This window comes from Channa argus, chromosome 5 (genome assembly GCF_033026475.1).
Source record: "Channa argus isolate prfri chromosome 5, Channa argus male v1.0, whole genome shotgun sequence".
In the NCBI taxonomy this organism is placed as follows: Eukaryota; Metazoa; Chordata; class Actinopteri; order Anabantiformes; family Channidae; genus Channa; species Channa argus.
In genome coordinates, this window is record NC_090201.1 from 20,544,135 (window position 1) to 20,650,436 (window position 106,302).

Genomic DNA, 106,302 nt, shown 5'->3' on the forward strand with positions numbered 1-106,302 from the left:
GTGACATGTAATTTGTGGTGTCATCCTGTCAACATGTTGCTCGTTCTGTTGGTACTTACTATGGTGAATGTAGAGACGAGTGATATGATATGATGTAATGTTCCAACCTTTCTGTTTTATGCATTTTTATGTTGGATGGTGTCCTGCATTATTTGTGTCTTTTTGTGTTACTCTACTGCTGCACAGAGAATGGCCCTTTGAGGATAAAATGGAGAATGTATTCTTGATTCACTCTCTTGATTGAGTCTTAGTTAGTCTCTAAATTAACATACTTAATTTCATAATGTACTCAATGAATCCATGTGTATGGATTCTATCATTTAATTCTATCGAGAAGAGTGAAATTTGTGTAATTTTTTTTTTAATGGAGCCTTAGAATCTGATAATATCCTTACATTAGAAAGCTATTGCTTATTTTCTGTCTTTAGGTAATTAGACTGTTATAAATATTCCGGCCTCCACTGTACATAAGAAGTCTGACCTAGCATAATAAAGTTCACAGAATCCAGTCTTACTTTCTCAAACTTTTCAACCACTACTCAGCAGCCTAATTAAAGCTGATTTATGGGTTCACCTGTGTGCCTGATGGCCAATGGTCCCCTCAGGGTGGTGCTTCCTTTTGACTGATGGGTTAATGAGATAATGACAGACATCCACATGTCTCACCTGTAGTCACCTGTTTTAGTGCTCCAACACTGATTTTCTTTTTTAAATTCACATTGTTATAATTATTTGTGTTATTATCCTTGACAGCCCTAATACACCTCTATTAACATATTGAATGTCAAGTTGTCCTCACATTTATAGTGGATAATTTCTGAATTTTCAAACAGCTGGATTAAAATGTAAGACCTGTGTTAGAAAGTTCCCTTGGAATGGATTGGGTGAAGTAATACATCTGGGTGGAAAGTTAAACAATAACTGTTCCGAGTGTTGAACCTACTGCCGCTGTTCTCTTTTTAAGAAAAGCTATAGGAAATTTTCAGACCACCCAGGCATCAGACATAATGATAAAAAACATGGATTTAATTCCCTTTCACCCCTTCTCCCATCAGTGTGTTCACTTGGCACAACATTATCATTAATAGCTAGAATGAAAAACTAAAAACTGCTTTGTGCTGGCTGATTGGTGGAGTAAATGCTCTTTTTGATACCTTGAAAATGTTATAGATATATTATCTTTTTGACAACATCCAATGTCATTATTGTGATCGTAAATGGCTGAGTAAGTGTGCTTTCTCATTCTTACACACACTTAGAAACACCACAGAAGCCCCTTAAGATATGGGAGGAGAAGATATTGATACTTTCTTTAACACCTTCCTTCTTACCTTTGTGGCAAATCCTCTTGAGTTTCCTGTTGGGTAAGCAGAGAGAACATCCTCAAGTCACTCCTGCTCTCCGCTGCGCAGCCGGTTTCCCATCCTGTGGATAATGTTTCACTGATCCCCTGACAGTGTTGCTGCTACTAAGGTATGGTGGTCAGAGGTTGAAGACCTCAAAGCCAGTTTAACACAGCACTGATAACAAGCTTGCCCACTGCAAAAGGTGTTAACACTTCTACAGTGGCGTTAGGGTTGCACCAGGCTCGAGCATGTTAATGGTAATAGCAAATGCAAATAGCCTTTGATTATTGTGATAAGTATTTTAAATGGCTACTTTTTAAAACTCAGTTTTATTGAACTGAAAGCATCTTTTAAAATAGTCGCTATGATATTTTCTAGACTCACTTTCTGCACACACAAGTATTGTGCATAGAGTGCACGGAAGGAAATTTAAGTAAGTCTAAAAAATGTAATTCATACACATCTATAAAATGTGAATTTCATTTTCAATTGGATCATAATTACATTTTGTTAATATATCGTTCATTTCATGAGCATAAACAGTCAAAATCCAGTCACATAAAAAGTACATTTCTGTACAAGTTTTTTAAATTCTTTTTTGTCCTTTCAGCTTATCCCATGAGTTCACAGCGGATCATTGTCCGCATGTTGATTTGGCACAGTTTTTACGCCAGATGCCCTTCCCGAAGCAACCCTCCCCAATTTATACCGGGCTTGGACCGGCACTGCACAGCTGGGGAGGGTAAACAATAAATAATGTATAAATAATGATAGGGAATGTTATTAAAATCTAATAACAGAGTCTGTTAATACTGTTAATATAATGAGGTTACGTTAATGTAAATGGCAAAATGCAAATATATTGATACTGAACTCATCAAGAAAATCATGAATGTTTAATATTTATATAAAAGCAAGATGTCAGATTTTGCAGTTAATTTGTGGTTGCCCTAAAGTATAAAGTAAGTAATTTCTTAACTTAACGTTATCGTTTGCATCATCATCATAAAGACAATAAGACCAACTCTGAATCTTCCTGCCTCATGTTTGTTTAGTTATCACCGAGCAGCCTGGATTAGCACATTTGTGTGTCCCTTATGTTCTAATGCTGTGGTGTCATTATTCTGGAAATTCTGATCACTCAAAATATTTTCAAATCTGATGTGAGTCATTATTCCACCGGAGATGTTGCTCATGCATGTGTAGTTGGGCAGGAGTGGTACAAGGAACCTAACCTACGGTGGCCCTGAGAGCTCAAAGCACTGTAACTTGAGAAAAACCTACAAATACACAAGACACAAGCAAATATACAAAAACAACTTCACCAATTTGACAACACAGGTGCAGCTTTAAGAAATGCGCTGCAAAAAGACACAAGACAACCAAATAAAGAAAAGCACTGCAAAAGTCAGAACACAAAAGGAAATGGCTCCAGGAGCAACTAAAAATACACTGACAAATCTAAATGTCTGAAACATTACTATGACTGTTTTCTACAACAGTTCTGGGGGGCACTTAAAAGTGACGGACATTTAGATTTGTAAACGTATTTTTAGATGCTCCCAGAGAGATTTCCATTGTGTTGTGGCCTTTTGCAGCACATTTCTTAATGCTGTGCTTGTGTTGTGAAAGTGGTGAAGTTGTTTTAGTATATTTGCAGGTGTTTTCTCAAATTGCACTGCTTTGAGCTCTTGGGGTCAGTGTTCAAACCACCTCCTTGTAGTTTGCTTTCTTGATGTAACAATCTTTTTTTTAACCTGTCTACCTCACCGTTTTCCACCATAATCTCTCTTTTTTTTCCTAACCTTTTTTTGGCATTAAATTGTTGCTTGGTGACAGGTATAATAGTATGGTATAATGTCCTTTTACTGACATTTTGAATTATACGGTATAATCATTTGACATTTTAAAAGTATGTGTTATACTAACAGATACAGCATTTACACCTTTGGTGTATTTTCAGTTTATTCAGTCAAAATAGTTGTTTCAAAAAGTTAGTTCAGTCCAATACAGTGCCAATATTTAAGTGAAATGTTGTGTTATTTTTACACCCCAGCAAGTCCAACTTCATCTAATGTGCTGCTAAAGTAGCAGCTTTACCTGGTTGCACTTAAGGCAGCATCAGCTAATAAATGCCACTCTAAATCATTCTTTAATCCTTCACACACTTTTAGGTTTGCGCTTGTCTAACTGTGCCATAGACCAAGGTTCAAACCTCTCTGACATTTATTCAGCTGCTCTTGAAGCAGAAGCAGCAGCTACCAAACAGAAATCACTTCCAATCATCATCACAACCTCAGGGCCCTCGGAGAACAGGCAGGCTGACTCCTGGTCTCCTGTTTCTCTTCAAATCCCCATTGGCCTCTCCTCTCATGTTCATGTGGACCTGCAGTATCTTCTTCTTCATCAAGCCTGCATCTCATGTCTTCTGTCTTCTCACTGAAATGACAAGGGAAAACCAGAGTGAACATTGAAAAAAAATCACCTCAAAATGATATAATGTTTTTTTTTTAACCTATTATCTTTTTTTGATGGGCAATTGACTTTGGGAACAGGGTTTTTATGTTGGGGGGTGGGGGGTGGCATTTGTGCTTGCCAATAGGAGCTCCAGGGCCTCCTGCCCTGCTCTGCTGTGATGCCTGCGTGCTGAGTTTGGCTTGGCTTAAGTATCTGCACTTGATGGTTTATTCATATTCAGCGGTGCAGGATGCTGTGCCATGAGGTTCCTCTCACACTCAATATGTCTGCAAGGAAGTGACAGAAAGGAGCTCTGAATCCCACTTTTGCCGTATGGTCCTTTGAAATGTTTTGCTCTAGTCTTGAGATTGTAACAACAATCATTTTCAAAGTCAGCCACACCACAGATTTTCACGATTTCTCCCCAGAAATGCATCAAAGGGTTTTTATCATTCCATTTAGTCTACATCTGAAAAAGACTGAACTAAAACCATCTATAATCTTGTTTTCCAGTCTATTTTATTCTGGATTCTTTTCCCCATGTCAGTTTCGTTCCATTCTTTTCCATGTTTCTATTGTTCAGTCTATTTTTGTCCTAATTTAGGTTCTATTTTTCATCAGTATGGATTCCTCAAAGATACTGGAAAAAGAAAGAAGTTAACAAATATAGCTCATGACTCTCAAAACCTGAAGAAAGTTTGGCATTTTGGGGAAAAATGTATGCGCTGTATATATTCCATCCTCCCACGCAGTCACCACCCATTCCCACAACTTGTATATGCACATGTTAAAACTGCACAACAAAACCGATAACTAGCAACAGTAATAAAATGCATTGTGTCGAAATCATGTATTTATCAATTAATAGGCTACTTCAGAATTTTGAAAAACAAATAAAATAAACTTCCAATGAACAGTCCAGTCAAAACAAGCAGCAAAAGCTGGCTTGTCCACACTGCTTCTCTTAATCAAAGCCAGATGTCTTAAAAACTATTTCTCTCTTTTCCTCACTGCACCTCTTTCTCCAGTCTCTCATTCCCCTTCTCTTCCCCCCACATTCCCTTTCCTGTCTGAGATTGTGTAGACGGCTGGTCCTCAGCAGTCGTGATTTGGCACTCTTGTCGGCTCTCTGTCTGTCTTTCTGTCTTTTCTCTCTGTCTCAAGCCTACTCTCCCTTTCCTTTGCTTTTCCTTTTTTCTGTCTCTAGAATCAGCATCTTGTCAAGCAGGCATGGACCTACGTTGACCCTGCACAACTTTCACAATCATTCAAGGTGAAAAATTAGACCCACATGGCAGATGCTGCCAAAGAAGTTCCTCTTGCAGAATAACTTCCAGTTGATTTGCCTGCCCATTTGATGTGATGGTGAATTTGAAATTCGTGCCACAGCCTGCCTGTCTAACTAAGAGGTCCAGGCTTCTTACTGTTTACTTTAGCATGAGCCATGTCCCTTTAGTTACAGCTCTTTGAAGAGAGCAATCTTGTGGCTGTCAACACACCATCCTCAGTTTGTCAGGGCCGGAGCCATAGGGTGAATGCTAATTTACTTTTCCACCTCAGTGCCGAGAGAAAATACACTCTCCCATCCAGAGATGCTAAACAATACAGGCAGTCCTTTTCTGCTAACTGCTCTTTAGGGGGGAAACCTCTGGAGCTTCTCTGCCTGCTACTGCTGCTTTCAGCCGGCTATCTTGTTCAGCTTCTTTAATCTGAGGAGCAAATAGCCCCCAGTGTTGTCCTTAGAGCTCAGGCACAACTTTGGACTGCTCAATGGGTCCTTAGAGAGCAGTAACAAAAGCACACGCTGGTTTGTTTGAAGTCTGTCTTGTGATTGGCACTAATTTACTGGCTCTTTACCCCCTTTGTACGTTTGTGTTACAATATGTTTTAATGCCTTATGGAATTAGCTGTGATTAATTCAGTTCTGGTAAAACAGGAACGGCTTTGTCACAAGTGTCAAGTTTTGCTCTTTGCTCTTGGAAGAGCAAAACTTTCAATATGGAAACCACAGATGGGATCCAACAAAATTTCTTCATTTACTCCTTTATTTTCTTTACAGTAGCAAATCACAACATTGACCTTAAGTACAAATTCAGCTTAATTTTAAAAACATTATGCAAGGATTGTTGAAGTTTAGCACATTCTATGCAAGACTTTACCTATGTTTAATTTTGTGCCACAGGCATAATCATGAATAATAGCTTTATAAGTCATAATAGCTTCATTTATTTAACAATATTAAGTAGTAGTTCTGCACAGGTCACAAGTGCCCTCTGGTTATTTTTACTTACCATTAAATTAAAGGTTGAATACAGTATATTACCAGTGTTAGCCTTGGAAAAGGAAACAGGCTGATGGGGGCCATTTAAAATAAAAGCAAACTGGCTTCCTCCAATCTGATTTTCTATCATTTCCAGACCTTGTTTTTCTCTGCAAGAACCATCACAACATCAGTTTCCATTCTGTGTAAAACTGCACGAAAACAGGAACAAGTAAACTCTAACTATGTTAAACATGGTGTAAATGTATTTAAAAACATTACAAGCGCTACATATGGAGTTTACTTATTGATGCTTTGTTTAGTCCTGGCTCTTATCAGGGAGGTCACTCTGCCTAACTTGCTGGCTGTGGACAGCAGGTCCCTGCTGCACTGGGATTGAGAGGTTGGAGGAAGGGGCAGCAGATTCTTGAAGGGGACACTTGTGGGAAGGAAAAGGGTCTCATTGCAAGAGATCAGCTTGTGTAAACATTCAGGTTAATGAAGCTCAGTGGGCCTAATCCTCAGCCCTCTTTCTCACTCTCCCTCTCCCTGGCCTCCAACCCTGTCACCCCTCCCCACGACCCCCAATCTGTCTACCTCACCGTTTTCCACCATAATCCCTTGCAGAAGCGGGTACTGTCAATCAAAAAGACCCCAGGGAATAAAGGCAGGGGAAGACGTGTGCACAAACTCGTGTGTGGGTGTATGTATTTATGTTTGCAAACAGCGCGTGTGTGCATGTGTTAACCTTTAGGATGAGAAATGTACTTGCAAGCACAGACCACAAACACCACATGCCCATGCACACACATGTGGGTGCTGAGTGCTTTAAGGCGGGAGTCGGTTGAGGGGCTTTTGAGCTACAAACCATATGAGCAGAAAAGGTGGAAGTTCTGGGTCTAGACCTGGACTTGAGGGTAATCAGCAACACATGAACCATATGAGGAAGGGGAAAACGGGATGGAGGAGCAAAGGGGGGGGATGTTTCCAGGATAAGCCCTCCAAACACTGACATCACACATTGTGGTCAGGCTATCAGATGAAACACACACAGCTTGAGCAAAACAAAATACATTGGCCTACTGGAGAAATATGTGTTGAACTGCTGATGGCTACTCTTGCATGTAACACCACAACAGTTATAGGCAATGTTGTTACTTTAACCCAAACCAAAAGATTTCCTAAGCCAAGTTGTTTTTGTGAATAACCCTGGGACACTCCGTGTTTATTATTAGAAGCAAACCAATATCCGCAATCAAACATCATATAGTACGTTAATGCAGCATTCGGCATATGATTTCAAGCTCATTCAGCGGTAACAGACACAGCAGGTGCATATCTTCTCTGCCCATCTCAGTGATGCACATTTTAAATATGTATATTTCCCTGCTGAAGATTTGGGACATTTACAGTTTAGCAAATGTTACCTGAAGTGGCTATAGATTGTTGCCCTGAGAGATCTTCCCTTGAAAGTGAAGCATTAAGTTGTAAATATTCATTTTGAAAATACCACAAAGCATGTTAGCTAAGCAGCCAAAGACAGGCGTCATATGTTAAAATGAAATAAGTCTTACATTTTTCTCATGGTATTTAAAACTTAGTCTAGCTAAACCTACTCTTCACAAATGCCTGCTTCACATCTGAGTAAAAAATGATAAACTTTATTTACTGTCTGAAATGATCCATTCTTTCAATAACTGCTAAAATTGTGAGTGGTTGATTTCTGCCCTTTATCACTGCATTCTGTATACAAGTACAAAAGCAGCTGGGATTTCCTTAGTGTGTTAGCATGTTTGTAGTCACTGGAGTTGCCCTGAGGAACAGTAAACAATATTAACTAACTTACCCATCACCTCTGTCCCCTCTGAGTGGTTACAAACAATCAGGCTAGTAACCACTACATTATGAAACAAATACAGCAGAACACATGCATGTGTGTGGATGGTTGCCATTTTCACTCCCTCCTACTTGGCTGTACCACCCAAGCATCAGATCTGACCTGGCCAACTCTACTGTGGCCATATCAGTTCCAGCTCTACATCAAGGTAAGGATTTGTAAATATTCACAGAAATTAATGTTCACCTAAATGTACAGACCTTACAGCTTCAAATTTAGAGCGACTTCGCTTTGTCATGTGGTTTAAAATTGCAAGGATTAGATAAACAAAAGTGCAGCTTGTTCATTATGAAAATCAGGAGTTTAAAACTTCCTCATACCAACTCTGGACTGGGAAAACTGGTTTTCTGTACTGTATTATTGGAAGTAACTGCAACTCAACTTGAGGTTAGAGATTCTTATTCTCTCTTTGAGGACTTTCATAGGGCCTCTTATATCTCTAACACTATTATTGTTTTTAATCTGGCCATATGTGAGGATTGTTTGACTAATTTTTATAATATGTAACATTGCAAAGACTCAATATACAAGTGCTCTGGTTTTACACAATAATAGAATGCCTGAAGAACATTTTGAGAAAGTAGAAGTTGCATAATTTAATCCTAAAGACCATCTTAACATTTACACTGCTTGGGCAGTGTATAGGGTAATTTCAAAAGACCATAGACGGCATGACTAATCATGGCAGTATTAGTTTACTGGCCATATCTGGTCCTCGGTCTCTCTCCTTTTTCTCACAGTTCTCATTTTCCCTTCATCTTCACTGATCTCCCTTTTGCTTCTACTGAAGGTTTGGCTGCAGTTTTATGGTGGCGTGGTTATTGTGATGATGATGATTTATGTTCTAATTCGTTTCTCTCTCATTTATTCCTTCTCCCTGGGTTCTCATAAATCAGTCAGATTTGGAGACAAGCTTAGCTTCATGCCACTCGTGCCACAGTAAACCTTCCACAAGGGACATACAAGACGTTAAAACAAAAAGGCATAATAGATAAATCAGACTGACCCTGAATATTATCAATTCTATTGTCTTTTACATCGAATTCGGTGACAATTACTGATGATTTATGTCTTTTAGTCCTTTTTTTTTCTATCTTAAATGAAGAAATCCCCTACTGTTTATTGCCTGTTTCCAACTACCTATTGGCAAACCTGTCAGTGAAGTTTTTTCAGTAGATTTGGGAAATAAAATGAGCTCCCGTAACACCACGCAGACCAGTATGACTGAGCTGTCTGAGCGTTCCTGCTGGAGATCTGTTCACTGAAGCCAGATGGCAGAAGGAGAGAAGGGGCGAGAGAGACAGATGACAGAAATGGTAAAAAAAAAAAGAGAGATGCAGGAAAGGGACAGGATGAAATACTGGGTGGTTTGGGGTTCCCCTGGCATTCTGCATTAATCTAGGAACATAAACATGCACACACACTGCGTATACACACACACACACTCACACACACACATGCATGCACACACACAGGAAAATTCAGATTCAGTCTAACTGCTGGCTCTGATCCAAGCTTAACATGGTACAGCCCATAGCCACGTGTGGCATGATGAAGAAAGACTGGGTCGTCCTGCCAACTTTCTTCTTCTGTGGTAAAGCTGCTGTGTGGCACCAAGAATTAATGCCAGCAGAAACCCACTGTCCCTGCCAACTCCTTCCTTTTGTTCTTCGTCTGTGGCAGTGGGGCTGGTAGTGTCACAAGGGCAGCCTGAGATGCAGTAAGAGCCCCTCACTTGACTGAGTTATCTCATCAGGGTCCTTTTATTAGGAACTCAGAAGGCTTATTATTTTTATTATTAGCGGCCTGTGTTTTCATCCTCAGAATGCCAGGCTTCAGCGCACACAGCTGTTTCTCCTCAACTCCTGTGTTTTCTTAACTTAAGAGGTGCTTTTGCAAAATGCCATTCAGATATTTTTCTTCAGCATCCCCCCCTCTCTCTTCCTATCTTTTCACTAGTCTGCCTTTCTCTCTTTTTCCCCTCTTTTTTGCGCAGGATTAGGCCAAGTTTAATAACCATGTCCACAGGCTGGAGTGACAAGCTAGTAAAATTATGAGCACAGCGAGCCAGATAATCATTAAAGTATGAAATAATAAATCCAAGTTTGCCTGGATTGTCTCAAATGAGGCACATCAATGTGCTTTAACATTCAAAGTGACAGTAAGAAAGCATGCCTTTCTAAACAGCCCTTGGTGTGAATTCTTTGCAGACCTTGCAGACATCAGTCATGCAATGATGATTGAATGTACATCATGCAAAAGAATAACAGTTATCAGCAAGAGTGTTAAAGGAGCTATTGGTCATGAAGAAGAAAGCATTAGACATTGACACCCTTCCCTTCTGAATACTAAAATCCTACTGGGGAGTTTGAGGTGGTATATTTTGTATCTCTCATTTATCAAACCCCCACTGTCCTTTAAGAAAGGTTCATGAAGTGAATGCAGAGACATCAGGCTGCAAGCTAATGACCTGGTGGTGGAAGTCTGATCAATAGTACAGCTCATGTTTCTCAGCAACATCACAGAGAGAAAGCATAGCAGCAGCTGTTTAGAGCTTCAGTCTTGATATGAGCTGCAAAGCTAACAAAGAGTAAAGAGATATTCCTTTAATAGGTTTAAAGGGCATCTTTACTGATTTTGAACGTGTTCCAGTTTGGGTAGTGCATGTACATCTATGTCATTAAACTTCCCTATATCAAAATATCTCTCTACTTCTAGCTGATAAATGCCTCCAGATGACATCACTTGAAAAGAACCTTCAGTTAAGTTATCTTGTTGCCTTTACTATGAAGTTTGTAATCACGGGCAGCCTGCTTTTCCAGAGCTCCTCCAGATGCATTAGATGAACTCCCAGTGATGAAAAACTCCTCCAATTGATGTCATCTGGAGGAGTTGTTTCAGCTAGAAGCACTGGAATATTTTAATATAGTCCAGTCAGAGGGGAGTTTAAAAACATTAATGTATATTCACACACTAAACTAAAGCCAAAGAAAGCAAGTTGAAAATTGTCGCCCTTTAACAAAATGTTGCCCTTTAACATATTTTCAATTAATTGTCAAGATGACAATTAAGATCCAAGGTCACAGCAGTGGTCACAAAGTAGTTTTTACCCTGGATTAAGTGCACTAAGGGGGACTCAGTTTGTTTTTGGTTTGGGTCTTTTCATGCAATAAGAAAAAAGACTTGACTATCATAGGACATAGGATCCTTCTTATTTTATTATTATGTAAACAAAATAACTCAATTGCATAAACATCTTAGGCATGCTTTTTCAAATTAATACGCTGATGTCATACAACCTTTAAAAACAAACAAGACTTTTCCTTACAATTAGATGAACAGATCACCAAAAAAGAAAACTTATTTTAAAAGCCTTACATACAAAGTCACACTAATTAACAGTGTTCAATAGCAGCATAGGAACTGTAGGATCCTGGCATGATTGCTGCAACAACATCAAAGGGCTGTGATAGAGACAGAGAGACAACCAGAAACATTTCACACAAATTTAAACCATAAAAAAGACCTCAAGCTGTATTCAGAAGGAGAAAACGTGATTCACACATTAAGACATGCAGACACCCCTGCAGTCATCAGTTTTATGGATCCCAAAAGTCCTATTATCACAATTCTCCGGTCTGCAACAGGCGTTTATTCTCTGAAGCTATTTCACAGGGCCCAGGGATCCAGGGTTAATCTTGGCTGTTCAGCTGCACCAAAAAACTGTTCAGACTTGTTACAATCACTGCAAGGACAAAGGTTTCTCCTCCATATCAGTCTATGAGGGTCTCGCTCGGATGAAAGCAGAATGAAGATGTTTTTTTGGATAAGAGAAATGAAATGGAGATACCGTAAGTACAGATTGGAGCAGTACAGCTTAGTGACAGTTTGAGCAAACAATCTGTTGGGAATGTGCAGCGCTCCAATATAAAATATGATTTGGGCGGATATGCTATCAGCTAAAAACGTTCAGCTGTGTTTTTAAAACTCGTGCTGCTGAATTTAGATATCCTGTTGAGAATTACATGACCTTGCCCAACTCTGTTTTGGGCCACCATGTAGGTTATCTTTTCACAACAGCTTGATGTTGTCTAGATTTTGCAAAGGGGGGATGGTCAGAATCAACAGCTTCTCCAACCCTAGGTGTTCAGTCCCATTGGTAAAGCAAGAGTCCCAAGATGGTCTATCAGCTTTCCATTCTGGTGGTTAATCAATAATGTGATCACCTTTATAGAAAGAACAATGCCTTTTAAAAGCCTTTAAATGCCTTTTACTTGTCAGGTAATTAAATCAGTCAATAAAGAATCTGTTCCTAGTCAGATATGTGAATTATTGATAAGCCAGTGGATTCTTTTCAGACCCGTGGGTTTTTAATAATTGATATACTCCATCTGGATTAATATGTGTGTCTGTGTCTGTTTCTGTGTGTCTGTGCATTCATGAGATTTGTTATCTTGTTAACATGAGAGAATTTTCTTCTTTTTCATTCACCCATCCATAAAGTCATTATACTCACAGGCATTCAGCAGCCCAGCAGCAAGGAAAGTGCAGCAACCAACACTATGAAGTCTCATCTGACTTTGATTCCTTGAAATTTTTCCTCAGAGTTAATAAAACCAAGCTTTGTGTCCTTCAGTACTCTGTCTGAGTAATACCAGGGTAATGCAGTAAGTCAAACAGTCTTGTTCTAATTAGGTGTGGTTGTGTGCGGCGTTCCAGCGCCTGTCGACTGCTCACAGACGTGACCATAAACACACTGGTCCTCGGCACTCAGTGGAACTGCAGTGCAGTCCTCTGAACTCTGGATCCAACAAGGCCAAAAGTCTTTTTTTTTCTTGGAGGAATGAGAAAACCATAGAGAGAACACACAAAAAATAAAATTTTGGTTCTGATCAAAGATGTCAAAAATCATTTTGGGGGGGACTCCACAGACCACTCGTGTCATAACTTTCTCTTGACTTATGGCTTATGAGAAACAACAATTGTTGCAAACAAACATTTGGGAGAAAAACCTTCACTTTTCTCATCTGCAGGTTAGGTAATACATGTACATTTTTAAAAAATGACAGTGATTTTCTTCAACTGGGGCTCAATTATGGCCCCTGAGTAGTGTCCTAGCTCAATTTGTGGTATCTTACTGACTAGTGTGGTTTTGGGTTTCATGTGGTCTACAAAATGACAAAATGAAGCTTTGAACTGACATGATGACAAACTATACTCAGCTCATGTTTGGTTTACAACCATAAAACTTTACATGTTACATCCTCATATTTAACTGCTTACAGGAGGTATCAAGTCTCACGAAATAAAGACGTCTCAGTTATCTCTATAGAGATTGCTTCTCTATGGAAGACAGTATAGTACATTTCTGTACATCTATGTTCTAAAAAACAAATGTTTAAGAAAATGTCTTGAGGTTATAAAGTATTCACTAATAACATTTCACAGATTTCTAAAGACAAAAATAGAATAATTTTCATTTATGTGCTAACAGACACAAAATTGCGTAGCACAAGTAAAGGAACTAACTGCTGCTGGTTAAACCTCAAAATCATGTTATCCAGTAAATCTAAATCAAGAATTGTCTAAAAAAAAATGTGCTTGACATATGCTTGAGTAATAAATCAAGTTGAAGTTGTATTTGTGAAAAAAAACATCTGTTTAGGCTTTGAACAGGTTGCCAATCTATCTCAGGACCACAACATCAGTTTCATACAAGAAAACATAAAGGGGCAGAAAAAAGAAATCCAGCCATCCCTTGTGACTATCTACAAAGTCTCTGTGAAGTTGTTTGCATTATTGAGGGGTATTTGCTGTTAAAATATCAAATATATGTTGACAATTCATGTCAATGGAAAGTCACAAATACAATGTTCCCAGACAAAGTCTTTTTGCCAAACAAAACATCGGAGCTTTCAACACAGCATTCACTTTTCCTTTTACATGAAAATATCTGATACATGGAAACAACATACAGTTTTTCTGAATACACCACTTTGTTGGTTGTTGTGTTTAGGCCTTCACTGCACTTTACACTTACAATTTAGAGAAACACTGAGCTCAAGATTAATAGAGAACAATATCACTTGACACACTAAGCAAAACCACAGTCTTGCTCTGACCTGAGCCAATGGGCTTCACATGTCAAAGTGTCCTTAAGCAAGACACTGAACCCCAACTTAGTTGCTCCCCGTGAGCGTTGGCTAGATCCATAGTAGCTCCCCCAGCGGTGTGTTATTGTGAGTGTGAATGGGTGAATGGGAAGCAGTGAAAAGTGCTCTAGGTACTATATGAGTGGAGCCCATTTACTATTAAAAAATACCATATTGTTGCTACAAAGTCGTGATGTTCAGTTTTCAGGTGTTACCCCTTGGGTTGTTCCTGTTCTCAAATATTGATAACTACTCTGGATTTTTTATTGTTAACCCAGAGTCTTCCTCACTCTCTCCCCCGGCCTTCAGCTCTGTGTGGGTGGAGTTTTCACACACTTTGCAGTGACAAGACAATGCGCAGCAAGGTGAGGCCTCAGTGGAAATCCACTGCCTAGAGCCACCAAGCAGACCGGAGAGGAAATGAACACATCGTTCCATTTTTTTTCACACCTTTGCCTCTACCTGGCACATTCCCACCTCCTCTCTTCTCTTCCCCCTTCTCTCTCATTCACCTGAGGCACCAAACTGATAATCCAAAAGGTCACCTGTGGCCTCTGTGTCCTGCTCCTCCCTCTATTTCTCCTCTACAATGAGAAAAAAAGGGAGAAAACAAGCCTGGGGGAGTTTCATTTCTCATTACCCTGGGCAGGTAACTCTGGGAGTCAAACAAGTGTCTCTTCTCATTGCACTTATCCCCCACAGTATTTTCTTATTCACTGGGAATCTTTTCTTCATTCATGGAAGTGAAAAGGTGACACGGATTATTCAAAATTATATGTTGTTTGTCACAGAACTGAAATCATTGTTGTGATAAATTCCTGACAGGAATATTCAGTACAATAAATAAATACTCTAACCTCGTGACTATAGTTTATGGCCCATTATTAGCTAATTAATCTCACACCTAGTTTGATCATCAAAATGATCTTTTCAAATATACAAAATATATTATATTATATAATATATTACTTATAATTATATATGAGTATATTGCTATTGAAAATTAATGGTATACAAATGCACTTTTAGTTTCTGTAAGCAGGGAACCTCTCCTTCCTGTATCGGTGCAAAAAGCAGTATTTATTTATAGCAAAAAGAACAAAGTCACATTAGGATCGATGGGAAACTTTTCTGTTTTTTATAAACAAAACTGATATAACTTTAAAGATATGTTTTAGCTCTACAAATAAATCCATGCTCATTCATTTGCTCCTTGTCCAGCTATCCTTGTTTGAAATCATTGATTTGCTGCTATCGATTCGATGGCTCTGGGCAAGTTTTAGATGGGTGGTCACACTCCCACATTTCATTTGGAATAAATCAATAGTAACACAGTCAAAGCAGATGGATAAACCAGCAACAGCAATTTGTCCTATTTAGATTTTTTTTATCAATAATCCATATAAAGACACCGTTCCTGTTGACGCTTACTTATTACAACTTAGTACAATAGTACAATTACTTTTTTAAAATCTTTTTATTATCCCTAATACAAGCGTCTGTTTTCATATTTTTCAGACAGACATAAAATAAAAGTAAAGTTTATTGCTTAGGGCTTCAATAAGCAGAACATTAATTTTAACTTCGTCTCCAAATAGCCTGTGGTTAAAGTTAATTCCAACACATAATTACAAACTAGAAACCGTTCAATTTTACATGGGAGAACAAGGTAGAAATGCTGTATCTATAGATAGCATCCTAAAAGTGTGTAACTTTTGAGAGTGTCTCATGCACACATACTGTATAATAGATAATCTATTGTGCTGTGACCCAAGTGCCGTATAGTCTAGAAGATGAAATGAAATCGTTTCTTCATGGCCCCTCATTTGTTTTGTCTCTCCTTCAAAGGGAGATATCTGTTTCAGATTGTAAGGTAGTGGGGCTTCTGTAACTAAGGAAGCCATAAGAAAGATTGTGTCTTTTTTGTATAAAAGATTCACACTGCCTCTTACTATTTATAATCTTTTTACTTTTCTCTCTCTCACGCTTAGGTTTTTTTTTTTTACTCATTTGTTAGTGTTTGTTATTTCTGTTGCTTTTCTTCTTCATCTTCTTCAAGGATGACCGTGGTGTACGAAGAGATGATTTATGGAGGGAGATGAAGCCAGGGCTGCAGCTTGACCCAAGTGATGATAACTTGCTGATGGTGTTGTGGAGTTAAATGAAAAGACATTTTGTCCATTTTTGGTCTTCATTGTCATCTGTTTTTCACTTTGTAATTAAAAAAATATGTAATATTCTGGCTTTCCTTCCTTCACGCTTTAATTCTTTTTTTAATCTCTAGTCTCTACAACGCACTTCCTTTTGCTGACAGTAATTAAATCTTGTGCTTGCCTTCCAACAGGAAGGTAGAACACACACAAACATGCACATACAGGTCATGTAATAAACTCTTTTTTCCTCTAGGCTTCTAGCCTTGGGAATCAGTACAATGTAGGCAGAAATGACATACTCTCACAGATCAAGAGTAATTCCTTATCATTATAATAACACACACACACGTTGTTTTAGCTCAGTGGATAACAGGTCATGAACCTTTGCGGTATACAGCACTGTACTACAGGGAACAGCAATGGTAAAATGGTTTGCACTTATACCGTGCTTTTCTACCTCAAAGTGCTTTACACTGCTTCTCATTCACCCGTTCGCACTCACAGTGACGCACACATACCGATGGGGGAGCTGGCCAACACTCACCGGGAGCAACTAAGATAGGCCGTAAGTGTCTTGCTCAAGGACACTTCATCATGTGACCCGAGGAGCCGAGGATCGAACCAGCAACTTGGGGGGGCGTTGGTGGATGACCTCCTGTGCCACAGTCGCCCCCGACTCCATAACAGCTGTGTGTTTTCACTTAAAACAACTGCTGACGCTCTGTACATGTGATGTTTGGTATTGAAGCTTTAGTGTTTGCTGCATGTTAAGCAAGGGAATCCCCTGCTCTGATAACTCTGTTCACTTGTGTTGCCACAACAGCAACATAAGACAACCAGTTGGTACTGTTTTTAACAATGGTCATATTTTCTTTTTCAAAACAACATGCTATATGATTGCTCTTGGCAATATATTGCATTGTATGATGAGACCAGTGAGATGGGATCAAATAAAGAAATAGTTCTTTGGCCATGCTCAATACAGCTGCCATGGGGTAAGAATGGCAGGTGATGAAACAAAATATTTGTGAGATACGTATTTTAACATATGACAGATATGCATGAGTGGCTGCAATGCTGATTCTGATGTCATACTTATTAAAGGAGGGTGTACAGTGTTCATTTCTGGGTTCTCCCTGACGAAATATCACCTAATATGGGCATATACTTAGTTGTGGCTGCCAAACTGTGGTTCTATATCGCACTGTAAGAGAGTTTTAAAGTTACTCCTTAAGTATTAGACCAAAAGGAGCCTTGGACAAAAATGTGAGTGTCAGAAATTTGGGAGGACCATCTCACAATGTGACTGCTGCCATTGCCCACACATATTAACCAACCAGTAGTAATGGAGAATGAAATGATGCTCTGAATATAAAATCGTGCATCATCATTTTACGTTTCTTTATTTAATACCTTTGCATAATTTCAAGTTAGTTAATTTTTACTACGTTAGTGGCAATTTCATTTAATTTCAATTAATTTCAATAAGTCATTCAACCAAACTTTGCGCGCTGATGCACTAGGAAGTACCCCAGTCTTGGCAAGTCGATTGGACCATCATTGCTAAAGTTGCTAAACTTTAATAATCAGATGTAAAAATATATAGCAGTCATGGTTTAGTTAGGTTTAGGAATTACATCCTTGTAAAAATCGATCGTACAGGTACCTAATGAAGTTGCCAGTGAGTGTATATCTGTGGTTATGTTGAAAACAATTTCAGCTTTTTAATTCAACACAAGTGCCACAAAAACATGCTAAAGAAAGACATTAAACCATAATGAATGTGCTTTTTTAACAACAACAATCATATCTATATCTAGATATTTAAGTATGACTGTGGCTCTGTGAACGAAAGGTCTTACTGATACAAATGTTGTGAGTCGAAGATTTAGTGGAAACAAAAATAATACGATACTTTATCTCTCTTCATATCTCAAAAGTTTTTCGGTAAGGAAGTTTCTGCTTTCCCTGTCAAGTTGAGGTCAGACCACAGATTCAACAGACAGACAGGAATTTGTGAATGAGTCAGCATTTTGCTCAACAAAACATCAGCAGTCCAAATGACTGACAAATGATAAAGTCATCTGTGAATGGAAAAGTGTCGTGTTGTGTCAATACGTTGTTGAATTCCAAACTCCCATTAAGATTTTTACTTTTTGTTCATGACAACAAATTGCTGTAGCCTCTTGACCTCATTAAATGCTGTTGTTATACATGTCAGGTACACCTAACTCAAGGCTGTTTCTTTTTCTTGTTGTTAAAAAACCATTACCTGATGCAAAACCATTCAGAGGAATATTATCATCGTCCAGCAACGTCACTTGTGCATCGTTACCCAAACAATAGTTTGTGTTGTTGTGAAACTATTTCACACCATTCCTCGAATCACATGGTCAGGACAGAAACACAATACTCCCGACACGCCTCTGCTTTGTCGGAGAGAGGCTGCATATAAAAAAATCCCTGTTTTCAAGCAAGGACCCTTAAGTGCAATGCTTTCTGCTCTGTCGTGGGAACTTGAAACACTATGTGTGAACGTATCTGTCTCACCTCTGGGCCTAAGCACAGGAAATGGAAGCAGCGAACGTGTGTTTTTGGGTGTTGGCTCAGTTGTGTGGGTGGAAGATTTCAAAAAGCAAAAGGTTGTGGAATTCTCACAGGAGATCATCCATCACATGAGAGAAGGGGACTGAGGTTTTTCTTTATTTCTGTTCATGGGGGAGTTATAAATTATCAGAAGTGAGAAGCAGAAGTGAGACCAGAAACGTCAGTCCTCTGAAAGGTGTTTTTAAGAGTTTGTGTAGGACAGACAGGAGTTAATATTTATCCTAGGTTGGTTATACCTCCTCAGTTAAGTGGTTTTCTGTTATTTAAGCAATTTTAACTGATGAGGCTGACATCTTGTTGATTCAGGACATATCTTGTAATACGTAGAGCAGAAATGTAAGCTAATTTCACACAGGTTGACACAACCACTGTTGTGTCTGTATGCATGGGAAAACATACTGAAGAGTCATATGAATACCTGCCCCGAGGGCATTCAATTCCACGTATCTGCCGAGACGTTTCCTTAAAAGTTGTATTGCTATGTGCTACAGTTCTTCTGTTTTGTGAGACAGTGGATGAAACACTTTTCTCACAGTTCAACAAAGGACCCACAGGTATGCACAGAGGATGATATGACAGTCTTAGCTACTGGGTAAATAAACAGAAAGTGGTATTAGGTAATAGCTTCTTTGAAAGATTTAATTAAAGATGTGAATTTGAATTATTAAATAGTTAAAATGTTCATTCCACTAATGTCAGTGAAGAACAGGCATCAGATTCAAAATAAAATATAAGGCAAATATAAAATAATATAAACACTCCATATAGCAGGCTTTATGTGAAGATAAAAGCACTATAGAAGCAGACCATTTAAATGATTTATTTAGAGTAAGGGCGGCATGGTGGTGGAGAAGTTAGAGCTGCCACCTCACAGCCAGAAAGTTCCCAGTTCAAATCCAAAGACCAGCTGTGGCCTTTCTGTGTGAAATATGCATGTGTAGATTTCCTCCCACAGTCCAAAGTTATGCATGTAACTTAAATGGTGACTCTAAATACTCTATAGGTGTAAATGATTGTCTGTGTATGTCTCTCTGTGTTGGCCTTGAGATAGAGTGGATACTTGTCCAGGGTGTACCCAGCCTCTTGTCCATAGACAGCAGGGAGGGGCTCCACCCAAGTCCTTAACAGTATAAAAGATTGACATAATAGATTGATGGATGGATTTAAAATAGGGAATATGATCATCGTAATTGTTTGTTAATCTGCTGTCAAAAGGTGAAAAACTGTTATAAATGGGCTTAACTATAAACTAAAGCCCAAGGTGACCTCTTCATGTCTTGTGTTACTAATTTTTTTAATTTGTTCTGTTGATTGTGAAAACTAGAAGTACAACTACAGTACAGTACAGTACAGTACAACAGCTGCATTGTTAGGTTTTACCAGAGATCAATCATCACCTCGATGACACAACAGTAGCATTTATTGCAGGGCATTATTAGTGGATTGTGTTCATACTGTGTGTGTTAAAGATCACAGTGCATACAAAAATGTTTAAATACATTTTGAACATAACAGCTAGATTAGGAGTTCACTGACCACTAATAAATGATGTACGATGCTGGGAGTCTTCCAAACTGCATCATTTCATTGCATTTCTAAAGCTGTTTCTCATGCTGTACAAACGTTAGTCATTTTATACAGTGGATCAGCTCCTGCAGGCTGAGGTTTCATCCCGCTGTGGAACCAACTCTGTCTGAGGCTTACAGCCTGAAACATCTGTTGTAATTTCTGTCAAATTGAACTTTTATTACCTGGTCATTAAAGCTGCAGCAATGGCAAAACCAGATGGGCTCTTGCCGACCTTACAACTGCTTCTTTTTTATGGTGTTGGTGAAAATTGAACCAAAGGAAGCCATGCGCTTTATAAAATTAAGGCAATCATTCCCACATTCCTGAGACATGGGGGGCACTTAGGAGGGTGAAAAAGGGTATAGAGGAGCAACAGTGAAGAGGGAGTATATATCATACATATGGCTGGATGGCACGTCATGGGTTTACAGTATTTTGGCTAAAATAATGCAAACTCTTTTTCTGTTCTCTAAAGTACTTAATCAGATATTACATTTTCTCTTACAAGACCTTTGAATGTCCCTTAATAATCCCTTACAAGACCGTTTGAATATAGCCACAATACATTGTTACTCAACAACATTGACATTGAACTTCCATTGAACATTATGCAATTTGAAATTAAAAGTATATTATAAGTAAGAAAGTTGCTATACCAACTATGAATGTTTAGATTGTTTTGTGAGATGGAATTCTGCAGTATATTACATTTGGGAAACAACCTTCCGTGGTCCTGCACATGTGTGTGTTCTTGAGGGGCCTCTTGCCTGTATGGATAGAGGCCAGGGTCAGTCCAATAACACACAGTCAGCCTGGGTGAGAGCTGTCTCACTGGGAGGTGGTGCAGCTCCATCACTTTTCCCAGTTGGGAGGAAAGGAGGGATGCTGGGTGTGTTTATTAGAGACAGAGAAAGTAGACAATGCTTTTAGAGGAGCGGAGAGGGAATATGCCTCAACACATAACAAAGTCCAAACTTATGATGGAGTGCTTTACAACTCTCTGTTCAGATAAAGTAGAATTGAAGTACAGATGGAGAAAAATAAAATAAACGAGGCACATATGGTTCCATGGGCAGCATGAGGGGTTCCCGAATGATCTGAGGTGTATGATAATACCTCAACACTTCTGAAAAGCAAAGCAAGATTGGGACGTGACATATCAGATAAAGCTCTTCAATAGCACAACAACAAAATGTCACTGACTTGGGAAATAAGAAGATGTGCAGAAGAGTCAAGCAGGCTTTAAAGCTCAATGCTTACATAATCTGGGGGAACATTTTTGCTAGGAGAGATGTGTGGTTTTGCTGTTGGAGGTGGCACATGGGGCAGATGGGGTGTGTTGGCATGGGTAATGCATCCATTAGGTGGGCATATAAATACAGATTTGGTAGTTATAAGGCTCCAACGTCCTGTTACATGCATTAATCTCTTCGCATAGTTAAATGTTTTTTGGCCCCTCCCTTTTCAGAGTTTCTCAGTATCCCTCAGCATGGAAATAACAATGCTTATGTGACATTCACATCAATGCTTCACATGACACATAGTTTTAGGTAACCAGTGTCTATGAGCTGAGTCACAATTCAAGTCAGATTCTTGTCGATAGTTGAAAATCCCTGTTGACATTTTCGCCTCTGTAATTAAAACATATTTCGACAAACTTAGAAGCAGCATTTCCCCATTACATGACACGAAGAATGCCGGTGACACAGTCAGCGGGTAGCTGCCAGCTGGCAAGGAGAGAAACAGACAGCCAACTAATGCCATCAGAGGAAAAGAGAGACAATGGCAGCTTTTATTTCTCCACCACACATTCCACTGGAAGAAAGGAGCTAGCCTGGCTGCCTGCTGTTTGAGCCAGAGGCAGACATGTCTGGGTCACGGTACTTCCCAGAGCTAGTGTCATTTTGTGCCTCCGTCGAATGTCGCAATAAAGGTGTTTATGTTGATGTTTTCTTTTTCATTTATGTTCAATCAAAAGCGTTTATTCTCTATGTTATTACCATTATCAAATCACTATGGGTTGGGTATCACTAACAGGGTGTTAAGCTCCATTAACATCCATGGTGATCATTATAAATCATGTCTGTGAGTTCAAAAAGTCACGTTGCTCAACTGATTGATTGAAGACACATTAAAATTTAGCTAAATATTCATGTCTTTCTGTATAACAAATGGCAAACTTTGTTTGTGTGTATGTGTGTGTGTGTGTGTGTGTGTGTGTGTGTTTGCTTCTATTTAAACCCTTTATCACACAGGGCAGAGACACAAGCTTTTCCACTGACTGTAGCCTCAGTAATCCAGAATGCATTGCTGTGTTTTCAGTGAGGGCCGTGAATAATTTTCTCATCTAAAAAATGTTCTCTCTTTATTGCTGTCACAATCAGTCTTACAGTTGACAAGTGCCAAATGCGACAGGTTCGGGCACATTCTCTGGGGGATTTTCGATGGAAAACTACTAAGTAGGAAATTACTAACTGAAGTGAGGAGCATTGAACAAATAACATAGGGAGTGAAAATAAAAGAACAACTGAAACACACCTGAGTATGAGATTTAATTATGTAAATGGTGGATTTTTTTATTTCAGTTTAGAAGATGTCTGTAGCTAGTTATGATTTTCGCATTAACTTCTTAAATGTAGCAGAAGAGAATCAGTTCCTTCATCTCTTCTCTACTGCTTTTGTGCAGTAAACCTTTTTACCCAGGGCCAATGCTGTTATCCAGTTTTCTGAGAAGCCATATTACACTCAAGGATGCACTTTTCTTTTATTTGCAAAGGTCACTGATTCCGACCCTAGCTCAGATGTAGAGTAAGCATGACTCTCCCCCAGGTGCCCTCACATATCCATGTCTATGGGTGTTGTGATGGTGTCAGCAAGGACATCCTGTTGTGCCCGCTCAGGGGAACCTGTTTCCTCATGAGCCATGACTGCCATCTCAGACACACTCTTCCTCATATTACAATACACACAAGTCTAGCACACATATACACACATATTCTCATTAAAATAAACAGGCAGGCTCTGTGCTATGCAGGTTCATAGGAACATGGGGAAATTATGACGGTTGCACTCTGGCAGATGAGACTGGTCAAATATTGTTTTTTTTTTTGTTTTTTTTTTTCAGTTCAGCAGGTGCTGTTAGGATTACACATCCACATGACCTGTTTTGGTAACTGTCATGGTGACACCGTACTTCCTGTGCCCCCTTCTCCTTACTTCCTGTCCCTGGTTCTTTTTGCCCAGTTTTACCCTCGTTGTCCCTAATTGTTTGCACCTGTTCCCCCCTCTATTTAAGTTCAGTCTTCCTTTCACTCCCCTGCCAGATCCTTGTCATTGTTAATATGGTCACTGCTGTCGTTGTTCCTGACATTGTTGTTGTTATTACCCTCACCAACCCCACAGTAGACTCTGGACTTTTGGTAAAGCCTAAACTTATGTTTCTTGGACTCTTGGGAAATCTGGACTCTAGTATCTTGGACTTTGGTATCCTGGACTCTGTGTTTCCTGTGTGGTTTTGGTCTGAGGTTTGCCTTTTCTTTAATTCAGTGTTTGGGTCTAGTCTCTAGTTTTCTCTGCTTGTTTGATCCTGGTTTTTCATGTTTAGGTATGCTTGTGTGTTCTTCAGTTGCCAGTGCTTTATGTTTAGTTTGTTTGTGTCTGCCTCCCCTTAGTTCTTGTGTTTATGTGCTCCCCCAACTCTGTTACTTGGGTATCTTTCCGTTCCAGTGTGTTTTAAGTTGTGCTCAGTTTTACTTTAATCATTATTACGTGTTATCCTTTGTTCAGTAGTTTGTCCATTTATATTTCTGTTAGTCCCCTTACCCTTGTGTTTACCCGCTTTAGTAGTTTAACGTTTATCTGTGCTTTATATATTTAGTAGCCTTTGTTTGTTCTTTCATATAAGTTAACTCCTTTTGTGTGCTGGTCCTGTTCTGAATCCGGTTTCTAGTATCCTCCTGTTAGGAGCAACCTCTGTTCAGCATTTACATCTGTCAATAAAAGCCCCTTATTTGCAATCCTCTCACAGTCTCTTCACTTGGGTCCTCCCTTAACCAAAACCTTGACAGTAGGATCTGTCCAGAAATTGGACCCTGAGACGTGTAAGGGGCAAACCATGAACCTGTATGAGGCAAGGGAGTCATGGCTTCAGGTTAGAGAGCAATCAGACTCTCAAGATTATTGTTTTGAAGACCCCAGTCCTCGTTATTCGGTTAGGTACATTGATCCTTATTATTTCAAGTGCCTCAGGCGTAGGAGGATCACCCAACCTCAGACCAAATCGCTTGTCCCTGACTCCCCTCAGTCTGCCCCTATTCCTGAGGGTATTTCTGGGCCGGCTGACGCTCCCTCTGTCCCTGACCCTACCCCTGAGTCTTTCACAGCACCGCCTGCCCTTAGGCCGGCCTGCTGCCCACCTGTTCCAGTTCTGTCTCCGGTAGAGCCGACTCTACCAAAACCTGAGGGGTCAGCTCTTGTTTCAGGGCTGGCTTCATGTCCAGTTGACGTTCTCCCCCACTCTGTCCCAAGTCTGACCAGTTTGCCACAGAGTCACTGATAGTCGGACCCCTCTGTGCGCAAAAGACGCTCTGCGGGATGTTGACGGGCCCGGCACGCCAGCCCCTCCGAACCCCCCAGCCAGGAACCTCTCTCTAGCACCACCTCAGACTCTAGCACTACGGCTATGTCAGGCCAGGAAGCTAGGGAGAGGGCGGAGTTCAAAGTAATTGACGAGCTACTTACTGTACTCAAGGCCAAGCTGAAGGCCTTCCTCCATGACCCTGCTACCAGCTGAGCTATTGTTCAGCGTATGGAGGACTTTGGCTACGGGAAATGGGGTGGGGGGGGCTGCTGTCAGGCATCTGGCCAGTCTAAGGGAATTTTAGGCCATGCTGGGGGCCCAGATCCCCTCACCTGTCCATGTTGTGGGTCCCTCGGGGCCTGCCCTCATTCCTGGGTCGGGTAATACTCCCTCTTCCCCTGTTTCTATCTCTGCACGGGGCGCCTCCACCTCCAGTTCTGTCCCCTGTCCAGGCCCTGCACCTGCCTCTCAACCCGCTTCTGCAGTTCCTGCTCCTGTCCCAGCTCCTGCCTCTGGCCCGGTCAGCACCTCACCTGTCCCTGTTTGTCCTGTCCCTGTTTGCCCAGGCCCGGTCCAGAGGTCAGGGTCAGCCGTCACTCCACCTGCTTCTGCTCCAACTCCTGCTCGTCCAGCCACGGTCTCCCAGTCGACAAACGCCACCTCGGCGAGGTCGATGACCGTTTCTCCCGTCTCTGTTTGTCCCGTCTCTATGTGCCCAGGTCCAGCTCCTGACCCTGATCCTACTTGGGCACCTGCCTTTCGACCCGTCAGTGCTCCACCAGGCCCCGATGCCAATCCTGCTACAGGACCTGCCTCCAGGTCACTCGCCGCCTCGCCCAACCTCAACTCAGATCTTAACTCTGTCTCTGTTCCTGGCTCTGGGTAGGCAGTGGTCCGGCCTGCTTCTGTTCCTGCTCCGAGCGCCAGGTTGGCCGAGGTCCGGTCAGCTCCTGATCCTGATCCTGCTCCTGTTCCTGGCTCTGGGTCGGCCGTGGTCCGGGCCACTCCTGACCCTGCTTCTGTTCCTGGTTCTGGGCAGGCCGTGGTCCGGCCCACTCATGACCCTGCTTCTGTTCCTGCTTCTGGGCCAGCCAACACTCCTTCTGGTCAATCTGCTGGCCCTACACTACAGGGTATCAGCCAACGTCGCTGGCCTCCTTCCCGGCCCCCGGAGGGCCTTCGCCTCAGCTGACATCGCCGGCCTCCTGCCCGGCCCCCGGAGGGCTTCAGCCGTCACCGCTGGCCTCCTGTCCGGTTCCCGGAGGGCTTCAGCTGTCGCCACCTGCCCGGTCCCTGTTTGTCCGGTCCCTGTTTGTCCAGGCACGGGCCAGAGGTCAGGGTCAGCCATCGCTCCACCTGCTTCTGCTCCAACTCCTGCTCGTCCAGCCACGGTCTCCCAGTCGACAAACGCCACCTCAGCTCCTGTTCCGGGGCGCGTTGACGCCGCCACCTCAGCTCCAGTTCCGGGGCGCGTTGACGCCACCACCTCAGCTCCTGTTCCGGGGCGCGTTGACGCCGCCACCTCAGCTCCTGTTCCGGGGCGCGTCCTGAGCGTGGCGGGTGGGTGTTGGCTGGACGAGCAGGGGTTGGACGCAGCTCTGGTCTTTGCTCTGGCTCTGTTCCTGGCTCTGGGTAGGCCATGGTCCGGTCCACTCCTGATCCTTCTCCTGTTCCTGACTCTGGGTCAGCTGTGGTCCAGCCCGCTCCTGACCCTGCTTCTGTTCCTGGTTCTGGGCAGGCCGTGGTCTGGCCCACTCCTGACCCTGCTTCCGGGCCAGCCAACACTCCTCCTGGTTAATCTGCTGGCCCTCCACTACGGGGTATCAGCCGGCCTCCTGCCCGGCCCCCGGAGGGCCTTCGCCTCAGCCGATGTCGCCGGCCTCCTGCCCGGCCCCCGGAGGGCCTTCGCCTCAGCCGACGTCGCCGGCCTCCTGCCCGGCCCCCGGAGGTCCTTCACCTCAGCAGACGTCGCCGGCCTCCTGTCCGCACCCCGGAGGGCTTCTACCGTCGCTGCCGGCCACCTGCCCGGCTTCTTGCTGGGCCTCCTGACTGGCCTCGGAGGGCTTGGACCCAAACCCTCCTCCAGTCCCCCACCACCCACGCTCAGTTTTACTTTAATCATTATTACGTGTTATGTTTTGTTCAGTAGTTTGTGTCTATTTATATTTCTTAGTCCCCTTACCCTTGTGGATACCCTTTGGATTAAAAATGTGAGTTTTGGTGTAAATGTAAAAATGGCTCTTCATATATTTTAGAAATGTCATATGGAAACATATTAATAAACTGCTGGAAGGGGACAACAGTGATGAATATCACCACTGAACTCAATTAAATTTGACAGCTAAATTTGACACGTTCCCAACACACTGTGCAAATTCTGAACCTAAAATATAAACGTGTATTAGGAATGTTTATGGGGTTAATATTACAGATGTGTTAAACTTGAAAAGGGTTAGTTGTTTTTTCAATCTCTTTAGCTCTTGAATGCCGGACATACAAGGACAAATAATCAGCAGTAGAAAGTCATTTAGGTGAGAACTGTACACTTTGTAGCACTTATATTTTTTTATATTTGTGTAACTTTACATACTGACATTTTACATAGAGAAAATACAGTGCATTCTTATAGGTAAATTAATCTAACATCATAATTTTTTTTAAAAATAACTATCTTTTAAAAGGTTCGCTCCCCGCTCTTTGCGACCACATGTCGAAGTGTCCATGGGCAAGACACTGAACTCCCCAACAGCCCATCCCTCTCCATCCGATCAGTGCCCGTCCCAAGCCCATTAGAAATAGGGGAGGGTTGAGTCAGGAAAAGACATCCGGTGTAAAAACTGTGCCAAATCAACATGCGGACAAATGATCCCCTGTGGCGACCCTGAACTCACAGGATAAACCGTAAGGACAAAAAAAATCTGCTTATACTTTACTATATGAATCAGTCAGTGAAAATGCAAAAAATAAAAAGTCAAATAAAGTGCCCAAGTATGCTTTTATGTTTCATCCTTATTATTTTAGTTAACGTGTATGTTTTGCCGATTCAGTTATTGAATGCAAGGTTTATACTGACCAGTGTATAGCAGGCCTTTCCCACAGCGTGTCATAGCTGTTTATTTACTGCATATCCAAAACCAACAGAAAACTGGAAAAAAAAAACTGAAATGGGATGCAAAGCCCATGTAGTTCCCTAACAAAGTGGCTGCAGGCTATGTGGGCCACTGCATATTGATTTTATCACACAAAAACCATCATAACGAACTGGTAGGCCAGTGAGAAAGCAATGAAAACACACACACACACGCACACACACACACAGTGAAACATAACAAATAAAACTGTCAATAAAACTGTCAATTGCCTGGGGTTATTTACCACAAACTAACAAATCCTCATATCTGGAGAGCTGAGGCAGAGTCGGCCGCGTCTGAGAACAGGACTGAATAGTTTGAATGTCGTTATGTAAACAAACGCGGAGAGAAGCTCTTGACCAAACAAAGATTTAACACCGAGATAGCGAGAAGAAGCCGAGAAGTGAAGCACTTCTGCCGAGAGGAATAAATGGGAGGAGTGGCCGAGATAAGGGGGCGCGCAAAAGAACGCACGCACGATGCACGCATACACACACACATACACACACGGTTGCGCTGAGTGCAGCTCACACTCTGAACGGGAGGAGGAGGAGGAACCAGAAATCTTCGCTCTCACTTAACATCACTTCCCCAGCGCCGGTAAAGCCAACACGCTCCTGAAGCCGCAGAAGCAAGAGGTCGGTGTGTAGTTGACTTTCTGCAGAAAGCTGTGTCTGCAGCACCTGGAGCCTCCCGAGCGAAAACGTGCTGCGTCTTCTTCTTCTTCCTCCTCTTCTCAGGAGTCGCGGCACGAGTGCGCAGGGTGTCAGTGATTTGCCGGGACACTTGGGAGAAGTCAGCGGAGTCCTTGTGGGCATGGACAGACAACAGCTCTGACTGATAAACGGATTTTTTCTGCACATTCTTCTGTCTAAATAATGGTAAGTGGAAATATCTTATTCTATCTCGTGATGAATTAGGTTTATTTTGTCTTTTTTTTCGGATCAAATTGCTTTGTTTGGGATTTTCACATTATCCTGTCAAACCATTACTATAATTAAATTAAATAGGCCTGTCCCGGTGAGTTCATTATGTTTAATATTCAAATAATCTTTTTTAAAAATAATTTCTCTTCATGTCTACAAAAATAACCCCACACCCAAATTTATATTAATGCTAATATAATGACCACAATGTTTAAAATAATTATTTCCTTATGTGAATATTTAAGATGTAGGTTTGTTTTATTATTGTATTCAATCTTGAAGAAAAATGACACGAACTTTAAATGTATATTTAACATATTAAAGTTTAATTTGGAACAAATTGTAGTGCATTAAAAGGCTGGTCAAGTAAAAGAAAATATTATATTTTCTTTTTCAGAGTAGCTGGAAATGCCATTTCAGTTGAAAACACTATCACATAATTTTCTACTTCACTGTTCAGATAAATGTTGAGATATGTATTTTAATATAAGAGTCATAACAAAAGACACCTATAAACAGATCGACTCTTTGTGACTTACTGAGCCCTGACCAGGGGCAAAGTGTGTGAGGCTCCTTTTCTTTTGGTTGAGCTCCTTTGTTTTTCTTGGTGCTGTTTGAATCTGGGCAACAGTTTTTCCTCGGCTTAAGTACAGAAGATTACACGAAAATCACGGACACCCCCTCAGCAGCCAGGCAGGGACCTTCATTTACTAAATTAGGGGAGCCTCGCTAAGCATTTTTCAAAGGCTGGCATTCATATTTTTCAAGGACCCTTTCATGGCTCCAGACTTGTAATTCACTCACTTTGTTTTGCCAGCCATTTAAATCACCTAAACCTTTCTGTCAGTTGCACACTCAGCAGCTCCATTGGCTTATAAAAATGTACATAAAAGTATTTTAAACACACAACTCTGATCGAATTCTTGTACGTAGAATTGGGTTTCATTTTTGTAACACACCCCCAACAAAATTTGATCTTGATCAAAAGATTATATGTTGTTAATTATTTTTTAATTTTAAATAATGACATATAATACTTTGCATTATGTATCTTCATAAATGTTTTTTTTTTTTAGCTTTTTTTAAAGCCACTTTGTTGTGGGAAATGCATTTCTCCTTCACCCACTCTCAAAAAATGTCACCCCTCTTTTCTAAAATAAATTGTATATTATTATCTTTTCAGCATCGATTATCTGAAATAGACTTGCTAAGTGGGATTCTTATTTTAGATAGTTGCTATATCAGATTTAGGTCTGTGGCGAATTGTAAATCTTACTAAATTGTCTTACATACCTGTACTTTTACCCCCACAAATATTATCCAGGTTTCTGATGTAGAAGTATGCTTAAACCGCATACTGTAGGTGTGTACTCAGTCGTGTTTGATTTAACACTGTGGTTCGTCTCTTAACAACATTAGGCCCCATTTCTGGACTCCCCTTCCACGACTGGCCCGGGACCCTCTCTCGCAGTCTCTTTCCTCAGGCTCTTATTACTAGCTCTAATAAATTGTGAATAAGCAGCAGCCCAAAAAGTCCCGGGCTGTGGAGAATTCCCCATCCTGTAGCGCAAGGCACCCCCTCTTAAGAAAACACAAATTAATTCCAAACCCCTCTGTAGCCAAACGTTTGTGGAATGATAAATATTTTCATAGGAAGCTCTGCTCTTCCTGACTTTATCTTCACCGATTTCATTATATTTCTTCACAGCTGTACAGTTCTTGATGTCTTTTAGTTGCCCTCTCTTTTCCTCCACCTCATGCTCTCCCCCTCTCTCTCTCTCTTTATCTGGGAGTCAAACAGCCTTGCTGACTCAAGCTGGAGGTTATAGAAGGGCTGTCATGTCGGCCCATAATACAGTCCATCCGCGCTGACATAAAAGTATCAGTTGAGGAAAAAAGCTGAATTGTTTCAATCAGGTTAAAAAAAAGATTTAGCACAATTTCATTTTCTGCTCTGAAATCAGTGTGTGCTGTATTGTCTGTGTCAATGTTCCAACACTGTGTACATTATCCTTGACAGAAGATTGAGGTGTGAGTATTGTTACATGCTTGTTTTGCCTTATTTTGTAGGAATAAGCAATAGTTTATACCACCATCCCTAGTTTTTTTTAAGAGTAATGGCTACTATTACTAATGTCACCAATCACTAACATTATTTTTGAATTCTTTTTGCATTTTCTGTTTAACACCCACTTCTATGAGGGGTAAACAAGAAATAAAGAAATGTTTCAAATAAAAAGTTGAGGGTAATGATGAGTTACTATTGTGTTGCAAAGCTACAGCAAAATTTTTTCTTTTGGGCAAGTTTGCTTTCTGAATTTTATACAACTTCTGAAGAAGAAATCTTAATAAGATATTAACATCTGACAAATCAGATCCCAAACTCTCCCAATTCTTCTTTATTTAAAAGTTTAGTAACAACACGAAGGAGTATTTCAAGTTTTTCCAGTATTCATTTACTCTCCCTGTGGGGACAATTTGACACATTTCTTCAGCGAATATCATGTTTGTGTTCTTCATATATGTGTGGCACAGACTGATCTGTGGTGTACTGATAGTAGAACTAGCATGTCTGTTGTAGTGTGAGTCCATGGTGGTGTGTGTATGTGTGTGAAAAGCTGCATGAACCTGTCCGTATATGTTTGGTAGAACAAAAGATCAGGACTGAAAAAGAAAAAGACGCTGGTGACACTAATTTGTTGCTTCTCAAACCGTTTGACGCTCACATGTTATCACTCTTCTCTCTAAATGTCTTCTCTCCCGCCCTTTCCTCCCCGTTTTAATTCCCTTAAGCCCCAAAGAGCACCCGGGGAGGCCTCGTGGTGATGTGTGTGTGTGTGTGTGTGTGTGTGTGTGTGTGTGTGTGTGTGTGTGTGTGTGTGTGTGTGTGTGTGTGTGTGTGTGTGTGTGTGTGTGTGTGTGTATTAAACCCCGGGCTGTCAGCAGACAACAGCTGTCTCTGTGGCTGCCTCAATTGTTCTTATCACATTTTGAGAATAGTGAAGCCACACACATGACGTTACCATATTTCCTTATTTTGTGCTTAGTAACTGTGTATACTTTCTGCTAAAGAGAAATAATTCTCTGTGGTGCTTGGAACATTTCTCTTTAGGGTCTTGAAGGTTTTTGATAATATCTAATAGCTATTTGATCAGTGTTCTTCTATCTCTAAATAGGTGTAAATCACGTTGTCTCCTCCACACACACACAAACACACACACACATACACATGGTCACACACAGTAAATCTACCAGTTAAGAAGTAATTGGACCTCAGCCCGTCTGTAAAGCCTGCTACCAGCTAGCTCCATCTGACCAGCTGTTAACAACTATAGCATCATCTGCTCAGGAGACAGATCCAACCGTTATTGTCCTAATGACTAATAAAGCAGCAAGTCTGAGGCTTTGTGTTCATTAGAGCACTCATGCAGTCAGGCAGGTGCCAGTTTTGAATGTGCACAAGTGTGTGTGTGTGTGTGTGCATGCGTGTGCATGCACGCATGTGTGTGTGACCAAGCTTCCATCACTAGACCAGATGTTTTTTACCTGGGAGCCAGACCACCATCTGACTGGGGTCAGCCTAGTTCTCCAACCCCACACCCACTCCTCTAGGCTGCTGGGAGGTCTGCCAGCTGTCCCATACTCTGACCCCCGTCCCAGGGCACTGGTTCTGGGGAAAAATAGTCTTGGCTTTGGTGTAGGTGGTCCTTCTTGAATTTGGCAACATTACTGGGGAAAATTATTAGGGACGTCATTAGAGTGTATGTGCAGGGGGATGGGTGCTGAACTCGAGTTTGGAGGAACAAAAGAAATAGAAAAACAATGCAGGTTGTTCTGAGAGGTAATTTAGAAATGACTGAGGAGTTGGAGCTAAAGAAATAGGGAAATGAAGACACTGACATTTTAGAATAAAGGGGCCTTGATTACCGAGGGACAGAGGGGGGTAAACTTCTGGCATTGAAGCAGTCTTGTTGCAGAAGTTAGTCAAGTGGAAAGAAAAGGCCACCATGTTTGCGAGGTAAAGTTACAGGGTGCAGACTGAGTCGGCAACAGGTTCACAGCTGCCAGAGATTAATTAGAGCCTCTCATAGAACGACTTCTGTTTCTTTAAAGCAACTAAACTATTAGCCAAATGTGCGTGTGCCTTGTGCTTGTGTGAAGAAAACATTGCGGTTTTACAAGTTGAACCTGTCAATAAAAAGATTCATCATTTGCTCAATGTCCGTTTTTTTTTTTTTTTTTTGTAAACGTCATAGGCCGGTTAGTATAAGCTGGGAATGTTTGCATGCTGGTTGTGTGAAACTGCAGTGAGATGGGTCACTTTGATAGAAATCTTGGGATTTAAACATGGAAACATCTTAGTCTTGTGGTTTTGTTTTTTACTGTCTCAGCATAATTCAAGCTTGGTATGTAGAGTCAACAAAAACAGAATGGGTTACACTTGTGAGATTCTTCTTCTTCCCAATGTCAAAAACAATCCCACTGCTTCCCAGTAGTTTTTTTTTTTGTTGTTGTTGTTTTTTGTTTGCTTTTTGCTACTGAATGGTGGTCTGTGGGTAAACAGGGATATTATGTTAATTCATTCAGTCATATCAACAACACTCAGTTTTAATGTATCAGATTTAAACAGATTAGGACAAATAGGACATAAAATATGGCTAGTATCCTAAATAGAAGACTTTGTATTACATTTTGTTCAAGCAGGGAAAAACGACCCGCAAAAACTTATCACCATGGTGAGATGTGTAGAGGCCACGGCAAATGTTACTCCGTCACCTAGTATTTGAACATTTGTCAGTAGGAGCAGAGGAAACCAGAGTTTAAGTCCAATGTTTCTGCTTCTTATTGTCACGATCCATGTGACGTAAGGTCATGTGACAAAATTGGGATTTTGAGCAAAACCACAACATGTTAAGCAAACCCAACCTTTGTAACTAAGTTTCTAATGTCAACCAACCCGCTATGTTTGCACAGTTACAATAAAGCAATTTAGGCAGTTTCGGACAAAAACTGTTAACATGTGCCTTTTTAGTGAAAAGGTGTGCTGTGCCTGAGGGTGGGGGTGGGGGTTCTTTCCACAGATGCTTCTGTGGGTCCTAGTGGACCTATATATGGGCGTTAAGGTTCCAAGACGTGTGCATAGAGTGTATGTGTAGCAGTGACAGTGACAGTTCAGCACATCTGAGCCTCTATCTCTGCACAGCTATTGTAGAAATTTCAAGTTTACACATCACACATTTCTCACTGATGCACTTTTGTTTATTAAAAGTGTATTCAGTGAATGGTCCATTTTGTACAAAACATAATGGTTAATCATGGGACATATCTTGCCAAATTCTGCAACCTGTAATTAATTGACAATTTATATTTCACGCTAAAATATTTTCAACTGTGAAAATCTCCCTTTTGTCTTATGTCACAGTGCAGTAAGTGTACTTGGGGTTTGAACTGTTTTCTGAACAAAATGTTATAAATAATCAAGCTTGCCGAATTATTTACAGTTTCTTAGTCTTATGAGGTGCCTGCTTAGTTTGTGCTTCTCAATACTGAATTTGATGAAAGATTTCATTGTAGGATCAACGTTAACGTCACTGAAATAAAAGCTCTTATATGCTCTTGCATTTTACTGTTTTTCTGCTCTAACAAAATGTCAGCTGTGTGTCAAAGGTGATTAAAAAGGGCAGTAGCTGGCAGATGGCACCAATTTCCACCACGAAAACCCTGATAGTGTCACACAAACCCGTATACTAGTCCATTGTTTTGCATCTTTTATCAGCGACTAAGAGAGAGGGTTTGTGTGCAGCAGTGAATGAAGCCCCATCTTCCCCCCCCCCGGGCACTTAGGCAGATTGTCCAAATTGAAGGCTCCAGGTGGGGTCCCATATGGCACGATTACAGCCCAGCAAGGCACCTTGTCAAACTTGACTGGGATTCACAGTGTTTCAGTAAGAGGTCAAATCATCGAAGCGCCACTGCAGACACCAGACTCAGACAGACTCTGACACAGCACTTATGTTGACACTATAAACACATAACTACCGAGACACCTGATATAATATTTAAAAAAATGTTTACCTGAAGTAAATAAGATAAAACTAACCTCAGGCTATATAGGAAATGTAGTGACCCATGATTAAGTCATTCACAAAAAGTTGTGATATACTATATTATTTTTTTAAATAGAAAGGACGGATTCATACATTTAAAATAGGAAATACAATCCGGCTTTGAGAGAACCTGATGCAGTGAACACGTTGGTTTTGCATCATATTTATTGTGTGAAAACTGTACACAGACACTAAATCTAACTCCAATACTTGGCCACATATGATTTGATTTCTTAGCACTTAGCATCTAGACCTTCTACAGGATCACTTCTTCTTGAGGTGTCAGTTGCTAAGTATCACTCAGCGTGTGGAGGCAATGGATTTAAGAGGTCATTGTGCATAAAACAAAGTGCTTGTGGGATAGTCAAAGCTCTTTGGAAAACCCCTCCCCTGCCTTGTTTCCAAAGTCCAATTTGGGGGAGGTGCATTTAATAACTGTTGTACCTTTCCAAATGTGACAATCAGATGTTTTACAGTTTGCGGAAAATTGTAGGCTGCTATCCCCATTTTAACAATTATCGCATCTCACACCGTCTGTGAGAAGCGGCTTTTCACCACGCATTTGCATGTGACTGTTTTCGTTGGCTACAACCTGCCTTGAGATGTGCTTGGGCGACATGTTGCAAAGACTAGTTTGTTTTCTTTTGACACCCTCCCGAAGCTAAAACTAGTTGCCACATACAGATCATTTTCATGTCTGTCAACAATTTATCTGAACAACAGGTAAATCAGCAATAACTTTAGTATTACTTTAACTGTATCGAATGACATTTTAACTTAAAGCACAATGCACCATCCTGTGATGTAATCCATCGGCACAAAAGCTAGAATTTGATATCCGTGAAAGAGGCAGCAGTCTAGCAAAACCCTGAGACCCAGGTGAAGCTGGTGGTACTGGCCTTGTGGCCCTGTGGCCTCCTGTGGCCCTGTTGGGTTTGTTTTAGCTTTAGTTTCAGCCCTCAGCCCTCCACATCTCTGCTGAGCTCCACTCATCTTCCCTCCGGTGTCCTGCAGTTCCCATGGCCTTGTGCACCCTCCTCCCAGGCCTCACTCTGAACCAGGAAGTGCCTTTGCTGTCACACACAGTTTTTGTGCTATGTGTATATGCATGTGTGTGCACACAGGACTATTGCAGGGGTGCGGCTGATGTCAAGGGGACTGCGAGCAGGCGTCACTTTTACTTTTGATCTCTAGGAATATGGAATTCAAAGCACAGACGCACTTTTCTCATTTTTCCTCTGTGCTGTGGGATCCATGTTTTCTCTCAAGATTCACTGTCTCCCTGCAATTAAGGCCTTATCAGGAAAGCAAAAGATGAACACATAGAGGAAGCTGAAATTCAGAGAGTTGAAACTAAACAACATTCAGTAACAACTCAGATATACAGGTGTATTTCTGGTTTTAGAAAAACACAGTTTATTTTTTCCTCTGTGTTTGTCAGGAATGCTATAGTAAATGTCACAAGACCAACATAAAGTTATTGTTTCTCAGCTTTTTATGAAGCCATTGACAGTGAATCCTCTTACACCCAATTTGTCTCGCTTCTCAGACAACTATTACTTTTCCCGCAACCTTCATGGATGGGTTCCTGTAAAACCCCACTACCCCTATGAACCTAGATTTTCACTGCCCTCTCAATTTAAAAACACATTTTCAGAAAAAGGATGAAGCCAGAAAAACTTAAAATAGCTAAAAGCTCGGTATCTACTTCCTCAGAGTTTAGATGAGATGGTGGTGGCTTAAAGATGTAACACAGTGGTGTAGTTACAGGCTCTGTTTTAACATAACTTTCTGATATCACGTCACCTCACTTGGAAACTAGACCAAGCTGATGCCTAAAATAGTACCAGGTACCAGGTAGTGTTCACAGCTTGTGGAAAGGTGCGAAAAAAAAAAAAAGGTGAGTAAAATCACTATAATTTATGACCATCATCTGTCTCTGTCATTGTGGTGTCAGCGAGGGTAGAGATCAGGCAGTTTGCTGCAGTTTTGGCAGAATGGAAATGCCCACAGGCAAAGAAAGAGAGAGACAGAGAGCACAACATTATAAAATAATTAAACCCATTTTCCATTTTCATATCGTAAAAATAAGCTGTAGCTGTAGTGTTGCTCTATAGAAGGCCAGCTATTACAGTCTTTGCCGTTTTTCTCTTTTAAACCCTGACAAGACATTAGATTGGGTTTAGGCAAACGCCTGGGGCAATGCACACTTAACTGTTTCTTTACACACTTGACTTTGTGGACAGGTCTATTTTCATATTGTAACAGAAAAAGGGAATTCCCCCAAACCGTACCCCTAAAGTTTGAACCTTTTTGTCTAAAATGTTATTGATTGCTGTAGCATTAAAATGTATTTGACACCCACAATGTGTCTCATTGTGTGTCTCACTTCTCTAGTGCCATAGCATTTTTACCCTAATGCTTTCCAGTACAGCTTCAGTCACCCACAGTTGGACAGACTGACCTCAGTCCTGCTAAGACACTGGCACTCAACTTTTAACCTTCAGCCTTCTTACCGGGAACTTTTTCTTTCTCGCTGTTTTCTATTTCTCCTGATAAAGCAGACAATAGATCTTATTTTCTATCTTAGTATTTGATATTATATTTAAATAGTTAATAGCACTGTTTGGCTTACATGAGATGGTCCTGGTTGTTAATTTACCGCCTGGCTCGGGCCTTTCTGTGTAGTACTCCGGCTTTCACTGAGGGTGCAGAGATATGCAGGTTAGGTTAATTGGTAGTTTTGAATTTCCTATAGGTGAGAGTGCGTGCCTGAATGCTTCTCTATTTCTATGGCTGTGTACATGCAAGTAACCAGGGTACTGGGAAAAATCAGCTTTCTGGGGTAATGGAGAAAAGGCATTTACATGCACTTACATTCACCTAGCTACTGGAAATCCGTGAACGCATGCAGCAGAGGAATAACCAGATTTCTCCTCCACATCAGACTTATTTTGGAAGCCTGTTCACAGATTTTACCTATAGAGTAACAATATAGTAACCTGTGTGTTTCTGACTTTTTTTTTTGTGTGAGTGTTCATGTCCAAGCGCAGAGGGCGTGAAGGGGAAAAAAGGGGAGACGCATGTAGCTGGTCCAGAATGAAAACTGTCTGAGTTTTAAAAGATCCTATTGGCTTATTTAGACTTTTATTAGGCACTTAGTTAGTTATATTTTCGGTCTTACTTTTTGTGGACTTTGCACACGCGCAGTTAGAAAAAAAAGCGGATTGGAAACCCGGTTACGCGTAAACAGTGCAAAGAAATCCGAGTCCTTCAACAGAAATCTACCTGGGGAAACCAGGTTTGCCGTATCCCCTTGTCCCATTTCAGAAACCAGCTTTCCTGTTTACATGAAAGTTAAGAACTCAGTTTTTCCGAGAAAGACGACTTTAATGTCTTCACACATTCAGTGTAAACACACTGTACGTGTGGCCTTGGTGATCTTGATGATCCTCAGCATACCTGGTCTCTTGCCCAATGACAGCTGAGATAGGCTCCAACACCCCCATGATGCTGAACCAAATAGATGGTATGCATAAAAATCTATGGCAAATCAAATGAGTCGGTTTTGATTAATACTGCAAAATTCTATAAATTATTCGGATAAAGTATCTCTGCCTATTTATTTACAACATTTGGAACAAACACAACTGACGAAATACATTAAAGGAAATGCTGTACTGTGGCAGCTGCAGTTGAATTTGTGTTGCGAAATCTGTCCTGTCTGATCCTGTCATCCTCGCTGTTTTTCCTTCTGACAAACCTTTATTTCTCATCAGCCAGCGTATATATACATGAAATTACGAATCGTACCCAAAGTAGGAATTATACCATCCTGCACTCCACTTTTGTTAGGAATTTGGATTGAAGTCTTGTCTTTGACGTAAACACCCTTTTCATTTCAGTACCACATTTATCTTGTAATTTATCTTTTTTGTTGTATTATTGCTCAAGGCACATTGCCATGTGTCAGTCACCTGCATACCTGTGTTCTGACCATGTGTGTTTGCAATTGTCTCTACAGGAGAGTTGACAGCTTGCAAAGAACCTGACTAACCGCAGTGTGACAGGATACAGAGGACAACACTCTGTGTACAGAGACAGGTGAGAGAGCAAAGACAAAGTGTAAAGAGCTGCAGAAGAAAAAAGTGTTAGTCAGCACAGATCTATCCAGTTTGCCTGTGAAGTCAACAAACATGTCTACCTCGAAAATAAACTGTTGCATAATAAATCAGGACTGCTCACTGTCATCTTTGGCAGTAGGGAGATAATGTAATGCTGACATTTTTGTAGCAGCATTCGAGCTTGTACATGGTTGACCTTCTACATGATTCCTCTGTTAATTTTCTAACAGTGTCCTTTCTTGGCCATTCACAGGGCTTCTTCTTATATCTTTTTCAAACTAATTGGACTTACTGCAGGTGAGTTTTCATGAGTTTATTCACTAAATTAAACGTGGGATTATTTTTGATATACATTGCTGTTGTTTCTATCATCATGATAGCAAAACCTAGATAGGTCCCCTTAATATCAGTTGATGAAACTCATTTGTGATGTCAAATACAGACTTTTTTCAGTTTATTTCAGCACCAGCTGTAAGGGACACTCTTATTTTTTCCTTTTCTATAATTAAATCCAACTGAGAATTTTTTGTGTTTGCTTCATGTTAACAAATATACAAACATATATTCAGACTTTGCTCGTTTATGCAGCCTAGAAAAGCTCTCTTTGTTCTGTTTATGGTTTAAATGCTCAGGTCAAACAAAGTTTTTGCTTGTTTGTGACTGCAGTTTCTGTTGTTCCTCAAAGTAATTTCCAACCCGTGACACAAAATAGTTTTAACACATAAGAAGAAGAAGAATTTTTTCATGTTTTCTTCCCTCTCTAGGATCAGGTGACGGGGACAAGCGTCATGGCTGCATATGGACAGACACAATACAGCCCCGCCCTCCAGCCTGCAGGACCATACACACCTTATCCTCACCACACACAGGGCTACAGCATGTCATCTTACAGTACGTTATTAAAAAACAGTTTTCTAAATGCGTGCTGGACTTTGGAAATTATCTTAAAAATCAAAAGATACCACTAGATTATTTACATCAGATTCTGCTCGTGTGAGCCTCTTTTTTATTTTAATAAAGGGCTTTTATTTTACACTTATTTTCTTCTTTATCAAATGCAACAAGTCACCGTATCAATACACTACAGACTGCAGGAAACACATTAAGTTACTTTACCATAAAACAAAACTCTGCAAAACAAAGAAGTAGGGCATTACATTAACAAAATGAGGAACAAGAGATTAAACAATGCTATGCTGTCATGATCCAGCCCTTTATCTCCACTTCCTGGTCCCAGGTAATTTCTCCCGCTTCAGTACTCTTCATCGACTGTTATTGTTTAAACCTGCACCCCTGCCTATTTAGACTCAGCTCCCCCCTCAGTTCATTGCCGGATCCTCATCTTTTCTGCCTGTCTCGTGTTATCAGGACCACTGACTCTGTTACCTTTTGATCTGAGGTTTGGTAGTCGTGTTCCTTATTTAGCTCTGTTGTAGGCACAGTTAGTTTGCTAATATTAGCTGTTGTAGATCTGTCTTAGGTTTCCACACTGATTATTATTATTGTTATTATTATTTCTTATATCTGTTCCTGACCTGTTCTGTTTAGTTCCCATTTTTAAGATACAGTTTTAAGCAGTTTGGATCTGTTCTTTTGTCTGCGCTCTACTTTGATAGTTCCCAGTTATTTTGCTGTGCATAAAAGCCTCTGTCAAATGACTAAATGTAAATATAAAAATGCACACATTCCAAAAAACAAAATAAAAAAAACAATGGACAATGCCAAACAATAACCTACTTAATAGAACAATTAAAATATGAAACCTGAGCAAGCATAAATGCACAGAGATTAAGGCACTTTATAGTAGACATAGCAGCTTCTAATTGCATAATCATACTATAAATTGTTCAATCTTCAAGCCATTTAAAAGTCAGAGATCAGTGGTACTGTTTGCTATGATAAATAAATTCCAACTTTCTTTTTTATGTGAACGGCTCTAATGTGTGTTAGTAATCATACAACTTCTGCTTTTTTTTTCTAGACATTAAAACAGAGGATGGGCTGAGTCACTCACCAGGACAGACTGGACTACTGAGCTACTCGAACTTCAGCAGTACTCCTCCCAGTCAGGGTCTTTACAGCTACTCACACACACCAGGTTAGTATAACACACTGTATGTGCTGAATGTATGGACACAACAGCAAATCACAGACAGCAGCATCCATCCTTTTGCTACTTAGCACACTTACAACATCTCTGCTCTCCTCTCATCATCCACACCTGTTCTCTATTAGCTGCGGTCTGGACTCCTGGCGTCAAAAGTCTCCCCACCCCTCCTCTTTTCTCGGGGTCAGGCCCCCTTTCTCTGCTCAGACCAACAGCACAGCAGGCAAGCGCTTCTCTCTGTTAGAGGGAAAAACAGAGTAAGAAAACAGATAGGATAGAGATACTGTAGGAAGAGAAATACAGGGGTTGAAAGATAAGAAAAAATAAAATGATGGAGAAACAAAAGGAAAGCAAGGTCTTTGGAAAGCAATAAACGGACAAATAAAGGTCCAGTATTCGTTAGGGTGTGTGCAGTCCTCTGCTTATGCTTGAGTGTGTATGTTAGTGTGTATCCTGGTTGTACACATTCCTGAGCCGCCCGGCGCCCAAAGCAAGACTCGCTCAGTGTGACTTTATGGCTTTGAAAGCAGTGTGAAATTGACCTTGTGGGTGAGAGGGTAGAGGTTAAGGTGCATTTTACGGAGGGGTGAGTAGGTTTAATGTTGCAGACTGAGGTATGACCCTGCTTCCACTGTAAAGATGACACAAAACAGAGACAACAGATGAGCTATGGATATGTTTCCCATTTTGTTACACACTAGATTCCATACGTATTTTTTATATATCTAAAATACTGTTATTTTATATTACTCTAATAACTGAAAAATGACTGTGTCTTTACATTGTTAAGGGCCAGGATTTCAAATACCAGCTAAGAATTGGGTTTCTGCTTAAATTCATAATCCCACTGAAGACTTTTTGATCACCAAGGTTTGTTGTTACACAAACAAAGCTCCACACAAACAACAATTTAACAATACTATGAGTCTAGGAAGAACTAGAATAAGTGAGAACACTGCCACATCTCATGATGCAAGATCATACAGCTTTAAACAAACCCCCAAGCCTAAGAAAACTCCCGCTTTCTAAATATCTGTTACAAACTGAACAACTCTGGTCTAATTTGTTTGCCTCCAGGACTTATACCAACAAAAAGTCAATGCTCAATCAAACGTCTGTGATGAATTTTATCTATTTGATTGATCCCCATGGGGGGGATTTGTTTATCTGCATCTACCTAGAAAGGTTTGCAGAGTAATCTCAGAGTCTTGATGTTTATCAGTCCACAGCTTCACATACATAGTATATACAGTGTATATACAGCTTAATACTTAAGGAAGTCATGGGAGTTGGTTAACAAAAAAAGCTGAACAGGCATGGTATTCATGGCACCACAGAGGAAAAAAACACAGCAGTGTGTCCAAAGTTTGTCAAAGACCACCATAAAACTCCACAACACTAATAGGAAAATGTCTTATGGAAAGATAAAACAAAGTTAGAACTGTTTGGAAAGAACACACAGGACTATGTATGGCGTAAAAAGAAAACCGCACGCCAGCCACAAAATATTACGACTGAAATATGATTTAGGGTTGCTTTGTGGGAGGGAAAATGAATTCTCAAGTTTATCAGGTATCCTACAGGATAATGTCAGGGTGGCTGTGTACAAGCTGAAGCTCGGAAGAAGCAGGATGCAGGACACTAAAAGAATGGCTTCCGAAACAGAAAATGCGCCACCAGGTCTAATCCTCAGCTACAGGAAGTGTTGGCCTGGGGTTAATGCTGCCAACGTTAGTTCAAATAGTTATTGAGACACTGTTGCCATTACTTTTTCCACCATCACTTTCTGTGTTTAATGGGTGAGTTTTCCATGGACATAAATGTTCATGACTGTTTGTGTTTTACCAGCTTAGAAATATTGTGATCAAGTCACATTTCATGACTAATTTATCAAGAAAACCAGGAAATTTCAGTGACATTACGTTTTCTCACAAATGTAAGAGGAGCATGGGATCAAACTTTCAATCTAATTTTGAACCATATGCTCTACCTCCTGGGCCAGCTTACAGCACATTTCTAGATCTCACCCCATAGAAATTAAAAACAGACAAACAATATTAAATATTGAACTAGAATGATCTTTTACTCCTTTTACTACTTTAATATACCACACAATCTATCCTGTTTCAGACCCTAAATGAAAAACAAATTTCATTATGCCAAGAAATCATTTAAGCACTGACTAAGGTGATTTAATAAAGTATAAATGGGAACAAAATCCCGCTGAGACCAGATGATTTTTGACTGATTTGTTCCTGACAGTAGCTCCATTCTTTGTTCATGTGACAACAGGTAGTCTTCTACGGAGGCAAAAAAAATAAATGTTCCTTATTACTCCGACTTAAAAAAATATCCAAATGTCAGGGAAATGTAAGATTCATGTAAACACACTTGTGATTAAACTTCTTAGAAACTGCAAATCCCGCAACGACTGTGTTCTTTTAGAGCCCGACTCTTGAACCAAGAAACTGTTTTAAACCAAGCGTAATTTCATTTTGAAGGACACTGTTCCCAAACAAAATAAATTTGTTTGAATATTTTGATGCATAAATCATTAACTGCAAACTTCAAACGGTAATAAACTGCCATAACAACCAAATGTTTGTAGGACTTCAGAATCTTTCCATGTCATCCATTATACTGTACACAATACACCAGCGCACAAACACACGCCACAAAAATCCTCTGAAACATGTACTGTACACTTTGTACAAGTGAAACCAAATGGGGACTAAACTTTTGTGTTTACTCATGAGACCTCCTGTATTTTTCCTTTTGCTCCTTTGAAGACTGTTGTGTTGTCCAGGGAGGTTTCAGTGTGGTTCTTCCACTGAGTCATTATTCCCCCTGTTTGTCATGCACACTTTGTGCAGTGGCGAAGAACTCTGGAGCAAGTGAACACAGTAGTGGACTGATGAAATGACTTGGAGGTACAGTACACATGAGGAAGTGACTCTTTCCAGGAAGGTTCAGGTTATATCAGAGAAAGTAAATCTTAAATTTTTTCCCCACCTGTGCCTGAAGTGAAACTTGTTTAAACAGCTACTGTAGCAGTACAAACAAAGTGTTTCTCATCACAGAACTTAATACTGGATCCACTTTAAAAACATTGTTAATACTGTATCTACGCTGCATTAAGTTTACTTTTCTGCTGTACGTTGTGAAAACCACCCATTCAATAAACAGTTGGAAACTAAACACTTATTTGCAAAATGATATTCAACCTGTGTTCTGTTTGAATACATGTAATCAAATTGCAGTGCACATATTCAAAGGAACACAAACAAGTCAAAATGTGTCTTTTCAACAATAAGCACTTTATCAACATGTTGAGTGTCTGGAAAACTTTTACAAGCTTTTAACTAAGCATTTCACTCTAGGGTGGGAATATCAAGATTATCAATACCCAATATCTTTGGGAAAGGAGGAAAAAAATCTCAACAGTTGGAGTGGTTGTCATGCAAACGTTTGGTTTCCAGAGGATGAATCCTGTGGACTTTGTGCTAGTACAGTACACCCAGCACCTATTCTGTGAAAACCTACAGAAGGGATTGACATAAAAACATTTGTCCCTCCCAGAGGTTGTTTTGTATCTTAATGTAATTTTGGGGCTTTTTCTTTAGAGCCAGGTTGTAATTATTTGTGGTTTTGAGGGAAATATCTCAAGTTAGATTAATTAATGAAAATACTCACCAGGAAGCGACTTTCGCAAATCCCTTAATTTTTCTGTGCTATGACTTTATAGAGTTAATTTATACAGTATTTTATGACTATATACCTGTAAAACTAATAACATTTCCTTCAGCTTTAGCTGCACTTTGTCTATGTGGCTGCGTAGTAAATGCTACTATGCTAACACATAAAATCACTGCGTTGCTGAACAGCGACATTTAAGCCAATTCACTGTAGCCATTTGTCCTTCAATGGGTCTGTGCCCACACTATGGATGTACACACATTCCTGCTCAAACTACAATTGTGGATAAAGACACATTCCACATTCCATGTGTATCACAAAATATGATAGGACCGTGTCAAGCAACATTAAAAAGCGAGTGAAAGAAACCAGCTTTGGGTAACTGCTTTTTAACCGTGTCAATGAAGTTAAAATAAATGTTTAATGTGTTTAATTTTCTTCACTGCCACATCTACACTCGTGACTCTATTGTTTAACGACCACATGGTCAGTAAGCACCGCTCAATTAGGTTTTTTCTTCCTCCTTGGTTCATGGCCAGTCCTTGTACAAATATTTGTAATAATCCATTTATGATCTTTGGAGATATCAGCCCAACAGACAAACAAAAAGACTGTAATTGGATATGCTGTCCAGTGCCGTAGGTGGAGATGATAATGTTACAAGAGAAATATTTAATCAGACAAACAAACATTATGGAAAGGCTTGACAGAAAAGACACAAGGTGAAACTGCAACACTTTTAGGGGAAATTGCTTGGAGGGACACATTCCTGCCTTGGCTTGAATGAAACTGGGAATATCCCTGAAGCAACAGAAGTAGCAGACTTTCCCACCTGTATTGTTGTCAAACATACATTTCAATCTCAGCTCCTGCAGCATTGAGCTGAAGAAGTGAAAATGATTCCTCACTTTCGGCACACAGTTTCACTGATCAGTTCTCTTTGATGTGAAATTATTTCTTCAAGTTCATTTATCGACACGAAGTAGCACATTTAAAATCTCCCACTATTTGATCGTTGACTTTACCTGAATGTTTGAGCTTTTGTCTTTACATTATTTCTCAGGTGGTGGTATTTCATCTGGAATTTTTCAAGGCACCCATGCAATCTCCAGTTCGACGCCATTCAACCCCACCCAGCAAGTGAGTAGTTCAACTTGTGTTGTTGTTGTTGTTTAACTACCATTGTATCTGTAGCACTTTCAATACAAGATGTGTTAATTCTGCTAACCTGTCATATACTGTTGAATATATTTTAAATGGAAACTTGCACATTTTGATGCCCCTGACAAACAACTGTAATGCCAACGTCTACACCAACAGGAGTTTTCATCGTACTCAAGCTACAGTCAGAGTCATTATCCTCCATACTACAACTCACATCCTTACAACAGCCCCTACCTAACCAGCAGCAACATAAGCCCTGCTGCCATCACAGCACCGTTAGCCTATCAGCATCCAGAGCACTCCATCATGGTGCCCAATCACAGCCCAGAGTCGCACACAGGTAAGCGAGACCAAACCACATCTTTCTGTTTGTTTAAATGGACAAATCACACAGCAGATATAAGCAATGTTTCACATAGCCAGTGCTCCACTGTCTTTAAACCTTCTGTGTAATCATATTTACAGTCACACTGTTACACCAAAACTCAAGTAAAAAAAGGTGAATGTGCAGGGATTGACAAAGAGGACCCACAAAGACCACATACAGAACATTAAAACACATGTTAAACGAAAAATATATTTAATTTTGAAAAAGGATACTATTAACTCAGGTTGAATCTAAACTGATATATATGTATACATATACAACTTTCATGAAAATGTCATTGGGCCTCCAACATACCGTATTAAGAACTTAGTGTGACATCTTCCCACAAAACAAATGTTTCTTATGTGTTACAGTCTTGTCAGTGTGCTAAATGGAGCATTAGGAGGTTATTCCAAGTGTATTCATTCCCTGGATTGACATCACTTTGCATATTGCAATTCGATAGTCTCTCTTCTCCGTTACCAGTGACCGTTACACAATGCAAAACGCGGGGAGTTCCCACACCCTTGCTTTAATGAATTAAATTAGTTTTTAAAAAAATAAATCAGCAGTTCTGCTTTATGTTTTAGGAGAGTACCACCCACCGCCCAGCCCCCCCACACCAGGTAAAGAGGAGGGGGTCTCTGCACGAAGGGGGTCAGATGGGAAATTGAGGGGGAGAAAAAGAGTCAGTGACCCTGCCCCACCTCTGGACTCTGATATAGAGGTAAACACACACTCACACAGTGATGAAAATTATCAGTATTTCCCTTCAATATTTATCTTTCTCCATCTCTCACACACAGACAAACTTTCATGAGGTTAACATTACATATCTGTTATTTCACTGCAGCGGGTGTTTATCTGGGACCTGGATGAAACCATCATTATTTTCCATTCACTCCTCACGGGAACCTTCTCCTCGCGATTTGGCAAGGTATGCCGACACAACCTCTCCCTTTGTCATTTGCTGTAAGAAGTATGCGCTGCAGCTCATCACACTTTGACAACAGTTAATTATGTGGTAGGTAGGTGTAGTGTAATCTTGCTTTAGTCACATCAACCCTTGTTTCAGTGGCCGAGTGCTTGTTTGGCTAACAGGCAAAGGTTTGGCTGCCTGAATAAGTCCATGACCTTTGGGTCTAATCCCCAAGCATTTTCACACGCTGGCTGTTTTGCCTTTCAACCCTCTTGTTTCTTTTCATAATCCACGAGGTTATTTAGCTACCCCAGCATCCTGCAGTGTGATTGACAGCCAGAGAGACCTTTACATAACAGATAGGCAGCTGACAAGGGGCGGACAGTGGTGCGTTCCTTGTTTTTGGCCCGGGATCTTTGTTTTGAATTCTCACGGTCCCCCTGCGGGTTGACACAAGGCTGACGAGAGTTTGAGAGCAACATTTGTGATGAGTTCAGCCCCAGGCAGACCATGCATGCCATTGTTGCTTTTTCTTTCTTTTCTGCAATGGAGAGGGAGAAGAAGAGCCAGCAGGAGAAAGATGTAGAGTGAGAGAGTGGATGTGTTGAAATGTAACTCATGTGCCAGAAATTCCTGATTTCTCCCACCACCCAAACACCCCGCTGCTCGATCCAGGGAAGCTCAGTTGGACAGACCCTGACGTCAAAACTCAGACATGCAGCAGAGTAACTGAATGAGTGACAGTGGAAAAAGAGATTAACGGTCCAAAGCATCAAGACAGCTTAAAAGTTAGCAACATTTTTTTTCTTTGTCTTCCTCCGTCCCAAACTCATCCTATTTTGACACCATAAAACATGTTTTAGTGGCACTTATTATCTCCTCCTTTTGTCCCATTGGTCTGTCTAGTTGTAACAACCAGGCTCTTCCCATTAGAGTCAGTCTATTAAACTCTTATCATAAACAAATGTTTGGACTTAAACTCAAAGGCAAGTCTGGGCCCAGTGTGCAGGAAAGACTAATGGGCATGTTGAAAGACGGTTGTTTTCACCAGCTTGCTGAGCCAGAGGTGAACAGGGATCCACATGAGGAGCTGATTCCCTCCCCTGCAACAGCTCTTCCATTATCTCATCGATCACACAGCATCCCACTCAGTCTTCTAGTGTGTGAATTTACCTCCTTAGCTCTGTCTCTCATATAAAAAAGAAATTCCCTGCGTAAGACTTAAGCCAGGAACAGAAAGAATTGGGTGTTTTTTGTTTTTTTTGTCTTTTTCCACCTCCCTTTTTGTCATTCTTTTTAAATTCTTTTTAGGGATTAACAGGAAGGGCCTTTTTATATGTCCTTTTATATAGACACAGACTTCACCTTTTGAGGAGGTGATTACAGATAATTATTTCAATTATTAAACAAGAAGAACAAACCTCTCTTAAGCCTTTACTCCCTCCCTCTTCATCCTTAGCTTTCACCTCCTCTTCTTTGTTTTCTCAATCCCGCCCCTTGTCATCTTACCACGCCTACTGAACTTTTGCCACCCTCTGTCCTCAGTTAACCTTTTTCTTTTTCCACCCTTTTTTTGTAGGATGGTATTTTCTAATTGTGATAATTAACCCTACTTATGCCATCAAGACCCATTTCTACCACTTCAACCAGCCAGGAGACTGTTCTGCTTGTCACTTCAGATGCACTAATCTAGCTTTGCCCTTTGGCTGACACCCTTTTGCTTCTTGCCAAAGATGAGCCAATGCTGCCATCTAAACAATACAGCATGCATACATACATACATACGCACACCTGCGTTTGTAGTCTTGAATGACAACACACCCACGCTAAGTGTCAGCCTGCCTGCCTCCATATAATGATTTATGCGTTTCTCTGGGTGATAATTAATAATGTTTGTTATGAAACAAAGCTGATATCACGATGTGAAAGATGTTTAAGGATCACATTTGCTTTTTACTATACAGTAAATCATATAGTCTAGGATTAGGATTTAGGATTTATGGATGTATTTTCATTACAGGCAGTTATTGATTAAGATTTTTATGACAGTGGTGAAAACTTTCTATTTTCATTCTAGTTCATTTTGTATTCCATCACCGGGAACTGCAAGTCTGCACTTATTCTTAAGAAAGCAGTAGGTGTGTGATTGTGAGCGGGAATGGGTGAATGAGAAGCCGTGTAAATAGGTAGAAAAGCGCTATACAAGTGCAGACCATTTACCGTTTAGTAGCAAGGCAGACTGTCAGTAACACTGAGATGGTTCATTTACATAAATGGTTTTATATCTGCTTGTATAACATTTTTATCCAAAGTGCTTTACACTCTGGATAAAAACGCTTCACCTTAACCACACGCATTAACACACACACGTTCTCAGACAAGCAAGATGCTCACCTGAGCCACCGGGTGCCAATCGAGGTTCAGTGTCTTGTCCAAGGACATGTAGCCAGGTGGAACTGGGAGTCACTGCCAACTGAGCTACAGCCCCCCCTTTACATTGTTTACACTAGTAAATCGTATACCTTTTAACATGCTGATGTTTGCATTTATCTCAGTGCACTATAGCATAGACAGTCTCACTGTAGCATGACCGTGAGCTGGAAAATGACATGCATTATCTGTGCTTAGTATGAAAACTTGCAAAAAGAAAGTCAAAGCAAACAAGTCAGTAGACATAGCAAAGATAAGAATCAGACTGGCACCAAGTATTGACATCTTTTCCTGAAACCTCATTATGTCAATCCAGTTGATGAGTTTGCAGAAGAAGTCGAAGAGAACATTCAGAGACAAGATGGCAGCAGCTAATCTGACAAGAACGATGACAAGAGTAATGATGCATTTGTCTGTGAATGTCACCTCCATTTCATTATTTAAGTAATTATCATGCACCCACTGAAGTGCTACACAGCAATTAACTATAGGTTAAACCACAAACTGTACTTTACAGACCAGTTTTCTGAACTGATTAATGGGCACTGATCATGCCTGAAGACATGAGTAGACACAGAGGAACACATTTTACTGTTAGGAATATTTAGAATGAAGTATTTTGGTGGAGTGGACCTAGAAGGTCCCCGGGTTTGAATCCACCTGCCAGCTGGGGCCTTTCTGTGTGTAGTTTGGATATTTTCCCCGAGTAAATCCCCAGAGTTTTCTCTGGGTACTTTGAATTCCTCCTGCAGTCCAGTGACATGCAGTTAGTTTTAATCTTTTGACTTTAAATTGCCAATAGTTGTAAATGATTGTCTGTTATCATATGTGGCCCTGGTTAAACTGACCCGGCCGCTCACCAGCTGGGGGGGGCTCCTAGCATAGCAGTTTCTATTGAAGTCACTAAAAAGAAAACCTAATTTGTGTTTAGGTCAAATGCTAAGTTAGAGAATTAATAGCAACTTTTAAACCTGTGGAAAGGAGCTTCACTCCTTGTATTTAACAGTCTGATGTGTTTTGTTTTGTTTTGTTTTTTCTTACTGCTGATTCTCAAGGATAAAATACACAGAAGGGTTTTAAAGCCAGTTATTAATTTTAGGATATTTCTGTCTGTGTGCATCAGGACTCCTCAAAGGCAGTGTCTCTTGGTTTGTGGATGGAGGAGATGATTTTCAATCTGGCTGACTCAAGACTCTTCTTCAATGATCTGGAGGTGAGTTTTTTGTTTGTATGATAAAACATTTTTTCATGAATCACATTATTTATTTTTCAACTACTGTCCCTCTGGATTTTGGATATTATTTCCCTAACACTCTTACCATTAATAATATTCTAATCGCACTCTCTTTGAAGGACACTTCATTTCAGTTTTTTTCTGCAATAAAAAAATAACAGCAGTTTGGATAAATCCACGTGCTGCAGAAGAAAAATCCAGCGTTCCTGCTACAGCCCAAAACGTTTGACATTTGGATGCTGTTTTTATACTCGACATACGACACAGTGGCATCCATTGTAGAAACCCTTTCACACATCATTTATCCCACATTAAGAACAATTTCTCTTCCTGGGAAATAACTGCTGGCATAAGTGCTCAGGTAGACCGGAGCACCACAAATGCCTGTTAATGCGACCTCTAAAAGTGATGACTCCAAGGGGTCATTAAATGCAGTTTTACTACCTGCTAGTGACTGCACAGTGCGTGTTTTTCTCTCTGCATTCCTCTGCCTTGTTCTGACAAAGACAAAAGGTAGGGACGCCCAGTGAGGGAGAGAGAGAACAAGTACACACTTTGTGCTGTAATTACAGGTGTGTGTCTGAGCATCCGAGAGGAAAATTAGTCAAATGGGAGGAGGAACAGTCAAGAGGAGGGAAAGAAGCCAATAAAGCCATTTTCAAACCTGGGTTTTATCCCTTCTTTGTTTAGGCTCAGTAAATCTCTGAAGCAATAAGGCCAATACAGGCTGCTGCTAATAATTGCTGTATTAAGGTACAATTATCTTGTCCTTCCTATGTCAGAAGCTACATCAGTGGCCACAAGTGTTATCACTGCTGTCATGACTGCACTGAAATACCACAGGAAGATCACGGAATTGTAACAGGAGGCACCGCCTGGTTAATCGGACTCAGAGCTGATACAAGTCAATTACTTTGGATGTTTGCTACCTCAGTTTCGGCTCTTAAAAATGAATTTCACAGTGGTTAAATTAAATCTCTATTACTCTAAGCAGAAGTAAGTGTACGTGTGCTGTGGTCATTTTGCATTGTAAGGTCTCTGCAGGGGCGAAGCGCACCTGAGTGGGTGGGAATTGAGTTATGTAGTAAAGGAGGGACGATGAGGTGGTGTCTCCATTTTGGTCAAGTTGACTGAAAGGTAATAGGAAAGCTTGTCTGTGTGACAACTGTACAAGGCACATGGTTGTTTGCATCATCGTATTTGTGTGTTTGTGAAAGAGAGATGGTTGTGGAAATTAGAGGTTTGCAGCTAGACTCTGGATAAAGGCAGAGAACAAAAGGACAGATGTAGGAAGTTTTAGGGGACAGTTATAGTCAGTTGCGCATGTATGTTGCAGATCCTCTTGGTCGGATGATGACTAATCTATGCAGCTTGTTTTTGTTATTTTCCAACATAGCCACTTTTAATAACTGATTTAATTTTCTGATATAACTGCATGTAGCTGGAGGTGTTTTGGATGTAGCCACTTGTTTAAGCTACGTTGTGGTTTTAATCACTGTGGTTTGGGTTTGTTGTATTAACATCCAGTAAAGAGACAAGACATGCATGACTATGCTTGCAAAAGACAATGGGCCATTCTTAAGAGGTTCCTTTAAACGGTTGAATGGCTGTTAAAATGCAGATCTGCATCACTTTAATTTATTATAAGGTTTGCAGAATTGCACCACCATATTGAATGTTGTGTATCTGTGGCGCCTCACTGTCCTGTGTCCTGACACATTATTTACTACTTCCTACTGATATATTGTATCTTTTTTGTAGCTGCTATCACTCCTGAAGGCTCTTGTAAAGCGGAGAGACTTGCCTGTGCAGGGCTCCACTGTGAAATAGATCTCTTCATATATCCGCTCTCCTTTTCATTTCCCAGGAATGTGACCAGGTTCATATTGATGATGTGGCATCAGACGACAACGGACAGGACTTGAGGTAAAGCCTCTACTGTGTTACTGTACTTAAAGCTCTGCTGAGATTTTCTGACATTTCTATTGTGGCTTGTGAACCAGACTTGCCCTGCAGCCTCTAGTGCACATGAGAAGAAAAAAAAAAAAAACAGGGACATGAGTTGAAGAGTGTGTGTCTGTGTGCGTTCATGCATGCAAGCATATGCATGTCTTTTATTTTCACGACTTCCACAGGCCTATAATATGTCACAGGATTATCCAATGCTTTCATTTCTCATCTAAATATCTCTTTATCATCCTCACTGTCTCACTCAGTCCAGACATTTTATTGCATGAACTTGTTGAAGCACTTCAGAATACTTTTAGGAGTTATTTGAGAAAGAGCGCTTTTTTTTTTTTTTTAAATATTAGGTTTATTGAATTTGGCCCTCTTAATTCTCAAAGATGTTTTTACATTTATCCTGCCCAGGCTGAATGTATATGCTGGATGATTTCAAACTGACAAGGACTCACTCACAGCTTCGGTTAATTTTGAAGCACTTCTTGTCCTTGAAATGTCTGTGGTTCCACTGGCACACCATCGTGATATGATGAATGGTTCAAGCACTGCCTCAGGAGTTTGCACAGGGCTACAAAATGTAATCATGAATACAGTTGTGGCTGTACTTCTTAGAACATTGCCTGAAACACTGATGATATTGCTACTTTAGGATGATCTGGAAAAATACAGTTTGCGTTTTTATGATCAGTATCCTGGCTGTTTCCTGCAGCACTTACAACTTTGGGTCAGATGGCTTCCAGAGTCCAGCAGGGGCCGGTTCTCTGTGCCTGGGGTCAGGAGTCCATGGAGGAGTGGACTGGATGAGGAAACTGGCTTTCAGATACCGCAGAGTTAAGGAGATCTACAACACATACAAGAACAATGTTGGGGGTAAGCTGCTATTTTATTTACATGATTTATACATTTGAAGCCACTTTGACTCTGTAAAGTTGAACTTGGGTTTACTGTGCAATGAAAAGACAACAGTAATAGTAAATATTGACTGTTAGTTTTTTGTAAATAACTCAACATCTCTACAGACATATGTAAAGTACAGATTTGATCATGCAATCTAGGCGTCCCTGAAAAAAGGGAGCAGGTACTGTAGGCCTGTCTGTCAGAATAAGTCAGATGCTGTTCAACATGTTTTTTGTGCAGTGGCTGGTTTTAGTTTAGTTGACACAGTGACAGAGAGGAACTTATGTCTCACACCTCTACCAAATGTTAACTTCCTACTCCTATATTTACTAAGTTGAATGAAACTGTCTCCATTACTTCAATATTCATACTGGGACTGTCCCCGTCTTTCTAGTTTAAAAAGAAAGATTACAAAAAGCAAAAGTCCACTTTGCACTATATTGTATTTATCTGAGAAGAATTTCCGTGCAATTGTGCATTGAACCGTGCCAGCTTGCATTAACTGTGTTAAACTAAAATTCTTACAGCACTTCACAGGTGATGTGTATGTATCAAAATCATGTCTCAAAATTAAAACAGCAACAACAATACATCGCTACCATTGGACAAAGATTAATGGCTTTTGGCTTTGCCTTCAGCAGCTCTGCACGTTGATTTGGCAGATGCCCTTCCTGCCCTTCCTTTCCCATTTTTATCCAAACTCGCACCAAGGTGGCCCTTGGTGGCTGGTTGGGGCCAGACCTGGTGGGGTGGGATTTGATCTCCTGGTTTATCTTTAAATACATATGAACAAACTCCTCCTTTGTCATGTTTTTAGTCAATCCTCTCTGATTAACTCTGATGGAAACCGTGTGTCTGAGGTTTTGGCCAGACAATGTTGTATTTAAATTATCCACCCAGAGACTACCATCAAAATGAGGCCTTGCAACATTAAGGGTTCAAGGGTTCAGGTTAAAGACTGACCATAATGCTTATGCTTCTTCCTGATGGGCAGGTTTGCTGGGCAGCCCAAAGCGAGAGGAGTGGCTACAGCTGAGGAGAGAGATGGAGGTCCTGACTGATCTGTGGCTGACTCATGCTCTCAAAGCCTTGGCTCTCATCAACTCGAGGTCAGTTCATGCTGCCAGGGTTTGATTTATACCAGTGGGTCAGTTTGCATTAGCTGCTAGGTGTCCTCTATGATATTTTATTATGAATAAAGGCATAATGAATTATGGCATAATGACCAGTCATGAAGGAAATATTCAGGAAAGTAGCAATTGTGCCAAAAATATTCCTCATAACATTAATTATTATATTAGATTTGTGTTATGCTGCATTGGATTGTTATGACTGACTCATTTATGTACGTGCAATTGTAATTATAGCCATTTTATTAAATTAAACTAAACTGACATATTCTGTGGATGCTTATTTTTTCATGTTGCTTGTAAAAACTTAACCTAGACATTAATAGCTGTCAAGTAAATTTAGTGGAGTAAAAAACTCTGAAATGCAGTTAAATAGAGGAGTACAGTTAAATAAACTAGTGCAACAACATTAGTACATAAGGATGCCGTACTGTACGGGATATTTTCCAACACTGGTCACAACTCCACTGAAGAGTAAATGTGTCTGTCATGCTCCAGGCCTAACTGTGTGAATGTGTTGGTGACCACCACCCAGCTCATCCCAGCGCTCTCCAAGGTGTTACTGTACGGCCTGGGCTCAGCCTTCCCCATAGAGAACATTTACAGTGCCACAAAGACAGGTGAGGAAACCCCTGAGGAAGAAGGGTCAGGGAACACATGTGAAAATAATGAACTACGATTTCCGTTTGTTGAAAGTTTTCATTTTAATCTCTGATTTTTGCTCATGTCAAAGGGAAGGAGAGCTGTTTTGAGCGGGTCTCTCAGAGGTTTGGTCGGAGAGCAGTGTATGTGGTCATAGGCGATGGAGCTGAAGAAGAGACTGTGGCCAAGAAGGTATAACTAACATTGTCTCTACTGTAAAACTGACCACAACTAATGACAAGTTATTCAGTGAAAAGTTTGTTTTGTTTGTTTTATAATCTTACCATAATTTCAGAATGTTTTCTACATTCTTCAGTTCTGCAAATCCTTATTCACTACATTTTAATATTATATGGGTCAATTTGTACTTGGACACTCTCCATATTTTACATCTGCACTGCATCTGCACTGCACTGCTATGCTTTCTTTGGGTTTGAATGTTTTGCATTAAACCTTTTATTAAATTTAAATGTTACTTTTGTCTCCTCAGAAGAACATGCCGTTCTGGAGGGTGTCTTGTCGGGCCGATCTGGAGGCTCTAAGCCATGCACTGGAGCTGGACTACCTCTAGAGGGCGCCACCTGTCACACTGTGCTCTTCCACCCGAACCTTGAGAAGCTGTGTGACTCCTGAGAGCAGCTAGTGGGTAAAAGTTCCCCTAGAGACTGATTCAGAGTCTGTATTTCGAGTCAACATTCAGGCAGACAATTTCACATCAAATCCAAAAGAACTGTGAAGATTTTGAAGTGAGGCTGCAGTTATGTGTGACACACAAACACGAAGTCAAAAGTGCTCGACCATAGTGAAATACGGGGACCAAATCTTTAAACATAACCCCAAGGAATGATGGTTTGGAGTGCATATATATCAAAAATACCATTTTCCTTTGTTTTAAATTCACTTCATCTCAACTTTATGAACGATGTCCCCACTTTTGTACACAGAAAAAGCGTTGCACTGATTGCAAAGTCTTACATACTGTTTAACAACTACAGTATGCCTGCACAGATGAAAAGGTCAGATTGTTCTGATTGTTTCTTCTACTGTGTCTCCTCATATTGCTGTTAAACCTTCTCATTTTCTCTGGCCAACACTATTTTAAAATCTTGAATAGAAACAAAAGTAGGTTTTGCGGGTCTGTGGAATAGTTTCCGCCACCACTGTTATTTTTTAATTGTTGTATTCATAAGTCACTTAAAGGCAAACATAAAGACAAATAACATTCTTTTCATAGTTAGCGGCTATTAAAATAGCTATTAAAAACGTGAACCATTTATTATTGGTTCAAGTCTACAACACAATGAGGTAAATATAGTTTGAGAAAACAGCATAAAAAACAAATCTCCCTCTACGGCCAAAAAAATGCTCTTGTAAAAATGTTTTGATAAGAAGTTGTCTTGAAAATGCTGTATTATAAGCTTGCGGTCAAATCTTTACTATTGATTCTGGGTTGTATATGTTTTGATTCTTGTTCTTTTCTGCTTTCTTGTCTAATTTCCTAATAACCCGTCTGTAATATAGATGAACTGGTATGGTTGTGCATGTGCTGATCACACTGCCTGTCAGCTTAGCTATGATTTGTATATAATGCTTTATTGTCGATTTGTTTTGACAGACAGTTAAAATAGATTAATAAAAATAAATTAATTGCATTGTGGAGAGAGATGAGTTTCATTTCATTTCGCAGTTACTCAACCCAGAGGCATATGAAACAAGAGGTTTTATATGACAAATGGGTAAATGATGAATGATCCTGGTGTGAATTACATATAATTATTAAGAAGCATTTGAAGCAGAATCAACAGCCATTTTATGAGGAAAGATCTCCCCCTTCAGGTCTGAAAAAGAACTACAACAATGTAAATCCACATTCATTTACTTTATTATCATATATTCAATTTAATGACATTTAAATATTTTTTAACAAATAAAAAGAAAAAAGTGCACAAATACATTTGTAGCAGGTTTTAAATACGAATTAAATATCAACTAGGAAAAGTGATTTTCATGGCTCAAACACATTATCCAAATAAATATCAAAATAAATACATATAATTTACATTCACATTTATGTTACAAAAGATACAGGACTCCTGCATATTTAAGCAGCAGAAATCTTTCCTTTGAAATTGATGCAGTTATCCTTGTTTTTTTTTTCTGGCCCCAAGAACCGAAACATAATTACAAATACTTTTTCTCAGGCATAATGCTGTCATGGGAAATGGATCAAACAAGCAGGAAGAAAAAAAATGGAATAAGGATCTAAGCTTTTTTAACAAAGACCATCTTGAAGCCTCTGATTGTGGAGCTGATATTTGTCAGTGACAAGTTGGCCTGCAGCATCTTTGTTCCCATCATGTTGGGGGTGAATGTAATGCGCTGCTCCACCCTTCGTTCCGGAAACAGTGGGAGCATCCTGCAGGAAGACACAGAGGAGACATACAGTTAAAGATTTATCAAATTCCCCCACCTAAACTACGCACATTGTAATGGAATATTATAGTTTGATTTATGTTTAGCAAATCACCCTTAAAATCAAATAACTTGAAGTAATTGTTTGGTGCCTAAGAATTATTAACTCCACTCAGTATACAGTAGTACATCAGTTCAGAGCCTGCATTAAACACGTAGCACGTTTGCAGAACAATGGATGGTGACAAGCCTACATTCCTTCAACAAAGACACAATGTACTGTAATGTACTGAACAATGTCTTCCTGTTTGAGCATTGCTTCTACCTTTCATTTTCAAGCCAATTATAATGTGCATGAATCACAGAGGTGCCTGTGGCATTAAACGTTCAGCACGTACATAAATAATCTGAGAAAATGAACCGTGAGTCTTACCTGAAGTGAACCTTGTCCGGGATCAGTCCTGCCCCAGCTAAAGTCAACACTCCATTCACTGGGTGAGAAAACGGGTTGGTGAAGGACACAGTGGCCGTCTGCTGCTTGTTAGCTACAACAGCATCTTCATCTGCAATCTGGAAAAGAAAAGTGTTTAAACTCTGAATATCCCTTTGAATGGCCCGTCACATAACTCAAACCAGAGCAGGTTTAACATGAACTCTGTGCTACAGCTCTCCAATAGGATTTTATTTACACCTTGATGTCTTGAATTTCAAAGTCAACATTTACATTAAGCATCGTAAACTGATAATGTTTTTAATTTACCTGATTCCCCCAAATACTAAATAACAGGTGAGTAATATTCAGAATCTCCTCAAAGTACCTGTATGGTGAGCTGTGGGCTGGCAATGTTGAACTCCTCTGAGGCAAGGATGTGCTCCTGACTGCCCATGTCCTGCAGGACAACTGCAAGGTTGATCATGTTGTCCCCAAACACATGCCTGTACTTGGCTGGGACGATCTGCTGGTTCAGTACTTTGACTAGAAAAAGAGAGAGGAACAAAGAAAGCGACAAAGATGAGTGAAAATCATCATTAAATCAAATAAGAATAAAAAAACGCCACATTCAGAAGTGAAAATCTGCCAATTTACCTTCCATCGGTGCCAGCTGGATGAGACCCTGGGTTTCCCAGAAGGTCCTCATATCTTCACCGGGTCTGTGGTTGTATTCTTTGACCTGAGCATTGAGATGCACCTTCATTGTCTTGGACGCCTTCTGCTTGTTCATGATTTTAACTGTGAAGCAGATGGGCTCCCCAGCAATGGGAGGTTTATCCAGGGTCAGGAAGACTAGCACCCCCTTGGACGTGTCAGCTGGATAAGCGTGAGAGGTAGTGGATCAGATGACGTGGGTTTACACGGATATTAAGTCTGATTAATATTATAAAACGTAAAAACTTGAAATTACCTCTCCTTAATGTTGATTCATCTGATACTGTGGAACTTCTTGATTTCAGTGTTGAACTTTGGCCTATATTGTGAAGACAGAAAGAAAAACGTGAGCTGACCGCATACACTATGCCCCTTCCCTGACTAGGTGAGCTAATAAATGCATTTTAAAGCTCTGTCACTTACTTTGGGAAATTTTGTAGTTTCCTGTTATGTTGTGGAGTCTGGGGAAGCCTATAGCTTTTGTGCAAATGAGGGATCCGACTCTCTCTGTGTCTTTGCTGAGGCTGAGCATACGGCCCTGGCTCACTATGATTTTGTGGACAGCAGCATTCACCTCAGCGTAGACAAAAGGGACGTCATAAAGCAGATCAGTACGCTGGTCCTTGATTGCTTTGACCGGAGCTGGGCCACAGCAGAACACTCCTAGGGTGTAGCAGAAGAGAAAAAAATAGGTTATGCTAATGTTTAGTAATCAGAAATTATCAGAGATGACTAAAAAAGAAACTTCACATAACAGGGTTAGTAATATTTCTCACATACCTTCACTCCTCTCCTGAGGGGTGGGATCCAGAACCTGCCATCCATCCATTCCAGAGCCCAGATCCCGACGAGTCATCCAGCACTCCACCCAGATGTGGAAGTTCCTGGTAGGAGGGGCCAAAAAAAAACATCAGTATGCACAAATTGGCTTTTTTGTTACATTTGTTTACAAGTACGCTCATTAGCCACGACAAGAAATATTTGTGTTTTTTCACATTTACATCACCACTGACCATATGCTGTCTTTGCTGTAGTTTAGCTTCTGCCCGGTCTCACTGTAAAATTCCTCAATCACCAGGTTGCTGTTGGTGTCGTGAGCAGAGTGGAAGTTTGTGACGACACGACAAGGAATCCCAAGAACTCTCATAACTGTGAGAACGCAATAAAAACACAGACGCACACATTTATGCAATGATAATAGTCGCTTAACACCATATAGAATATTCCAGTGTACAAATATGATGATTTTAAAGGTTTAGTGATATTAGCCGGACAAATAGACACCAAAAAAGAAAATAAATAACTTGATTTGAAACATTTCTAATTGTCATGAAATAATCACCTGTGCACATGACAGCTGCAAACACCCAGCACTGTCCATACTTGACTGGGCTGTAACCACTCTGAGCCCACTGTTTCAAGATCTCCCCACTTCCAGTCCACGTGGAGGGGTTGACTCCTTCTTTGAAGTCACCGGACCAGTTCCCTTTCAGCACTCCACGGTCATCTTCACAGTTGATCTAAACATAAAAGACAAGAGTCTAGTGTCTTTAGGTTCCTTCTGACATGATCTAGACACACAGTGACGGATGAATGAGTGTTTTACTGCCATAATTACAGGGTTCCCTGCATGTGACACTTTTTTATGTAGGCATGTGTTGGTCTTTGCAATCTGTAGAACACGCTGTCTCAGTTCAAGATACAACTTGTTCTAATAAGCAGCTGTGACGCTTGTGTTTTCATTAAAAGTAAATAAAAACACCGGTGAAAATGTTATTGTGCGAAAGTCACTCAGAGCCTGTTTGCACTCACCATGGCAGACACAACGCGGCTGATGTAGACAGGGTTGTTTCGGTTCAGGTAGTCCTTTCTTTTGTCGTTTTGGTGCTGAGGGCTGACTTGAAGCAGATTGAGACATGTCTCCAGAACACCGGGCTCATACTGTACAGGCAGTGAGAGAGAAATGAGAGGATTAACTTAAATATCAAGGGATAGGTAATCTGAGGTTCCCTCTAATATCAGAGTTGGTTTTATTTGTTATATTTTCTTACAGAAAGGTTTATTCCAACTAGAAGACTAAAAATACATTATGAGTCGGACACTACAGGGAACCCAGTGCAACAGCACTTGTAAATACTATCTACTGCTTTTATGAGGACATATGTATCTCAAATATCACTAAAGAGTTGAAATCTCCCAGGAAAGATATGCAAAAAAAGAAATGTTTTAACAGATGTCATTTTCATACCAGATCAAATGACCATGGTCTTGACACGAGGTTCACAGGCGTCCCCATAAACAACAACCCAGAGTCGTTCTTGAGATATTCCTCCCTCTGGTCCTCAAAGGGAATATATACAGCATCGTCTGCGAGAAATAAAACAGAAATATAAATAAATCAGAAATCCAAGTGTTTTGTAAAACTCTTGCCAGACATTCACTATGTCCAATCTCTATCACATACATGATTCAGACTCCCACAAACTAAACTAATACTGTAAGTGAGTAAAAGTGTTGAATGAAAGCAACCAGCATTATTTAAATCTGTCATAGGTTAGCAGACTGCTACTGCAATATTACAAACTCCCATACTCTTCTGAGTCTGCTAAACTTTGCCTTACCTCATATAAGTAAACATTTCACTTGTTCGTTTGTATTTTTTATATATATTTACTCACCGGGACACCAGGGGTTGCATAGCAGGATGAACCTGCCGAAGACACACTTCTGCTGGCCGTCCTGAGTGACCACACACAGCTGAAACTTGTAGCAGCCCACTGAGGCAGAGGCAGGAGATGAGATGTAGATTGACGGATTCTGCCGGTTCCGGCCTTCTGGGTCAATATAGGCTTTCCAAAGGGACGAAGAACCCTTCTGGGAGAACGTGACGGGTATTGTCAAATAGAGATTGCCTGTGGAGACACAAGAGAAATAGAAATGGGTAAAAAAAGTTATTCACATTTATGCTAAGACCCAATCATCCACATATTTCTGGACTGAATCTAAATGTAGACTACCTAGCATAACCTTGATCCTCATGGAGTCAGTCTGCGGGTTGAAAGGTCGGCCCTTCAATTGCAGACTGATTTTGAAGGAGGCTCCTCTCCGCAGCACCAGGGCATTGGAGCGGCTGAAGCCCTCTGTCCGGTGCCTTTCCAGGTTTTCAGATTTTTCCAGGTTGAGATGTTGGATGCTAAAGTCTACAAATGGAGATCAGCAAAAAAAAAAAAAAGTTAGATCAAACTGCTTAATGTCCATTATTTAATAAATAAATAGAACGATCAAGAACAAACCAAAGGATGGAATATGTTTAAGAGAAAATGAGCTCAAATTTCTAAAGACTTACCTTCCATTTGTTCGTGTCCCTTTTTCACAACAATGCTAATGTGTATGTCCCTGCTGACACCCTCTACAGCTATATAAACCTTTGCCTCACCCTCTGAAGGTATTTGTCACGTAGTAAAAAGAAAGTGAACCTGTTTCCTTTGTTGCTAAGGCCCTTGAGTCATTTTTAAGTAAACATGTACCATGGAAAGGGACAACCCTCCTTGCAGTTGTACAGTTTCATGCGTAAAGTAACTCTTGGGTGAGTAATCACACTCTTTTGAGCAGGAAAGCAGAGTTTAACATGTTTACGTCAGTTTGTTGGGAGTGAACTCATCTGTGCTGCAAAGTTGTGTGACACAGATATGAGACGAGTAATCACACTCTTTTAAGCAGAAAAGCAGAGGTTAACATGTTTACATCAGTTTGTTGGGAGTGAACTCATCTGTGCTGCAATGTTGTGTGACACAGATATGAGACGAGTAATCACACTCTTTTAAGCAGAAAAGCAGAGTTTAACATGTTTACGTCAGTTTGTTGGGAGTGAACTCATCTGTGCTGCAAAGTTGTGTGACACAGATATGAGACGAGTAATCACACTCTTTTAAGCAGAAAAGCAGAGGTTAACATGTTTACATCAGTTTGTTGGGAGTGAACTCATCTGTGCTGCAATGTTGTGTGACACAGATATGAGACGAGTAATCACACTCTTTTAAGCAGAAAAGCAGAGGTTAACATGTTTACATCAGTTTGTTGGGAGTGAACTCATCTGTGCTGCAAAGTTGTGTGACAAAGATATGAGACGTGTCTCAGAAGCATTAATAAAATTGTCATATGTGAATTTCAAAGTTAGAGGTGAATCAGGTTATTTTCATCATGAACAGCTGTTTCAAGAGCTGCTCTCATCCCTTAAGTCATGTCTGTAATACTATTCAATTGTCTGTTTATAGAAAGCCCTTATTGGGTTGTGGGCGCTGAATTTGAAATGAAACAATCAACATGCATTTTAAGTGTAGACTTTAATTTGAGTGTTTGGTCCAAAAATAAAAAATAAAAACACGTGTGTCAACCAAGTAAATCATCAGATCTGAATCCAACCGAGCTGCATTGAACTTGTTAAAAACAATGTGAACAAAGCAGGAAAAGACAGCTGCAGTAAAGATCTGACCGAGCATCACTAAGAGCATCTGTTTTTCATCCTCACACTGTCACCCTTTGAACACCATCGTAGATCTAATCAGTCTTTGCGTATGCATACCATCTCTGTTCAGTGTGGGTTTTTTTCAGTCTTTGTTTTTCAGTCTTTGTTCAGTCTCTTTTTTCAGTTTTTGTATTCTTTATTGACAGGTGTTGATGTTTAGTGTGGTTCTTCTTACTTTTATCTGCTGAACATAGAGCAGTGGCAACAAGACAAAGTTCACCCTGGGATTAATCAAATGATATAGTTCTTTGAAATCGTTGACTCTTGAAACTGAATCATGGTTATATCTGTAAATTCTGCATTGTAAAGAATTTGCAACCAATTTGTTTTATGATTATGTTAATAGTGTTATTTGAGCTCTGATGTTGGGGGTCTACTAATAGAAATGGCTGTATATCCTTTATTATCAATCTAATGCTTAAATATAAAGTAACAGTTTAGAATTCATTCACATCTTCATTTAATTTGCTTAATATCTTTGTTTAATTATTGGTAAGGTACAGAGCCAAAATGGTCAAAACTGTGTCACTATCCAAAAATAGGTGACATGCCTGATAACTGATGAAACAGTTAGAAAGACAAAAACCTAAAGTAACGCTCACTCATGCACAATCTGCACATTTGATTCTTGGTTTCTTTCTCTCTCTCTTTCTTTAGACACACACCCTTAAATCAGCTGCCCTCTGCCTCAAAATTGCACTTGGACCTGAATAGCACTTCCATCAATGTTTGAACATGCCTCCAAGGGATAATAGCTTTATTGCGCAAAGAATGTTCAAACATTTGGGTGCTCACCTGTTTATAATGTCAAGTATGTACTGTACATTGTCTGGGATGCATTTTTTGTGAATGAATACTGACTTGGAGTTACGACAGAGGCTGCTGCTCTCTAATACACACAATACACACCTTTTTAAGACATAATTTTGCATGTAAAATCTTAATCTGCTGTTTTAATTAAAAATTGTTTTTTGGCACTAGCTTCATTTTACTATACATGTCAGTGTTGGGTAGTTTGAACCACTTCACTGGTCCCTTGCCTGAATAGAGCCTTATAGAGATACATATGGGCACAATGCATTAAGCAATGCATATCGTTTGCTGGCACATTCCTAACTTCTACGCAAAACACCCATGGTTCTGGTACAGCCAGCTTCCAAGTGAAAGTAGGACATATAACTAAAAGTGCACTTAATAGTTCTTTTGTCCTTTGATTTTACCTTTATATTTCTACAGGATCCTGTCAATTTGTTGTATATGTAATTTTGTTATATATATATATATATATATATATATATATATATATATATATAGCAAATTAGTTTGTTCATGAGCATTTTCTTCTGTGATATGAGGTAATAGTTTTATATGCAAACATTTCATATGCCAATAACTACTCTTTAAATAAAATTGATGGAGCGGACAAATGAATAGTGTTAGTTAAGTAGAAGCACAGAGTTGGTTAAAATGGAAAAACTGAAATACAAGTATTTAAAAACTGTAATTTAGGGTAGAACTTGAGTAGTCACACACATCAAAAATGTGTTTACTCATTGGACCATATTATATAGCTGCATTGAAAATTTAATTTTCATCAAGAGTTGATACTAAACCCTATAAACCCTAATGTTAAATTTAGCTAAAATGAAATACTGCAAACAGGTTTGTCGAAATCTGATTCATTTGTACCTTATTAAATACTGTGTGTAATAACGGCACACCCTCAGCTTTATAAAAAGGTAAAACAATATTAAATAAACATTTTAACATGCACATCCAGTATTTCTTGCGAACGTGTTGCAGGGAGGAGCAGTGTCGAGGGAATCCTCAATATTAAAACAAAGCCAGGTGGTGGCTATTTGAAGCAGCATGACGCTCACTTCTAGACTTAAATGGCTCTCAGTTAAATACATTTTGTACTACATAAAACTATGGCACGGGTGCACAAATATTTTTATTTGCAAACCAAATCACCAACTTCACAATGCCTGAAAATATTAACTAAAAAAAAAATCATACACTCAGCCATAATATTAACAGAAATAGAATCACACAGGATCGATAGAGATGTGGCGTTTTCTAGCTTATTTGTCAAATAACATTTTCTACACAAAAAAATACATATCTCATTCAATCAAACATTAATATAAACACAGTACAAATTACAATAAAACAATTTTTAAAGAAGGCAACAGTCAATAATATTGGAATATTAATAATTATAAAATGTAATAATGCCATTAGACAGCTGGTCCTCTCTAGATACAATTAAACTTCATCTCTGTGCAGCAGTCCTTGGCTTATTATAAACAAGGAAGTCCGAGATGTCGTGCCATACATTGCTATCATGGTAGAGGTAGGTCATGGAGGACTGCAGGGAGGGTTGGAGTGTGTGTGGGTAATACTCAAAAAGCCACAAGACGATGCCCCATACCAGGGTGGCAAAAAGTGGGAAAGGGTCATGTTTTGGCTGGGGTATAAATCCTTTCTCTACAGCCAGCCGAGAGAGCGCAAACAGGATCCTGGACAGCAAATACATGTTGATCTACAGTAAAAGGTAGAGTTTTAATACATGTAGTAAGTTTACTTCATCAAATAGTTACATTTGTTATTGAAAAGACAGGATCAAGCAAAGGCCAAACACGGCCTAAAGACCCGTCATACCTGGCTGTTAATGTTGTTATTATCTCCAAACACAAACCATCCTCCAACACAGGCAGCCAGAAAGGAGTGCGACTGTAAACTTTTTCCTTGAATCTTCTGCTGCAGTGCTTGCAGTCCTTTGTATGTGAAAACAAAGTATGCCAGGTTGCGGGAGTGGGTGTACGTTGCCTTCAAAATGGCTTTAAGCTTGTCCTTTAAACTGTCACAGGGAGGAAAAACATGTACAGACTTCAGAGATACTATAATAAAAGAATCCAGTTACCTAAAAAAACAACTATTACAATTCAAAGTCTTACCTGCCACTTCTGAATAGAAATGTCATTACCAGGGCATGGGGTGCTCTGATCTTTGCCCCATATCTACGAATTGTAAAAAAAAAAAAACTGTCATGTCACAAGTGGTCTATGTAATACAACTTATTCACCGTAATTAATAATACTCAAACAATCATTAAAATACAAACAGGCTGCTGTAAAATACAAGCTTAATACTGTAATTCAACAAAGTTATCAAAGTTAAGTGGCTGCAGAAAGTTACTGCTGTAATAGTAACGCGGTTAGCTCACAGCTGTAGTGGAGTGAAGCAGTGAAGCAGTTAAATATTCGTAGCCTAGCAGCCATCTACTTTATTGACTATGTTCACCCACACTGCGCCGTTTCTGAATCCTTTCAAAATTGCCAGAACTGCTTTATATTTCTCCTGCTGCAGCAGGTTGTTGACGGTGTAGAGAAGAGTTTTTATCGGATCTGGGCCAGCCATGACTTTCAAGAGTACTGAGGGGACAGAAATACATGTTGCACACACGTTTCCACGCCGTCGTGTCACACTAATTGATCGCCGTGGTGATACGCTGCATTATACGTTCCTACCTGTTTGTTTTAAATAAGATATTCATTCCAATAGGGTAAGATGTTATTTGATTCAGAGGGAGTGAAGAAAAACGTAGGAACTGACCATCAGTGTCTTTTGAAGATGTCTTTAATAACATACATTTTTCTATTACAGTTACTGCTGTCTGAAGTGTAATTTTCTGTTACCAAAATACATACCCAACTTTAGTGCATATTGCACAGCATAACTAAAAGGGCAGACCACTATTATGACCCCCTTTCATGCCAGAATTATAAACAAACATAAAGCTGGTTATATTCTGCAGGTGATGCTTCGGTGAGGATGCCCAAATTTCAGTATTTGTTAAGTCGGAGTCTAAGAGAGGCTATAATTTGTTCTGAGATCATTTAAAGGTAATCTGCAGTGCTCTGCAAGTCAACACCTAATGTGTCTAATTCAGTCAAATATACACTAGGTACCGTTTAGACAAACTATAGATATTTAAAATTTTATTCCACTTACGGTAAGCTCCTTTGGACAAAAACAGTATCATTAAATACTGGAGATTAGACCATTATTTGTCAGCACTATTATATAATAAAGCTCATGTACGTTGAGTTCGTTGTTAAAGTTGCCATTTTTTCAGAAATGTCTGAAACACATTTTCACTTTGTTAGTCTTAAGGGTTAGTCTACAGCATATTGAGATATAATTGTATTCATTTTAAATGAAATGCATGAAACCATACTGTGGAAAAAGGGGTCTGAGCACTTTTTTTGAGGGGAAACAGTATTGCTAATTATTAATATGTGTATATTGCTTTATATCTTAATTGCATTTTACAAACTTTGGATTAGCATATTTTTCATAATGTGGCAAAATGCAAACAAACTAATGAACTATAAGTAAGACATTGTAAAGAACTATAAAAACATTGATGCAGTGAGGACAATTATTACACTTCACAAGTGTCATGCAGGAAGCCAGTGTTTTAGTCATTTTATTTCTGTTTTGTCTCAATCGATTTAGTCCATTGATACATGAAACTCCTTCTCCAAATAAATAGCTTTTAACCACTGACGTCAACTTATCAAAAAAGTTAGAGCTCCAAAAACCAGTGATTATACTTTGCCCATGATTTACAATCCAATCCATACAAATAAAAACACTATTTTGCATATTTCTATTTATTAAACTGCCCCATGATCTGGAACACAACAGTGATTTAAAAGTGAAGTGGTTAATTTTGTGAGTGTGAAAGTGCCATCATTAGCCGTAATCTGTTAAAATATTCAACAGCAAACATTGTAATCACAAAACCTTCAACCTGGCAAGGTTTTGTTTACTTTACAATAATAATAATAATGTCTTTAGAGGTGTTCGTACATGTCACAACAAACTGAGCTTGATAGTACTACTAGCAATAAGGGCAAACCATGTCAAATTTGTATGGAGTAAAGTGATCAGTAACTTATACTGACCGAGGGTCAAAACACCAGTCAGTCGAGAGAAGGAGAGTGTACGTCAGTGACAACCAGCATGGCCTGATGCTTGGAAAATTATTAAAAACAGCACACCAACCTTAAGTTAGGCTCGGCTGATATTAAGCAACAAGACCTTGTTATGTATACACAGTACAAACAGAGTTTATACTGGGTTTTAAAAGAATGACAAGCCTATTGAAGAACCATTACAAATTCACAGTGACTTTCTGAAGCAAGTTTAAGACAAGGCTTCCTTAATACTGCCTTTGCATTTGTTTTTTTTACCTTTAAAATTTTAAATTTTGTATTGATAGCTACATTTCTGATGACAATTTCCCTGGGAGTAAAGTGAAGGACCACTAACAATTTAATTAATGTCAGTATTATGTGGCAACATCGGAGGATGTTAAGAACTGATTACACTCTGTGAGTTTGACTACAAGGTAAAATGATTTACAAAACAAATTCGATAAAATCCTTTGGTCAACTTGTTCCATTATCATATTCTTTAGATGGTGCTCTACCTGGTACTAAAACGAAATATTGAGTTTGCAAATATGAATACCTAACACCCTATAAAACTAGGGCCAATTTATATTGCATCAATTCAAATTCTAATTATCATGAGGGGAGCAGGGATGAATTTTATGCTTTATATGTTTAACACATTTTCTTCTTTGTAAGTGTATTTACACAAACTGCATTAGTCATTTCAAACATTTAACAATTACAACTCCTGGCTACCGTTCAGCGGGAATGGGTCACTAACAAACAAATCACTGTTCTGTATTACACAATACATCCTAATGTTCCCACGTCATCAGTAACAGCTCAAAACGATCAAGCTTTTAGTCCCCTTCGCTACTTATAGAAGTGACCATCCATTGTAAAAATAAGTTGACATTACATACAGCACAGACCATTTTGAGAAGGCATAGTTTGTCAAATCACAGCCAAATCAGCTTAACAGAGAACATGTGTGCTCCAGTTCATATTAAGAATTTAAATCCAAATTAAATGCTGAAATTGTCTAATGTGTTATAAAAAGATCAAACAGATTATTGGCTGTATTACTAGCAAACGTGTTTCCTGCAAAAACTATTGCACTTAAAAAATACAACTTCTCTTAAGAACAATCACAGTTGTCTCACTGCTCATATAACTATGTGCAAACTATTTTAATGTTCTATCTTGTTATCAGGTTAAGAACTCAATCAAAATAAAAAAATCCATCCTTGCAACTACTGATGAAATGTCTGTAAAACCAAAAAAAAAACAACGTGTGTGTCTGGCCATGGTTATGTTCTCCCAACAGTTGGCTCTTAAGAAATCACTACTGCACAGATTCACAGATGTACGTGCAGAAACTCCATTTGCGCAACATACAGCAAGTGCAGACATGGCAGGATGAGAAACGTATCTCTTTGTGTCTCCATTACCTGATAGTGGGCTGAGCAGGGATTAGCGAGGAACTAATATGTGTAACAAGTAAAACAGGGTAAAGCGGATTCATGACTTTCCTGTGGAGCTAATTATTTTCTTAATCTATTAATAGAAATTGCGTAGAAATTGCTGCTGCGGCAGCATATGATAATATGACAGAAAAAAAACAAAACAAACCAAAAAAAAAAAACTATCTAGATCTATAAGTTTATAAGCAGCTCCTGGCTGCAAGTGGAAAGTGTTCTTGTCTGAAATGGATATGGCTCAACCAGGCCCATTGTTAATCCATCCCATCCTGCAGCTCCCGATCTTGTTGCATTACTCCTGTCCAAAGCCTTCTGTCTCTTCTATGGCAAACATGAGCTTTTCCTTCAGCTGCTCATAGCTCTTGTAAGGAGGGAGGTCTAGACGATTAAAACTACATGGAGAAAAAAAACAAAAAAACAGGATTGGATTGATTGCCTAACCTCTAAGATAGGTGCAGAATTAATGCCTATGAAGGAAATTTGCAGACAAACCATAGATGAATCACAAAACAATTATAACATAAGGAAACACGGGGTAAATAAAGAAAAGGAATAATTTAAATACAGCTTACAAATTATTATTCTTACTTTATACTTCTTGATTTACAAATACAATAACAGTTGATTACAAAAATCTTTCTAGTTTGTTCAGTGCTATGACACTGAATTATCTGGTTAGTTAACCTGCCAGTATCTTATTCACTGTGGCCTTCATATCCCGTGACACTGCCTAAGAGGATCTGTTAAATAAAAATGTTTTATGTGTATTCTAAAGATCTAGCAACAATGTGTCGTTACACCATTTCATATAACTTCAAATGGCGAATGACAGAATAACAAAAGAAGGATTTGCAACTGGTTGAATAGGAAATGACTAAAAGGGTTCGGTCACGAACGTTTAATCCTAAATCAATTAACATCACATATCTGGTCAAATATCTGAAGCAGAGGGATTTTTATGTAGGTGGAGGTAGAATAACTCGACTTACCACGTGTGGCTTCGTGGAAGCCAGTTCTCTTTGCCTACTTTCTCAATGCAGAACTTCTGGGGGCCGTTGCTTCCTATATTTGATCAGTTAGCATAAAGAAAATCAAATCGAGAAAACAATTATGATGTATTATGATGAAACAATTATGATGTATTATACGTATGTCCATTTTCTTTTATACCCATTAGGTCAACAAAGCCTCCCACAGGAAGACGGCAGGTTCCCGTGACAAACTGTAGCAGTCTCATTCTCTTCTCATTGTCCATCTCCTTCACAAACTGTCAACATATAATCCTGTGTTAATATTTGTTAGCAGTATGCCGTATAATATGTAGTATCAATACAATATGATATGAAAAATACCCGGTGTAATATTCATTTGTTTTTTTCAGTTTTTTGCTATGACACTGACTAAAGCTGATTCAGTGACAGCGACCCAGTTTGAGAAAATTGGAAGGCTTTAATTCAAAACCTCTATAAGTTATCTGGATTGCAATTACACTGTATGTAGAGCAAAACAGAAAACTTTACAACAAACCTGCCAGAACCAGAGAATCTGCTTGCTGCTTCGGGCATAATGTCTATAGATTGTGTGTCTCTGCCAGTCCACCAGGTCTATCTCCTGCATCCCACATAGCATCACCTACAGTACAAGTAAAAAGCCAGAGCTGTTATACAGTACATGCAATGCATTTAGTGTCTTCATCTTTTGTAGACAAAACAATTTCAAAGGAACATTACCTCAGGCAACAAACTATTCAGTTCTAATAAAGGTTATAGAATATAGGGGGAATAGTTACTTAAGTACCTCTAATTCTTTAGCATCAAAGTACTGAAGATATTGCTGGGGAAGAACTTCATTGAAGCCCTCAAAGAATGCTTGTGTCTGCTCCTCCACACCTCTAGACAACCTCCACTCTGCCACCAACCTGCATGACCATAGTAAAATTTAATCAAGTGAAGACTGACTGTTGAATTTAAGAAGGTAATCTGTGTGTGAACTTAGTGCTACCTGAGAGCTACTGGATGTGCAAAGTACTCATTATATGTAGTGTAAATATTTAGAATTTGTGTGCATCATTCTGTTGGATTTACACCAACCGATTTAAACCTGGCTACCACTCAGTTGGTAACTATATTAGGTTTATCTAAATGAGGTGGATCAGAAAGAAAGAAATGTGCATGACGCAGCAGAACCTGATGTATTCCTCCTTGTTCTCCTCAGTTACTTGGATGTTCCCTCCATCTGGTTTCAGCTCGTGGGTGGTGACCTCCCCCAGAATCTCCTTGTCGACTGAGAAGAACATCTCCAGACCGCACTCCTCTATGTTATTATCCCTACAGGCCAGACAGTTATTATCATCATTACTGAAAACACTCACACAGAACACACACAGTCCATTTCATTTTTCTTTTTAAAAGTCACAAAAAATAAATTTGAAAAAAAAAAAGAGGTTTTATAAGGACTCTTGTTGGAACTAAAAAACATTAGGGCTTTGCAAAAGGGATAATTTGGCAATTGGTGCTAAATTCAAGTTTACTCATAGGAGATTAAATTTCTGGATGTTGCTGTCCAACAGAACCTAGAGATGAGGCCATTTTATTGAATGCATTTAAGTAATGTGTGATCTAAATTTGGTTTGAACATTTGTTTTCTACTGACTGGTGTATGTTACGATCTTCAGTGACTGTCCCTAAATCTGGCAGAAATCTGGGAGGTCATTACTGACAATCACCCGAGCTTTACACACCACACCTCCTCTGTCTCTGGGGCATGCAGATTTGCCCTCTACAACATCAGAAAGATCAAACCCTACCTTTCTGAATCTGCAGGCCAACTCATTGTGCTTGCACTGGTCACATCTTATCTTGACTAATGCAATGCCCTGCTGACTGGTCTACCAGCATGCATAATCAAACCCCCTCCAGATGACCTAAAAAGCAGCAGCTCATTTCTTTTAGATCAGTCAAAAAGGACCTGCTTAATGTGCTCTGCCAACAAGGAGCATCTGAAGACAGAAGTCTTCTGAAACTTCCTATGCGCTTCAAATAACCTCAACTTTGTACCACAAGCATCTGCTAAATGACTAAATGTAAATGTATGTACCTGTCATCAAAGTTTATAAATCACAGATCCTTAATTGATGTGCTTTATGAAATTTGAGAGTGCATGATGACATGTAAGATGTACTGAAGTATAAGATATCTGTGTGCAAAGGTGCCAGCTAGTCTGGGAGAGACTCAGAGTTAACAATGATTTTAGGTGTTGTTTATGCTCATTCTGTGTGTGTATGGGAAACTGGCTGGAACTCATGGCTTTCAGATGTCTAAACAATCTCCTACCATCCTAAGTTAATAACACGAGAAGTTTATTTGCTTGACGAACTGCAATTTCTTTAGAATGTTTTAACATGTCACTGTGTTCACATTATAGACCTTGGCCAAATAAATACAGCGTTCCTTTAGACATCTAAAGGAGACTCCCAGAGCATTTGTGGGAAAGCAGAGTTTTTTTTCCTCTTTATTAGCTAATATAGTTAAATGTTGAACAGTTTTTAAATAAATATGCTATATCTTTGCATTTCTGTCCACACACACAACAGCTAAACAATGGAATATTTCCTGATGCGCATCTTCAATGGGAAGATAAGATAAGGCAGATGGCCAACATGCCATGCGTCAGTCTGTCTAACAACCTTTCCCAACATCTACATATCCAGAACCTATCCCATCCGCCAAGTCAAATGTTGTGGTTTGTATCCCACGACCTACTTGATCCAGATCAGTGAGTTGTAAAACTCCGGATCTATGGACTCCAGGTCTTTGAGAGCCAAGGGTTTATTCAGGATACGCTTGTAGAAAGGCAGGGAGAAGCCTGTGTCGATGAATTTGCCATGGAACAGGGCCTATAAACAAAATGCAGGGTCGTCAGGTCATAGGATCGATATGATCATGTCAGTATACATTGTGTGTTAATACTGACTTCACATTTAGTGTGCTGACAAAAAGTACAGGTACCATGGCAATGAAGCGTCCTATGAATTTGAAGTACTTGAGGTGGTCAGGGTTGATGTAAGAGGCAGGATTTATCTGCAGGCAGTAATTGTCCTTGCCAGCGTACTCAAACAAACAGTACATAGGGTTGAGCACTTCATGAGACAGTAAGAAAAACCATTCCCTGAAAATATAACCAGTGGACAAAATATACAGCTGAGCAGAAGTGAACAAACTGGTTGAATGAGGTGGTTTGCAGATTCTTGCAGATCAAGACATAAACATAAAATCACAATGTTCAAAATGTTACGAACACGTTACGTTGTAATGGTAACAGGTTTTATGCAGGGTGGTGTGTAAAAATTTTACGAGTGACACACCTTATGTACTAAGACGTATTTGTACAAACAAATAAAATCAGTTGAACTTACCTGGCTACACCGCCATAGTCCAAGCCCTCTTCTCCAGGCAAAATGATCCACAGCCTCCGCCTCAGATCTTGAGGGTGGAAGCTCATGATCTTCAAATATGGACAATAAATTTGTTTCACACTTTAACAAAGCATTGACAAAACAATGTTTTTAAACAGATTAGAAGAGTGTGTATTGAGATGATCACCTGTTGGAATGAATCCTCAAACAAAGTTTTCCGGGAAACGGTAATCTTAATGTTCTGTGGCATTGACAATTGCTGGGGAGGGGGGGGCACAACATTATTCTATTTTAGACCATTTGAATATTCTGTGCAAAAGCAAACTGGTGATATACATTTTTTCTGTGACAATTAAAAGTATCAGCAAATACTCTATATCTTCTTCTTTTCCTTTCGGCTCTTTCTGGCCTCTCTGACTTTATCTCCAAAACATTTAACATGAGCTGTCCCTTTGTTACTCTCAAAGAAAGCCTGAACATCATTAGACACTGTATATGAAGATAATTACATTTCTAAATGTAATTCAGTGTTCTAAAAGTGTTCCAGTGTTCTAAAATCGCACGCACCTGACACCAGAATCTGAAGTATTGCACTTTGGCTTTGAAATCCCTGACATAGGTTATTTGTGGCCCATTTTCACTGTAGAAAAGACAAGAAGAAAACAATCACTGTCAAATAAACTAGCACATTTACATGATGTATGCATGTGCTGTATATGCCTCACTTTATAATCATCCATGATTTGAAATGTGTCAACATGATGAGCAAGTATGACGACCTCTCATTACTTTTTAAGGCTAATACACATCAATTAGTGTCATCTTCTGACATTACACAGATATCTAATTTGAAAGCATTTAAACCTACATGACACTACCACCTAATGTCCACGGATTAGTTTTATAAAAGGTATATTACATTTCTATGAAAGGTATGTTTCAATGTCAGCCAACTTTAATAACTTACAGTGAAGATTTCCCTGTGCGTGGGTCAATGTAGGTTGTGGTTCGCCGATTGTGATCTACAAAGTAAGGAATACCATCCACAGTGAACCTCATCTCCCAACCCTCTGGCAAGGGTTTGTCATTCAGCAACCTGAACAGCACAAATGCATGTATATATATGTATTAACACCAAATGTTTAAAAAATAAGTTGCACACATTATCGACATTACAAGTTGAATTGCATGACATATACAGTACAGTGTAAACAAACTGGTGGATATGCATTTTATGTCCACTCCTAACATTTCATTTAAATGGAGGAATAATGAACATGTTGTCCAAAACACTAAACTGGGAAAGGCTAGAACATTCCTATAAAATACTCAGACGAATTCCTTTTTGGAGAAATAACTTTCTCATTAGTAGTTTATTACTGACTCAAAAGGTACAGTTTAGAGCAATTATTCAATGCATACTTTGTCACAAGCTGTTATATCTTTGCAAAGCCTTGATGTTACCTTTAACATTCTAACCCTGTGTAATTTTAAGGCAGTTTTTTTTCTGTTATTGTCCATCTACAAGAAGTAGGTGGGATAGGAGAATGGAGGGCTTTCCTTGTTGGTTACACAGCTAACTCACACATTGTTTAAAGCAAATTGTAAAGGTAATTATTGTGAAATACTTTTAATGACAATATTACACGTCACTTAAAACATGCACTTACCCTTGTGTCCTGGGATCTTCCCACTGTGTCGTCCGAGTCGGATGATGAACAAAATACACTCTGCCATTGGTGTCTGTTCTCTTCTCTAACAAAAAAAAGGTCATAATAATTACAACTTTTTTGTATAAATTCTTTATTATGCATGACACTTGAAAGTTTGTGAATCTTTTAGAATTTTCTTTATTGTTGCATAAGCATGGGCAGATCTTTAGTGTTTTAATCCAGACAAAGAATACAAAATAATTTGGAAAATTATCTAATATTAAATATTTGTGTATGGCTAAAGTATTTGAGCCTTTGAGATTGTAATTCATTTGAAGAGCAAATTACAGTCAGGCATTCTACTAAATGGGCCAGCAATCAGCTATGAGTCTCAGAGGCCCTGCCTTATTTGAAAAAGAGAATTATGGCTCTTTACCATTAAACGGTGATCTTGACAGGACAGGTTTTTTAGAAAAAGAAGAAATTCTAAAGACTTTAGAAGACCACCAGTCAAATGAAGAACATTCAACACCATTGTTACCCTCTCCAGGAGATCAAACCAAGAGCACGGGGCGTAACACCTACAGTAAAAACCTAAAGGCCTCTATTGCTGTTAATTTAATATGCATAACATGAGTCCATCAGTGGCTCAGTAAAGTTAAGAAATTAAGCCACTACTCTCCAAAACATTATTGACATTTGTTTACAGTTTGTTTAAGGCTATGTGGATAAACCAGAAGGTAACTGGAAGTATGGTCTATGGACATGAGACCAAAGTAAAACATTTTGGCTTGATGAGAAGAGTTAGTTTTGAAGCAGCCAAAACCTGCATTCCAGCATAAGAACCTTAGTGGTGGCAGTATCATGATTAGGGGCTGCTTTGCTAGGTCTGGGCCAGGCAGGCTTGCCATCACTGATGAAGCACTGAATTTTAACATGTACAGGCAAGATAAACAAGAAAAGTCAAGTTGTAGCTTCAGTGAATGGAAGCTCAACACAAAGTTGATCATACAGCAACAAAACGACCCTACACACCAACTACATTAAATTAATGTTTATGTTAAGGCAAAATAAATTTAGGAAATAAATAAAATGTCTTGGAATGCCAGAGTCAGAATCCTGAGCTTTGCTATTTGTCTAAATGGGTTGCCTTTATATAGTTTTAGACAGGATTTACATGAACATCTGATTGTGATTAAGGGGTTCACTATAGGGGTTTAATATGGGGTTCACAAACTTTCAAGCTTCATTGTATCTACAAAAAACATAGCTATGGCACTTAAAACATTACCATTATTTTTATATTTCTACTACTACGAGTATAACTGAATGCCTAAAATGTCATATTTACCCCAACCAAGTGGCAGAGGTCCCAGTGGGTCAAACTCTTTATTGGCTGTTGCTGCAAGCTGATCTTGGAGCTGAACAGAAAAAGAGAATGTGACACGTTAATAAAGTCTAATTCATTTAAAAAAATAATAACTTCCTTTATTAATCACAAAAAGCAAATGTAAAAAAATGACAATGTATAACAGTAACGTTTCTTACACCATCCTTAAGATGGGCATATATGAAGATGTGGTTCTAATGTCTTAGCCAGCTCATTCATTTTAAATGGCGTGGCCAAAACAATTGAAACAGCTTTTCTTATAGTGCACTCCAGTACACCCACTTTGACCTCAATAATAAACACACAGAATTATCCCATTTCTGACTGTTTCCACCTAAAAACTGAGAAATTATAATCTTGTAAAAGTAGAACTCAGAGCCACTGTATTGGATTGCATTAAATTGCAGGACATGTGTATAGCAAACATCATATGGTACTTAAGCCTCAACAAGGTAACAAATGCAAATTCCTTCATTTTGGGGAGGAAATCAAAAATATTGCTAACAAAGTGTTGTTATTATTAATAAAGAGGAGCATCACACATTAAGCATGAACTTTCAATACTTCTATATATGTGTTTAAATAGCAATACCGTATTTATGCCAACTTTTAGCTGAACAGATTTGTGTTTGCACAAAATCTTTTGTGTGGTTAAAAAGTGTGTGGTTATGAATCATTGAATACAAAAAGACTGAGTGCTCTCACCCCATAAATGAACCTCTGGTTAAACTGCTGCATGGCTCCCTGCAGCTGACTGCGTTGGTGCTGCCACTCCTCATAGTTACGCACTGACTCTTGCGTGGGGCGTTGCCAAGTAGTAGTTCGGGTTATGTGGTCGACGTAGTAAACCCTACCCATTGGGTCAACCCTACGCTCCCACCTACAGAGAGCAAAATTAAGGCCATGATCTGATTTAGTTTCAAGTAGAAAGTTAGGTTAGAGTAGAAGTCCCAATCGGTTCCAATTAACACCGATGGTCAAAGCAGAAGCGGGTTATTTTAATTTGCCTATCACTTACATTAAGTTTGTGAGCTAAAATGTCTAGTACTACAATAGTGGTAAATGTTGCCATAAAGTATGCCTGAACTAAAACAGGATCAGGTAATATCAATGAATAGCTGAAGAGAACAGAGCAAAATGTTCAGGTAAATATTAGCTATGTTAATATTATGAAATAAAAAAGCAGTCTTGGTACCCTGTGGGCAGAGGATCAGGCCTGTCCCAGGTTGTCCTTTTCTCAATGTGATCCACATAGTAAACACGTCTGTTATGGTCCACTCTTTGCTCCCACCTGCAGAAGCAATAAAAGGGAGTGAGCAAGATAAGCCACAAGAAATAGGAGGTGAAGAGCTACAGGACCACAGAGCAAAAAGAATTCTGTTACTGAAAATTACACTAAAAAAAATACTGCCTCACACACAACAATATATTAAGAACACGAACACACATTTCTGAAATCTCCCTATTTCTAGATCTTCTTGGAACATACACTGCTAACCTCAGTGAGATTAATCAGGTTAAATAAAAGTGAAATCAACTTTCCCAAAATTCTGAACAATCCAATCTGTATTAGCTTGAAATAAACATTATTCACCCATCAGGCACAACACTATGACCACCTGTCCAATTAAATGCAATCCAATATAGTGGCCCTGCCATGAATTCTACTTTAGAATTTATGAGTTATAATTTCTCAGTTTTAGGTTGAAATTGTCAGAAAGGTGATAATTCTACTATGCGTTTATTACTGCCTTCAAAGTAGGTAGCGGGGTTATACTGGAGTGCATTATAGAAAGAGGTAGTAATGTTTTGTCCAACCCATTCACTGCAAATAGGGGGGCCAAAACATTAGAACCACCTCCTCATGGCAGAGCCACTATTTTGGATTGCATTAAATTGCACAGGTGTTCATAATGTTATCCCTGATCAGTGTATGGTGAGGAGTTGTGGAACAGTGTATTGCTCATTTACCCTGGTGGCAAGGGAGGTATTCTAAGGGCTACTGTGGATGGGGCTGCTGACACAGAGGTCCCCGGTTTGAGGCCACTTGCTGTCTGTGAGGAACTTGTTGTGGCTACACCAGGTTCATCCTGCTGATCGGAGCACCCACTGGCTGAAGCCTGAGAGGAACCATCAGAAGGTGGAACTTCACTCAGCTCACTGGGGGAAGAACTGCTTGAAGAGGCTGAGGACACGAGCGAGCAAAAGGGCAAAGGGGAGATGCAATCAGGGATTTCATTTGTATTTGCTGCACTTACAGTCTCTCAACATAATGTTTCTATACATGAAAGAAAATGAATGTGAAAGTGAATGTGAAATGACTGATATTGTGAAGTCTCTGCTGTCTCGTGCTTTTCCTACTCGGTGAAGCTGCAGGTCTGTGGGGTGTTGGAGGAGGAGGCCGGGCAGGTCTGGGAGGACGCAAGGCAGTGGAGCCCCCTGGTGAACGGGGAGGTGAAGTCATACCGTTGACTGCATAACCATTAGGTACAATGACCCACTCATCTGAATCACTGGAGGGAGATGTGTCTCTGCTTGACCTGGGGATCAAAATGTGATATATTAAAACTTGTCATTATACATATACAGGTTACATTTCTCAAAAGGGAACATAAGAAATGAAGGGCTAAAATGCTTTCGTCTTACCAAACCCTTAACCTAAGATTACAAAATCTTTAGAACGTATAGATCTTTAATTAAACTTTTACGAGACCTGTTGCCAGTTTCTCCATTCTGTCTTCTATTTCCATTTGGAACAGCAGCTGCAATGACAGAGGAAAAAAAAACAGAGTGACACAATTTTTGTAAATTTAACAGTTGATCAGGTGAAGACCATATCTTGCAATGCTCTCTGGTGGGGAAAATATATAATGGCAGCACTAATTGTAAACTACTTCAATACCAATTTGTTTGTGGCAAACAAGTCACGAGTCATTGACACCCATGTCAATGTATCCATCAGGTTTTGAACTTGTATATTAGGTTTATCCGTGTGTGTTGTTCCCTACCATGTTCTCTTTCTGCCACAGCAAACGTTTCAGGATCCACCTGCATGCCATCCAAGCAGACTGACAGGTCACCTACAATATCTTGGGGGTCTCTGTCAGAGCACAGCTGCAGTGTTTGCACCACTTCACACACTAGGGAACAGGACAGGAGCAATATGTTGAACACACATACAGTAAAGATAGGGCTGTAATTTGCAGGGCCTAACATCACACCTCAGGTGAATAGTCATTAACCAAATCTCACCTGAATAAAAGCTAATTCTAATGGTACACTGCGGTAGTACATTCATCTCTGGATGTATGTGCTTTTTATAATGTGATATCTGAGATTAGAAGTAGCAAACCCTCAGAGACAGTTCCATTAGGAGGGCTTCACTTCACTGGTTCTTTAGAACAGCCTCATCTTCCTGCAGTTTTGATCCTATTTTTAGCCCTGCTTGTGAGAATATGGGACTTTTAATATGGCAGTGTCAGTCAGCTTAAAGCCTTGAAGTCACATGGGGTCTAACAATTACTATGGCCTCAAGGGGCTGCAAGTCGGGCTTTCAGAATACTTTCAATAAATTAAAAGCCAGGAGCTGTACCACAGAACATGGTTCAGACTTTAAAGTCACATGGTTTGTGCATGCTGACCAGATCTGAGGGAGGCCATTGTACTCAGTTAGAAGCATACTCTGAGGACACAGAAGGTCATGAGTTTAGTTGAAGTCTCTATCTCAGGGGGGAAAAAAAATAAAAAAATGTATAATGTACATGTAGATTATTAAGCTTCTCAACGCCTGGTAAAACATCCCAATAACAAACACCAGAATACATCAATCAGCCACAATATCAACAACATCTGTTGGTTTTAATCTAAATATATTTCGATTATAAAAAAAAAAAGAAAATCAAATAATGAATGTAGAGATGCCCCGATACCACTTTTTCACCAGACTGAGTCCAGATACATTTGAGTACTTCGATACCAAATAGTATTAAAGTGTTTACATAAACCCCAATTCAAAAAAGTTGGGATGATGTGTAAAACCTAAATAAAAACAGAATGCAATAATTTGAAAATCTCATCAAACCATATTTGATTCTCAATAGAACATAAACAACATAACAGATGCTTAAACTGAGACATTTTAACATTTCCTGGAAATAAAAAGTGAGAATGATTATTAGTAAGCACATCTTAAGCAGAGGGGAGCTTAAATTCTGCTTTGCTTTTGTCAACATCAATTATCCTAAATTAGCTTTGAATTAATGCAGTGTCTAGTGTGATATCAGAGAAGTTTTATAAATGAGTACAAGTACACATTGGCAATATTAGACCTGATACCTGATACTGGTATTGTCATTGGGCCATTCGTAAAAAAAGCTTATGTACGATTATGGGTTTACTTCCTGTCAGAATAAAAAACGTTTTATGTCTATTTTTTTTATCAATTACTGTACATTTTTGCAATAATCACCATAATCAGTATAAAAGTAAAAGTAACATGTTAATAGTCTACTTAGTACTTTGTTTAGGGCAATACATGCACTTTTACCACCTCTGCACACAATGCATCAAAGTTTGCTGCATATGGTGTTGTGTAGCATCACCTGCCCAGAATAGACATGCAAGTGCTAATGCTGTGGCTGATCGATGTATTTGTACACACAAATAAAAAATGTGTACTGTGTAAAGTGACATGAAAAAGCGAATGGAAAGTTCTGAATATTTGTAGTTGGCCCTTTGGATAAAACAAAACAAACTGAAAGATTAGCCTATAAGAGAAAGCAGTGCAAACTCACATTTCAGGTCATTAGCCTTTAGAAGCTCATGGATCTCCAGGGTGGCCATTCCCAGCAGGATGTCTGCCTTCAGCGTCTGGTGGCTCCAAACACGAAAAATCAGCTTGCTGACTGGAGTCACAATCCTGCAGAAAAGTAAAGAAAATGCTGGATGTTGTTTGGGCCAAACGAGGAGAGATTGATTATGTGCACTAATGCTGAATAGATTCATCGCCAACCATCAGCTGTGGGAAAATTAGTCGTTAATGAATTAAGAGCAAAATGGACAGCATAAACCTATGAGTTATCCGGAAGCCATTTAGACCAATTTACTAAAAATCTGAAAGCTGAGCAAGTTCTGGTTGACTTTCTGTTCAACAGCAGCCCAAACTCCCAAACCTAATGTTTGCTCAAAGCAAATTTTTCATTTTAAATCACTTGAAATATTTTCATTTAAGTTGGGCATATTTGTGTCCTATTTGCTATTATTAAAATTGAATTTTCTTGTGATACAGAAAGAAAGAGCGAGAGGGAAAAAAACGTGTTGACATATCAGACATTGGCCTTCGTGCTTTCTAAAGATTGGCATCAGACAACCAGTACTAAGCAGTTATTAAATTATGCAAACACACTGGGCCCTATTTTCAATGGTCTAATCAAACAACCAGAGCAAAGCAGTCTCTATTGTTCCTAAGGACTAAGAACTGTTTGGGCTCAGATATTTTAAATCAGATATGCGAAATGCTTTTTATAAAGATTAGTGAAAAATCCAAATTTTTTGTCTTAATCTCATATCACCTGGTACGTAATTTGCCATTTGTCCAAGTGCTTCCTCCCGTCTCACAAACACCACAATTGTACTTACACTGTGAGAGCCTGCTTCCATTTGGGAGTGTGTGTGTTGTTGCACTTCTCAGTCCTCTTTGACTGGCCATCCACAGCTACCTCAACATAGGGACTGGGACCAAACCAGTTCTTTTTGTTATCCTTCAGCTTGGCTGAAAGTACTAAAGAGACAAAAAACAACCAAACAACACAGTGACAGTTACATCACAGTCAGATTTTTGCAGACCTTTTGTGTTTGTTGTGGCCTAAAATACCTGCTTTAAAGACAGCTTGATTGTGATGCAGGTTGGATTGTTTCTAAGATGTTTTAAATTGCAAGGTTGCACAGAATTCACAGAGGAATGGTTAACTTATCCAACTATTGTTGCAATTACAACATGGCAAACACCTGCAGGGACTGTATAATGTAACTTACAGCAGACTTGTTATGTTTTCAGAATTTGCATTTGATAAAGACACTAAACCTTGCTGATGCTATACATTTGCAAACACAGTTATCTGTCCTCTACCACCCATTGCTGAATGCAACCAGGACCAGTAAGAACTTTCTACAGAAAGCTAACAACTCATAAGCTGCATAATATACAACAACTTCATCGATAAATCCTGTTAATTAATAAGATTACAAATCCTGGAAGAAATTACCTGTGACTTGCAACTGGGCCTTCATGGTTCATCCATAACACTGCAACTGAAAGGACCTGTAACAAGTGCATCAATTGACACCAGGTGCGAACATAGGACACTCTATGCAGGTAACAGACTTTAGCAATGATCAATATATTAGGTTACTACAGTCAGTCTAAACTAAAGCCTAAATTTACATATGTATAGATTGATGTGTGTATTACAGCTTCGGGTATCTGAAGACACTCATTTAAAAGTGTGCTTGTAGTGATGCATAGTAGTAGTGTAGTAAATCACATGAGACAGATAATAAAATATAGTCCCAATGTAAGACAATATAATTCACTTATTTCCTGGTTTTGTCTGGTATATAGGCTTTGACTGCTTTATTGCCATTTCTTCCAAAAGTAAGACAGGGTAAATTTAGAGCTGATGGTTTTAATACTGTGGTGGCCAAGGGTCAGTACATATAAATTAAATACTGGACATGAATGACAGGTATCAAAGGAAACAGTGCATCGCAGTTTGCCACGTTTGGGGCTACATCCACAGACTGGTCTAATTGCCCATTAAAACCACAAGGCTATAATTTAAACGAGCATGATTACATTATACAGAAATTTTAAGTATAGAAATTAGGATTTAAAAAACATCCTGGTCAACACGATATGTCAAAGTCCTATTTGCATGCATTACGTTTATTTGAATGTTACATAACACATAGGAAGCGCAAGTAGGGGCTACATGCAACGTATGTCAGACTTAATCTTTGCTATTTAAAGAAAACGCTCAGTATCTTTCACAACATAAAATCCTATGCTTAACTTGGCTAACCTAAGTTTCACTACACCTACCTTGCTCAAAATCCCTTTGACAAAACAAGACCGTTTAAATGCTGGTAAAGAAGATACGCTAGGTACATCGCACTGTTACATACAGTTGTCAGAGACGACGTGTTCCCTGTTATCTGCACCACGCAAACAGCGCAACTGTAGCTTCATCTGCCAGCTTAGCAGAGGCTTAGCCAAGAGATTTGTTGTCAAGACAACTTCAAACATTAGTTTTTTGTAGATGAGTGAATGATGTATTATTGAAAATACCCGAAATTATTTTCATAATTTACGGTTTTACTACAAAATGAGAAGTTTCACCCCAAATAGCAACTTTGCTCGCTGACGTCCGTTAGCTTTAGCTAACTATGCATATAACAAGTAACGTTATTGCTAGCATCACCCGGCTCCTTGCGCGGCTTCGATAATTTGATCGAGAAAATCCTAGACCTGTAATTCAGTGAAGAAGTGAATGCACATACCTGACAGACACAGTCGATACAATACTACAGAGACTTTAGCTTCAACTATGTTTAGATTGTTGACAGATAGCTGTTTGTCATCAGCACCATGATCACCACAGACCCGTGTTCCGCCAGCCAGAACTAGACTGGCGTTTCCGGTATACGGCTTTCATAATAAAAGGCCTCTCTGCAGTAATATAGCCACAAATATACCCAATTTTTTAAAACTATTTTGTAAATGGGCTGGTAATTTATTCCACAACAACAACATATTTTTCATTTTATTTGAACAATAAATACTATGCAAAATAAATAATATGCAGTAATATGCAAACTATGTAATGTAAGCTGTGAAATATATAATGAAAATATATATTTATCACTGAAATTAAGTGGAAGCTCAAAGTAACATATAATGGTCATTTTCAAATAGAATAGAGGTACCTGAATATTGTAAAGTAAATAGACCTTGCTTTTACTTATTTAAACTACTGGATGTGTTTGAGTGATTACAAAGCTGAACCGATTACTCAGTATTAACAGAAAAGTAATCATCTTGGTAATCAGTTGGCCTCTGTTCTTTTTTCCAGATGTACACTGACAAAAACTCTAATATATCCACTTTATTCACACAATTGTTTGTTGTTAAATAATAAGTGTTTTATATTTACAAGTAATTACCCTATATGACTCTTACCGTTACTGTTAAACGGAGCAGAGCAGTAGAATAGTGACGGTGGTAGCTGTAGCCACAGTAATGTAATTTGTCATTTTCAGACTTTTACTTTGAAGGCTAACAAAATGACGTGGAAGTTAATAAATAAATACAGGGTTCCACAATATAATGGCCAAATGAAGAGGGCTTGCGATTCTTTAAATTGTGTTATCGTCTAGCCCACAAGCCAACCCGACTGCTACACTTGGGTGGATTAATACTACAATTATAATACAAACAAACCATTACAACGATGAAGATAGATGGTGCCATTTTCGGACACGCCCACGTGTGACCCTATCTGACTAGGTCTCGTGATAGCGTCTGCCGTGGTTGCTGCTGGTAACACAGCCAGCTAAGCTATTTAACTAGCTAATTTTCCAGTGACAGTGGTTGATAAATTATCAAAACGAGCACTTAAAAAAGAAAAAAAAAAGAAACATGCTGTCTCGTCTACTGAAGGAGCACCAGGCGAAGCAAAATGAGCGGAAGGATCTGCAGGGTGAGTATAATGATCGCTTATGGCTGAATAGCTGTGATGCTAACTTATGCTAAAAACAAAGCTGTGTGTCCCCGTCGAGAACTGTTTTCCACGTAGCTAATGCCGATTGTCTTTTTTTGCACAGAGAGACGCAGACGTGAAGCAATTGCTGCAGCCACCTGTCTGACAGAAGCCCTGGTAGACCACCTTAATGTTGGGTATGAAAGGACTGCAGTTCCCTACTTGGGTGTTAGTCTTAACGCTCAGTTGTCCGTTTGTAGTAGTGGGGATGGCAGTGGGAGATGAGGACACGGGGTGCGTTCATTCTCTGGCATCCACAATAACTAGGGAAAAGCGAATGTGCTAGTGTATATTATATTATACATAAACAGTAAATACTGTCAATCTAAACTTCCGACAAGATGGGGTTTCAAATGCTTGCATTTTTGCTTAATTTGTCCTGAATGATAAATGATCATAATAATAATGGTACCTAGCATACAGTATGTCCTGGTAAATATGTAATGTTGCAATTGTATATCAAGTTTTACAGAGCCTCCAACGTTTTTATCCAGTGGCGATGTGTTACTGCTTGGCTGCAATGTTATAATTTCTTGGTTTCTATAATAAGCACATAGTAGAATGATCACTTTTATGACAGTTTAAACTCAAAAACGGAGATATTATTATCTTGTAGAAGATATGCACTATGCTATTGACTGTTCCCATAACAGATTCCAATCAAGGTTACTTGCCTGGATTGTCCATAGCCACTGCTTTTTCAGAGCCAGTACAATAAACCAATCCATTCCTGGCAGGATAAATTGCCCCATTGTGTTAGTCAAGATTGTGAAAGTTGTGCTGAAACATAGCCGGTCGGCTTAAAGAACTAGAGTGGTAAGAACGATACAAAGACCATTGTTGAGCTGTTCCTTCATGACAAAGATTATGACTAAAAATCCTTTTGTGACTTTGTGAGATTCTGATTAGTTTGTCTATGACACTGTGATTTAAGTATAAATGGACAAGGCAAAGACGATAAAAAAAGATTCAGCTTATAGGCCTCGGTGAACAAAATAGTGCCCTTTTATTGTTGTTTCCTCTGTTATTTTAGAGTCGCACAGGCATATGTAAACCAACGTAAGCTTGATCACGAGGTGAAGACTCTCCAAGTGCAGGCAACCCAGTTCTCCAAACAAACTGCTCAGTGGATCACTATGGTTGAAGGGTTCAATCAGGCTCTAAAGGTATGATACACCATATCAGCGGGAAAGGACATATGCACTCACAGTGCATAGTTACAGTTGGTATTGAAACTTGACTGCATTATATATTTATAGGATTCTGAACCCCCTTTGTACACACCTTCTTTGAGTGTAACCTTGATATTAATATATTAAAGTTAATCTTCTTACATTTCACAAGCTTGTAATTTTAGCTGTCAAATAATCATCTCTTGAGGTGCCTCTGCTTTATATGATACAGAACTAGATTCTCTTAAGATCTAAATCTAGATTTATTTTTCACATACCACTGTTCACCAATATCACCAATATCAAACAGGAAATGCCTTGACAAATCTGTGCAAATTTGACAGATAGTAAAGCCATTTATTAAGAACCCCTTTTTAATTATCCAGCTTATGATCACAAGGTGATAGAAGTTGAAAGGATCCTTAGAAATGTGTAAAGCTTGCTTGGTGCTGGTTCTGATCATCTGTTATACTGGTAGACGTACAAGGCCACAACTAATAATTCTGTTTTTCACTCTGCTTTGACCAGGAAATTGGTGATGTGGAGAACTGGGCCCGCAGCATTGAGATGGACATGAGAACCATTGCCACAGCTCTGGAGTATGTTCACAAGGGTCAGCTTCAGTCTGCTTCCTCCTAAACCCCATGGGGAGAGATTTGGAACATTTTAATATAGTGGAATAAAGCAAAAACCCAGTTCACTCATAAGTTAAGAAGAAAACAACAACAACTTTGCTCATCTGCATCCCTCCTCTGAGTTGGCCAACGATTGCTACTTTGTTTGGGAGAATGTTGAAAGGCTGTTCGTTTGACATTTAACTGCATACATGCTTAATTTCTGCTTTGAGCAAAAATACTAACCAGGGCAAGTACACTGTGATGCTGAAGTTGTTGAGAGATCAAGCCTATGTCAATTTAGTAGTGATTTCAATTAACAAATCAATCTGCAATAGATATGCCAAGCTACTGTATTTCACTATGGATTTTTTAAAGCGGCGGAAAACTTAAGCCACCTGGTTGTAACAGCTAGAGTGACACTGACAAATTGCCATTTGTCTGATCATTCAAAGTACCTCGTACAGCAGCTGATAACTAAATTATGTATGTTCATGTGTTATGGTTATGTACATTAATGACTACTCTTTTTGTTCAACAATGGAATTTTAAATTCGTTACAATTTAAGATGATATCAAATGGATGGAATATTACTTTTAATAAAGTTTTTTTTTAAATAAAACCAGGTTATATACTTTTAATCACAACTTTTTCTTTTTAAGTGATATCTGGGTGCAAGATGTATATCTGAACAAGGAGTATGACTGGCAATCAGTTTTATTTTTGAGACTTCTGGGTCAGGGATTAGTTTTCAGTTGAAGGTTTAATTATAGCTGTTCTAGGAGAGGCTCAGGTACCAAAGAAAGTTATTTAAGGTCTTATACAGTAATAATGTGGGGGCCATGTGTTGCAACAAAGCCACCACTAAATACTACATTTGGATAAATATTTGCCCGTCTACGGGTTACGTCACGATGCACGTGGCAACATTTTGATAGAGGTTTCTTCACTACCAGTTTTTCTTTTTTTTATGCAGTCATGAAATAAATCACATTTACTGTGTACGAAATACTTTTAGCTATTGGACCAGTGTATTGTTGAAATGTACATTCATAAGCCGCAATACTGTGTACAGTGCAGTACATTGCCAACCATCTATAGTGCGTATTGCATAAGTTTTATACTGAACTGATTGAACTAGGGTATTATACACATTTTATGAATGCACAATGCTTTATCATCACAAGGTTATACTAACACATAAAGTACTTGTATAGCGTTTTATACCTTGGAAACCACCGGGTTCTAAAAAAGGAAAGCGGCACGATTTCTTGTAAGAAACTTGAAAGAAGATTATAATACTGTGAGAAACTGTGATATTGTTCTTTGAAATCCCAAGTGCACATATTGCACAGAACATTCTCTTTGTTTTCTGTAATTCCCAACACCTTTCTTTTTTCTTTTTTTTTCTTTTTTTTTTACATACACACTTGTACAACCCAAATAGTTATGGACTGGGGATTACCAGTCCGGACTTGTCTTAAGGGATCAACCACAGGGATAAAGCCCTTCTCTGACCAGCCCCTCTAAGTCCACACACAAGAATAACCAGAAAGGGAAAAGGACGGATAACTTGTGGGGATCCATCAGTTTTCAGGAAAGGTAAGATAATATAGTTTCTAATTAAGAATTACCTGAATTACCAAAGGTTTCTAAATAGACCATGGTATGATTTGTTTAATTTTGTACTTTTGCTAATGATCACAAGTCAAATAAATAAATAAATGTGAGTCATTAAAACTTACAGAGAGGAAGTCAGGATTCATTAAAAATATATTAATTTCTATATATAATTGAGGTATTCTGGCCTTGTTAAGGAACATTTTTCTTATTCAGAAAAAAATTTACAGAATCATATTTAAATGTTATGTCAACAGCAAACGAATGGGTACTGAATCTGATTTAATTTGATGCATAATGCATAATAGATCAAAATTAATTGGCATTTACTTTGTTTCTTTGTTTTGTTTTTCCCACTAATAAGCCAGAAACGTAATAGGTTTTCAGCAATGAGCAGCCTAAGCAGCTTCGTCATGGGCATTAAGTGTGCGCTTCAAAACAATGTAGCCCTCTTGTGTCCTCCTCCCTCACAAATGCTTTTCTATTTTTAATAAGAGTATTAACTAAAGATTTCTCATGTGCCCACAGCATTTCAGCAAAACAAGCATCTCTTCTACTAGGCCCTAAGTGAACTATCATTGTGTTATCAAAATGTTTCAGTAAACCAGCACAGTGTTTTTATAAAACCCCATATACACAATTTTAGAATCAGTGAGCTTATAGAAATCACTGTATTTCTATTTTCCAATTCCTTAAAAACTGGATTTGGTAGTTTGGCTTTTCAGTACCTTATAACACTTTTTGTGTTTGGCTGAAGTCCTGCGGGTAACCCACGTCTAATCTTGAAGACAGCATGAATACACAGTTTGTCTACGACTTATTGGGGTAAGAATACTAACGCAACAGTACAGCTGTTCTAAACAATAATATTGCATCTGTACTATGATCTTTAAGCCGACACAAATACACAACACATTTAAAAAATGGAATGGCTGTTTTCTCCTAATTATAATGTTTCCTCTTCTACAGGGAAAATGCTTGGGTGTACATCACTACTACCTTGTTGGTGTTGTGGGTTTTTGTGTGGCTATACAGAGACAGTTTAGAGGTTGAGAACATTGGGGACAAGTATGTCTTTGTCACCGGCTGTGACTCTGGTTTTGGAAACCTGCTGTGCAGGAAGCTTGATCGTAAAGGTTTCCACGTGCTGGCTGGTTGTCTGACAGAAAAGGGAGCTGATGAACTCAAAAGAGTAGCGGGCCCTTATTTGAAGACAGTCCTGCTGGATGTGACTAATCAAGACAGCATCCAGAAAGCCCTGGAATGGACCAAGACGGAGGTTGGGGACAAGGGTGAGAGATGACTTTTATTTTAATAGTGTTATTATTATTTAAATATAAGACGACATCACAGGCCTTATTTCTAACAGTTTGTCTTCTCACTCTGTTTATAATTCGTTGCAGGACTTTGGGGTCTTGTGAACAATGCCGGTCGCTCATTACCCATGGGTCCTACAGAATGGATGAAAGTGGAGGATTTCCACAGCACGATGAAAGTCAACATAAATGGAGTGATTAGCATGACAATGACCTTCTTGCCCCTCATCAAGAAGGCTCATGGCCGCATTGTGAATGTATCTTCAGTGCTGGGTAGAGTGGCTGCAAATGGTGGTGGATACTGCATCTCCAAGTTTGCAGTGGAGTCTTTCTCTGACTGCCTCAGGTACAATTTATCAGTATCATCTCAATAGATAAATACATAAGAGCATACTGTGACATGTTCTATATTACTGTGACCTGTTAAACTAATATGTGAGTTTGTTTTTCAGCAAAATGTTTTGTTATATCCTGAAAAAATATATATATTTTTATTTTATTAGGACAGTCACAAATCACAATCTTTATCAGCAAAAAGGAAAATTTAGTCTGCAGGACTTTATTACTAACCATTTTCAGTATAGAAATATAAAAGACAAACCATAACTCTTATTTTCATCTAACAAATTGCAGTAGTACTCAGAAGTATAGTGATTGACAGCCACACCTTTATGCTAATGAGACCAGATGGTTTCTAAGGTTTTATTTATCTGTCTTTATCTCAGACATTGCATATTGCACAACAAGTACTACTTTGAAATAAGTAACTCTTTATAAAAGCTTCATAAGTGTAAGTAATAGTATCCTGTTACTAATGTTTAATATAATCAGTAAAAAGAACAGTGTTTGAGATGCTAAACAGGTGTTTAGCCCTTTTGGTAATCAGGAAGAACTGTGAATTTCCACTTATAACTACATTATTGGGAAATAGGATTTGTCACAATCTGTCAACCTAGTGATTGTTCCAGTTTCTATCCTGAAAGCACTGGCTATTTATTAGCCATTAAAAAGTCATTAGTCATGATTTTTTACAAGCCGAATCTGTTTAAAGTTTTGTCTCTAATAAGAACCGTGGATGGTACAAGGCTACATAATATGATCTGTGTCCAGGAGAGATGTAAACAACTTTGGAATCAAGGTGTGCATCATTGAGCCGGGGTTCTTTAAGACTCCAGTGACAAACCTCGAGCCCATCGAGAGGGAGCTGCGTCGCCTGTTTAGCGAACTCAGCCCTGAGGTACAAGCCAGCTACGGAGAAAAGTACCTGGAAAAGTGTAAGTGGCAATCCTCATTTCAGTGGACTGTAAACGTGTAACTGATTTATGATTATGATTTTGATTCGTAACTATAATTTGATTGGACATATTCCCAAGAAGCAAAATAATAATAATAATTAGTCACTCATAGATTATAGTGTGAGCCTTTAAGTCCCAGCTAAAAGGTGATTGTTTGCTAATTTTTCTTTTTTCTTTATTTAGAAATAAAATAAATCTATTAAAACATGCATGTAACTCCATTACAGACATCAACGTCCAGCGTTTGATCATGAATGCTGTCTGCGACTCTGACCTCACAAAGGTGACCAGCTGCATGGAGCATGGCTTGACTGCTGCCTACCCCCGTAGCAGATACAGTGCTGGCTGGGATGCCAAGCTTATCTGGATCCCCCTCTCCTACATGCCCTCCTGGGTTGTTGACATTGGCCTTAAGATGGTGCTGCCTCGTCCTGCAAAGAGTGTGTAACTTGTGATGTCTTAAAAGTTGTCAGCCTTATTATATGTCATTTTGATGCAGTGAAGAGGCTAACTGCAAAAATTACATATTTTGCCTTTCAAAGTCTTCTTAACTACGTTGGACACACAATGGCCTGACAGTGCAGTTATAATTAAATGTGCATTACCTGCCATGCAAAGGTATTCTCCTGTGTCTGCTTGATGCTTTTAGACAACATATTAGAAAATAATGAAACTGTACAGTTAAATTTAGTGTATAAATAATATTTTGTTTGTTAGCATTGTCCCTTGTCTTTTAACACTGTTATTTATGTTCCTATGTATTGATGCTGTTAACAATCAGAAGCCAAATAAACAGATATTTATTATCAAGGAAAGGCATTTTTAGCAGCAGCGATAAGCTGTAAGATAAACTCTATATTCCCTTTTTTAACACTTATATATTTTGAAAAGTTAAATAAAATTAGAATAATTTTCAACCTGATATATTGTAGTGCCAAGACTTCTAAGTTATTATTTTCATACAGACCACAAAAGAGCATAAAGGTTTCTTTTTTTTTTTTTACCAGATTTAGTTTTAGCTTGCCTGCTTATAATTAACTTTTCATAGATGCTCATAGTAATTGTCAGTTTGTACTATGCAATATTGAAATGCTGTGACTGCAACACTAGGTTGTGCTATAGAGTTGCACTTTGTGAAGCAATTCTAGCTACAACTATTGTTAAACATTTTTACCGTATTCTATAACAGTAATCATACCGTAAAGCATACTGTGCTCTGGCCACCCAAATAAAAATAAATCTAGAATCTCCCGATTATCAGATAAGTAACACATAGCATGTGGAAGGGGTTGATTTGTGTGTGATTTTATTATAGCAAATAATACTGGCTTATTTAATTAATTGTGCTAAATTATCTGGTAACAAAACACTAAATGAATTCTCATAGAAGATTTGTTTTTTAAAATGATGCAACGATGATTGGTTACTGTATCTGTCAGTCAGGTGACACCTCATCAGGTGGTGTGCCTGTAATTTATTAGAGAGACCTCCACAGCTGCTTTTAAGAGTTCCTTGTAAAATCAGACTTATTCCTCTTTTGATTACTTAATTTTGATTAGCTAGTGGAAATTTGTATTTATATTTTTTTCTAAGTTGTGGGACAGGCTACACATTCAACATGAGACGTTTACGCCCCCATTACCAGGCTTATTTTCGCCTGGATAAGAAAGACAAACCGGTGACTTTTTAGCTCTCTTTATTTAGATTTTCTAGCTTGTACTAGAAATTTTGACTCGCGTCGAACATACTTCTAAACACGTGTAATTGTCGAGGTTTCCTTTCTGGGGCAGAAATGCGCACTCGCTTTTCCCTTCTTCTTCGTCTGTAATTCATGGCGAACAATCGGTTGTCAAAACAACAACTTTTCGACGGTACCTTAAGGCAGCACAGTTGGTGGAAAGTCAGTGACCTCGCAGGAGCCACAGGCGAGTAGGCGTGAAAATAACAGGCAGCGTTGTGCACCTGTGTATCGAGTCCTTCGGCGCCATGCAGTGTCTGAGAGCTCTGCGTCTGCCAAAATCTTTGCAAGTCATCGTCAGAAATGCACAGGCGTTGACACAGAAGCCCTCCATCATCCAGCCGGCATGTTGTCTGAGGACAAGATCCACGGCTGCGTCCCACCGACGACAGTCCACGCACGTGGGTCAATTAAATCTCCACACGTAAGTGTCTCTGTGTGACAAAACTTTGCTGCTGATGGGGTTTGTCATACAGGCTGAATCCATACAGAGTAAATAAGTCTTACCCGATTTATCTGAATTTGTGGATATTTGGACCACACGTTCACCTAAGTTGCAGCCAGCATATTAACTCATTGTATTAATTATATCGACTGATCAGTCCATAAATACTTTTTGATATGAACGGAGACACTGTGGCCATAGGGAACCCCGGCTGATGGCTCTGAAGGTACAACACAGAATGTTCACTGAGGCAAAGAGGGAAGCCCCCAGAGTAACAACTGGGGTCTTCAGGGAATCTCTGGCATGGTTGCGTGGTTATTGGTGTCCATGGCAAAACCCAGAGAGGACTCCTTCATGGAGTCATGACAGACCACAGCGCTATAGTGGGAAAATGTTTGGAAAGTAATGAAACCAGAACCAAATTGTTTGAGAAGACCATGAAAATGCCAATAATTGTCAAAAATTGTGTTTGAATGTCACAGCTGGGTTGCATCATTACGATAGTACACTGTTTATTTTACATTTTCTAGTTCTTATAGGGCAACTTCACAGATTTTCAAGTGTAAATGTACAATAATACTTTTAAACTTTCCTCTGACTTCCCTATATTCAAATATTTTTCTGGTTTTGGCAGAGAAACTCCTCCAGATCACATCACCTGGAAGAGTTTTTCATCGTTAGGGGATCAGATGACGTCATCTGTAGGACCTGTGGAAAAGCAGGTTGATTATACTTACAGCCTACGTAGTATGAGCAACGAGATGACCTAATCTGAACTGAAGGTTCCTCCAAGTGATGGTCATCTGGTCAGCTAGAAGTTGAAAAATATTTGAATATGGGAAATTAAAAGGAAAGCTTAATGGCATCCATTTACATTTACTACCCAAACTAGAATAAAAAAAGCAAGCTCAGTATGAGTGAACGCGTCCGTTGTGTGAAATCGTAAGACTTTCCCCTCTTCATAACTTTACTTTTCACTTTTCACTTCACAGGAATGTGCACTCCCAGCCCCCCAGCTCTGGAGTGGAAAACATGCTTTTCTATACCATCACAGAGGGAAAAGAGCAAGTCCCCATCTCATACTTTATCTCAGTCAGTTTGTAGTAAAAAACAAATCACCATCTGTTTATAGTTTATATAGACACTATATAAACCTTTAGTTTGTGTTTGTAGGCTCTGAAGAGAACTGGCCTTCATCCGTCTGACCCTCGTCTTAAGAACTGCATGGACAAGCTCAGACGAGCTGATAAAGAATCCTCTGGCGAGGTAATGATGGACAAAGACCTTTTCCACAGGTGAGACAGTGGCAGATGGATGGACAAGTAGTTAGTTGCGGCAAGGCAGCATTTTTTTCTATAACACCTTGCAAATACACACTGAAGCAAATCCTCCATCTCCAAGTATATAAAGTAAATAGTACATGTAGTAATACTAATATCCTATTGCAAGAGATAAACAGAAATTACCTAAGACTGTTGTTGATATTTACAATCATAACTAATTCTTTAAATTGACTGACCTAGTAGTCTAAGTCCTCTGTGGTGAAAAAAATCCCTGTTATGTAATGTGTGTCAGCACATGACAGATTTATTTATTGTTATGCCTGTTGCTCAGACCAGTAGCTGACAGCTGTTCCCCACTCAGAGTGAGCTGCCCAAACACACACGTGCAAACACACACACACAAACACACACTGTTTGTATTGCCTTATTAAAATAGCAAAGAATATAAAGTATTTCATATCGACGGGAATTGCCTCTGGGTAACTGTGCGTGTTTTAATTTTTTTCAGGTGTGTTGGTGGAAATATCGTCCTGCTGATCCAGGCTTTCAGAAAGAAATTTATCATTCCCGAGTTTGATGTGTTTGCAGAAAAAATAAATGACATTTACAACACAGTGCAAAAACAAAATGATGGGAAGGTACATATGTGTCTTGTGGTCTGGCCATTCTCTGAAAATGGAAAAGCTATCATGTAAATTGTAAATTTTATGGTAGGTTTGTTTGAATAACACAGATTGTAGAACTATATAAGACATGCACACATGTTGTTGTATTTTTTCTTACACAAATTTGCTATCATGTTCTATTTATAGTGTATATAAGATGAACATTTGACTCGCTCTTCTTTACATTGCCAGCATCTTCTCTGTTTGAGTGCTTTTATTTGTGACATTAATTCTTAAACTGATGGATTTGACTCTGTTATCGTGTTTCCGTCCTGTATTCCTGCTGCAGGTTGCAGACTACATCCCTCAGCTGGCCAAGTTTAGCCCAGAGCTTTGGGGCGTGTCTTTGTGTACAGTGGATGGCCAGAGGTAAACACTGCACATCTTACACAATTAATCTCAGCACAAGGTTCATACAGTGGCTGCTCTGTGGGTATACCCTCGTCTTCCTCGGCTGTCATTATTAAGTTGCCTAAAGTTCAGTTCTTCGGAATGTTGAGGACGACTGATATGATTGAAAGCTCCAGAACAGCTGGTTCTGGTTGGTGAGGTGGTCTAGTGTTTTCAATAATAAACGTTGAATCAACTGATCACGATTATTTCTGTCATTTAGCCTGTATTTGGCAAAGTAAAGAAAGAGACGGGAAATGGGCAGAGGGGTGAAAACCTTATTTTCCCGATTTATTTGGTGATAAATCTCGATTCTGTCGTCTTCCTCCAGACACTCAGTAGGTGACACCAAGCAGCCCTTCTGCCTGCAATCTTGTGTGAAGCCTCTGCAGTACGCCATCGCCGTCCACCAGACAGGAACAGACGAGGTTCATCGCTATGTAGGCATGGAGCCGAGTGGACTCAAATTTAACGTGCTCTCACTTGATGATGAAGGTGTGTCATCAGCATGATGTTGTATTAGAATAAATTACATTACCATACAATCAGAGGGAAGAAATAACACTTGAATTAATTTAGTAATTTAGTTTTTTGCTGGATCAGATTGTTTACTTCTTGTTAATTACATTAAATGACTGCTACCGTGACATGTTTCTTGGGTAATTACACGTAAAACATAGATTATTTATCCGACTATTAATAATTTAAAGGTCAGGTCAGTCCCTCTTGTATAAGGAAATCAAATAATTATGTAGACTTTAGAGCTGAAATTATCATTTGCTCAAGTATTTAACACAAAATAAAGAGGCAACTATTAGTGGATATTAGATTTGTCTGAATCATTTTGAACCTAAAATGTCAAACATTTGCTATTTCCAACTTCTTAAAGAGCAGGATTTGCTTCATAGTAAATATTTGGCTAGAGACAAATTGTTTTGTGTGTTTTTAACGTCTGCATGTTTCACACACATTACAGACAGATGTTTTAGTTTACTCCATGACTACGTGGATTTTTCTGTATTTATTAGCATTTGGCAAATTCTTTTATGTACTGCACATGATAGATAGGGAAAATGAACCACAGGAACCAGGGGCAACTGTGGCGCAAGGAGGTAAAACGGCCATCCACCAACCTCACAGTTGTTGGTTCGATCCCAGCTCACATGTCACATGTCAAAGTGTCCTTGAGCAGGACACTGAACCCCAGCTTAGTTGCAAACCCCTTGAGTGTGAATGGGTGAATACGTAGCAGTGTAAAGCGCTTTTGAGTACCAATAGGTAGAAAAGCGCTGTATAAATGCAGATTTATTGTAGCTAGCTGGTATCAAAACATCGAAATTATTTAGAGAATTATTTACCATTTATTGTCTGATTAAAGTTAATAAAACACTGTTTTTACAAAGTTCTTTAAACTTTTCATCAAAATTGTACCTGATCTTTCTTCGCTTCTGCCAGATAAGCCCCACAACCCCATGGTGAATCCTGGAGCTATAGTAATCAGTTCTCTAATCAAGGTAAAGAGATGCACATGTAGCCTTGTTTTAGTTTTGTTTTTCAGCTAAACACAGTGACATTGCCTCTGGTTATGGAATTTGTGGAATACTTGTACATTTGTTTTGTTATTCCACATATGAAAACTTCTAAACCGTGTTTTAAGACTGTTACGTAGTCATTTATTCACTAACAGATTGCCGAACAGGCCTATGATAGAGCTTATGTACAATGAAAAGCAAATGCAAATAGATAAAAATTATCTCAAAGACACAAAAACATGACAAAAGTAGACACAGAGGATAACCAAATACAGAAATGTGCCAAATAAAAAATACAAAATGACAAAAATGACAAAAATAGTTAAGAATAGACATACTGAAGAATAGACATGACGACCAAAAATATACAAAATAAGTATTAAAACGTGACAAACAACCCTAAAACAACTACAAAACTATAAACCAAAACTCCCAAATAAAGAAGAAACAATAAAAAAGGTCCTGTGCAAGGAGGATAATGATAATAATAAAGATAATGAATGGATGGATAGGTAATAATAATAATGACAAGTAAAATGAATATAAATAACATGACTGCTTCATTTGTTGTCTTTTTCTCTCTTTCAGTCTGGGAGTCCTATATAAATGGGGTGGGGGCCTATTACATGTCTTTGTTTTCTCATAATCCGTTCGTGCATCCCTTGACAGTGTCAGTAAATAAGTTTTAAAGATGATCTCACTTTGCATCTCAATTTTTAATGCTTTGAAACTACAACATCACCAGCTATTCAAAACCAGCAATCACTGTTTTATCGACTGGAACAGTTGCAAATGGCTCTGAATGGGGTAATATTTTGAAGTTAACACGGCAAGTTATAGAGTCTGTTGATGCGACGATGATACAGCTTAAAGGAAATTTCATGAAGTAGCAGAAGCAAGATCTCAATTAAACTAATGTGTAAAATATGTACAGAACTCCTCAGCTGGATGGTACTGCTCTTTTACTTCTTTGGCATTATTCAAAGTTTATATATTTGAAACAAAACACAAACAACACAAAACCAGTATGACATTTTGTGACAGTTGTGTGCAACCCTCTTTTGTGACATATCCCCTGAACTCTCTCTGTGAGCTCTGAGGTTTATGACCACTGATCACACCTTTTCAATTGCTCTACCTATTGAAAATAGGATAGGAAAATAGGAAGATTATGCAATCAGTGATACATTCACGCATTGTTTCACACTGTGTTATTAGTCGTGCTAACGTCATATGTGTTGATCACAAATGTAGGAACTGAATGAGTGTGGTAATTACAATCAGCATATTTTTACACAAGCAAATGACTCCTGCTTTGTTTTCAGCCTCATTCAAATAAGGCAGAGAAGTTTGACTATGTAAGTAGCATGCCTCACATTTTCCCCGACGAATATTAAACCGTGCCTCAATTATCATAGTAGGCACAGAGATGCTGCAGTGCACGTAAATTGTGTCTTTGTGTTTCTTTAGGTTATGGACTTCATAAAAGAGATGGCAGGCCAGGAATATGTAGGATTCAGCAATGCCACGTAAGTGTACTGTCAAATCATTTAGATGTATTTGATTGTTGTTTGTCACAAACCTAAGGTCCAAGACAGTGTTAGGCAGATTGACTGTCGGCTGCCCTACTGCATTATTGATGCTTCCGTGTTGAACCTTCTGCTTCTGGGTCTCAGGTTCCAGTCAGAAAAAGAAACCGGCGACAGAAATTTTGCCATCGGATACTATATGAAAGAGAAGAAGGTCAGTAACAGATGCTTTCTTACATTGCTAAAATATGTGAGAATATACCCAACGACTGTTGTGCTAACGTGTGTATCTTAAAGAGTTGACACTTTTAAATAGTGTTTTAACAAACTAAGATTTTTCCTTATCTGGCAAAAACCTCAGAAAGACATTTCTTAAAGGTCACATCTTTAAATGTTTCTGTCCAAACAACAGGCTAAAAGCAAAAGATGCTCAGTGTATAGTAGACAATAATTACCTAAGAGATTGTGTGATTATCAAAATAGTTTATTTAGTATCTGTCAGTTGAATAATAGATAAATTGTTTTAACTCTATGTAAAAATATCTTGATACAATGGCAAGGAATAGTCGGTTACATTTTAGGAAACGAGATATTGTCTGGTACAAATATTTTGAAAACACCATTGTTTTCAAAAGCAATAAAAGCTAAACTATAAAAGGTTTTAATTGAAATATACATCATAATAAACAATTTTCTCTTGCCAAAGAATTTAATAACGTTTCATTGTTTAAGGCAAATAAAAGTAATCATCTGTTTTTATTACTAGCGGAAGTATTTTGGTCCAACTGTCTCTGAGGCCACTTACTGTAAAACATCTTATGAAGTGTCATGTTATTATTATTATTATTATTATTGTGTGTCTGTGTTTTCTGGTTGGAATATCATAGTGTGTTGGAGAGCATACTGTATGTTAGTCAGTCTAATAGTCATGACGATTATGTTCCTTTTACTAGTGTTTTCCAAGAGGAGCAGATATGATTGATGCATTAGACTTCTACTTCCAGGTAAATTCTCTGTTATAAGTAGAAGAGTTCATGGAGATTAATTTTGTTTCGCCTTTTTTGCCTTTTGTTTCACTGCGTGGATCTTGACGTTAATTTAACTGAAATGGAAACGACTGATTTTTTTCTTCTGCTTCTACTGTAGCTTTGCTCTATTGAGGTGACATGTGAATCGGGAAGCATCATGGCCGCCACTCTGGCCAACGGGGGGATTTGTCCAATAACAGGTTGCCGTGTCCTGAGTGCAGAGGCAGTGCGAAACACTCTGAGTCTCATGCACTCGTGTGGCATGTACGACTTTTCTGGCGAGATGGCTTTTCATGTGAGTAACACCAGTAGGTGACTGTACCATTACGCCACACCTCTAACACAACATCAGTGCCATTTTCCGGGTTTGGTGTAATCACATCAAACTTCTTTGTATCTCCTTTATCAGGTGGGCCTTCCTGCCAAATCTGGGGTGTCTGGTGCAATACTGCTAGTGATCCCCAACGTCATGGGAGTGATGTGTTGGTCTCCTCCCCTGGACAGAGTTGGAAACAGTGTTCGTGGAATTCACTTCTGTCAGGCAAGAGCAAGACCTGCAGTTACACTCATTTATTTACACTCTGTCTTTTGTGACTTTCCACTTAAACAGTTTTGGATTTAAAAAATAAATAAAACATTGAATGCAACTACTTTGTGCACACTTTTAAGAGACTTTGTTTATCAGACGGGGCCAAAGTCTAAAATCTCTTGCACTGTAGCTCCATTTGTTAACGATCGCAGTGATGTTGTCTATGTAGTAACCATATGAATTATCAAGTAAGTAAACAGTGGAACAGTGTTGCTGTCCTACATGTTAAAGAACCTGAAAATAAGTAGGTCACAGTGAATATTTTAGCTCCTGTAACTGATTTTAGAAATCAGCATTTTGCAATGTAGTTGTTGGGTTTAAATATTTGGTCGGATTAGCAACTGCCTACTAATTTTTTCTCTTAAGCAACAGGGAATGAGTTTTCTTCATTAGCTAAACGCTGTATCTTCTTAGGAGCTTGTGTCACTGTTCAATTTCCACAATTATGACAACTTGAGGCACTTTGTGAAGAAGCAGGATCCTCGCAGGCTGAATGGGGATGACAGGGTGAGTTGCTTTTTCAGTTTGTTCCTTTGCGTTGTTAAATGTTTTGTACTTCTGTGCTTATATTGTCTACCTGTATTTGCAGAACAAGTCAGTTTTCAACCTAATGTTTGCTGCCCACAGTGGAGATGTGTCAGCTCTGAGGAGGTACATCACCACCAACCCTGGTTATTGTTTGTCAGTTGTTTATTACAATTAACAAAACCCAAATAGGTGGATGACAAATTAAATGAATAATGACCTTACAGTTTTATGCTGCTTGCTTGAGACATTTTGAAAGATAAACAAAAAAGGATAAACGAAAAAATATTCCTTCATTTTAATTGAGCATGCTGCAACACACTTAAATCTATCTCCCACTTCTATCCTGTCGGGTGAGATGTGATGACTGTGAAGATATACATTCATTTATTCACAAACTTTCACACTCCATATTAATATTTATTTGTCACCTGTTTGTAGATTAACTGGAGGCAGTGCATACAGTGCAGCACAAATGCTCACACAGATGTTTATTTCTATATTAAAACAACCAGTATGACCAGTAAAAAAATGTACATTTGTATTTATTTCCTCCATAAATATACATCACTGAAAGCACTGCTACAACATGTATTTTTATTCTGTATTTATATTACTCAAAGATGAATTTGATAAGTATATTTCTTTTTTAAGGATGAAAAGTACTGGTGGACTGAACCTTTACTTTTTCTTTCAGGTTTGCTCTGTCATCCATGGACATGGATCTGAAAGACTATGATTGTCGAACTGCACTACATGTCGCTGCAGCAGAGGGTGAGCCCCAAAGTATTGTGGGGGGCTCAATATTATCAAAAAACAGAGGAAACAGCAGCATTTTTTTGTGTAGACTGTGCAGGAATATCATCTGTTTAGAAAAGTAGAAATGGTCAGAAACCACCAGAATTCTGAGAGATTGTGCTATTTTCCATAAGCCGTTTTGTTCTTTTATGCGAAATGAATGGAAAATGAGACAACCTCACAAATCTGTCACTAAGCATGTCCAACATGTAGAAGTTGCATATTTTAGTTTTGCTTTTAATAAAGACATTTTCACATAGATGAAATGACCAGTGACAGATCTAAACTTGGCTCCAGTTCTGACTCAGTAGAATGAGAATGTTTATTGAGGGACCACGGGAAAAGATTTAGAATTGGAAAATTATACCCTGTTGATGAGTGCAGCTTCAGATAGAAGTAGAGTCACTCGGTGGTGTTGCAGACAGCCAGTAGAGGAAAAGTGAACTTTACAGTCGGCCTGCCTCGGTTGATAATGTGGTGATGGGAGGTGTGTTGCAAAATTGTCGAACTAAAAATAATAATAAGGCTCAAAGATCATATTGGCCAGATGTAGAGAAGAAAGAAAGAAATGAAAGTGAAATTGACAGTGTGGAGAAGAGACAGAGTGGATTTAGGAAGATTTCCCATATTTACTGAAATTTAGACTTATTATATGTTTTTCTTGCATCGTATAAGAAATAACATACATTAATCTGCCACAGCTTAATTAATTAATACCAGCTGGGAGTCTTGATGTTATGGTGGTTTGGGTCAGTATGGGAAAGATTTAATGCTGGTTAGCGTCACACTGTATACCGACACAAAAATACCCTGCCATTTAAAACCTTGTTTTGTTTTGTCCTTGTAGTGTCTGTACTATAAAAATGAAAGTACTGCATTAAGGTAGATTTAATACAACTAACTCAATATATCTCTTTGGAGAAGGTCTGAGTTCCAGTAAGTTTCTAGTTTTCTATGTAGTGAAATTAGGTTTCTTCAGGATTTGTTCAAATGTTTCTAAAAAACATCACAGGTTTTTCATCTGTTTCATCTGCTTTTCCTTTGTGCTGTGGTGTTGTTGCAGAATTGTTATCAATGGCAGATTTTGGTATCAAAGTCATCATTTTTTTGTTGTGACAACACTATGCTGCTCATTACTGACACGTATCAGAGCATGTATCACAGCCTGCCGTATATGAGGCTGTGTAGGCACAAACCAGTCACAGTGACCATGAGGGTGACTGTCCATCAGGGGATTTTAATGTTGTAGCTGACCGGTGTTTGTTCCTATCGTTAATGTCCTGTCTATTGATCATTTGATCACATGGCTCAACATTTTGTGTGTGTGTGTATTTAAGTGTATTATCTGGAAGAAAGATTTGACATTTCCTGTTTATCTGTGACTGACTGAATTCTTAATGATTGTTAATTATTTTTGTTTAGAGGCCCACAGCTGTAATTAGTACTAAGTTAGTTTTCCCTTCATTTGTTTTCATGATGAACTATAGAGATTCACTACCTCTGGCTCACATTACACAAAACCACTAATGAAGTTGAGCTCACACACAGAGCACCATATGGTTAATTATTTGTCTTTTGCTGTGGTTTAAGTTTATTCAAAGTACAGATTTAATGCTCCACTGCACAGTCGTCAACAGCAACATTTTTCAAAAAAGACGCTTGTAAGCAAGTTGTTTATTTACAAGATAAAAATGGGATTAATAACTGTTTTCTACTAAACAAAAAAGTCAGAGGATTGCAATCCTAAATCTGATTCAGAGTTGAATTGTGTCTCGAGGTAGTTATCATTCATCGGTGTTCGTTCATTCAGTTTTTATTTTTAGCAGGTTTATGTGCTGGTTAGAGAACATTGTTTTTCATCCACAATTTTTCCTGCTACTAGCTAAACTTGAAAATAATGAATAGCTTTATGTTTTTGGGTGGCAGTAATTTAATGGCTGTTGTTGCTACTTTGCTTTGGGAAAAACTGCATTTTCAGACAAAGGTTTTCTGTGATGGGAAAGTTTTAAAGTGTCGTGTTCTCTGTTTATTTTCAGGTCACATAGATGTTGTCAAGTTTCTAACTGAAACCTGCAAAGTGAATCCATTCGTAGAAGACAGGTGAGACTGGTATCTGTAACTTTGTTTGTATCTCTTTGCATTAATTCCTCATTAGGCCAAAATAGTTTGGATTATTTTATTTGGATTATAGATGGAAAATAATCCAAATATAGATAGACGATATAGACAAATATAAATATATTTCGAGCTTGTGACTTCTAATATCAGTGGGAGATGCTTGATTTGTTAAAAATGATTCAACAATAGAGAAACATCATGTAACATGTTAAGTTCTCTCCCTATTGTGACCTTTACTTGTTGCTGTGCAGGTGGGGGAACTTACCGGTCAACGATGCCATGCAGTTCGGACATGAAGAGGTAGTGAAGGTGTTGAAAGAGTACCAGCAGGGCTGCAGCCAGCAGGAAACGCAGCACGGTGATGGTGCGCATTCCCCAAAGCTGGACACCATCGACGGCATGGTGTGATGTATTGTAAACACACTTCCCGAACTGTAATGTGTCAGGTTGTTTGTGCAACCAGTGAAGGTTGGAAATATGAGAGTGCATTTGCCACATGGAGTGCATAACAAAGAACCAAATGATCTACGTCCTTTGTGGAGGCCAGTTGACTGTGTGAACTGAAAAATGGAACTAAGCAAACAAATTCTTGTAGCAGCAAAGGAAAAGAGTCATTTGGTGTAACGAAAAAGTTTGAAACTAGACAGAAAAGACACACAATAAGAGTGTGAGTAGTAAAATAATAAAACAGAGCAAAAAATAGCAATACAGTACAGTTATTTTAGAAACGCAGTATGCTGCCTTATGGTAAAGGTAGCCTGCGCACGTATGTTTTGATCAGATCCATGTATTTTTATTTGCAGTAGATTGTCACAATGTTCTTCACAATCCACAGGCTCTGAAAAGAGAGAAATTTACAATTACAGTGGTTCTTATAGTTTTAAAATGTACTTAGCATTTTTACTGTTGTTTTTACTGTCTCCATTACATATGTAAAACTATCTGAGTGGATGCAAAAGCTCATAAACTGTATGATGACAGTTT

The 106,302-nt window shown here is 39.1% G+C and overlaps 7 protein-coding genes across 10 annotated transcripts; 4 read left to right on the forward strand and 3 right to left on the reverse strand.

Moving 5' to 3' along the window:
* Positions 1-28,681: 28,681 nt before the first annotated feature.
* Positions 28,682-57,498, forward strand: eya2 (EYA transcriptional coactivator and phosphatase 2). 2 transcript variants are annotated; one of them, XM_067505290.1, is made up of 16 exons: positions 28,682-29,032; positions 39,209-39,288; positions 39,562-39,605; positions 40,073-40,199; positions 41,290-41,406; positions 46,175-46,251; positions 46,432-46,615; positions 47,233-47,369; positions 47,496-47,579; positions 51,115-51,204; positions 53,093-53,151; positions 53,897-54,057; positions 55,079-55,193; positions 55,713-55,834; positions 55,948-56,048; positions 56,347-57,497. In XM_067505290.1, exons 4-16 carry the CDS (start codon positions 40,097-40,099, stop codon positions 56,425-56,427), a joined length of 1,431 nt encoding a protein of 476 aa, XP_067361391.1. In that variant the 5' UTR covers positions 28,682-29,032; positions 39,209-39,288; positions 39,562-39,605; positions 40,073-40,096; the 3' UTR covers positions 56,428-57,497. The 2 variants fall into 2 exon arrangements, with proteins under 2 accessions (XP_067361391.1, XP_067361392.1); XM_067505291.1 differs by lacking the exons at positions 28,682-29,032; positions 39,209-39,288 and having other exon boundaries at positions 39,593-39,605; positions 56,347-57,498.
* Positions 57,499-57,716: 218 nt separating this feature from the next.
* tgm5l (transglutaminase 5, like) lies at positions 57,717-62,909 on the reverse strand. The gene is made up of 14 exons (XM_067505289.1): positions 62,762-62,909; positions 62,433-62,615; positions 62,094-62,327; positions 61,664-61,782; positions 61,228-61,356; positions 60,758-60,935; positions 60,429-60,564; positions 60,196-60,299; positions 59,839-60,078; positions 59,672-59,734; positions 59,356-59,577; positions 59,087-59,244; positions 58,702-58,838; positions 57,717-58,272 (listed from the first exon to the last, which is right to left on the reverse strand). Exons 1-14 carry the CDS (start codon positions 62,766-62,768, stop codon positions 58,119-58,121), a joined length of 2,064 nt encoding a protein of 687 aa, XP_067361390.1. The 5' UTR covers positions 62,769-62,909; the 3' UTR covers positions 57,717-58,118.
* Positions 62,910-65,881: 2,972 nt separating this feature from the next.
* Positions 65,882-67,417, reverse strand: pxmp4 (peroxisomal membrane protein 4). Its single transcript, XM_067504741.1, has 4 exons — positions 67,251-67,417; positions 66,901-66,963; positions 66,605-66,803; positions 65,882-66,485 (listed from the first exon to the last, which is right to left on the reverse strand). Exons 1-4 carry the CDS (start codon positions 67,361-67,363, stop codon positions 66,216-66,218), a joined length of 645 nt encoding a protein of 214 aa, XP_067360842.1. The 5' UTR covers positions 67,364-67,417; the 3' UTR covers positions 65,882-66,215.
* A 992-nt stretch (positions 67,418-68,409) lies between these two features.
* On the reverse strand, positions 68,410-85,534 carry itcha (itchy E3 ubiquitin protein ligase a). Of its 2 annotated transcripts, XM_067504739.1 has the most exons (24): positions 85,402-85,534; positions 84,108-84,163; positions 83,482-83,623; positions 82,638-82,762; positions 80,853-80,984; positions 80,558-80,606; positions 80,206-80,384; positions 79,816-80,029; positions 79,040-79,135; positions 78,550-78,724; positions 77,806-77,875; positions 76,473-76,557; positions 75,770-75,898; positions 75,370-75,442; positions 74,990-75,061; positions 74,803-74,891; positions 74,396-74,555; positions 74,150-74,283; positions 72,575-72,715; positions 72,186-72,306; positions 71,916-72,020; positions 71,559-71,655; positions 71,378-71,450; positions 68,410-70,780 (listed from the first exon to the last, which is right to left on the reverse strand). In XM_067504739.1, the coding sequence occupies exons 2-24, from the start codon at positions 84,130-84,132 to the stop codon at positions 70,681-70,683; spliced, it is 2,586 nt and encodes an 861-aa protein (XP_067360840.1). In that variant the 5' UTR covers positions 84,133-84,163; positions 85,402-85,534; the 3' UTR covers positions 68,410-70,680. The 2 variants fall into 2 exon arrangements, with proteins under 2 accessions (XP_067360840.1, XP_067360841.1); XM_067504740.1 differs by lacking the exons at positions 83,482-83,623; positions 84,108-84,163 and having other exon boundaries at positions 85,402-85,514.
* A 735-nt stretch (positions 85,535-86,269) lies between these two features.
* Positions 86,270-89,058, forward strand: bloc1s1 (biogenesis of lysosomal organelles complex-1, subunit 1). Its single transcript, XM_067505450.1, has 4 exons — positions 86,270-86,600; positions 86,725-86,797; positions 87,694-87,826; positions 88,361-89,058. Exons 1-4 carry the CDS (start codon positions 86,540-86,542, stop codon positions 88,469-88,471), a joined length of 378 nt encoding a protein of 125 aa, XP_067361551.1. The 5' UTR covers positions 86,270-86,539; the 3' UTR covers positions 88,472-89,058.
* A 114-nt stretch (positions 89,059-89,172) lies between these two features.
* Positions 89,173-93,459, forward strand: rdh5 (retinol dehydrogenase 5 (11-cis/9-cis)). Its single transcript, XM_067505451.1, has 6 exons — positions 89,173-90,049; positions 90,825-90,892; positions 91,037-91,359; positions 91,471-91,729; positions 92,494-92,657; positions 92,906-93,459. Exons 2-6 carry the CDS (start codon positions 90,861-90,863, stop codon positions 93,124-93,126), a joined length of 999 nt encoding a protein of 332 aa, XP_067361552.1. The 5' UTR covers positions 89,173-90,049; positions 90,825-90,860; the 3' UTR covers positions 93,127-93,459.
* A 704-nt stretch (positions 93,460-94,163) lies between these two features.
* Positions 94,164-106,024, forward strand: gls2b (glutaminase 2b (liver, mitochondrial)). Of its 2 annotated transcripts, XM_067505447.1 has the most exons (18): positions 94,164-94,840; positions 95,854-95,953; positions 96,035-96,156; positions 96,653-96,782; positions 97,099-97,178; positions 97,531-97,694; positions 98,655-98,713; positions 100,057-100,089; positions 100,202-100,260; positions 100,408-100,474; positions 101,214-101,264; positions 101,407-101,583; positions 101,698-101,829; positions 102,292-102,384; positions 102,467-102,528; positions 103,100-103,176; positions 105,237-105,300; positions 105,570-106,024. In XM_067505447.1, exons 1-18 carry the CDS (start codon positions 94,665-94,667, stop codon positions 105,724-105,726), a joined length of 1,803 nt encoding a protein of 600 aa, XP_067361548.1. In that variant the 5' UTR covers positions 94,164-94,664; the 3' UTR covers positions 105,727-106,024. The 2 variants fall into 2 exon arrangements, with proteins under 2 accessions (XP_067361548.1, XP_067361550.1); XM_067505449.1 differs by lacking the exons at positions 94,164-94,840; positions 95,854-95,953; positions 96,035-96,156; ... (1 more) ...; positions 97,099-97,178; positions 98,655-98,713 and having other exon boundaries at positions 97,551-97,694.
* Positions 106,025-106,302: the final 278 nt, after the last annotated feature.

Coding starts and splice junctions, on each gene's coding strand:
- pxmp4 (XM_067504741.1), bottom strand. CDS start 67,363: ATGGCTGGCCCAGATCCGATAAAAACTCTTCTCTACACCGTCAACAAC. Junction 66,804..66,900: donor TTTCTATTCAGAAGTGGCAG/GTAAGACTTTGA, acceptor TCCCTGTGACAG/TTTAAAGGACAAGCTTAAAG. Junction 66,486..66,604: donor ATAACAACATTAACAGCCAG/GTATGACGGGTC, acceptor CTTTTACTGTAG/ATCAACATGTATTTGCTGTC.
- bloc1s1 (XM_067505450.1), top strand. CDS start 86,540: ATGCTGTCTCGTCTACTGAAGGAGCACCAGGCGAAGCAAAATGAGCGG. Junction 86,601..86,724: donor TGAGCGGAAGGATCTGCAGG/GTGAGTATAATG, acceptor TTTTTTGCACAG/AGAGACGCAGACGTGAAGCA. Junction 87,827..88,360: donor GGTTCAATCAGGCTCTAAAG/GTATGATACACC, acceptor TGCTTTGACCAG/GAAATTGGTGATGTGGAGAA.
- itcha (XM_067504739.1), bottom strand. CDS start 84,132: ATGAAGGCCCAGTTGCAAGTCACAG. Junction 75,443..75,769: donor CGCACAGGGAAATCTTCACT/GTAAGTTATTAA, acceptor TCTTTTCTACAG/TGAAAATGGGCCACAAATAA. Junction 72,716..74,149: donor AACTCACTGATCTGGATCAA/GTAGGTCGTGGG, acceptor TCTGGCCTGTAG/GGATAATAACATAGAGGAGT.
- rdh5 (XM_067505451.1), top strand. CDS start 90,861: ATGAATACACAGTTTGTCTACGACTTATTGGG. Junction 90,893..91,036: donor TTTGTCTACGACTTATTGGG/GTAAGAATACTA, acceptor CCTCTTCTACAG/GGAAAATGCTTGGGTGTACA. Junction 91,360..91,470: donor GACGGAGGTTGGGGACAAGG/GTGAGAGATGAC, acceptor AATTCGTTGCAG/GACTTTGGGGTCTTGTGAAC.
- tgm5l (XM_067505289.1), bottom strand. Junction 62,328..62,432: donor GAGGATCAAGGTTATGCTAG/GTAGTCTACATT, acceptor GTGTCTCCACAG/GCAATCTCTATTTGACAATA. Junction 59,245..59,355: donor CCAGCTGGCACCGATGGAAG/GTAAATTGGCAG, acceptor CTCTTTTTCTAG/TCAAAGTACTGAACCAGCAG.
- eya2 (XM_067505290.1), top strand. CDS start 40,097: ATGGCTGCATATGGACAGACACAATACAGCCCCGCCCTCCAGCCTGCA. Junction 40,200..41,289: donor CTACAGCATGTCATCTTACA/GTACGTTATTAA, acceptor TTTTTTTTCTAG/ACATTAAAACAGAGGATGGG. Junction 41,407..46,174: donor CAGCTACTCACACACACCAG/GTTAGTATAACA, acceptor ATTATTTCTCAG/GTGGTGGTATTTCATCTGGA.
- gls2b (XM_067505447.1), top strand. CDS start 94,665: ATGCAGTGTCTGAGAGCTCTGCGTCTGCCAAAATCTTTGCAAGTCATC. Junction 100,261..100,407: donor GTAGGATTCAGCAATGCCAC/GTAAGTGTACTG, acceptor TCTGGGTCTCAG/GTTCCAGTCAGAAAAAGAAA. Junction 103,177..105,236: donor ACATGTCGCTGCAGCAGAGG/GTGAGCCCCAAA, acceptor GTTTATTTTCAG/GTCACATAGATGTTGTCAAG.